The sequence below is a fragment of the Mixophyes fleayi genome, chromosome 8 (assembly GCF_038048845.1).
Source record: "Mixophyes fleayi isolate aMixFle1 chromosome 8, aMixFle1.hap1, whole genome shotgun sequence".
NCBI classification, from domain to species: domain Eukaryota; kingdom Metazoa; phylum Chordata; class Amphibia; order Anura; family Limnodynastidae; genus Mixophyes; species Mixophyes fleayi.
The window spans coordinates 127818334-127943378 of record NC_134409.1 but is presented as its reverse complement, the minus strand read 5'-3'; the positions used below and the strand labels follow the sequence as shown (position 1 = coordinate 127943378).

The window sequence follows — 125045 nt, the reverse complement described above, 5'->3', positions numbered from 1 at the left end:
GACTGCATGGCTAGGTGCTTGATTTTATACACCTCTGGCAACGAGTCTGATTGAAACACCTCAATTCAATAATTAACAGGTGTGCTCAAATACTTTTGTCCATATAGTATATATATATATATATATATATATATATATATATATATATATATATATATATATATATATACAGCCTGGCTGCATACATCCTAGAGAGCTTTACAAACAATAGACAAATGCGCTGAAAGACGGACCAAGCGACACGGTTGCAGCAGCAGTGGGACCACGGTATCCCTCCTTGATAAATTATTTAGATTAGTAAAGGAGTCCCAATTGCGCTCTCAAAACCAGTAATCTGTGTAGTTAAGTCTATAAAAATGGGTGTGTAATGAGTAAAGAGGAAAAAAATAATAATAAATGATGAAATGGAAAAAATCAAAAATAAAATAATAAAAATGAAAAATGTAAAAAAGTAAAATAAAAATAAAAATACAATTTGTAGATGGAAAGCATAGTAATAAATGAAAAAATATATCAAAAAATATATACCCCCCACCCTCCCTTCCCCTCTCACCCTCCCTTCCTTCCCCTCTCACCCTTCCCACTGATATAAAAGTATAAAACTCAGAGGAGACATCTTGATTATTAAGATTTTTCTTGTCAAAAATGTTGTCTGTATTGTTCCTGTTGTTTCCTCTTCAAATAAAGAGTTTTTTAAAAAAAAAATATATATATATATATATATATATATATAAAAATATAAAAATAAAAATAGATATTCAAATGTGATATAAAAATCAGAAAAAATATGTAAGCCAAGGCAAGGAGACAAATGGAGCTCTGTTGACGTATGAGTCTCAAAGCCCCTAAAATTCAGACATGTGGGAGCCTAGAGAACTTTACTTGGATCCTTTATAGTAATCTTACAGTACCAAATTCCCTCATTGGGAAACAAAAATACCATTAGGAATCTTATTAACTTCATATTGCAGGTGTAACTGACTTCTAACAGGATACAATTTATTTTTTTAGATTGTCTTTCCATGAAGTATCGGGGCCCCATATCCATCCCTTCATTCTTTTACTTCAATAAATTTTTATTGAATTTTTTTCAAAATTAAATGGGGTACAGAAAAAAGAAAGGGTAACAAACACAGTTAGGGGAACAAACAAAAGGGTAATATAAAAAAAAATAAATAGGGGGGGTCACTCAATTGAAACAGCGATCTTATAGCGTGCACGTTACTTTTGAGAAACAGAAATAAAATATACACATTGGTCTTTCTCATGGTACACCAGATGGGGAGATATTAATACCTAGGTAGCTCAGATAACACACAGGCAGAGCCTATTCGTTAGGCTGGGGTTCCTCTATGAGGGCTACTGGGGAGGGAGGGGGTTTCATCCCTTCATTCTGTACCCATTTCCTGACCCTTCTTGTTATGTTCTGTGTAAAAACTTTTTAAAATACCTCCAAAAAGAAAGTTATATAAATATAAAAGTTGCACTTAGATTGAAAAATCACCCCACCCAGGGCACCATTCACTGTAGCCCCAGGGGATGCTCTGTGCAGATGTTTTTCCCAGGGCTCCTTGGGATCTTTCCCAGCCTGGGCCAAAACCTCTGCTTGTAGTGTCTTGATTTGAACACTGGAAAAGCTCTGGGCTGTGTAATGCTGTGGAGGGGGGTGTGAGTCGGAGGACCAATCACAAGCTGCAATCTCGGTGATATGAATTCTGGTTGGCCCTCTTGTACCATCAACCTGCTGCAGCCATTTAAAAGTCGCCAATGTAAATCCTCTGCCACTGAGGTGTTAATACAGCTTTAAAGAATTATATTTTGATCGGTGTCTCTACACCACCTGGACACCACCCGAGGGTAAAAGGCAGTTTTAATTCACAACTGTTGGTTAGTTCATACTAACGGGGCTATTTCCAATTGAGCAGCGATAGGGCTGCTATTTTATCACCACTACACCTCCAACTGCTAAAATTTACTAAGAAATTATCACTGGAGCAGCGGAGTGATATTCAGCTGCCTGATTATACTGGCCGGCAACAATAAGAGCACTCTAACCCATACTTGCCGACTCCCTGAAATAGGGGTGATCTCCCCCACTCCCTGAAGAGTCTGGCATTCTCCTTGATGCTGAGCCAGTACAAGACGTGGTTGGCTTCGCCATCTGTGGCATGATGACCAGGGGCGGGCTGTCGGCAGAGAGGTATTATTATTATTATTAATTTTTATTTATAAGGCGCCACAAGGCGTCCGCAGCGCCGTACAGAGACAAACAAATTACAATACAATGGGAGACAGCACAGTACAGTAAACAGTAAGCACAGCAACTCAGTAAGCTCAATGCACAGCTAGAGAGGGCGGGGAAGGGGGAGGGAGGATCCGCAAACGACGGGGCCCAAGAAGGAGGGCGCGGAAGACAGGGAGACCCCCAGGGGGGAGGAGGGAGCGAGAGTGGACGTGGGGTGGAGGACCCTCGAGGAGGAGGGCTAAGTAGCTGGAGAGCAGAGTTAGAAGTGGTGGAAACAGGAGGAGAGATGGCCCTGCTCAGAGGAGCGTACAATCTAAGGGTAGACAGAGAATTGCATTTAAACCACAATCAGAGCGGCCGGGCAGCATCGTCTGCTGGTCTCTGCTTACAGGAACATGTATATATTGTGCTGCAGCAGGCAGCCCGCACCTGCTAGAAAAAAAAAGGGGGCAGGGCACTAAATTGCCCCTGTCCCCCACTAAGAAAAAAAATCTAGGTCCACACGTGCCATAACTTGGGCTGTTCGAGAGAGGCAATGGCCCAGGTTGCAAAGCTGAAGGTGGGAACTAGGACCTAAATATTTTAGCTTAACTGTTGAGTACGAGGGAGCAACAATTTTCTTTCTTGCCCCATGCACTAAAATCAGGGGAAAGGCTGGCAAATGTTAGTCTGGGGAGCAAGACTGGACTATGCAACCTATTAGGAACATTTTAAAGGAAAAAATATGCAGTTGACTGGGCCCAAAGTAGCCCATTATGGGACTGTCCCGGGGAGCAGATACCCCCTTGACCCTGGCTAAAATTTCTAGGTAGCATCACCTGTTTTGCACACATGTGTAAAAATTAAATGGATTCAATGGACTCTCAGTTGCACCATCCTGAGAACTAAGCAAAAAATTCGTAAGAATTTACAGCCAAAAACTTTGGAGACTCAAGGTGAAACGTTAAAAAGAAAAGTACAAACATGGACCTATCTTAGTATACATAATTCAGATAAACCCCATGTATGTAAACAGAAGAGCATGTCCTGCCTGTTATAGCCCCGCCCCGATCATGAAATCGCTCAGCCCTGTTACAATGTATCACCTAACAGCATTATTGTTCTGTTTCCATGACAACTATTTAGCCGGGCTGTCGCTAGTCTTGCCACCCCGCCCCTTTTCCTCTCCCGCTAATCACAGGCTGACTGGCAGGTCACGCCCGGTCAATGCGCGCCGCCGCCAATCTCTACTCAGATGTTTCTAAGCTGGTTTTGCTTATTGGGAAAGGGGCGGGAACTGTTTCAGCCTCTTGACCAATCAAACAACTGGTTTTGGTCTTGCTCGGTAACACGTGCAGACCCGGAAGTAGGAAACATCCAGCGCGGTGTGAGTGTGACGCTCAGGTGAGGGAGTCCTCATGTGTGTTGTGACTTATGTCATTGTGTGTTATCCTGTGTAGTCTTACTCATAGGAGGGGGAGCTCCGGCTGGGGTAATCTGTGTCTAGCCAGCTGTTGTGGAACTACAAGTCCCAGCATGCACTGACAGCTGAAGAATCACAGATACCCTAAGCCTGATCTAGTGCTAGTGCTATATAAGTATTATGAGTCCTGTGCTGCCATATACAGGAGATCAAAACTCAAATATTCCAATAAAAAGCTTGTACAAATTAGAAGCAGCTTTGTATCTGGTGTCTGATCGCTTTACTCTGAATACTCTGGTCTGTGAAATATACATTGATACTTTCCTCCATATAGAATCTGTATAGTTACCCCTGTGTACATAATGACATAGTATGGTATACAGAGACCTGTATAGTTTGCAGTCTTTGCGTTAGTGGGGGATTGAGAGCAGTCCCGGGGAACTTGAAATAGGTGAAGGGCCGTAATGTGCATTATAGGTATTTTGCTGGACCCCCAATGTACTGTTAGTGTGTGCTTGCTCCTCTTCCTTCTGCCCCCAGTATTTTGTTGGTGGACAACACACTGCCTGTCTGAAAGAGTTTGGGGTGACAGATATCACTGGACTCTCCTTTCTCCAGCTGACCTATTCTTGCACAGGCAGTGTTGTCAACTGGCCAAGAAGAGCAGAAGCGGGCAGGATGTCAAGAGACCCACTGGATTGACTACATACTTACTGGACCCAAAGCAATTAACTCTTGGGGACTGGGTATAGGACATTTCACCCAAAACTGTATTTGTGAGTTGTGCCCGCTTATTAGAACAAGGTGTGGTTAATGATCTCCTTGCAGTGCATTTAACAAACTTTTTGCAAGACATGATAGCGATAAAGAACAATTCAATGGGTGCGTAGTTGCTAAATTTCTACACAGTCGAAGAAAAGATCTCAACCGATATGGTGAACCTGTGCTTACCAGGGCGTAAACTTATGCCATGGTGGGGTGGGGTGTGGTGCGATGGGATGGGATGGGATTCTGGCAAAGTGAGAGAAACACCCTCTTCTTATCTTCCTACTTTACTACCTGTCCATTTGACCCTATCACCTCACAGTCGGCCCCTGTTTCTGTGGTCATCCCAGCCTTAACATCTGTAATCTCTCCACTGGTATTTTGTCATCATTTTTCAAGCATGTGGTTATTGCTCCTATTCTGAAAGAAGCTATTTTTGATCCAAACTCTCACTTAAATTTCTATCTGATGATCTACACTCGCCTCGCACAGTTTCTTTCCTTTACACAACCTGTTGGGCCCTGTTCAGTCAGCTGTCACTTCCAACACTCCAGAGAGACTGACTAAATTGATCACTGCAAAATCCAAAGGACACTACTTGTTTCTAATGCTCCATGACCTCCCTGCTGCATGTGACACTTCTCTTAAAAAGACACCATTATAACCTGGTTCTCATCCTACCCATCATCATCGCTGTACAGAGAACTCACTCACATCAGTCCCTGCCCCATTTGGGCTTACAGTCTAAATTCCCTAACATACATACAGACAGACTAGGGTCAATTTGTTAGCAGCCAAATAACCTACTAGTATGTTTTTGGAGTGTGGGAGGAAACCGGAGCACCCGGAGGAAACTCACGCAAACATGACCCCAGTACTGTAAGGCAGAAGTGCTAACCACTACGCCACAGTGCTGCCCGTATCAAACCATTCCTTCAGTTTTTTTGTATTTTTCTTTCTCTGGATCCGATTCGGATCTTCCTCTATTATTTGGAGTACCACAAGTCTCGGTCCTAGGTGCTTTGCTCGTCTATATCGTTAACACTTCTCTTGGAAAACGAATGATCTCCTTTGTACTTCCATATGACTTCTATTCAGATGTCGCCTAAATTTATTTGTCTTCTCCTGATGCATTACTGTCTATGCCATATTTTTGACAAATGACTGCATTAGCATATTTGTGGCCATCTCAATAGAAGTTGGCACGTCAGATACTATTTTAGCCGGTTTACATAGAATCTTTTATTGCTGCAAATGTGGGAGAATACTCCACACTCTCTATTGTTTGCAAACAATAATAACATTTTAGCCTTGTTTCGGGTATTAGAACTGTCTGACCTTGTCGTACACATTTTTTACTTTATTCATTGAAAAAAAGTAGCAGGTCTATTTTTAGGGTAAATTAACAATGTTGCTCTTATTGCATGGAAGCTGTAAAAAACTTTATTTATTTTGTATTTTTGCTCACAGTATTTATAACAATACGTTATCTTTTTATACCTTCAATAGCTTGTTTTTGTTTTGTTTTGTTTTTTGCCTATTTATTTGCAATTTCCTTTTGAGCTGTGGTTGGGGCCAGATTATATAGATTATAGTGGCCTAGTGGTTAGCACTTGTGCTTCACAGCACTGGGGTCATGAGTTCAATTCCCAACCATGGCCTTATCTGTGTGGAGTTTGTATGTTCTCCCTGTGTTTGCGTGGGTTTCCTCCGGGTGCTCCGGTTTCCTCCCACACTCCAAAAACATACTGGTAGGTTAATTGGTTGCTATCAAAAAAAATTGACCCTAGTCTACCTCTCTCTCTGTCTGTATGTATATGTCTATGTGTGTGTCTATATTAGGGAATTTAGACTGTAAGCTCCAACGGGGCAGGGACTGATGTGAATGAGTTCTCTGTACAGCGCTGCGGAATTAGTGGCGCTATATAAATAAATGATGATGATGATGATGATATGTGAATGGTGGGGGTGGAATAAATTGTTTTAATTTCACAAATTAATTATGTTGTTTTCTTGCAGGATTCACAATGATCACCCCAGCATTTGACATCAGTCAGGATAATAACTTTCTCATTATAACCATTAAAGTTCCCTATGCCAGAGTGTCAGAGTTTGATATTTACATTGAAGGGGATGACTTCAAATTCTACGCCAAGCCTTACTTTCTAAGGTAAGAGAATGGTCCATCTGCCTTTTTAAATAGACATGTTCTATACTGTAATGTTTTCAAGTTTAAATAGAATTGCGTTTTGATTGTATTTTAAGTTAGTCATTGTTTTGTTTATTGTTTTCCTAAGTATATTGACACAATTTGAATGAATAGTCAATGGAGCGAATTTAGTCCCCTGAGTTATGCTAAGCAAATAGCAATGCAACAAAGGGTTTGCATAGCCGTACAGAACACAGTAGTACATAACAATACAATATAGATTAATCATAGAATATTATAGAAACTGTGATAGTGTTGTGGTTCTTTATTTATCTACATCATAGTTTTAATAGGACGAATATTGCACCTTCCATTTGCAACTTCTTCACTTTGCCAATTTCTATACCCTTAGTATATACAGGACAATACTACTAATTTTGAGAGAAATCATAATGGTAGCTCCCAGTCAATAATATTACCCAAATAACACTTTCAGAGGCATGGATATTTAAGGCTGGGTACACACTATAGTGTTTTTAGAGGACTACTGGATCAATTGAGCGATAAACCACTGTTCGTGCCAATACTGCATTAGTGTGTACAGTTAAAAGATAAACGTCAGTCGTTCCAAAGTACCGATCAGCGTTTCATTTGATTGTTCAGCAGAACTATAAATCTCGTTCCAATCGCCTTCCGATCCTACAATGTGTATGAAATCCCGACCAATTGCTCGACCAACTGCCGATAGTTCCTCAAACTGCGACTCATTTCTGGGAGTGTATATTTAAATCTATGATGTTTTCTCTACCTCTCCCACGTGGTGCGGTGTCAAAACGTCAATCAAATGGGAATAATGTTCTTTATTTAAATTAATTAAGGATTTTGCTCCCGGGAGGCCCAATATTGCATCAGTGTGTACGGAGTCACAATCTTTTGAGACAAGGTTACGACAGACAAAAAAATTGTTTAAAACATGTATACCGTGTACACATGAATCGCCCGACTGATCGGAACTTCAGTCAAAGGGACAATCATTGTAGATAACACATTGGTCGGAACATTCTGTAGTGTGTATCCTGCCTTACTTGGTAATGTAATATGGTTATTCTGTATAAATGTTTGTTGAAGAGGGTCTTTGTGCCATGGGTCCCCATACTTATAAAAGTTCTTCACTCCTGTCTGTAGGTTGACGCTGCCTGGAAGGATTGTGGAGGACGGGAGACAGAAAGCCACATATAACGCTGATGATGGTCAGTAATTCTGTGCGTTATAGAGCTGAAAATACTGAGATACTGGAAGTGTTTTCATCAGTTCAGCAAGTCTCATAGGTAGTCTCCATCTTTAAAAAAAGAAGGGTGGAATCTCTCTACCTTGTATCACTGGGGCAGTGCAGATGGCAGTCTGAGTGCTGGAACTTGCTGTCTTCTAGGTAACGGGTATCTGCAGGCAGATTGGTGAATTCACATAGACTGGCATGGCTAGTGTAGTCAGGGCACATTTGATGGATTGTAACTGAATGATACACTTGATGGTTTATGCTTTCTGACATATACCAGAGTGCTCCGGTCTTTAAATTGGAGGTGGGCTGGACTCTTCCTGTGGGAAGCAGTGGGCGATCCACAGAGTGCTGTTAGCAGAGAAGTTGGTTCAAAGTTCCAGACCCTGTAGTTACGTTGTGTATGTGATCGCTGATTGGCAGATGCCGCCCCTTACCCAGTATGCAGCATGCAGTGCACCCCTGAATAGCTGGGACAGGTTCAGAACTTCTTGTCTAACAGTAGCTCGTTGGTTAAGTCTTTAGACTTGTCAGACTTGGCTGGTGATTATAGATGTGTGCGGAGAAGGTCTACAGGGATTGTCCAAACTGAACAAACCAGTAAGGTTGGTGTAACCACTAACCTTCCTATAGTCCCCCTTTACTCCTGAAGGGATTCTCTATAGTCACGGTTTTTATTTTGCACAACAAGGAGACTATTAACATCATGTTTTCCCTCATTATATTCTCCACAGTTGCTATATTTTATATATATATATATATATATATATATATATATATATATATATATATATATCACATACATGTTATTGTTCTCTTCTCAGGTACTTTCACTGTCAGAGTGCCCAAAGAGACCCCAGGACAGCATTTTGAGGGCCTGAACCTTTTGACGTCCCTGTTAGCACCTAAAGGAGCTAGAACCTCTAAACGTCTCATTGAAGAGATAGGTGAGAATGTTATGAAGATTTCTTTCATTGAGCACTAACGCTATTTATCCTCTGAGATTATTTAGTTCTGTGCATATAGTTATGTACCGGACACTTTTTAATTCCACCTGGCAATGAGTCCTGTTTGAGTGACAGGCATGTCCTGTGGAAACGCACTGTGTGGCTTAATGATTTTATTCACAGGGCCAGTGATGTCACAGCAGCTCACATAACTGCAGTCTCGGTGTCATGCGACACGTATCGGATAACTGCTGCAACAATAATTGAATTAACAATGGAAATATCTTAGATATCCTTTTCTAAGCACATGCCTTGAATGCAACTTAATATCTAAAATTTATCATGAATAGTTCATCATTTAAAATGCACATTTCACTCTAATTAGCAAAATATGCTACAAAGGGATCAACAGTCTTTTTATTTTTTATTATTATTTTAATAATACAAGTCAAACACTAAATTGTTAACAGAAATGCTTTTAGCTGCCACTGCTGTAGAATGCAGCGAAATGCTGCAACGTACATAAAGATTTTTTATTGCACCATGTATTGGCTCTCCACGCTTGTTTTACTGTTATGGGATGGACAAGTGCTTACTTTGCATAAGGTCTTAGTAACAGATGCACCTTTGAGAGTCTGGTCTCCCAGGGGTTGTGTCTAGTTTCCATAGTATACAGGTTTAGAGGAGAAACAGTGACTGATTCTTGCATGAAATGACCAGGTATATAGATAGGGCCTTGGAGAGTCTACACTACAGTTTGCTGTCTCCAGGGCTCTCCGCATTGGTCCCTGAAGGAGATTCATAACTTACGGGAATAATTCAGGAGCTCAAACCTAAACGTTGTTGCTTGATACACTTCACCGGAATCTAAAAGTCAGTCCACACAGAGATATGTGGCCCTAGGGACCTCCATATATTCTTTATAATGGAATCTGGAATTGACTAGACCTAGTCCTATGCTCAAGGGAAATGTAACAAAATATGGTTTCTCTAAAACATGTGGAAATGTTAGACGTTCAGTAGATAATGCAACATATATAGAATGTTTGACGTTTGGAGCAAAATTGTTAAACCACTTTGTTTTTGATCTCACTATGAGAATTTAAGCGTATTTATTAGAGAATGTATCCAGTTTGCAAGTGCGTTTAATACATGCATGTGAACGGCCAAGTCTTTCTTTTCAATATGCCTTTTTAAAATAATTGAACATTGGCATATATTTCATTAGAAAAAGTTGCACATTTTTGTGTGTGGTGAAACTAGCTCGCTGCTTAGTCGCTGACTGAACACAAAAGCATTCTGGGTAATACAGTTGTCCAGCCTGTAAAGTGCAGAATCGTATTATAATAGAAGTTGTTCAAAGTCTGTCTGTGCAGCCAAATGACTTAATTATTTACATATGTATCTGTGAATGCAGTAAATCTCTTTTTCATATACAAATGACGTTGGGACATGTAAAGTAGCAGAATGTATAGCTGATAGAGGGATAATTGTTATGGAGCCATGCATTAATGCCTTCTTCCATCTACACTACCACCTAGGCTAATATTTCCCTTAAGTGGCCCCTCCCATTAGCCGGAGGCCCTGGGGCTCCATTTGGACATTATTACAGGTGCTGCTATGTTTCTCACACAAACCTGGTCGAAAACCAGAGGGGACGAGAAGTGAGTAGGGGGGACCAATCGCGAGGCACGATCAAGAGATTGCAGCTTGTGATTGGCCTCCTACTAACACAACTCTCTATGGCATTTAGTGAGTGTTTAAAAAATTTTGCCGGTTCTGTATTATGTATCTGTAGTTTTGCTGGAAAGTCTGGTCCCTCTATGATGCGCCCAGTGTCCTGCGCCAATTGACACCCCCCCTCCTTTCCCCCCGACTGAACTGTTTCAGGAACGTGGGCCACTGCCTTGATCTTGTTTTCTCTAGACTATGCTCAGTTTCTAATTTTATTAATACACCCTTTTATTAATACACCCTTCCCCCTCTCGGATCATCACCTTATCAGCTACACTCTCACCCCCACTGCTCTAACCTCTCTACTGTCTAACTCTACCAAGCCTCCTCATACTCGTAGAAATCTTAATTCTATTAATCTTCAACAATTTTCCACCTCTCTCCAACACCTTCTCTCCCCTATCTCTACATTCTCATCCCCTGAGATGGCAGTACCTCATTTTCACCTAACCTTAGCAACGGCCCTTGATCAAGTGGCTCCAGCGACACTTCATACTACACGTCGACTTCGATGTCAACCGTGGCACACCAAAGCAACACGAAATCTTCAAAAACTGTCCCGTAAAGCAGAACGTCACTGGCGTAAATCTCGAAGCTCTAATGACTTCTTCACATATACTTCTGTCTACCACTCCTATCGAAATGCTCTGGACACTGCAAAACAAACATACTTTCAATCTCTTATCTATGCTCAGGCTTCTAACCCCAAACGCCTTTTCAATACATTTAATCATCTTCTCAATCCTCCCACCCCGAACCCTCCATCTACTATCAGTGCTCAGGATCTTGCTACCTACTTCAAGGACAAGATTGATAAGATCAGACTAGAAATGGTATCCTCCTCCTCAACAAGCCATCAGCTCATTTCCTTCCCACTACCCTCTGACACCCTTTCTTCATTTGACCCCACAAATGAAGAGGAAATTTCTACGCTCTTCTTATCTTCCTACTCTACCTCCTGTCCTCTTGATCCTATTCCCTCGCAAATTGGTAGATCCCTGTCTTCTGTGCTCATTTCACCTCTAACTCAAATCTGTAATCTCTCACTCTCTACTGGCATCTTTCCATCACTATACAAGCATGCAGTGATTACTCCTATTCTAAAAAAACAAAACTCCGACCCAAACTCTCTCTCAAATTACCGTCCCATCTCTCAGCTCCCTTGCCCCTCCAAGCTTCTAGAGAGACTTGCCTACACTCGCCTCACACGCTTTCTTTCCGCAAACAACCTGTTGGATCCTCTTCAGTCTGGCTTTCGTTCTCAACACTCCACAGAGACTGCGCTGACCAAGGTTGTTAATGATCTGATCACTGCTAAGACTGAACGCCATTACTCTCTCCTAATTCTCCTGGATCTCTCGGCTGCATTTGACACCGTTGACCACTCTCTTCTCATACAAACGCTGCAATCCCTAGGTCTTCAAGACACAGTTCTATCCTGGTTCTCATCTTACCTCTCTAATCGCTCTTTCACTGTTAATTTCTCTGGAGCCACATCTGCTCCGCTTCCCCTATCAGTTGGAGTACCACAAGGCTCGGTGCTAGGTCCTCTGCTGTTCTCTATCTATACCGCTTCTCTTGGAAATCTAATAAGTTCCTTTGGCTTTCAGTATCATCTCTATGCGGATGATACCCAAATCTATCTATCCTCTCCTGATATCTCGACATCTGTGTTGTCCCGTGTAACTGACTGTCTTTCTGCCATTTCATCTTGGATGTCCTCTCGTCAACTCAAACTTAATCTTTCTAAAACAGAGTTAATAATATTCCCACCCGCCAACAAGAGCATACCTGACATTTCTATCTCTGTTGATAACATGACCATAAATCCCACCCCACAAGCTCGCTGCCTAGGTGTAATCCTTGATTCACGCCTATCCTTTGTTCCCCACATTGACTCTATATCTAAATCATGTTACATACATCTAAAGAACATTTCCAGAATCCGCACATATCTCACACAAGACACTGCTAAAACCTTAATTCATGCACTAATCATCTCCCGCATTGACTATTGCAATTCCCTCCTTACTGGTCTTCCCAAAAACAGACTCAAACCCCTAAAATCTATTTTGCATGCTTCGGCAAGACTGATTTTCCTTGCAAATAGCTATTCCTCTGTTGAATCACTCTGTATGTCTCTACACTGGCTGCCTGTCTTCTACCGAATCCAATATAAAATACTTTTACTAACCTACAAGGCCATCAACAAAGCTGCACCAACATACATCTCCTCTCTTGTCTCAAAATATCTCCCAACTCGGCAACTCCGTTCTGCAAAAGATCTGCGTCTCTCATCCACCCTCATTACATCCTCCCATTCCCGGTTACAGGACTTTTTTCGGGCTGCACCCACTCTATGGAACTCTCTCCCTCGCACAATAAGACTTTCCTCTGTTCTACAAACTTTCAAGCGTTCTCTGAAAACCTACCTATTCAGACAAGCTTATAATATTCCTCAACCACCATCTTAACCTCACTACCTTTAGCCTGTTACACAATTTCACACAAGACAACTACCCCCGGACCAACATTGTTGTGTGACAGGATCATTTAGCTTATGAGTCACCCTACCTTTGCAGTCTGGCTGGGCCAAGATGCAAAATGTATACTTAACCTCATGTGTCAATCTCCCATTGTCCCATAGATTGTAAGCTTGCGAGCAGGGCCTTCTCACCTCTTTGTCTGTTTTACCCAGTTTGTTTATTAGTTTATTACGTTTGTCCCCAATTGTAAAGCGCTACGGAATATGTTGGCGCTATATAAATAAATGATGATGATGATGATGAATAGGTAGGAACCCTAATCTGTGATTGACTACAGCACTGAAAATTACTTCCTACAGTAAACTTAAGTCAATCGGGGTTCATTGTAGACTACAGTGATGCCGATTGGCAGATGCATGGTGTCACTGGGCTTAAGCTGGGCACACACCTATGCCATCTTACTTCAGATGCAATGTCTCTAACGATTTTACCAACGACTGAAAGTCCTGATGATCATGCAGATTCCTGTGTACACACCTACATGATTTACCTTCAGGTCTGTGATCTTCATCTCTCATAACCATCTGCTGAACAGATCATGACTGTACACTCTACAGATATCTGCCTACACTGCTGGTCGTGAGTGCGTGCACACTGCCACATTTGCCTGACATCATCGATTATGATTTTTACGAAGTTTAGAAGACCAAATAAAACGATAAAATGTGCTTTGGTACGATAAAACATGATTGTGGGAGCTTTCATTGTATGATCTGTGCGATAATTGCACCCAGCTTTACTGTCGATATATGTTGCTATGTCCTGATTGCCAAATGACGACAATATATGTGGACAGATCAGCCGCATATCTGAAAATTTACCAGACCCGGCCGTGTACGGTCACTTTCCTAGAGAATGAAGAAGGAAAACCAGCATTACTCATACAACTCTGCTTATTATCTGCACATTTAAAAAATTTTACTTTTAGATTTTTTTTTTTTTTGTACTTTCTATCTTAGGGTCTTCAAATGAAGGTCCTGAGGACAATGAGGATGAAGAGGACTTTGACTGGCAAATAGACCAGACTCCCTTTGAAGAATTACCCACCAATGTCCTTAGTTCACAATGCAGTTATGGTTTTGGGAATCTATGTGTTGGGGTCTTCGGGCGACTGCAGGTACAGTATTTCTACAAAGAAAATCTAAAGTAATAGTCTGTAAAAGAAAAAAGAAAATGCCGTTATTTAGATGTATCTGCTATATAATCTATACGACCTCCGATAATAGAGTGTTTAACCATGGCTGAGCCTACGGGAGATGTATGTGCAACAAAATTAGACCTGTTAGTGATTTGGTTTTGTCTGTGGAAGAATTAGAAGTGTTCAGATCTACGTTTATCTTGTGGGTCAGAGTCTCGGAAGCATGGATTTTTCCAATGCATCAAGAGAGACTCTGCAGTAGAGATGCTCTGTGCCCAGGAACCAAAGAGCCACACCTGAGCTCTGAGAGACCACCGGCCCGGGATCTGGCGGGCCAGCCTCTTGCAGCCAAGTTCAGCTTGGAGGCGGCAGTAGACCAATCAGAATCCTGGGAGTTAGTTTATGTGGGAGATTTAAATGTTACATCCCAGCACAGACTTAGAGAGGGCAGCATGGCAGCAAAGTGGTTAGTACTTCTGCCTCACATCACTGGAGTCATGAGTTCAATTCCCGACCATGGCCTTATCTGTGTGGAGTTTGTATGTTCTCCCCGTGTTTGCGTGGGTTTCCTCCAGGTGCTCCGGTTTCCTCCCACACTCCAAAAACATACTGGTAGGTTAATTGGCTGCTATCAAATTGACCTTAGTCTCTCTTTGTCTATGTCTGTGTGTGTTAGGAAATTTAGACTGTAAGCTCCAATGGGGCAGGGACTGATGTAAGTGAGTTCTCTGTACAGCGCTGCGGAATTAGTGGTGCTATATAAATAAATGATGATGATCCTAAACCGGCATTGGACAGACGTCATGATTTGGGAAGCTGTATAAAATGATGCGTAAAGCCCAGGTAGGTGGTGTAGAATCACAATCTTAGTGGTGTAGTGCCTGTAACAGCTCTTATAAGAGCTATTGAGATATAAACATCCTCACTGCTAAATTCCCATGGCCAACAGATTAGATCTAACACTCTAATCCATCTCCTGGCTGCCGTGCATTAAACCTCATCGCTCTGTCTGTTATCCAGCAGTCCTGAGCTAAAGTAAGCCGTCAGGAGGATTTAGGAACCAGCAAGCAGGTGCCTACCTGGAATACAGTGGCTCCAGTTGCCGGTGAAGGAGCCTTGTGGTGACAGCGATACCCAGCCCTGAAATTGTACTTCCTGCAGTGGACTTAACCGGCTAATAGGGTTTTATAGAGCTTTAAACTGTCCACAGATATAAAGTTACTTCCTGTGCCAGATTTCTGCACATAGAGAGTAAGTATACGCTGCTCCTCTCTGCTGCCATTGTGGCCCTTCATCGTCCTCACCATTTATTTATATAGCGCCACCAATTCCGCAGCGCTGTACAGAGAACTCACTCACATCAGTTCCTGCCCCATTGCAGCTTAGTTTAAATTCACTAACACACTCGGACACACACCCCCTACCAGTATTTTTTTGGAGTGTGGCAGGAAACCGGAGCACCCACAGGAAACTCGCACAAACTCCAGGAAGAACATACAAATTCCACACAGATAAGGCCATGGTCAGGAATCGAACTCATGACCCCAGTGCTGTGGGGTAGAAGTGCTAACCACTGAGCCACTGTGAACTCTACCTGTATCTCCATGTGTATTGAGTAGAGGCAGCCTGAAAGTGTGGGGGCAGCTTGCTCGGGTGAGATTTAATTTAGGAAAGCTTTGCCCTTTATAAGGTAAGACTTTGCAGTTATTCTCCATCTCCTGTTTGTCAATTTAATTCGATTTGTCATTAACACTGATTGTGAACTTGAGAAACATAACAGGCTCACCGTATTTGTCTACTTTTAAAAACCTGATCATAAATTATAGGTCTTCTGTTCCAATGCAATGTACATGAAGCAACTTTTCCTGCAGTGAACCTATAAAAGTTGTAACACGATGCCCCTAGTGGTCAAATTACGATAGCACATGCTAGAATACTAGCTTATTAAATAAAGCCACTCTTTGTCATAAAAGTACTTCTGCTTCATTCTTATTCAAAAATAGTTATACAAAATATATTTTGTTTTAAAATAAATGATGTTTCGGTATCGTGACATTTTGAGACAGGGCTGGACAATGCCGGTGATGGTGACTTAGAAGTGCGCTCTGGTGGTTTGACGCCGGTCTTCCGTCTCTGCCTCCTCCTTCCTTTCTGCATTGAAAGTGGGCTGTTGATGGCAGCCTGATCTCCTGTGCATTTACCAGACACTATTAGATTTCCAGCTATCACAGGACTAAGGCACAGTTCTTTAACAGGCCATTGTGTTGCTGTATTACTCCTGTATTCGTGAGAAGCACTTGTGACGCAAGTTCTGCCCGCGGTAACGACATGACATCATACTGCTCCCGTTCACATAAGTTGTACCGCAGATGGGTAGTATCCGTTAAGGGGGTCACAGGTAAAATAATGGGGTGCAGACTAATAATGTGTGGCGATGGGGGAGCAATATCATCATCCTCAACATTTATTTATATAGCGCCAGAAAATTCCGTAGCACTTTGCAATTGGGAACAAACATTAATAAAACAATACTGGGTAATACAGACAGACAGAGAGGTAAGAGGTCCCTGCTCGTAAACTTATAATCTATAGGACAATGGGAGTTTGAAACACAAGGGCATGTGCTACATCATATTGCACATTGGACCAGCTAGAATGCAAAGGTAAAAGTACTGAGTGGGCTGTGTGTGTAGCAATGTTCGTCAGAGGGTTGTTGTCTTGTGTTAGCTGTGTAGAGAGTGGTAATATGGTAATCTTGGGAGATTAAGATGGTGGTTGAGGAATATCATAAACTTGTCTGAAGCGGTGGGTTTTCAGAGAACGCTTGAAGGTTTGAAGACTAGAGGAAAGTCTTACTGTGCGAGCAATAGCTGACAATGTGTTGTGAGTAAATATGAACTCTAATATTTTGATTAATTACCGGTATATGCTGGTCAGTGTTTGGTAAGATGTTACTCATCAGGTTTTGCACTTATCACTAAGGCTGGGTACACACTGCAGGTTTTTCAGCCGACTATTGGGTCAACCACACGAAAGACGACCGTTCGGCAAGGGCCAGTATCTCATTAGTGCGTATACTTAAACAATGAACGATAGTCGTTCCAAAGTACCGATCGTCATTTCATTTGATTGTTCAGCAAAACTAAAAATCTCGTTTCAATTCTGCAGTGTGTGTGCACTCACGATCAGGATCTCCATAGTTTATAAAGTTACAATCTTTTCAGCCAACGGTTATGACAGATGAAGAGCACAGACCTGAGGGTGAATCTTTTAAAACATGTATAGAATGTACGCAGGAATTGGCATGGCGATCGTGACTTTTTTTTCTTTCTTTCAGTCGTTGGTACAATCGTTATAGATAACACATTGGTCTGAAAATTCTGTAGTGTGCACCCGGCCTTATAGGAGCCAGCAATTTGATACCAGACGTTTGCGGATGTTTGTCCAGAGTCTGCTTTAATGAAATGGCCGACTGTTGGAACGTGGTTTATGGCTCGTGCTGTGTTTGATAGATGCATTTTATCCATCCATCTGTAAAATTAGTGTTCGGAATATTGCTGCTTAGTGTGAGATCACAGAACGGAACACTGAGATAATATCTTATATTCTACAATGTGGGGCCTGTTATTCCTTACAATACACATGTATTTCTAACAAGTACTTCAGTAATGGCATCATTAAGATACTATTTACAGTTTGCACATATATGAATTTGACCTGTGTTGTATATTGTAATATATAATAGACAATTACATTAAGCCATTATTGCATAAGGTAGACTACCCCTGTTTGCAGTGCGTTGATAGGTTGCAGTCTGGTATATATTGTTTCAAGATATAAAGTAGCTACTTGTATGGTGTATAGGATACGACAACTGCCACATTGTATCTACCTGATGTTTATATTAATACAATGTACAAGAAATTGAACCATCCGGAATTCATTTTGCATTACATTCTATTATTATTTTGTGTACAATAATTTTATTGAATTTTAACTGCTTACAAATGAATATTTCTACCAGAGATCATCATTTCCAGGCGTCTGTACGTTGCTTGTTTCTCTCTGTCTTACGTTTTTATTTTATTTTTCGCTTTCTATACATTATCCTTCATCCCTTGGTGTTTCCACCTGTGTAACCGGCTGCTCTCTGCTCTTTCAGGAGGAGCTGACTGATGTTATTGACTTAAGAGATCCAGACGTCACCCCAGCCTCCGAGCGCACACAGAGGCGTCTGGCAGCCGAAAAGGCCAAGTTTGACCCCGATCATTACCTGTAAGTGCCTTTTAATGTCTGTGAGACAGCATATTCCCCAGGAGGATTGACATCACTCTGTGGCCAGATCTGGATTTGTTCCTTGAGGATCTGCTGTTTGACTTTTGTCTCTTTTTTTTCTTTTTCACTATTTTGATATTTCAGTATTCTTTATCTCTAGTCTTCTATAGGTTGCTGAAAAAAACACATTGTTGACTCTGTATCAAATAAGTATCTTGTAAAATTTAAAGGGAGCTGCTCGTCTTTTTAGAGGTCGTTTATTTAGTGGTTTATATCTGTCCTTCTACGACCTCTTCTAAGTACGTTGCTTTATTTTTCTGCTCCTTTGTGCATCTCAGCCATGTGTTTATGTCATCCGTCACAATTGTTTTTCTCCGCTCTGCTCTGTGTACCGTTGTGTCCAGAGAGCAGTTGTGTGTCGTATCCAAGGGCAAGAAAATGAAAGAAACTGTAAAGACATGACTGAATAATGCAGAAGGCATATCTAAAATCATTTTACGATATTTGACATTGTATGTAGACCAGCAACGCATACCTGTTTGATGAACGGAGGTTAAAAAAGGAGGAGTGAGGTGAGGGGGGTGTTATTATAAGGAGGGGGGGGTGTTATTATAAGGTAAACGTATGCCTGGTTACCTGATCATGGTGAAGCCAGTTAAGCAGGGCATTAACACTGTGTGAGTTGTGATAGTGTGTAATAATGTATGTGTTAATAGATGGTTTCAAAAGCAATCTTGGTGCATTACTTGGTATAATGTGATGGCTCCTGTTTCCATTATTGCCTCATGGATCCTGACTCACTAACATGTCCCTGAATGAGAGGCTGCATACTCCCGCAGGCTCCGTACGCAGACATACCTGGTGCCAGTAGCAATCCCAAATACATCCATTGTTTTTCTTTAAATTGCAAGTTAAGTATCGTTTAAGCATATATCTGATATTTCAGCATGTTTTGTAATGGCAGAAGGAGGCAGGTGGGAGTGTCAATGGAGGATGTCACAGTGCAAAGAGCTCAGAGGGGCATTCCAAAGCATTTCTGCTCACTTCATCGTGTGTCATGTGACTGTGGTTGCCGTTGTAGTCCAGAATCATAAATCATTAATAGCAGCCTGATGGGTGGGGGGAGGGGGAATGGTAAATACCAACATTCTTCTTATAGCCTGTCTCAGTGATTTATGTTAAAAAAACAAACAAACCATACTGGTAATTGTAGTTTCTCAACACCTGAAGAGACACAGGTTGGCCAGGCCTGGTTTAGAGTATAAAGAAAACAGACTTTGCAGCGTGGGTAGAAAAGTGGAGTACAATCAAACTGCTGTTAGATGTGGGTGATGAGATTCCTCGATCCTGTAAGTTTTTAAATGTAAACATTTTGTTTGCCATCCTCCTTGGTAAATAAAGTAGGAGGCTTGCGTGGTTGTTTTGTGTTTTTGAGAGTTGACATGGCCTTATCTGTTCTCCCCATGTTTGCTCCAGTTTCCTCCTACACTCCAAAAACATACTAGTAGGTTAATTGGCTGCTATCAAATTGACCCTAGTGTCTGTCTGTCTTGTCTTTCTTGTCTTTCTTGTCTTTCTTGTCTTTCTTGTCTGTCTTGTCTGTCTTGTCTGTGTGTGTTAGGGAATTTAGACTGTAAGCCCCAATGGGACAGGGACTGATGTGAGTGAGTTCTCTGTACAGCGCTGTGGAATCAGTGGCGCTATATAAATAAATGGTGATGATGATGATGGGTGCCCCATTTCCATTACAGTAAAAAGAAGGGAGGGTTGTAAAAATGTAAATAAGTTTAATAAAATATACATTATCACAAACATTCTGCTGGGCTGACGTTTAGGAAAGTAAATGTGCCCTGTAGGATCTGTGGGGGGCATCTTTGAAATGGTTAGTGTAGGGGCAGGACGTGGAGGAGAGTCAGGGCTGAGAATTAAGGGCCTATACTTTATTAAGATTTGTTTTATATAGGGTTAGAATATCCCGTATCGTTTTACAATTAATATTGAAATTGCTGCACTAATGAGGTTTTTTAGGACGTTTCCTATATGAATTAACCAATGGGCTTATGAAGAAATATGGACATTTCTGCAGAAAGCCTTTGTATACATTGTGTTGTTATCTGCTACAAACAGTCTGTTTGAAGATCCCCAATTGTTCCACTTGTACATGTGTGTGTTAGACATTCCTGCCCCCACCTCTGTATGCACCTGTCCCCTTACATACTGCAGATAGTGGTCCTTTACTTTCTTATCAGACCTTTGTTTGGAGGGTAGCCTGGTGGGAGAGATAAGAGAGGGGGGACGGACAGGACCACCAAGATGCGTTTAAGGCAGCCAGCTGTGTGAACTGCATCCCACGTCTTTATCCAAACATAGAACATAATAGCAGACTGGATTTTCACCTACACGTTCTGCACAGAACACACAAAGTCCCTTTAATTTGTGCTGTGAAAACATTTACTTCGAACGTGGCGGAGTTTGCTGTCGCTATATAAATAAATGCTAATAAAAAACAAAATCGAGAGGACTGCATAGATGTTCCAGCGGTTTGAGAACGAGAACATTTGTCATTGGAACACAGAAACAGAATTGATTGAATAAAAGTTTAATCTGATAAAATGTCACCGTGGAAAATGGTTACAACAAGGATGTGTAGCCAAAAGCAAACAATATGCAAAAATTAGACACAATCAGATATTCTTCCTACTTATGGCCCAGTAATTAAGTAGCGTTTGCTCCAGCAAAATGGGTAGGAAAACAAATCTCACAACGCATATGTCAGGTAATCTTCCATGATAAAATAAAACATAATCTGGGTTAGAATTATACAAGAAAACAGTTTATTGTTGTACAGCTGAGCGATTTCTGACATTTATCAACATACAACAAGGAGGAGAGAGAAAGCGGTGTATTCAGAGGCACTCCTATTGTGCTTACTTAAAACATAACTTTTATTAGGTTCATTAAAATGGAAAGATATGAGCGAAATAACTTTAAAAGGGGAAATGAAAAATAAAATAGTGAAAAGTGATTAAAATGCAAAGTATTGCAAAGTTCCACCAATATCTTCATTAATCAAGTAAATCTCACTTGAATAGTGCAACAATAATGTACCTCTCAGACAACAGTTTGAAATAATACAAGTCCGGTCAGTGATATATCCAATTAGCGCTACAATAAAGTGCCTATCGGATAATTACAGTCCTCTTATATGGACTGATATCAAATATAAGGTACCAGCCATAATAAGAAACAAAATTAATATCCCCAAATGGCGCTACAATAATGTGCAGCTAGAGTAATTATAATCCTCTCAGAGAGGCTGAATTTGAGCCCTTAATAGCTGCCATATAGATATAATGGTTAGCCCGAGTCTGCGGATCTAAATCTAATCTAATAATACCAAGGTCGACAGGCTCCGATAAAGGTATTGAAGATATCATAGAGCCTAAGTTTCCAGAATCGCGGGGTTATGTGATCATTCCCTGCCTGTAAAAATCTGGGGAGCGATTCATTGAGGAAACTATGGTGAAGAGAATGAGTGAGACGAGACGCCGATGCGCGTTTCGCTCTTTGGCTTTTTCAAGACGAAATGACAGCTTTTTAATACTCCTACAAGAAAGTGTGGTTAGAATTGATATTATTACCGGACTTCTATTATTTCAAACTGTTGTCTGAGAGGCACATTATTGTTGCACTATTCAAGTGAGATTTACTTGATTAATGAAGATATTGGTGGGACTTTGCAATACTTTGCATTTTAATCACTTTTCACTATTTTATTTTTCATTTTCCCTTTTAAAGTTATTTCGCTCATATCTTTCCATTTTAATGAACCTAATAAAAGTTATGTTTTTAAGTAAGCACAATAGGAGTGCCTCTGAATACACCGCTTTCTCTCTCCTCCTTGTTGTATGAATTGACCACAGTGTAGGGAGCACCCCCCGATGAGAGCTTTATCCCTCTATTCGGGTATTCATTTGAACAAATATTTTGAGTGCTTACATTATAGTGCCTGGTGCGATTTTTCCATTGTTTTGTAGTAAATATTTATCAACATGCCTGATCAGGACCAGTGCAAGGTTGGTCTGCACCCTTGGTAAAGCTTCATCTTATCTCCCCCAGTATCCACTCCCCAGCCCCTCACACACAAAAAAAACCCCATCACTCGCCTGTTACACACTGACAGGTTCCCCGCCGTCCATGGGGTATTCTCACATTTGCCCCCTGACCACCAGCTATTTTCACACATGCCCGTCTGCCCATCAGCTTTTGTCACTCATGCCACCTCTGCTCCGGATGCCCTAGGCAGCTTTTTTTCATACATTCCCACCAGATTTTCTCTCGTGCCCCTCTGCCCCTTGCCAGCCAGCTTTTTTCTCACATGCCCTATTGCTTAATGCCCTATCTATGTCATTTTAGATTACCTTTCTGTATTTATCTGCATGTGTTCATGTTTTCTGCAGATTTAAATTGACTACTAATTGACAGCAACAGAGGAGAGCCAAATAGTGGGCAAATACTAAAAAATAAATGGTTCCTCAACCCTGCAGTTTCTTTAAATGAATAGTATGTAACTCATGAGGAATTTAAAACTTTCCCCTTTCCCCGTTTTCTCCAGCCCGCCCCTCCACTCTTTTCTCCAGTTTTTCTGTAGCCTCCTCTCCACCCTCATTTTTCTGTAGCCTCCTCTCCGCCCCATGCCGTGTTTCTGTAGCCTCCGCTCCGCTCTGTCCCGTGTTTCTGTAGCCTCCGCTGCGCCCTGTCCCGTGTTTCTGTAGCCTCCGCTGCGCCCTGTCCCGTGTTTCTGTAGCCTCCGCTGCGCCCTGTCCCGTGTTTCTGTAGCCTCCGCTCCGCCCTGTCCCGTGTTTCTGTAGCCTCCGCTCCGCCCTGTCCCGTGTTTCTGTAGCCTCCGCTCCGCCCTGTCCCGTGTTTCTGTAGCCTCCGCTCCGCCCTGTCCCGTGTTTCTGTAGCCTCCGCTCCGCCCTGTCCCGTGTTTCTCTAGCCTCCGCTCCGCCCTGCCCTGTCCCGTGTTTCTGTAGCCTTCGCTCCGCCCCGTCCCGTGTTTCTGTAGCCTCCGCTCCGCCCCGTCCCGTGTTTCTGTAGCCTCCTCTCCGCCCCATGCCGTGTTTCTGTAGCCTCCGCTCTGAACTGTCCCATGTTTCTGTAGCCTCCTCTCCGCCCCGTCCCGTGTTTCTGTAGCCTCCTCTCCGCCCCGTCCCGTGTTTCTGTAGCCTCCTCTCCGCCCCGTCCCGTGTTTCTGTAGCCTCCTCTCCGCCCCGTCCCGTGTTTCTGTAGCCTCCTCTCCGCCCCGTCCCGTGTTTCTGTAGCCTCCTCTCCGCCCCAACCCGTGTTTCTGTAGCCTCCTCCGCCCTGTCCCGTTTCTGTAGCCTCCTCTCCGCGCCCGTCCCCTGTTTCTGTAGCCTCCTCTCCGCGCCCGTCCCCTGTTTCTGTAGCCTCCTCTCCGCGCCCGTCCCGTGCTTCTCTAGCCTCCTCTCCGCGCCCGTCCCGTGTTTCTCTAGCCTCCTCTCCGCGCCCGTCCCGTGTTTCTCTAGCCTCCTCTCCGCACCCATCCCGTGTTTCTCTAGCTTCCTCTCCGCACCCGTCCCGTGTTTCTCTAGCTTCCTCTCCGCGCCCGTCCCGTGTTTCTCTAGCCTCCTCTCCGCGCCCGTCCCGTGTTTCTCTAGCCTCCTCTCCGCGCCCGTCCCGTGTTTCTCTAGCCTCCTCTCCGCGCCCGTCCCGTGTTTCTCTAGCCTCCTCTCCGCGCCCGTCCCGTGTTTCTCTAGCCTCCTCTCCGCGCCCATCCCGTGTTTCTCTAGCTTCCTCTCCGCACCCGTCCCGTGTTTCTCTAGCTTCCTCTCCGCACCCGTCCCGTGTTTCTCTAGCTTCCTCTCCGCACCCGTCCCGTGTTTCTGTAGCCTCCTCTCCATCCATTGACTGTTTAGGATCATTATCGGGAATTGTGGCTGTTTGAACTCACCCCGCTATCTGGTCAATATCACGGTGGGTGTGGCCAGTATTGGATTGTTCACCACAAATTGTTCAGATTGGCTTCTAATTGTATCTTTCTGTATAACCAATGGTACCTGGAGAACCAGAAATCTTGTGGCCATTGAAAGATGTCTTTAGTAAAATACATTGATCTGCATTAACCTGACATTCACTAACCTTCCTTCCTCCTTAATATATACTTTCTTCTTGATACCCACTTCCCCTGTTTAGTCTTTACATTATTACACCTATGCCTCCTATATTCCCCTTCATTAATTGTCTGCCCCATCCCCCTCATATATCCTTAAACCCAACCCTCTTCATCATAGTTTATTTTAATTCGCTACCATCACCCATCACTACAACCCCCTCGTACATACCAACATTAGGTTACACCCCGATCTGCCCATATCACCCCCTCCCCCCAACCATCCATAATGCCCCTGTGTTTTTCACAGATATGTCCCTTTTGGATGCTAATAATTAGGACTATTTCTCATCCCTTCTCTTGCCCCAACTATCCCTTTATTCCTCTCACGTTCATTTATGTTTGCACCATATTTCCTTTTTTCTCTCCTATTTTTCTATTTTCCACTAAAAAAAAAATCCCTCTCGTTTGACCTCTCCTCAGTTCCATAATCTAGTCATTCCCCCTCTTTTATCCTCCTATCTTCCATCGCTCTCTCCTGTAACACTTTTTCCATCCTTCTCTTATTCCGTCTTCTCTCGTCCCCTCTCGCTGTCCCTTTAATTCCCTCAGTTCCGTTAATCATGTTTATTTTGTGTGTTCTTGCTGTCTTAATCTCCCACCTTGCCTCCTGCCTTTGCCGCTGGTTTATCTCTCCGTACCGTCCTTGCCTTGTTCTCAGTGTCACTATGGCTACAGTACTCTGCGCTTCTGTCATATAAGAACCATGCACACACGGCGTTACACTAAGCTCCGCATACATCCCAAAGCCTGGGAGAGAGAGAGAGAGAGAGAGAGAGCCGCTGTCCATCTATCACTTACTGGGCTCCGGCCCAGCTCAGCAATTCTACACTAGGCTGCCCGGCTCACTATAATCTAGTTGATGAACACCAGAGGAATTCTCCACAGTTGCCGCTTACATCATTCATTCATCCACCAGCTGGAGCCGACTGGCTTGTCTCCTACGCGGATTGTTTTTCTTTTTTATCACAATGATGTCTGTCTATTAAGCACGTCGATTTAAAGTTACTGCGGCACAAACTACAGTACACGTAGATTTCAGTCTGATTCTAGTTAACGTCTTCTGTGCGTCTTCTCACGGCGGCTTTACTAACACTCCTATTAAACTATTCTTTGTAAATCATGTTTCTTTTATGTCTAGTTTATTAGATAGCGGTCGCTTTGCTGCAGTTAATCTTACTTTACAGTCAATTTTTTTTTTTTTTAATAAAAAGTCTTGCGCACAATAAACTGTTGTAAACTTTTCAACGTTTCTAATAGGAAAACAAGGACAAATATGGCCATGTTTTATCCACCGAAAAGCACACCCAGGGGGAGGCCACTCCCATAGTGGGCATAGGCTGTTGAGTCGAGTTTTGCCCCAGTGGGCTAAATATTTGCACGCCCTCCCCTGACCACGCCCCCATTTGCTCATGTCATTCCTATTTCCTGTGGGGCCACGCCCCTTTGACATCTGAAAATTGGGTCTGTCCGGAGGGAAGAAATAGTTAAAATAGGTCAAAGCATGCTCTTTGCAGCAGGTTTGATGCTTAAGCCCTAGTGAATGTAGCATTCTCCTCATTTTATTGAGGTGAGGTTTTGCTCAGTGATTTATGGTACTAAAGGACATTGCAGGTCATTTTTTTTTTTCTGATTACTTGTCTTATAGAAGTGTTGCTAGGATATGCTGTAGGGTATTTACTAGAGTGTCTGTCTGAATAATTTACTGGCTGAAAAACCCGAACATACAATGAATATTCTGCCATTAAATGCAAAATATTATCTTTTTTCAAGCTGCACCGACTTGCAGTTCACAATGATAAACATATTACTCTTAGGGAAATGCTTTGTAAAGTGCCTCCTTCTCTGTGTATAATGCATATTAGATGGTGAGGGCTGTCCAGTGGGTCGATGTAATTACATGTGATTATTGAGAACCAAGCAAGGGCCACTTGATTACATTCTTATTAATACTTGCATAAATATTTGTTGTTTGTCTAAACGAGGTGGAACAGTCATCTACACGCATTAAGTTCTGCCAAATCATTTTACAATGTTGATTTAATTATCTTTTTTCATACAGGTCCATATAAAGTTTAGTTGAATCATTTATAAGCGTACTGATTTGGATCTTCCGTATGTTTGACCTTGTTTTGTGTTTGAGGTCAGCAGCATTGATTGTGTATAGACCGCTTCTGCTGACTATTCCTGCCGGACTGAACATTTCTGTTTCTCCCCCCAGAGCTGATCTTTATGAGGATGAGGCCATTCAGCAGTTGTTACAGTTTAAGCCCTGGTGGTTGGAGGTACAGGAGGGAAACAGCAAAATATCGCTGGAGAATCAGGAAAAGAGGGGTAAGGCCATGTGTCCCACATGGGAGGCGTTTTGGAAGAAGACGTTTATTCCAGGCTGTATTCCGAACATTCCGTTATCGCTGTACATTCCGCAAGGAACTCTGATTTCACAGAGCAGCTGTTTAATGATAAGAATGGCTGATTGCAAGGCTCAGGAGATTATAGTCAGGCACACTGCTGAAAAGCAACAACCTTTGCATTATATCATTACTGTATAACGATATCACAAGTCACAGGAAGAGCCGTGGTCCTATCAACAGAGCACGAGACCCCAAGATGACTCCCAGAACACAAGGGGGATTAATGTGTGAACTTGTGACATTCATCGATGTATAAACTACAGGAAATGATGTCCTTAGAAGCCAGTGATGGGCAACTTTATATACTTTAAAAGCCACCGACGCCTCCTCTCCCAATAAAAAAGACATTTGATAAGGGACCGGCCATTTATTTTCAAATAGTGCCTGATACAATTTTCTTTTTCTTTGCTGAAGACTTAATAATATAAGAAGGATTGCGTTTGACACTAGATTGTATCGAAGCTTATTTACATAAGGGCAAAAGTGTGGACAACGCAAATGCTCTTCTTTGATGTAACACAACTAGATAACTGGTGGATTTGTCGCTGTAGGTCACAGTGTAGACAGAGAAGGGAGGAGCTAACCTCTGTGGGAGGAGCTAACCTCTGTGGGAGGAGCTAACCTTGGTGGCGGGTGTTCCCTGCTGCGTGAGCATTGCTGCCTTTACACCCTTGTGTAAAAAGAAGAAGAAAACAATGCCCCCAAACCACCATGCTTAGTTTGTGTTAGATATCCGTTTCACTGTAGGCATAACAAGTAGATGATGGAGATAGCAGCTATTTATATAGCGCCACTAATTCCGCAGCGCTGTACATCAGTCCCTGCCCTATTGGAGCTTACAGTCTAAATTCCCTAACATACACACACAGACTAAAGTCAATTTAATAGCAGCCAATTAACCTACTAGTATGTTTTTGGAGTGTGGGAGGAAACCAGGGAGAAAATACAATATCCACAAAGATAAGGCCATGGTCGGGAGTCAAACTCATGACCCCAGTGCTGTGAGGCAAAAGTGCTAACCACTGAGCCACCATGATAATAATTTCATAATAATTATTTGTATTTTCACAATCCACCTGCACTTCATGGAAGAAGCACAAAACATCCGAAGAATGAATAGAATTTCAGAACATGTCCTAGATAAAGAGATTTTGGTGTGATATGTTAAAATTGAAGAATATCACTTACCTGTTATCCCCCCCCCCCCCCCCCCTCAAACTTGCAATGCAGTGACTCCTGTGATACATTCCAAATCATCCCTTATTGGAGCAGACCTTTTTGTAAAATGCTAGCGACGTTGTCAAGGCTCCTCCTCTGTGCGGTGCCCATCTGAATGCAGAGCTTACAGGGGAGGGGCCTAGACAACACCTCTCGTAGTTTTAAAAATAAAAAATCCTTTCCTGAGCAGGAGAGGGGGGGACCCTCCTGCTCTGACCATTGGAGTTCCACTAGACGATCGAAATATGCCAAAATACACAAACTGCTGTTGTATAATTTTTACAGCTGGATGTCTGATTTTAAGTTTTGTTTCCCCCCCCAGTTACGTTTACAGAGAAAGAAAAGGAGCAGCTGCGAAAATTCACAAACAAGTCGTATTTGCTGGACAAGAAAGTGGAGCAGCAGACGTACCTGGGTCTGATCGATCTCCTCCTGGCTTACTGCTATGAGACTCGCGTTACTGAAGGAGAGAATAATGTAAGTGGATTTTCCTCTCACTGGCTCAGAGCTGTCTGGAGGACACTCCTGCCAGGAGGATTCTGCTATAATAGTCTGCTATTGTAAGCGCTCGCTGAGCCGTCCTGACAGCCCAGGCGCGCAGACAAGGAGCTAGAAATAATCTGACAGGTGAAAAATGAGTCCCACTCGTTTTAAGGATAAGGCTGAAGGCTGCTGTTAGAAGTGTTTCGCAGTAGATTTAGCAGATAGTGAGTAGCCGTCCGCCCATTTCAGCATCTCAATCCTCCCCTTAAATTGTACGGTGTCATGTAGCAGAAAAATATCTACCTGCAAACTGTGTTGTACAAAGATGTCAGCATTGCTGGGACTGTTGTTTATATTATGTCATGTCTGTAAAGGCGAGAGGACCGTTCCCCAGAGAACGAAGTATCAGGTGGCGTTTATTCTGTTTAAAGGTTTTCTCAGTTTGCTTTGTGGGAGGGGATGATGACATTATTTGCTCATTCCAGGAAAAAAACGCAAACGTAAATTATGTCCAGAAATGTGATGTTTTGTGTAGTATGCTGAGTCAGATTCTACAGAAGACGTGTCTAGGTCTCCGTCAAACGCGTATCATCATCATCATCATCATCATCAGCTATTCTATAGCGCCACTAATTCTGCAGCGCTGTACAGAGAACTTGCTCACATCGGTCCCTGCCCCATTGGGGCTTACAGTCTAAATTCCCTAACACACACATACAGACAGACTAGAGTCAATTTGATAGCAGCCAATTAACCTACCAGTATGTTTTTGGAGTGTGGGAGGAAACCGGAGCACCCGGAGGAAACCCACGCAAACACGGGGAGAACATACAAACTCCACACAGATAAGGCCATGGTCAGGAATTAAACTCATGACCCCAGTGCTGTGAGGCAGAAGTGCTAACCACTGAGCCACCGCACTGCCCCTCATATGCGCCACGTTCCTGTCATCTGTGTTCATTTTCAACCTGCCGCCTTTATCAGACTGTCGCATTTACGTGAACGCGCCCTTACTGTACTTGTCCTATATTTGCACACCCCTTCCTTCCCCCATTTCACCTCTTTAAATGTAAGGAGTGTAATTTGCAGCTGGCTCTAGATAGGGACTTGCGCTTACGCCTTTAATATGCGCATACATAGACGCTTACATCCAACTCTACATCAGGCTCTCAATCTGCTGTACACGGTCAACTAGATAAGTCATTATGTGACAGTTATGACTTTGTGCGAGGCGGATTCCTGATAATGGAACGAAAACCCCCTAAAATCAAGTCACTTGTTTATAAACTCCATGTAAGAGTTCTCTGTCCTTTCTTTTAAAAGTGATGGGAATTTTTAATTTAAACAGATTTCTCGCTTCTTTTCATGCATAAAGTACAATCTCTAAACCCATAAAGAATGTGGATAAAAGGCGAGCGGACTCCCACTGCAGTATGGCTGCGTGCAGCGAGCAACACTTGACTGGTTACCGAGCAGACTGGTGTTCTGTCATTCAGTGTAGTATTACTGTTCTCCCTCCTCCCCAATATAGCAATTATTTCCGGCTTGATTGCTCTTTAAAGGCATAAATGTAATCGACCATCCTTCTGACCGAATGATCTGTGGTATATAACTCTTAAGGTTTATAGTAATATGTATCACTTTGATGGGCTTAGAAAGGATAATGTCTTTTATCTTGCAGGTAGAGTCTGCCTGGAATATAAGGAAATTAAGTGGAACCCTCAGCTGGTTTGAGGTGAGCGGCTTTTTATTTTTAAACGGTTCAAAAACTACAGTAGGTTTATCCCAAAGATATTTAACCCCTTCATAAAAAGAGGTTTTTGTTCCTTTATTAGCAGAGTAATTATAAAATGTTACGAACCATCACGTGAATTCCACCGGTTTACAAAGGATTCCGTTAACTTTAGTTCAATGCTCTTATTCATATTATTTACCAACAAAAACTTTTTCATTTGATCATGGGTTTACTGGTCCTGACCCGTTGGACTAATTAAAGGGTTCGGACATTTGATAAAAAACCCTCAATCATACCAGATTTGTATACACACATTATTCTGCTTAATTTATTGTGTTGTGATACGTTCTGCATTGTCTATGTTGTTGTACTGTTTAACAAAAACCTATTGACTTTATCTTGTACTTTGAGCGACAATTATCCAGAATCCGTGCACTGATTTTATTCCATTCTACTGTATTATCTGGATATTGTTTTGATTAAAACTTTACCTACTATATACACATTGTGTGCCTGGGAATAAATCCTTATACCCTATTGCAGTGGTTCCCAAACTGTGTGCCTAGGCTCCCTGGGGTGCCTCGGCGATCTCACAGCGGTGCCTCGGCCAGGGCCAGTGGTAAGCAAGAAGGGGGACTAAATGGTACTTACTTTGGCTTAGGGGTGCCTTCAAAAAATTATGGAGACCCTAGGGGTGCCTTGAACGGAAAAAGTTTGGAATCCACTGCCTTATTGCTTAATTTAGAGGGCAGGGACCCCTACTTGTTTCACCGTTCCCATAGTAACAGCAACTACCCCCATTAAATACACATTGAGAAGCGCGAGTTATCCACCTACTATCTATCGATGTTATGATCCATCGTTTTAATGGTCACAGAGAAGTTATTTCTCTTTACAATTGTAGGTTGTTTTTTTTTGTTTTTGTTATTTTATGCGGGCCGCGCACTTTCCTTTTTTAGCGCCTATGCGGGCCGCGCACTTTCCCTTTTTAGCGCTTATGCGGGCCGCGCACTTTCCCTTTTTAGCGCTTATGCGGGCCGCGCACTTTCCCTTTTTAGCGCTTATGCGGGCCGCGCACTTTCCCTTTTTAGCGCTTATGCGGGCCGCGCACTTTCCCTTTTTTTATCGCTTATGCGGGCCACTCACTTTCCCTTTTTTAGCGCCCATGCGGGCCGCACACTTTTTCCCTTTTTTAGCGCCTATGCGGGCCGCGCACTTTCCCTTTTTAGCGCTTATGCGGGCCGCGCACTTTCCCTTTTTAGCGCTTATGCGGGCCGCGCACTTTCCCTTTTTAGCGCTTATGCGGGCCGCGCACTTTCCCTTTTTAGCGCTTATGCGGGCCGCGCACTTTCCCTTTTTTTATCGCTTATGCGGGCCACTCACTTTCCCTTTTTTAGCGCCCATGCGGGCCGCACACTTTTTCCCTTTTTTAGCGCCTATGCGGGCCGCGCACTTTCCCTTTTTTAGCGCCTATGCGGGCCGCGCACTTTCCCTTTTTTAGCGCCTATGCGGGCCGCGCACTTTCCCTTTTTTAGCGCCTATGCGGGCCCCGCAATTTCCCTTTCAGCGCCTATGCGGGCCGCGCAATTTCCCTTTCAGCGCCTATGCGGGCCGCGCAATTTCCCTTTCAGCGCCTATGCGGGCCGCGAAATGTCCCTTTCAGCGCCTATGCGGGCCGCGCAATTTCCCTTTCAGCGCCTATGCGGGCCGCGCAATTTCCCCTTTCAGTGCCTATGCGGGCCGTGCAACTTTTCCTTTCAGCGCTTTTGTGGGCCTCGCAACTTTCCCTTTCAGCGCTTATGCGGGCCACGCACTTTCCCTTTCAGCGCTTATGCGGGCTGCGTACTTTACCCTTCAGCGACTATGCGGGCCGCACAACTTTCCCTTTCAGCGCCTATGCGGGCCGCACACATACCCAGGCAGCCAGTGTGAAGGCCACACATCATCTAAACAACCGGATCCCTTTCAGCATGGCAGAGACTTGTCGCGCACACAGACTTATAGCGGTCATCTGTAATAACCTTCCATTTATTAACATGTCCAGTAGTGATCCGATCAGAAGGTGGTAGCCCGGCTAGACTGCCCATGTACTGTTAGTGTGTGCGGGACGAATATATCAAGTTTGCTTTGGCTGTACAAAGCCTCCAGCTGCTTGAACGTACGCCAGCAATAATACTACAAGGTTTCAGTGACAGGAAAGTAGTGTGACCACCGAGGCTGCCGGCTTCTGCTGGGTACCTGTCTTTGTTTCTCTCTGGCAGGTGTTGCGGAATGTTCGTGTAGATACACAAATGTCTTCGTTGTCTGTTCTGCAACATTGTATCCGATAAAAGTGCTCTCTTCACTTTGCACTAATGAACTTCTTCAGGTGGATCTATTCAACTTCAAATTTTCCAGTTTTTCTTTTTGTATTAATATTTTTAGAACGTCATTAGTTAAATTATATGGAAAAGCTTCAAAGCAGAGGTTAGTGTGCATTTAAATTTACATATGGTTGTCTGTGTTGTCCCCTCACCTTGATAACAGAGAACACATTTATCCTGTGCAGGTGGGTTAGAGCTTCTCTAGACATCGGCCCTTTTTTAATGGGCAGGTCTAGGTATATGTGATTTTGTTTGAAGTCTCCAAGGTAACAAACAATCTGTACACACTGCTGGATTCACCCGCATGGCGAGCATAACTGACATGCTTTGCTTTATAAGTTGAGCTTTTTGACTTGTATAAGCAACCATTTAGACACTTAATAGTTGAGGACTGGGGCTAATTTGTGATGAGACAGGGAGGGGATATACAATTAGAACACTTGTTACTAAGTCTTGTCAGGTAACACTGGATGGTGCCTTTTTCTTCATTCTTCATATATAAAAGTTTAAATTTCAATGTTTAGATATAATTTAAGAGTAATCGCTTGTTTTGTACACTTCTGTGAGCCCCGCACTGGACTACGGATTGGGATCACAAATTTAGGATCTGAGTCACAGTGACCTATGGCGCTTACTTGACTATCCTTTTATTGAAGAATGTATCTATTTATCACTGCTGGTTATATTGTTACATTACTGCCTTTCTCTGGATTTCATGATTACATCCTGATGAAATATTTAGAAAATAGAGCTGAACACAAAGACATGACCGCTAACAGCATCTGAGGGTGCTTCTCATTCATTCCAGTGACATTATTTGAATAGACCGCTCTGATATTCATTTTTAATCCAAAACCCACATGACAAAGGGCAACTGAAGGTGCAAAATTCTTCCTATTACAGGTGTAGGGCTGAGGCTGGGTGTCGAGTACGTCTGATCACTCCGTTTGTGAGGAGGAAAAGGCTGTGCAGCTACCCTGTCGTTGATAAACTCCTCCCTTTTCATCAAGCCTGATTTAAATAATCCCATCCCACACAATTAAATCTCTTTTCTCACTCAAATGCAAAATTAGGTGCACACATACCCAGAAAGACTTGTGCAAAGTTAGGGCTCACAAGAGTGTTTGTGATGCACTTTTCCACTTATGTAAATGACCCTCCCTGGGTTGCTGGATTACTACTAATTAGCTGATAGTGTTGTTTATAGCTGGGAAGCCTGATCTACACATTGGGGATTATTTACTAACATAAGTGCAAATTTCCATGCTGCAGTCCAGCAGACACATGCTTTAATTAGTTTATCTTGCACTAATCAAAGTTAATTGCTGATAGGTTGATGGGTTATATATAGCTCTTAGCAAATTTGTGTCTCTGTTAGGAAATAGCTGTCATTGGAGTGAGAGATCTCACCAGACCGTACTCCTGTGATTATACTCTAGAGGAACAACAAATCTACACCCCAATATCTACAAATACAGGGTCTACATTCCAATATCTACAAATACAGGGTCTACACCCCAATATCTACAAATACAGGGTCTACACCCCAATATCTACAAATACAGGGTCTACACCCCAATATCTACAAATACAGGGACTACACCCCAATGTCTACAAATACAGGGTCTACGCCCCCAATATCTCCCAATAGAGGGATCTAAGCCCCAGTATCTCGCTATAGAGGGATCTACGCCCCCAGTATATCACTATAGAGGGATCTACGCCCCCGGTATCTCGCTATAGAGGGATCTACGCCCCCAGTATCTCGCTATAGAGGGATCTACGCCCCCAGTATTTCGCTATAGAGGGATCTACGCCCCCAGTATCTCGCTATAGAGGGATCTACGCCCCCAGCATCTCGCTATAGAGGGATCTACGCCCCCAGTATCTCGCTATAGAGGGATCTACGCCCCCAGTATCTCGCTATAGAGGGATCTACGCCCCCAGTATTTCGCTAAAGACGGTTTTCAGACCTGCATTACATAACACTGCTGTATACACAACCTTTGTGTTAATAAGTAATAATTCCTGTTCTCAGGCACGTCATTGTCAGGGACTTTCTGCAGGAGGTGTGATATCATCCTATACATCTTCATACTGTTCTGATCTGACAAACCTCCTACCTCTGTATCCTTCCCGGCGATGCCAGGCTCTATCTCCGCAGTGTGGCTGGCACAGTGCCGGCTCTTTGGTGAATTATCAAAGTATGATCATCTCTCTGCCCGGAGCAAAACCGCGCTCAGTGTGTGTAAGACCTGGTTGTGCTTTGAAATCCTACAAGAAGAATCCTCTGATGTGTGGCTGCACCGAGCGCGCCCGGGACGCTGGATGTTACGTTTGAAGTTTATAACCTGGAAATATAAATAAATGCTGGAGCTGGTAATAGGTTTGCTGGATTTTCTTTTTTTTAAAAAAAACTAGATTCAGCAAAAACCTTTAAGGAAAGAAAGAAAAGGGGAAAAGAGTTCTGCCCATAATACATATTATACAGGAGGAGTCCTGCCCCTGGGAATACTCCATAGACATATTCAGATGGCCTATGTGTGACTACTTGCACAATGCAATCTTCAAAGGGGGTTGTCTGCTAATCCTCCTATCATCACAGCGGAATGTGTGACATCACTGAGCAGTTCATGACCAATTAGCCTGTGATGATCCTGGCTGCATTGTAGGTCAGATGAAGAGGGGGAAGGTCCCTTCCCGGCTCATTTAAGAATCTTCGTATTGATTTGCACCAAAGCAGAAACGTATGTAGAGAACCCCTTGGGGGGCAAAAACAGGTTGTTCCAGACGGGCGGATGTAAACTTTTCTTTTACAGGGGGGCGTTTATCGATTAATCCAGACTCTTCCTGACCTGTATCCTACAACACTAAATAAGTCGGTCAGGTTTGTTCTTTGCTTTATTTTAAGTAAAGAAAAACTATATAGCTATAAAATCACAACAATAAGAGCAACAAATAACAGATATGTTGTGCCCCTTTATCACACTGTGCTCACCCCCTTATCACACTGTGCTCGCCCCCTTATCACTCTCTGCTCGCCCCCTTATCACACTGTGCTCACCCCCTTATCACACTGTGCTCACCCCCTTATCACACTGTGCTCACCCCCTTATCACAGTGTGCTCGCCCCCTTATCACAGTGTGCTCGCCCCCTTATCACAGTGTGCTCGCCCCCTTATCACTCTCTGCTCGCCCCCTTATCACTCTCTGCTCGCCCCCTTATCACTCTCTGCTCGCCCCCTTATCACACTGTGCTCACCCCCTTATCACACTGTGCTCACCCCCTTATCACAGTGTGCTCGCCCCCTTATCACAGTGTGCTCGCCCCTTTATCACACTGTGCTCACCCCCTTATCACACTGTGCTCGCCCCCTTATCACTCTCTGCTCGCCCCCTTATCACTCTCTGCTCGCCCCCTTATCACACTGTGCTCACCCCCTTATCACACTGTGCTCGCCCCCTTATCACACTGTGCTCGCCCCCTTATCACACTGTGCTCGCCCCCTTATCACACTGTGCTCGCCCCCTTATCACACTGTGCTCGCCCCCTTATCACAGTGTGCTCGCCCCCTTATCACAGTGTGCTCGCCCCCTTATCACAGTGTGCTCGCCCCCTTATCACAGTGTGCTCGCCCCCTTATCACAGTGTGCTCGCCCCCTTATCACAGTGTGCTCGCCCCCTTATCACAGTGTGCTCGCCCCCTTATCACAGTGTGCTCGCCCCCTTATCACAGTGTGCTCGCCCCCTTATCACAGTGTGCTCGCCCCCTTATCACTCTCTGCTCGCCCCCTTATCACTCTCTGCTCGCCCCCTTATCACTCTCTGCTCGCCCCCTTATCACTCTCTGCTCGCCCCCTTATCACACTGTGCTCCCCCTTATCACACGGTGCCCCCCCCACCCCCCCTTATCACACTGTGCTTGCCCCCTTATCACTCTGTGCTTGCCCCCTTATCACTCTGTGCTCGCCCCCTTATCACTCTGTGCTCGCCCCCTTATCACTCTGTGCTCGCCCCCTTATCACACTGTGCTCCCCCTTATCACACTGTGCTCCCCCTTATCACACTGTGCTCCCCCTTATCACACTGTGCTACCCCCCTTATGACACACTGTGCTACCCCCCTTATGACACACTGTGCTACCCCCCTTATGACACACTGTGCCCCCCCTTTATCACACTGTGCCCCCCCTTTATCACACTGTGCCCCCCCTTTATCACACTGTGCCCCCCCTTTATCACACTGTGCCCCCCCTTTATCACACTGTGCCCCCCCTTTATCACACTGTGCCGCCGCCCCTTATCACACTGTGCCGCCGCCCCTTATCACACTGTGCCGCCGCCCCTTATCACACTGTGCCGCCGCCCCTTATCACACTGTGCCCTCCCTTTATCACACTGTGCCCCCCCTTTATCACACTGTGCCCCCCCTTTATCACACTGTGCCCCCCCTTTATCACACTGTGCCCCCCCTTTATCACACTGTGCCGCCGCCCCTTATCACACTGTGCCGCCGCCCCTTATCACACTGTGCCGCCGCCCCTTATCACACTGTGCCGCCGCCCCTTATCACACTGTGCCGCCGCCCCTTATCACACTGTGCCGCCGCCCCTTATCACACTGTGCCGCCGCCCCTTATCACACTGTGCCGCCGCCCCTTATCACACTGTGCCGCCGCCCCTTATCACACTGTGCCGCCGCCCCTTATCACACTGTGCCGCCGCCCCTTATCACACTGTGCCGCCGCCCCTTATCACACTGTGCCGCCGCCCCTTATCACACTGTGCCGCCGCCCCTTATCACACTGTGCCCCCCCCCCCCCCTTTATCACACTGTGCCCCCCCCCCTTTATCACACCGTACTCTCCCCCCCTTTATCACACTGTGCTACCCCCCTTTTTTTCACACTGTGCTCCCCCCCTTATCACACTGTGCCCCCCCTTATCACACTGTGCCCCCCCCCTTTATCACACTGTGCCCCCCCCCCCCCTTTATCACACTGTGCCCCCCCCCCTTTATCACACCGTACTCTCCCCCCCCTTTATCACACTGTGCTACCCCCCTTTTTTTCACACTGTGCCCCCCCCCCTTTATCACACTGTGCCCCCCCCTTTATCACACTGTGCCCCCCCCCCCTTATCACACTGTGCTCCCTTCATCACACTGTGCCCTCTTATCATATTGAAAGGGGACAGGGCTGTAGATTCGAACTTTCATTTATTTAGTGCACTCTACAAAATGACAGCTAGAATCTGGTTGCTATAGGCAACATCTTCACTTTTTCAAACCCGCAGTTTAGTAAATATACCCTTATGTCTACCTCCCATTCTACACCCAAACTCTCAATTTAGAGGGTTGTGCCAGTAGATACACTGGGCTAACTGAGCCTCGTGATACTGGAAACTCCCAAACCTGTCGCTCTCCCAGATCTTTGGAGAATTTGCAAGCGGACTCTTGTTCACCTTCTGAACCACATCAAGAGGGAAATTGTCCATTGTAAAGAGGAATATATGTTTGGTGAAATCCTCATAGGGATAGTCTGAAAGAGAGATGGAAATCTTGCAATGATTATTTTTAGTTCATTTAACCTATCCAAGATATAAACCTCTTATTCCCTGAGTCTAGATTGGTTTTAATAGATGGTGTCAGAGGGGTAAAGTTATCACCGAATAATGTATCAAAGTTTCTGGTTAAGAAAACCGCCCTGTGGGGCTGCCACTTAAAGTTAGTTTTTAATTTAAATTTTTTCTTAGTCCTAGGTGGAATATAATGGTCATGTTGTTTTTATGCTTATGAAAATTTCTGTTGGAGACTTGGCTGTTTGTTTGTTTTTTTGGACAAAACGGTATTAGCTTGAATTTTTGTTCCAATTGAATACTGCAGTGTATCGTCCGTCCGTCGCAAGACACTGGCTTGTACATTGTTCCGTTGTCTGTCTAGAAAGGTCAGTGTACGCTACAGCAGGGAGGGTTGTCTGCTTACAGCTGCCAGATTTATATAAAAAAAACAAAAAAACGGATCCAAGCAAAATAAGGTCTGTTGTCATGGAAACGTTTATGCCTTTTGGCTTGGATAGAACGGTACCGCCCACATTGGCAGAATATTGAGCTTGTAGAACCGATTGGAACACTAGTAATAGTTACTTATTCCTGAGCAGGGATAGTTTCCACCGTATCGTCCACGTTTGTGTTTTAGTCGTGGAAGAATTTAAAGTAAAGATTATTTGCAGCTTTATTTCGCTGTAGAAACACAGCTGTAATCAGTATATGTATTTAGCTACTTAAAAATCTATAATATTATATTCGCCCCCTGCAGGGTGTCCGGTCATGTCTGCTGAGATTGGAGAAGATTCAAGTGGATGACCTACACCCTGTGATGTTGGGCATTCGGTGAAGCCTCTGGCACTCAAGGGTTAATGAGTGGCTGAATTTGTGTACTGCAGAGCAGCGATTGTACGGCAATTGCACGCTCGTCTCTCTTCGCATAGACACAATACGGCAGCCAAAGGGTTACTTGATGCCTCTGCAGCGGCGCGAAGCTGATTCCGTTTTTTAATCTGTAGTAAATGTTGATGTGCAAGAAGAACGGCCTCATTTCTGCACATAATACACCCTTGGAAAAATTGGCACATTGCCTGCTCCAAAGTCTCCTGTATTTCACTAACACCTCTGGCTGTTTACTCTCAGCAGCACACAATGCAGCCTGCTGGGGGGGGGGTGGATGTTTTATGCATCCCCCCCCCCCCCCCCTTTTGTGGCAGAGCTGAATTTCTGGGAAGCTGTCTCATAAATCATTTTGTAAAGATCAACTATATACACATGTCTTTTGTAAATACCACATGTTGCTTTGCTAGGATGTGTTGCGGTGAAGAACATTGTACGCTATCTCAAGCAATCAATTTATATGGCCAGATTGCATGTGTAGGGATTGTTACACCGACTTTCGGGTGATACCTATGATATGTTTTTTATCTGCTGCCCTTTAAATTACAACTGTCGGTTACAAATGCTTCCTGCATTTATGTACCAGTAAAAGATTGAGTGGTAGATTTACGAAAGATTCTAAAAAGGAAAAAAATGAAGGTGTTGCCCGTGGCAACCAGATTCTAGAATGCACTAGATAAATGAGCCACAATCTGGTTGCTATGGCAACACACCCTACTTTTCCTTTGTAGAAGTTTTAGTAAATCCCTGAGACTCTGTTTCATGGGAGAAGAAAGTGGGGACTTGATCAAAAATATATATTTGCTACTTGCAATGATTCCATTTTACATCTATCTGTCTCATATTGTCTGTGATCTCATTCATATTACATGTCCGTGTCCAGACAAGCGCATATCGATCTGCTTCTTGACTGCATTCTTCTCCATGCCCTATAATGATCTATTGATTTCCATAGGATTAATATCTGACATACACGCTAGTCTTAGACTACACGCTGCCATATCAGGCCTGTTGCTCCGTAGAGCAGCGCGTGCGGCCAATTGTAACTCTCCTATCTGTAGTTATCTGTATTCCTTTATCTTCTCTCTCATATCTCGTCACTGACAGTGTCTGTCTAATTTTTCTTTAATCTTATTTCCTTGTTTGTCCTGTAATACAAATGTGTAGAATATTACTTGTATCTTCAAGGCTTTTTTTTTTTTCCTTTTTTTTTTCCCATTAAACAGAATTACAAGTCTATTAAGGATGTCCTGGTGACATTTGGGAGGCGCGTTTTGTGCTATCCACTTTACCGAACTTCTGCCTGGTGACTAAAGCTATCCAGACGCGAGCTCGCTGCTGAGATTGGGTAAGAAACGTGAGATGACTTTCTCCAAACACTTAATGAAGACTCAACGTCTTCAGGTTTTAACCTTGCAAGGATTGCATATGGACCAGGGGAAAATTACATGCTCAAAATATCATAAAAAACAAACAATTAAATGGGTAATCAGAAGCAAAACAAGTTAGATGTATGAGATTTTCTTTATAAAGAGGCAACAGACACCACAATCTTTCTGCATCGGTACGACATGAGTCTCACAGTAATACTCTGCGGCTGAAAGTGTTTAGATACCTGTATTGGTGTAATGTTGGCTTAATTTAAACTTGCTAAATCATGGACCTTGCTGTAATACTGCGCTTGGTGTTAGGTTGGCAATGTTTTTCCCTACCTCTCCTGCTTGGCGATGTGTGACTTGTTTCTCTAGAATGACTACAATAGGTTCTCTGGCTCCTGTGAAACACATTTCCAAATCGATGCTCTTGTGGGTGTCATAAGTCGCCGGCGTTCTACATTCTGTAATACACAAACTAAACAGACTTTGACGAGAAATTGGTTCAGATTAGATAGTTAATGATAAACATAAAGTGAAGTCGTTCATACTGCACCAGATAGGATTTAAACCAAACCATTTGGCCTGTACAGATTAGAGAAAGGAGAAGAAATGAAACGAAGGACATGATTGAAATATTTAGCAATATAAGGGAGGATCTTAACTGTGATGGGAAATAGGTGGCCCTAGGGTGAGCCTTCACCTGCGGACCAAAGGTCCTTCCAGGTTTGTGCCCCAACTCCTGACTTTTTCTCTGAGATCGGGTAAGTGGGGAAGTCTGAAGGAAATCTTGGAGTACATGTGGCCTGTTGTCCATGCATGGTGGCTTAGTGGTTAGCATTTCTGCCTCACAGCGCTGGGGTCATGAGTTTGATTCCCAACCATGGCCTTATCTGTGAGGAGTTTGTATGTTCTCCTTGTGTTTGCGTGGGTTTCCTCCGGGTGTTCTGGTTTCCTCCCACACTCCAAAAACATACTGGTAGGTTAATTGGCTGCTATCAAATTGACCTTAGTCTGTCTCGTCTCTCTCTCTCTGTCTGTGTGTGTCTGTCTGTGTGCTGTCTGTCTGTGTGTGTGTCTGTCTGTGTGTGTGTTAGGGATTTAGACGTAAGCTCCAATGGTGCAGGGACTGATGTGAGTGAGGTCTCTGTACATCGCTACAGATTAGTGGGGCTATATAATCAGCTGATGATGCACTGTCCGTAATGTGCATCCAGTTGATCTCTGACCTCTAGCGGACCAGAAACTAAGCTAAACTAATCCTAATTACAACAACGGTAGCCACGGGCTGTGTTGGCTTTTACGCGATCCACTTACAGCGGGACATGCATACCCTCCCAAATTACACCCACCTGTAAAGCCTATATTTTAATTTTATGTTTTTATACTTCCGCACCTCTAACCCAAAAGGGTTAAATCCCACCAAATACACAGCTGCGGATGTTTGAGTGAATGAGAAAATTATTAAATGCTGCATCTGTTGCAGATAAATCCCCCCCAGCTCCTCTTCCTTTCCAACAGCTTTAAGTATTACCTGATCTCTTGTTTCTGCTCTACTCTGAGTGAGCTGTGGTTGTGTCAGAGTACAGTGCAGGGCAGGTACAGGTCTCACGGATAATGATGGTGTCACCGCGTGGAACTAGGAGGCAGAGGGGAGAGAAGAGGGTGTTTAGCAACAGGTCTGGCTCTGTTCTTTTGACTTGGCACCGGGTATGGATCTGTATGTTGGTTTAAGCACCGGGTATGGATCTGTACGTTGGTTTAAGCACCGGGTATGGCTCTGTACGTTAGTCTAAGTACCGGGTATGGATCTGTACGTCAGTCTAAGCACCGGGTATGGATCTGTACGTTAGTCTAAGCCCCGGGTATGGATCTGTACGTTAGTCTAAGCACCGGGTATGGATCTGTACGTTAGTCTAAGCCCCGGGTATGGCTCTGTACGTTAGTCTAAGCCCGGTATGGCTCTGACGTTAGTCTAAGCCCCGGGTATGGCTCTGTACGTTAGTCAAAGCCCCGGGTATGGCTCTGTACTGTTAGTCTAAGCACCGGGTATGGCTCTGATCGTTAGTCTAAGCACCGGGTATGGCTCTGTACGTTAGTCTAAGTACCGGGTATGGATCTGTACGTTAGTCTAAGCCCCGGGTATGGCTCTGTACGTTAGTCTAAGCCCCGGGTATGGCTCAGTACGTTAGTCTAAGTACCGGTATGGATCTGTACGTTAGTCTAAGCCCCGGGTATGGATCTGTACGATAGTCTACGCATCGGGTATGGATCTGTACGTTAGTCTAAGCACCGGGTATGGATCTGTACGTTAGTCTAAGCCCCGGGTATGGATCTGTACGTTAGTCTAAGCCCCGGGTATGGATCTGTATGTTAGTCTAAGCCCCGGGTATGGATCTGTACGTTAGTCTAAGCCCCGGGTATGGCTCTGTACGTAGTCTAAGCCCCGGGTATGGATCTGTACGTTAGTCTAAGCCCCGGGTATGGATCTGTATGTTCGTCGCTGCACAAGATATGGCTCTGTACGTTAGTCTAAGCACTGGGTATGGATCTGTATTTTAGTTTTGGCACCAGGTATGGCTGTAGATGAATATTGATGAGATAAGGAGGGCGGTATTCAATTGTCAGCAAGTTTTTGTTTTTTTGTTTTTTCCCGCAGTGTTAAAAAAAGAAAAAATCTCCCATGGGTTTTTGACGGCAATAGCGACCATTTTGAGTTAGCGCAGCATGAAAACTTGTGCAATTCAATTGAAAAAGAGGGAAAGGTGCCCCCGTGCGTTAAACATTGTGTTTGCGAGTTTTTAGGGAGTTTTAATGCGGTCATGTATAACACAAATAAAGTTTTGCATACATTTCCATACATTAGATTGCATTACACATTGATAATGTCTACATTACAGTACTTTCTTTAGCATATTTTATAATTGAACTATTTTTTACCATAGAATTATCTATACCATGTCAAAACACATTACTACATTCATATTTGTACAAAAAACATACATAAATATAATTAATTAGTGATTTTATTTTTGAAATTTTTTTGTTGTTATTTCATTATTTTTTCACAACAAAATCAACTTACACAAGTTAGGCATTAGTGAAAACAAGTTTAACTTTTTTCCCCATTATTACATGATTTCAATACTTTTCAAAGGTTTTTTATTTTTAACACACCCCAAAGAGGTGTGAGATAAAACAGTATATTTCCTGTTTACGCGCCGCCGTTCAAAAAACAATGAATAGCTTTTAACACTGCTGCCTCTCGCACACCCTATACTTTCAATACACCTTCTACTGGAGCGGGAGAGGACCGTTTCATGAAAAAAAGCTGAGCGTTAAAAATGGAATTGAATCGTGGTAAAGTTAACCCCGCTCAAAATTATAATAAAAAAAACCAGCATTAAAATGACTTAACGCGGTCAAAAATAAAAACTTGCTGACAATTGAATACCCCCCAAGGAGGCTTTACCATTACTGACCAGAAGTTTTTGTTTTTTTTATAACTTTTTATCTGTTCAATGAATGGTATTTTTTCTAGTTTAGATCGAAGGTTTTTAACAAGGTTCAGAAGGGATTATGTCCAGAATAAGTAAAGTTCCAGAACTAATAAACCTACATATAAAACTGGGGAAAGTAAGCTCAATAGAAATGAAGAGAATATTAATTTAATGACCGCGCAGTAGTTGTCCGGAACAATCTCCCGTCATATACACAGCATAAAGCAAGAGAACAATGCTTAGAATAAACACACATATTCTGAGGATAGACCATTAACAGATCAGCCTGGCAGATTAGACGGTCCAGCTTGTGTTTATATTCCCTTGCATTATATGTTTCCATGTAATTGTCTTCTTCTTCCCCCATCTCTTCTCTCTGCCATTCACCAAACGGGACCATCTCAATGAACGTTCGGGAGTGGGGGGGGGGGGGGGGGGATACGCATGGACCACAGTACACCACATGAAGCTGTGAGAGTTTATCTGTTTGTGCCTTTGTGGGGAAGCATAGGCTTGGCGTTAGATGGAAAAATGTGTGTTTTATTTAACACAATCTGGATATCATTTTAGCCCAGCGAGTCGCCTGCCAAGGGAAGTGGTGTGAAAATGTCAGAATGCGGAGGAATGCCAAAAAGATATTTGAGTTTAGACAACAATATCTGTTATTTTTATCTCCAGCGTGTAACGGAGCCAGGAATACGCTGACGAGTGGAAGCTCTAGAGCCGCTTATAGAAGCCCTGTATTGGGAGTTTAACTTCATAAATATCCTACGTATAATTAGGGTTTGTTATTGTGTGTTTTGTAAGACACAGTTCTGTTATTACACAGACATTGGAGGCAGCCTGTTTCAGGGCTGTATCAATGCAAATGAGAATGCCGCCTGTACAATGCAGTGATGTCACTGATCCCTACTGAATTTTTTAGGCTGTATATTGGTTCAGTCCACAACATGGCAGCCCCTGTGTATGCAGACAAAGGGTGCTCTTTAAAATAAGTTACAATCTCCATATTGTCGAGATAAAAAAAAATGAAATTTGAACCTTCTACAAATTGAACAGCGCCATCCAGTGACCGAATCATAATTTAATGTTATGGAATGGTTACGTGGGTCATTTTAAAAAGAATTCACATTTTATAAACATGATTGAAGTAACAAGTCATTTAAATAAAAACCCAAAAAAAAACAAACCCCAGAGGTGACAGAATGAGGCTCAATTCAGGTTCGGACATACGTCCGTTTACATAGCGTTACTGGGCATGCCAAGAAACGGACATTACACCAATGAACGCAATTGCATGCAATTCATTTACGCACGCAACTAATACGACTGTCTATAAGGGGAATGGGGGGTGGAGGGAAGGTGCAGACTAACCTAGGCAATGCACGGTAAGGGTGTTCCAACGCAGTTGCGGCTGATTCAAATCCTGTGTTTGTGGCGAGCATGCTTGTTTCACTTGCACCAGCTACAGGTCAGGTGTAAATGTCGACTGATAGTTGGCATAGTCTTTGGATGAAAAAGTACGTGTATGCATGCCAGTAGCTATCACATAACAACTTCATGCAACTAGGATATACTATCGCAATGCATTGTATGTACAGGACGCATTGAAATCTTTATTTTTTTAATTAATATAAAACATATATATAAAAAAATTATTATATTTGAAAACATTTATGTAAATGATTATACGGTTAACGGTTCATATTTAAAATTTTGATAAAATAGAAGTTTTATGTGTTCTTCTATTGGACCTACGCAAATGCATAACCCGCAGTCTGTTCTGTGTGTCTGCGAACGAGTATGTAGAGACGGCAAGTGAGCAGAGCCTGCTTCCAGACAGATTGAGACGGATCTTGAGATCCGCTTGAATTAGAATGCGGCCGGAATTGCGCTCTTTTTTTTAAACGCACAAGACGCTAAATGTTCAAAGAATAAATAAATGTTCCAAATAGCGTAGAGGTAGCTGAGCATATGAATATTAACAAACATCAGGCCTGGCCAACCTGTGGCTCTCCAGGTTTTGTGAAACTACAAGTTCCCAGCATGCCTTGACATCTGTTGGCTAGCTATGTGAAGGCACAGCATGCTGGGCCTTGTAGTTTCCCAACACCTAGAGAGCCACAGGTTGGCCAGACCTGACATAATGCATACTAAAGGCAGTTTATATTGAGATATTAGTCGACCATCATTATCATCATCATCATCATTTTTATTTATATATAGCGCCACTAATTCCGCAGCGCTGTACAGATAACTCATTCACATCAGTCCCTGCCCCATTGGAGCTTACAGTCTAAATTCCCTAATATAGACACACACTCACACACAGACAGACAGAGAGAGGGAGACACAGGGAGAGACTAGGGTCAATTTTGATAGCAGCCAATTAACCTACTAGTATGTTTTTGGAGTGTGGGAGGAAACCGGAGCACCCGGAGGACACCCACACACGGAGAACATACAAACTCCACACGGATAAGGCCATGGTCGGGAATCAAACTCATGACCCCAGTGCTGTGAGGCAGAAGTGCTAAGCACTAGGCCGCTGTTTGCAGCATTTTTCTTTCTAAAGTAATGATGGTTGCTGTAGCTCTTTATCCTTCAGTGTCCAATGTCCAAATGTCAAACTGGAATTATTGTGTTTTGTTCCCCTAAAACGAAAAATTACTTTGTAATACCTTTGGGTAGGACATATTAATATTATATTAATCACCTCCCAATTGGTTTTGGTGTTTTGACTCTATTATGTTTGTTATAATTTGCTTTAATCTTACATGTTGTGCTCACAGCACAGAATAGACTCATGTTCTGCCTTTAATTCTTAGGTAAAGCTGCTGTTCTGAAATGTTTGCTGGACATCCATACGATATTCCAAGCGAATGACCCTGCGTACATCCTCAATGACCTGTATGTTACGGACTACTGTATCTGGATTCAAAAAGTCAAGTACGTTTTTTTTGGGGGGTTTTTTGTTGGATTTTTTTGTTTGTTTTGTTTTTTGTTTGTCTTTTCCTTTTGTTGTTTGTTTTTATTTCCCCATTTTTTCCTCTTTGAACATTGGATTCGCCTGTCTAGGAATAACAAAAAGTGCGCCAAACGGAGAACGCTCTTGTCAATGTCCGTCCTCTTCTAACTGAAGTAGTCTCAGCCTACAAAATGAAATGTAGTTCTGAATGTAGGTACATCACCATCGTCAATATTTATTTATATAGCGCCAGCAAATTCCGTAGCGAGGTACACAAGTAAGAATGCTCCTAAGATGCAGCCATCAAGGGCCTGCAAATCCATTTGCTTCCCAGAAAAACTGGACACCAAAGTAGGCTGGAATGTTGCAAAGAGATCGTATGCGCTTGAGTTTTGGAAATGGCTTTTATAGTGTTATATTGTAAGAGTGTCCATAAACAAGCTACCCATTCCCCCCATAATCCTTCATCTGCCACTACATTGATATGTTTAGGAGTGACACTGATGCAGGACGACTGTAGTGTCAAGTATGGCTGGGTGCACAGTACAGGTTTTTCACCTGATTATCGGGCCAATCACACGATAAACAACCGTTCGGCCTGATATCACATTATTGCAACGATGAGCGATTATTGTTCCAAAGCTCATTGTATTGTTTAATTTGTTTTTAAACGGACTAAAATTCTCATTCAACAACGGAACAATGATGTTCCAGTCCTGCAGTGTGCGTGCACTCAGGACCGGCAATGTCCATAGATCTCTATGGAACGTGCAGCGTCATGATCTTTTCAGTCGATGGTGATGACAGATGAAGAGCAGAGATTTGACGGTAAATCTTGTGCAATGTGTATAGTGTGTACACAGGAATCAGCTGCTGATGAGGACTTTCAGTGGTTGGTAAAATTGTTAACAATATTCCAACGGGATAATTTTTTCTGTAGCATGTACCCAGCCTAAGTTCATACATCCAGCTTGTTGTCATTGATATCTGGGACCAGTTTGCCAAATCCATGGAATCTGCTGCGTTCTTCTTGGTTTTCTGTAGTACAGCAAATAAATTAGTCTGTTTTCAGTAACTTTGTTGATCGTGATATCTTAGTGGGGGGGAAAAGCCTCCAGGATAAAGGTTTTTGTGACAATCTCCAATGTCAGATTTGAGCAAATAGTACATTTATTTACTAATCTTTTCAGCCGCTTCCACCTAAGTTTTGCAGACTTTCTCAAATGCAAACAAGGGTAATCCAGGTAAATTCAGCGTTAGAGGTGAGTCTGTGTTAATACAGTGACAGTGAGTATCAGGCAGAGCGAGCCTCTTGGCAGAAGCCATCTGCACAGCACTCCGGGTGAAATGCCGAATAGATTGGAGAGTTCACGGACCAGGCTCTTGTGCCGAGCTGACTTCCCCTAGAGAGACGAATGGCAGATTGCTCTAACTTTCTTGGCTGTCACGGTGACAAGAGCGCGTTTGGCTTGTTTTGTTAGGACATGCTGGAGAGCTGAAATGTAAAAATGTTTCCAACAGAAAGAGCTAAAATGTAAATTCAGTATCTAAAAAACTAAGTGAGATTTGGGGATAGATAGTCCTATCTCAAGAGTTTCAAGTGAGCCCTCGAACGATACAGAACCATTGTAATTTTATCTTAAGTTATATTTAAATTGTTTCTTGTTGCCAGAAACAAACTAAGAGGACCACTGAGTCCCAAATTTATAATGTTCAGTTATAAAGCATGAAAGTAAAATACATTGATCACTGGGTCGGCCCATGTTGGCGCTGTCTAGAAGGTACAATAATGACCTTGGTAGTCGGTGGTCCTTTGGTGAATTGCTGTATGTAAACAGCACATCAGGATGCTGGATGAACAACGCTGAATCCATATGGACAACCAAGCTACTGTACATAGTGACATCATAGGAAGTCATGTGATGTCACAATGGGTCAAACAGTGACTGACATGTCTTCTGATGATACAACTTTGTGTTTACTATGGGCAGCACGGTGGCTCAGTGGTTAGCACTTCTGCTTGACAGCGCTGAGGTCATGAGTTCAATTCCCGACCATGGCCTTATCTGTGTGAAATTTGTATGTTCTCCCCGTGTTTGCGTGGGTTTCCTCCGGGTGCTCCGGTTTCCTCCCACTTAAAATTGACCCTAGTGTGTGTGTCTTTCTCTCTCCCTCTCTCTCCCTCTCTCCAATGGGGCAGGGACTGATGTGAGTGAGTTCTCTGTACAGCGCTGCGGAATCATTGGTGCTATATAAATAAATGGTGATGATGATGACTATAGGGGAGATTTGTCCGCCTGGTTTTAAATAAACATCAACAAACACATGGCTGATTCTGTTTCATTCAAGTTCTCCTTAACAACTCCAGGTTCATTTTTTTTTCCCCAAACTCCCACCAATATTCCCCATACCAATACGGATTGAGCGAGACCTTCCCTGGAGCATAGAAAAGGGAATTGGGCCAGGGTAGGAGCCCCAACCAAAGTACTCATGGTGGTATTTAGTCTTGTATGTTATTGTTAATAGCAGACTGACCCACCCACGATCCTTCACTGAGCTGATAAAAGCATTGTTACTGCTGTACATTAGGAGGGCTGGATACTGTATCTTATATCTAGGACTTGTAGTCAGATTATTAAAATTAATTTTTATATGAACTAGAGGAACACGTGAGAGAGTATCCAGCTGGATGTCGTTGCTCTACAATTAATTTGGCATCCTACGTCAGCGGCTCTCGCCAAAGGGTTGAAGCGCAGGCGGGTTAATAACTGATAAACCAATACGGTAACCTGGATCCACTGGTAATACTGCAGCATTGGAGAGGTCAAAGAACATCACATCGTGTGTAAAATGCGTGGGGTAGAGTCAGCACTTCACTACAGGGGATCAGAGATTAGTACTAGGATGGTCTGTGTGAAAGTAGAATATATATATATATATATATATATATATATATATATATATATATATATATATACTGCAATTATATGGTGTCATGGGTGGGAGATACAATCGTTCATTTTATTCCCTCTAAATATCAGGCTGATAGTAATGCTCACAAGTGTCCTGACAGTCATTGGATGAAGCTGTAAAACATGATTTAGTTGGACCTGGCCTCACACCAGCTTCATAAACGTGAGATTATGTGTTGTCATTATTCACTACCTCTCTGGAATGTAGCTGGAAAAAAAAACCCTGTCTGGCACCTCTTAAATTTTACACAGCTCCTTCTTACCGCTTTGTGTGTCTGATTGTACCCAGTCTCGTTTGATTGCGGTGTTTGTTCCCAATTGTAAAGCTCTATGGCATATGTTAGCGCTATATAACCAAATGTTGATAAGAATAATAGTATTGTAATAACAAAATAGCAGAGTTGGATACTTAAAGGGCGCTTGGAGGTTGTTTTAGTAACCGCATCATCATCAGCTATGTATATAGCGCCACTGATTCCGCAGCGCTGTACAGAGAACCCGCTCACATCATCTTCTCTATCTGTGCGTGTGTTGCTGGGTGGCCTAATTTAACACCGTTGATGTTAATTCAAGATCTTCTTTATTAAGTGTGAGCCAATTGGATGCAGTTAATTCCGTTTCTTTCAGCCCCGAGCTTCCTACGCTTTGCAATGCAATGGGTTAAGTCTACTGCACGGTGGTGGAAATATCTTTATTGGGAAAGAGATTGGTTGCCACTCTTGACTGATCTCTGTGTGTCTCTGTATTGTAGGCTAATGTTTTCAGTGTGGATTAGGACCATTGCTTGGCAGGCTTTGTGCAGGCATGTGCGAAACTGCAGCTTTCACTCCTTCCCTCTCCCGGGAGAAGCTTTGTTGAAGCCAGTTGTACACAGACAGACGCACTCCGTATAGTCTCTGCACTGTAAGAGGAGCAGCTGTTTCCTAATTGAGGTTTTGTTTTTTTTTCTATCATGCAGAAATCTCTGTCACTCCCTAATCTGTAGAAATGTTCCCTGGTGAACGGTACTTTCAGGTCAGCCCTATTTTTTTCCACTTCCACTTTCACATTAAATATTGGAACATTGGAAATATTTAGATTATTTTTTTTTATAATATTATAATAATTTTAATAATCATATTTTTTATATAGCGATTTATTCCCAATGGGACCCAAAGCACTTTACATATTATGCAGAGGGTGAGATCATCATCACCATTTATTTATATAGCGCCACTAATTCCACAGCGCTGTACAGAGAACTCGCTCACATCAGTCCCTGCCCCATTGGAGCTTACAGTCTAAATTTCCTATCACACAACCACAGACAGACAGACACGCAGACTAGGGTGAATTTGTTGGCAGACAATTAACCTACTTGTATGTTTTTGGAGTGTGGGAGGAAACCGGAGCACCAGGAGGAAACCCACGCAAACACGGGGAGAACACACAAACTCCTCACAGATAAGGCCATGGTTGGGAATTGAACTCATGACCCCAGTGCTGTAAGGCAGAAGTGCTAACCACTGAGCCACAGTGTTATTGAGTGTGATCAGTTACTGACCTATATAATCCATTCACATCAGTCCCTGCCCCATTGTAGCTTACAGTCTAGATTTCCTAAAACACACACACAGACTAGAGTTCATTTTTTGTCAGCAGCCAATTAAATTACTTGTATGGTTTTCGGACAGTGGGAGGGAATAGGGGCACCTTCGCAAATATGGGGAGAACATACAACTCCAAACAGATAGGCCCTAGTCAGGAATCAAACCCATGACCCCTGTGAGGCATGCAATGCTAACCACTGAGCCAGCATTACAGAAAGAAGGTTAGATTGCCTTCTGCAGCATTTTCCCTAAACATGTTGGTTAACGTTCCATGAAAATGATTGTAACTGTGTAAAAAAGGTTTTGTATCAACCAAAACATGACTGAGTTAGCTGCTGCTGTGGGAAACACCACATTGTGTCCTGAAGATGTTTTCATGTAATTGGACACCTGGGGGTATGTTTACTAAACTGTGGGTTTGAAAAAGTGGAGATGTTGCCTATAGCAACCAATCAGATTCTGAACAGGCATAGTGAGATCTAGTTGGCCAATTTGATTATTTTCTACTAACATTAAAAATATTATGTGTCTGCCACAGAACAGCTATCCTGTCTAGGCAAGATTCAATCTGATCCCATTGGATGTAGCAGGAAGAATTGTGCGGTCAGCTGGTGACCTTGAAGTGTTAGATCGCTCAGTATGTGATCACCATAAGATTTGGTGTAGGGGGGCCACTTTTCTCTTTAGCAGGTTATCCTATTTATATATACATATATAATCCATATCCTTGATTAAGCTTCACCATTTCACACTGTTCAGCAAGGAATATATGCTGCCAAAAACAGTCAATGCTCTGCTTGCATATAGTATATGGTCCATTCATGAGTATATGGTCCATTCATTTCCTTAGGTGCTGTTCTGCCTCTGTAGTATAATATGTGTGGGGGTTATATTGTTGTAGATGTAACAGATTAAGCTTTAATAAGTAAATTCATCATGCAGAGTACTGTAGAGTATATTACACCAGCAGCCAAACTTTTGATTTACATTTAACAAAAAACATCAAGGGCTAGATTTACTAGGCTGCGGGTTTGAAAAAGTGGGGATGTTGCCTATAGCAACCAATCAGATTATAGCTTTCATTTTTTAGTACATTCTACAAGATGACAGCTAGAATCTGATTGGTTGCTATAGGCAACATCCCCACTTTTTCAAACCCGCAGCTTAGTAAATCTAGCCCCAAGTATTCTTACAATCTTTGTTTCTGAGACAAGAAATTAAAGTTCTGCTCTGCTTTTCCAGTTTAATGAATATTTGTCACCTGTTTTAAGATTATTTTTAAAGGCACATTTTACTGGAACATTTTGTTAATTTGAACGTCAGTCTATGTTTTTGGTACTACCTTTATTGCTATGACAGGAAGATGTTTCATCAAGTTGTTGATTAAGTTGAAGACTACTGACATTTCATTGAACCTTGGACACAAAACAGTTGTGCAGTTCGTACTAAAATTAGTTTAAATGGTTTTCCACCGTCAGATGCCTCTAAGCTCTTAGCTGCTGCACACTCTCCTGTAACCTTTACTAAATAGCTTCATCTTTTTGGCTTCTTTCTCTGCTTCTAATCCGTGTTGGAAGTTATCAGGTGAAGCTGGTTACAGTTTCATCCAATGCAGAGAGAGCGCAGCAAAGATGTGACGTATCCAGGGCAACGATAAAACACAACTCTGATGATTTAAATATGGGGTTGAAAAGCACAGAAGATAGAATGCAAAAAAAAATGCCATGCATTTAAAATCAAAAATGTTAAAATATAACTAAAAGTTGCTGAAAGACATGTACAAATCTATAGACGTTGTCTAAAAATAGAAAATAAACCGGTTAGTATGTGTAAACTTGCTGGGAATATTGGTGTTGTATGCAATTTTGCTAAATCATTTTTTTTAAATAAGGGTATAATAAGCCCTGTTTATAAATCTGTATTATCGGTATACAGAGCATTGCCTGTAACGCGGTCTCAGAATGCGGAATGTGACGGTAGCACTTGCAGATAAGGTGATTTGTCGGAGGAAATGACTGTACTGTAACAACACCACCTTCAGCTGCGGTTTCATTGTCACTCGATTGATTCCTCAGACCCTCAAGCGCTGAACAGCAGGTGCCGGCAGCCAGGCTGCGCCAGATGGAAAATTGTATCTTTAACCCCCGAGGTCACACTGATATGTCATCACGGCATCCCGTTCCCCTGCTAAGTAAGCTTATCAAACACCTCCGCCGCTCGCATTAAGATAATACAATTAAACGGAAACCTCAGTCTGCCCGGCTTCTTTTGAAGTCTCCCTCTTTTTGTTAGGAGGAGAACCCAGCACTTGTCATTGCTGTTCCCTATTAACTCCTCTTCTGATTATTACAAGCTTTGACTAGTCCTGTTAGCGAGTCAAACTCCTCAGTTAATGACACTGCAATTTCCCTCTTTTGAGTGTGTTTTTGTCTAAGTGACTGAAGAAGAAATAATTCATTCTGTAGAGTTTTTTCCTTTAAATTTTCTCTCTACTTAAATAAAGGAAGCATTCAGGGCAACTCCATTGTCTCACTAATTGATTGTTTCTTTTACTTATTAACATGTATTTATAATGGGTAAGCACGTTCCCTTAAGCAGCTCTGTTTGTGTGTAGTATGGGGTTACATTGACTAAAAACAGAATGTGACTGATAACTAGAGATGCTCAGGCTCGGTTCCTCGGGAACCGAACACACCCGAACTTAGGGGATCCGAGTACAGAGTCGGCTCGGTACTGTCGCGCGCCCTCGGAATTGAAAACGAGGCAAAACGTCATTGTGACGTCGACGGATCTCGCAAGTTTTGGATTCCTTTTTAAAATCCAAAATAACGGTGGGTGGGAGGTAGGGCGGACCTCCCTATTTCTTTTCTACCACTGCTGTGTGCCAATGTGTCCTAGATGTGCTAGGAACTGCTGTGTGTTTGTGTCATTGCTCTGTCGCTTACCATCCAGCCAGGTCGCTGCAGTCTTTGTCCGAAAGTGTATGAAAATAATATTGTGATCTGTGAGGTGGTCAAAATTGACTGCAAATGACTTGAAATTAGTGTTATTGAGGTTAATAATAAAGTAGGAACAAAAAAAGTTCAAAATGATGTGATTTTAGCATATTTTAGGATTTTTTTCTAAAAAATCCAAAACCAAAACACGAAGCTAATCCAGATCCAAAACCAAAACCCGTTCACGGGGGTCGGTGAGCATTTCTACAGAAAATGTGCTTCTCGCACAATCCAGAAGTGCGTATAATTGGATGATTATAAAATGTTTACTGAGATATATACCAATCCACCATTACTACAACACTGTGGGTACATCCCTCAGAATAAAAAATCAGAATGGTGTTTCTATATTCTTAATAGCAACAAAAAAAATAATCTGATTTTTATACTTTTTATTATTATATAGTATAATTTGCATTGGCTACGTCTTAATGAGTTGTTATCACACCCAACCGTCATTTGTAACCAATTCTTAATTACAGCTAATGATTAGGTGTTTGTCATATTGCACAATTTGCCCTAATTGTTCCTGAATGTAAAGCTCATTAACATTTCTCTATTATTTTAAGAACGACGGTACTTACACTTTCCTTTCTCAAATGTGAGCACTATAATGTGAGACGCTGAGTTTTTATCATAGAGGTCATTGATCTATTTTTTTCATAGCTGTCCATGTTTCGTTCGCCAAGCTTTAATATTCCTTTGGGACAAGCAAAGATGAACAGAGCAGAAGGGAGATAGCGACTTAATAACATGTTGAAATTCAGCTTGTAGAACTGTAGGATTCCCTGATTACACCATTATAAGATAGGTAAAGGCCTGCTAAGATTATTATTGTTGATTATTATTTCCTCAAATCCGTAAATATTATTATGTTTTTTAATACAAGTATACAGTTATCTAATTTTAATATAAGTGAAGGTTTATTCTACTTAGAATTTTTTTTTTATAATTGTCAGATGAGTAGATTTTTGGAATGGTTTGATTTAGCCTATGGGCTCTCTGCGTGCTGTTGGGTTCGTAGTTGCAATCAACAGATTTGTCTTGGCAGAGACACGATGCAGCTACAGTAAGGAAGATGAATTTGGCAGTAGGAGCTGAGTTATGGCAGTGCTTTTATTACAAGTGTATTTGGCAGACACGATGCATGCTTAATGTATCTGAACACTTTTCATAGGTACTTAAGTATTCGTGCTGAGGACTGATCGCAGTGGGTGGCTACAAAGATGTATATACATTATTGGCATATTACGTCTGATCTGTGGGATTCTCAGCCAGCCCCAGCCTAGAATTCCTTTCCTTACACCTTATATTAAAGCTCACACGTATCTAGTTGTTTCTGTCCCTAGCAGTGTGATGTATCATCATCAGTTATATATATATATATATATATAGCGCCACTAATTCCGCAGCGCTGTATAGAGAACTCACTCACATCAGTCCCTGCCCCATTGGAGCTTACAGTCTAAATTCCCTAACACACACACACAGACAGACAGACTATGGTCAATTTTGATAGCAGCCAATTAACCTACCAGTATGTTTTTGGAGTGTGGGAGGGAACCGGAGCACCCGGAGGAAACCCATGCAAACACAGGGAGAACATACAAACTCCACACAGATAAGTTGTATGCAAATTTTATTCAGGATATAATTATATTGTTTACCTTAATACCTCAAATTGCTCTAGTCTCTAATGATTTTATATAAATATCATGATTGTACAGAGTTCTGCACCGATATGCTGCTATTTTCAGTCTTCATTTTCTCTTTCACTTGTTTTCAATTTTGGCTAAATTAACATAATTTATTCAACCATTGAGCTCTGTAGAAATTGCTTAGGTTAGGCATCTTGGCTACTGGGGTTTAAGCAAGTCTGGTAGAATTTGTATTGATATAATTTGTCGATAATATTGATTGTACGCTCTTTGGGACATGGATTCATCTTGTATTGTTTGAGGCATTTCGTGACACCATTTATGCATTTCTTCCAACTTTGTATCCGCAAGGCTAAACCAACATGTGGGTAAGCAAAGCTTTAGGGCATTGGCGGGACTAGACTATAGCTGCAGCCAATCAGGGCAATGGAACACTGACATGGGTGAACCAACCTTCAGCCAATCAGAACATTTTAGAATGTTCACAGATCCAGAGCAACCTGTAGCCAATCAGAGAAGTAAAACTAACAACACAGAAGTTATAGATATAATATGTCGCTCTCTAAATATCCACCTGGGTCTGCCGGACTGTTTTATAGTTTTAGGTAACAGTAAAGGTAAAAATGTTCAATAAAAAGTAAATACTATGGGCCATAAAGGAAGGACAGCTGCTCACATTCTTGTTTACAATCTATTTTATATTTGAATTTGCATTTATTGCGCTTCTTCTTTAGAAGCGTACAGTTTTGTATTGGATGTTTGCCCAGTGAGGGGCTCACAGATTTTTAGTGAATGTGTCACTTTGGTGTTAGGGTGTGTGATCTCCTTTGCTTGTTTGGCTGAGTAGTGCAGAAATATCCCCAGCGCCAGGATAGGTTAACGATCCAGCACTAATGGCTTGTGTTTAACGGACATGAATTACTTGTATAGGTTTATGACCTTATTCTGACCTTGGTGGCTATATCCTGAGGCACCTAGCACATTTTATAGAATATAACCACCAACAGAGAGCCAGAATAGCAAAAGATAAATGGAGGAGAAAGAAATTAGACACCTGTTTTTTTGCCACAAGAAGATCTGGAGAACGGGGGAGCTCAGGTCGAATATTGGGAGGGATATCGCATTCCATAGCGAATGCAGGTTTAAAGCACTATCTTTATTTACTACATCATCATTATCATCATTTATTTATATAGCGCCAACATATTCCATAGCGCTTTACAATTGGGGATAAACATAGTAAACTAATAAACAAACTGGGTAAAATGGACAAAGAGGTGAGAAGGCCCTGCTCGCAAGCTTACAATCTATGGGACAATGGGAGTTTGACACATGAGGTTAAGTCTACATTTTGCATTTTGGCCCAGCCAGACTGCAAAGGTAAAAGTGACTCATAAGCTAAATGATCCTGTCACACAACAATGTTGGTCAGGGGGTAGTTGTCTTGTGTGAAATTGTGTAACAGGTGGTAATAGGGTAATGTAGTGAGGTTAAGAGGGTGGTTGAGGAATATTATAAGCTTGTCTGAAGAGGTGGGTTTTCAGAGAACGCTTGAAAGTTTGTAGACCAGAGGAGAGTCTTATTGTGCGAGGCAGAGAATTCCATAGAGTGGGTGCAGCCCGAAAAAAAGTCCTGTAACCGGGAATGGGAGGATGTAATGAGTGTGGTTGAGAGACGCAGATCTAGTGCAGAACTCCAGGAAATGTGAAGGATAGATGGAGCTTTCTGACTCCTTGGGGGACATGTCAAATTTACCATTAGGCCTAAGGATGTTATACTTTGATTCCATAATTTTGAAGGCAAAGAATACATATTTATTGCTGCAAACAACTGTACTGCTTTAGATCTTAGAAGGGATGAACTCCCAATTTTACAGCGACCCTGGTAAAGAGGCAAACGCTACAGCTAGTAGTTCTGAGAGCTCCAAGCATACTAATGGGTCTTCCCCTTTAAATTGATTGCAAAAATAGATGCTCATAATTGCTAGAAGACCCAGATGTGGTCCGTTCTTACTGGTCTAGAAGCTCAGCAGACTCTAGATCCAGCCAAGCCTCACCCTTGGAGGACCGTCTATGTACGCCATCCTTCCAATGTGATTGGCCATCATTGGAGTGGGTGACAGATAGAGGAACCCTTCTTCCAAAGGGTCAGGATCAGCATAAGCGGACAACCCAACACTGTTCCCTCTAAGATGAGTGGTCTGGAAATGATGATGTTACAATTGTAATCCTGAAGATTGTGAAATGCAACGTTTCATGATGGAGATCTTCTTATTGAGCTTTTAACCTTTTCCTTTCCAGATTGCTAATCTTAGAACGCGTCATTACTCCCCACCAACCCGATGGCTCTTTCCCTGGAGCAATTGTCATAACTGCTGTCTTCTAAAATAGCAAAATTACATTTTCCTTCTGTAGAAGACATTTGGTCACCACCTTTTTCATGGCCGTAATGGGTACACCATTTACCGCCTGTGCTTTGGAGGATGTCCTTATTCTTGGACAGTTCGGGTCTTCTTTCCACTCTCAGACAACGCATTTCACCTTCAACTGTAGCGGATCAGTTGGATGGAATGTGTGTGGACTTTATTTACTATTAGTAGTTATGATGTAGTAGTAAGGCCTACTAACACTGGGGTGTTTGGTTCAAACCTGACCATTTTACCGGATCGCGTTGGTCCAGTGACAGCGCTGCTGCATTTTGGAATTACAGAGCTCATGGTAACTTAATCTAATCTATATAATTTAATTTAGACAGTTCAATTAAGAAAGGGAACTTCCAAAAGTCAGATAGCTGTCATTTATTGTTAAATGTCATCTGTGCAGGGACATAATTTGATATATGATATAACTTACAGAACAGTGCCCGTGACTTGCACGCAGCATGTGGACTTTTGGGGGATTTCTGAACATTGTTACTAATTCTCGCCTGTCCTTAACTTCATGGTTTGTGTATTGAATAAATAAATAGCAGTCGTATTTGACCTTTGTATTAGACAACACTTTGGTGCTGGCACTGGTTTATTATCAGTGGATGGGCTCGCTTACGTTCAGTCTAGAACAGTGTTTAGGCAACAGGGAGGGTGCGGGGGAGGGGGCACTTCAATAAGCAATTAGTCTGTGTTAATTACAGGTATGAAATGTTTTGTTAAGGCAGCTAATGATGACACATCTTAATGTATAGAGCCTTTTTTTTTTTTTACACCTTGTAGATGTGATAATTAGTCTCTTTGGTTAGCTTTAGCTGCCACTAATTCCCGTGTAATGGATCAATATATAAAGCAACAATTTCCATTCTGCTAGTAGGGAAAATGAGTCCTAGATACACCTTTTAGGGGGAATTCAATTGACAGCGTTACTCCATACTTACCAACTTTCTGTTGGTGAAATCCGGGAGCCTGCAGAGGAGGTGGGCGTAACGGGGGGGGCGGGGCTCCAAATGGCGTCATTTTGGACCCGGGAATCGCGGCGTTTGGGACTTAATTCTGCCCACTTCACTAGGAAGTGGGCAGAATTATCCAGATGCGGGGGATTGCCACACTCGCCCGGGAGCCCGGGAGACTCTCGCAAAATGCGGGAGTCTCCCGGATATTTCGGGAGAGTTGGCAAGTATGCGTTACTCATGAGAATAATGCAGCCCGCGCACTATTACCGATAGAACGGTAATTTTAACGTAGATTTCTGCTCGCTGCTCTCACAGCTGCAAGCAAAAATCAGCGTTTAAATTACCGCACGGACGGCAATATTACCGTAGTAACGGTAATAGTGCGTGGGCCGAGTTATTCTCACGAGTAACACTGTCAATTGAATTCCCCCCTAAATGCTCTAATACTTATGTAAAGTTTATTACACTATTAGGATCCACAATCATTTTTTGTCTGCTTTTTTTTTTTGTTTTTTTTTTTGCTTACTGTTTTCTGTGTTTTGTTATCTTTTAACCACTGTTTGAATATTTTTCCTTAATTCATTAATCTAAAGGAGCGAATAATAAACTAGAAAAGACAAAAGAAACCGCAAAATGGGTACTAAACCCTTAATGAAAACATCTATTTAAAATATGTGCGTAAGAGGGAACTACTTATACACAAATAGGTGACAAATGGCTTTTTTTATTCTGACTTATATCTGTTCTTTGGTTTCGACTCTTGCTAATTGCCAGAGGCCACGGTAGTCTCTGTCAACATGGGCCGTGCTTTATGTAGATATAATATGATGCTAATATTTATGTGAACTGTGCAATATAGCTTTATAAAGGTACAAAGGCAGTCATTATCGCGTCTTTGTTCAATATGGGAACGTTTGTTTTAGCAGGAGAAGCTCATCTCTGCTATAAATTATTACCGATATTAAAAATTACCGTGGAGACCCGCGGCCTTGTGAGTATATATAGTCACAGAACGCCTTGGTGACTTAGAATATTCATATCATTTACAGTGGGGGAAGTATTATGTTGTATGAAACAAAGAGAATGTGACAAACGTGTAGAAGATACTTCTCCTGTCACAAGCATTGCTGCTGACAGAACAGTTAATTTATTGATCTAAATCGGCTATTTGGGATGTAGGTCAGAGGTTCAGAGAGATTTGACAAAGGACCAACTGCTGTGTATTGAACTTTTTCATTTATATTGTTTATATACAGTACGTTGTCGTTTTAAAATAAAGTTGTTGTTTTTTTTTTTAATTACTGAGGCATCACTGCGGCAGCCATTTTGTGGGTATCCAAAGCATGGGTCACGATATCAGTAAGCTCATAGGCTGCATTCTCATGAATATCGTATCCAAAAACTCCAAAAACATACTAGTAGGTTAATTGGCTGCTATCAAAATTGACCCTAGTCTCTACCTCTCTGTCTGTCTGTCTGAGTGTGTGTCTATATTAGGGAATTTAGACTGTAAGCTCCAATAGGGCAGGGACAGATATGAATGAGTTCTCTGTACAGCGCTGTGGAATCAGTGGCGCTATATAAATAAATGATGATGATGATCCGTGCTCCAAAATTGCTGCCTCTGACAGCTGCAGAAGCCAGGTACATTTTATAAAGTACCAGCACACATTTTATGCAACCATAGAAAAAACTGAAAAAGTCCATAATAAGTGACATCGGACAAAGCCAGCAGGGACTGTGTACCAGCCAGGGTCAATATACAGAGGTATAAAAAAGAAGCAAACAGTTAGCACATTCATATATCTGGCCTGACATATGCAAAAAATTAGACAATGGGGTATATTTACTAAACTGTGGGTTTGAAAAAGAGATGTTGCCTATAGCAACCAATCAGATTCTAGTTATCTATTTAGTACATTCTACAAAATGACAGCTAGAATCTGATTGGTTGCTATAGGCAACATCTCCACTTTTTCAAACCCGCAATACAGATGTATAGAGGTGTATTCTCTTTTTTTTTTTTTTTATTTCCCTTTAATGTTGGGAGAAGGAGGTAGGAAGGGGGGGGGGGGGGGGGTAGGGAGGAGAAGTAACGGAGACTCCCGGCAGCCAGCAGTCATTGGTCAAGTTGATATTGGTCATCAGTCATATAAAATTATAAGAAGAAGGTTGGGATATCCTGGGGATGAATACTAGAGGTGTTAGAACCAGGGGGACTATTATATATAAGAACCAATCACACCACATTTGGAAAAATTTCTGGGATTTATTATTTAGATATGCCGAAATTTTTACGATTAAGGCCAAGAACCAAATTGTGTTTAGGAGTTGTCTGGAGGGGGGATCAGGGTTCTTCAGTTATTGCCCACCAGGCATCTGGCCACGTTAAGGAGTTGCACGGACAGCTTCTCCATGTATTTGTTAAGAGCATCTAATTGGGGAACCCAAAAGAAAGGACCAGGGGCATTTAGCGATCTGAACCTGAGTAACGTCACTGATTAAAGAAGCCGCGTTATCCCAAAACAGAGCAATTTTTGGTCATGACCACCAGATATGAAGAAAGGACCCCCGTTCACACAGCCTCGCCAACAAAGGTCAGATGTGGTACTGTACATTGGTTTCAACCTGGTCGGGGCCAAATACCACCGTAAATAAATTTTATAAGCGTTTTATTTTACAAGGGAGGAAATAGAAGTTTTTCGAGATCCGTTCCAAAATTATTGACCAAGTGTCCTCATCTGGTGGCCTGGCCAAAATTAGCCTCCAAATTAAGTTCATGAGCTGGGGTTGTGGTCTGTTTTGAGTTGACAATAGGGTTATATAAATTAGAGATAATACCTCTTTGAATAGGGTCTCGAACACACAGAGATTCCAGCAGAGTCCGCTCTCTCGTAACAGCAGGTTTCGGAAGGGATTCGACAAAATGTCGCATCTGAAGGTAGTCGAAAGGGCTGACGGACGGGAAATCAAACTTCACTTGTAAGGATGACAGTGGCGTACAGCGACCAGATTCGAGGACGTGTCTGACCATTCTGATGCCTCTACTAAGTCCAGATTGGGATAATCCTGCCTTTTTTCCAGGTCAATGTCACTCTGGATTTCAGAGAGGCGCTATTGGGAAGGGTACGGTGTTGGTCCCAAATCCGACAGGTGAAGGAGGTGACGGGGTGAGACTTTAATGCAATGGACCAATCATTCGCCGGGTTTCCCAATGCTGAGCCCAAGAATGACACCCTGCAGTAAGAGGATTCCAAATCTATCCATCTTGGGTCCTTTGGAAAACCACGCCACGGCCTGGCTCAGATGGGTAACTATATCTAATAGAGGTGAGCATCCGGGAAGCCTCAGCCTCCACTGTATGTAGCTCTGCACAAAGTGACAAAGCTAGTGCGTGGGGGTTTATGGTGCCAGACAAATTGAGAAAACCAGTGGTGCAAATGTATCAAGATAGACTCTGGGACCTTTACCGGTAGCGTTTGGAGAAGATGGAGTAAGCTAGGAAGTATATTCATTTTGAGGGAGACAATCCTGCTTAACGAGGAGATGATCATTTTTTGCCATCGGAGCAGATCCAGCTTGATTATTTTTATGATATGCGGTAAATTTGCTGAGTAACAGAGCATTAGAAGTGGAGATTATGTAGACCCTCAAGTATTTTAATTTGAAGCATTGCCAAGAGAAATTAAAGTTGCTCTTGAGGAGATCCAGGGTAGAAAGCAGTAAGTGAAGTACAAGGGACTCTGTTCTGGAGACGTTAATCCGATACCCCGAGAGGGAGCCTTGGGCGGCGAGGAGATCAAAAAGATTTGGGATGGAGGTGTGTGAGTCTTAATCACGAGAGCAAAAATCAATGGTGATGGAGAACAACCCTATCGAGTGCCGTTCAAAATCGGGAGTGAGGAGGAGAGTAATTCCGTTCACCGAGAACCTCTCCGAGGGGCCAGAGTATAGAGCCTGGATTCCTAGTAGAAGTTACCATGAAATCCAAATTTTTTTTAAGAGTTTTTATCATAAATGCCCAACTAATGCGGTCAAAAGCCTTTTCTGCATCTAGGGAAAGCACTATGTCCGGGATCTTGAAGGTGTTAACAGTGTATAAAATCTATGACACGTCTAATGTTGTCACGTGCTCGCCTGCCTGTTATAAAGCCAACTTGATATTTAGCCAGGTGCCTTTAAATATTTACCTTGCATCTACTTCGTCATCCTCCTCTGTCGTACTTTTCCATACGATTGTACTTTGCGTGATTTGTAACTCTGCCCGGCGTTTCGGAGCCTTGTGGCGCCTCGCCAATAAACGACGAAGATTTTATTTGAAAGCACAAAAATGTTTTTCTATGGCAAAACTAAACATCACTAATAGCACCGACTTATCCCTTAAGCAGTATCACAGAGCGAATAACCCTCATGTTTTTCAGTTAAAACAGGTTAATCCATAAAAGCATTTCCCGGTCTTGTTAAACGGAACCATTCAGAGTTTTAAATTGGTTACATCTGTACCCCACACTGTCCTCGCCTAACCTCATTAAATCCAAGTCAAATAGCCAGCCGAAACCAAATGCGCTTGATTGTCTCCAAGTAAACCACAGCGGCCCTGCTACAATCTGCATTTCCTAAAACTGATAACCTTATAGATCTACGCAGAGCCTATACAGGCGATTTATACACCCTGATACATAATAAATATATATATAATTTATGCTGGAGGGAACAAGACTTAGCAGATTCAGCCTCAGTATCCTTTCGTAAAGCAGCAGAAAGATTTCAGCGAGGAATAAAATCCTATTAGAAGGTAGAAAGCAAAGTTTTGTGACATGTTAAATGATTATCCTCCCGGGAGAGGGAATATGAAGCTCTTAAAAGCCATTCAGCCGAGAGAATATACACCTCAGTCTTTTCCTCTTGGGACTTGTCTATTACATTATCTGCTGATTGCTCCGCTGTCATTGTGACATGCCTTGGAGGTTACTGAGGGTTTGTGCAGAGGAAATGAAACTGGTTTTCTCTCCTGGAAAATTTATAGGAGATCTATAGCTGCAGGAAGTTGTTTGGTTTAGTGGGTCACAGGATACGGTAGACGCAAACAGGATGTGCCATGTCTTTTAGAATATATCTCGTCTCCATCTAACCCTGGAGCCGACCACATCTCTGCACAACAACAAGCAGCCTTATAATTGAGGAGAGAGTACCTGCTGTGTATGTGATCTGATAAGATCATGTTAGTCTGCCTCACACTGAGAGGGGTATGCTCAGGGTATACATACAACTGGTGAGCCAGGATGAGGACTGGGGTAAAGGAGGTTTCAGTAATTGTGGGTTCTCAATTTAAAGGGCAAGTCCCACAGCCCATCATTTTGGCAAAGGAACAAACTGACAGGTGCGGACCTAGACTTTTTTTTTAGGGGGGGCATCGATTTCACTCTGATTGGTTGCTCTTGCCCTCTCCGTCCCTTAGATCAGACCTCTTGGCCGCAATTTAATGGTATGTTGAGTGCTGCTGTGGGGGGGGGGGGGGGGGGGGGCAGGTCGATTGCCCCGGTCTCGCCCCTCTGTCCGCCACTGCAAACAGGACTCCCTTCAAAGATGTGTCATGGTGTGGCAGTTCTGAATATAGGACCAAGGAACTGATTTAAATTGTTACAATTTTGGGTTTGGACAGTGCAATAAAATAGTAATAAGAAAAGACTCTATGGTGGTTTAGTGGTTAACACTTCTGCCTCACAGCACCAGGGTCATGAGTTCGATTCCTGACCATGTCTATATTATTACATGACCATTTTATATTATCATCTTTGGAGTTTGTACATCCCGTGTTTGCGTGGATTTCCTCCTACACTCCAAATACATACTGATAGGTTAATTGGCTGTTATTAAATGGACTCTAGTCTCTCTCTCTCTGTCTGTGTGTGTGTGTGTGTTAGGGAATTTAAACTGTAAGCTCCAATGGGGCAGGGACTGATGTGAGCGAGTTCTCTGTACAGCACTGCGGAATTAGTGGCGCTATATATATATATATATATATATATATATATATATATATATATATATATATATATATATATATATATATATATATATATATATAATGGTGATGAGAACCACTCAGCCCATCTAGTCTGCCCATTTTTTACTCCATCTTAACCTCAAACCCTATTTGATCCTTAGTACTTTGTGGGCATATTCAATTAGCTTTCCTGTTCGCGGTAACGCGCGTTACCGTGAAAAGTGCACAGTATTGACGGTAATACGGTACCGCAATAACGCGATTTTCCTTCGCAACCCTATGGGGTGTGTATGAAATTCCACTTTATTGCAGTACCGTCGATTGCCTTCGCGACCCATTCCGGCACGTTACCACGGACCAGAAGCCTAATTGAATACCCCCCTTTATGTCTATGCCAAGCATGTTTAAATTGCTCTACTGTATTATGCTCTACCACCTCTGATGGGAGGCTATTCCACTTACCCACTACCCTTTCTGTGAAGTAGTTTTTCCTCATATTTCCTACTCCCCCCCCCCCCCCCCCCCCAGTGTCAGTACATGTCCTTGTGTTCTAATACTTCTCTTCCTTTGTAGAATGTTTCCCTCCTGTACCTTGTTCTAACCCTTGATATATTTGAATATTTCTATCATGTCCCCCCTTTCCCTTCTCTGCTCCAAACTATACATATTAAGATGTTTTAGTCTCTCCGGGTAAGTTTTGTGCTGTTGGCCATGCACCATTTTAGTTGTCCTTCTTTGTACAGTCTCTAATGTATATGTGTATATATATATATATATGTGTATATGTATATATATATATATATATATATATATATATATATATATATATATATATATATATATATATATATATATATATATCCATCCTTCTGGAGATAGGGCCTCCAGAACTGTACACAGTATTCTAGATGAGGTCGCACCAATGACCTATACAGTGGCATTATTACTTCTTTCTTTCTGCTACTGATTCCTCTCTCTATACAACCAGCATCTGACTTACCTTCCTCATTGTTTTGTTACATTGCTTACCTGTCTTCAAGTCACCGGAAATAGTGACTCCTAGATCCACGTAAGTGAAATTAAAGCTTATATGATGCTGCAAGATCAGCTCAGGGGTGTTGTCTCCTGGGGTAAACGGCAGCACTTCCCATGCAGCAGCCAAATACTACCACACCAGTGCATTGCCTCGGTACAAGTAGCCGCAACTAGCTTTATTTAACAGCGTAAAATAAACAAAACATAACATAAATCCTAGCCTGTCTGGCTCTAGCTAACAAAATAAGGAATTCCCTCTCTAGGGTGGAGGGACCTAGTGTCCCACACACACAAAATAACAGAACTTACAGGCCACAATGGCAGTCTCTCTCAGCAGGCCTCTGACCTGTTCCCCAGGTAGTGAAAGACTGAGGGAACAGTCGTACTACACCTCACAGGTGCAACTCATAATTATCCGGCAAGTGTCTGGCTAGTTGGAAGACCTGAAATGGGCCTAATGATCGTAGCCCGCCCTTCTCTCTCCATTCATAACCCCAGGCACCCTACACCAGCCTTTCCTGCAACTGACGGATATTTGGGAAGCTCTTTCGCAAACACAAAAAAAATCTCCCTGGGGTTTTAAAACAAATGGGACTGCAACATGGAACATACTGTATATACCTCTCATCATCACTTCCCCAGTGCTTCTGTCACTGATCTTAATAAATAAATAAATCCTGAGCCCTATAGCCCTAGAATCTACTTTCAGTGCTGCTATGCTTTCAGCAAGCCTCGGACAGGGGCTGACTGGGCTAGCGGACAAGGGGCATCTGCCACCCCTAACCAGTTCCATAGTGGGCTACCTTGGGCTGGGTCACTGGACTACCTGCATTTTTTGCTCTTTAAAAATGTTCCTAATAGGCCGCTGAGCCCAGTCTTGCCCCCACCTCGTGCTAAAATTTGCCAAGCAGCCCCTGGCCTCAGATGTCCTGACTCTTCCTCTTCCCGATGTTCTATCCTGGATTAAGCACATCCATGAGCCAGCTTGAATCCGGCTCCCATACATGGCCGGCTATCTGATCGCTTCCTGATCTCAGACAGAGCAATTTCTATGGGATGGACCCAACCACACAGCGACTTCTAGGGCTACTTGAAACACTCACATTTATATATAACTGTATTATAGTACACAAATGTGGACCAAACCTGTCTACATTTAATATCATATTTAGTACACATGTTTAATATCCCTATACACGTTAAAAGACACCAGATATATTTAGGGCGATTACCGACTGGCGCCAAAGTACTAGATTTTTTAAACGCTAGCAAATGCATGTAAACCGGTCTAGGAATGGAACCCGTTGGTTCAAATGACCCCATAACCACTACAATCTGCGCTCTGGAGCATTTGATTTGCAGATTCAGTTATTGGCGCTCTATCGACCCCCCCCCTCCCCCTCCCCCTCTCCCCAACTGCAAGTGCTCATTACCACCACATGTCAAATATGATTCCATTAGCACATGGCGTCGCTGGCTTCTAAGGCAACTTCTGTGGTTCACCAGCCTCAGGAACAAATTTGTGGCGTTGTACAAACTGCATGAATATAACATTCATATTTTATCCATTTATGACACACTTTTCCCCTGTAGACTCCAAATAAAATATTAAAATATTTATCCGAATTTGCTAAGAAAAGAAAGCCATCCTTGCCTCAAAACATAAATCTAAAATTCACCACCGTAGACTAAATATTTTAAATTCTATTTGTACTGTATTCAGCGCAGTCCATTAATTCGGTGAAATATTCGCTGCTAAAGGTTTCACATCAGCAGTGTGGTGTCAGAATGATACGGTCTCCCAGCACACTAGAGGCCCAACGCTATGTAATGTGAACGTTGGTTCAGGACTGTTTGTGTTCCTGCTTGTTCTATTTCCAATCCACTAGTGTCACAGGAATGGAATGAGAGGAAACCAGGATTAAACCTCTGGTCTCCCCTAGGGAGAGCTGCTTATTATATGCGGATATATTCAGCCGGTTCTAACTGCAAACAGATCGTTCTGTTCATTCGGGGGGAAAAGGTGACGTTTAGAACTTGCGTATCTGGCTGTCAGGATGCTGCACTGAAGCACTTGCCAGAGTTCTGCAGCAAGCCTCTAACATACTTCATCTAAAAGGGATGGTACATTGAAACGTATTTTATACCTTTAGCTAATTTCTCTTTTTAAAAAGGTTCAATGTTGTTGTTTTTTCCCATCGTGGCATGCTATGGTGCCCCCCCCCCCTAATGAGTAATGCTATTGTGTTCTATGCTGGGTTCTGTATTTTGTCTAAGACATGCCCGTTCTGTACAGCTACCCACATGTGCCAACTTCAATGGCCTATCTGGTATCGTGGTCTGCTAAGAAGATACTAGCCGGTGTTAGTGCTGCTGAGCAGGGAGAAACAGAGTCTAATGCACCCCCGGTGTTCACCAGGGACCCCCATAAGGGAGTTTGGACTTCGCTGCAAGAGGGTGCGCAAGTCACGGTTCTCCGAGACAGCCACTGGTGTAGTAACTGAGTGGATGGGCATAGTCATTTATTGGGTCAGAACCAGCCGAGAAGCGAGGTACAAGGGAAGATCCGAACAAGAGTTAAAGAGCCGGAACTAGAGATGAGGTGCCAAAACGTAATTCATAGGGAAGTCAAGAGGTAAGCCGGGTCACAATGGAAGCAGGATCAGACAAACAGGCAAAGTACTGGAGCTGGTATTTATCCCCAAAGGTTGGCTCTGATAGGTGGGCGGTAATTGGCGGTCAGACCACCGACAGGAAGCTGAATAGCGTCAGGTTGCCTAGCAACGAGATGGCTTACTGTACATGCACTCGCAGAGTGCTCAGAGAAGCAGGAAGTGCCCCGTTGCTAGGCAACAGGACACGAAGCAGCCGTCTCTCGCACCTAATGTTAGTGCGGCGGTGGTGCCTGACCTCTGGCTTCTTTAAACCACAATTGGTCTGAAATTGCTACTTCCGTGAACCCAAAGCAATCCCACAGAGATCTGATCCAGTGTGGTTTTTGATTGGGCCAGATGATCAATCTTGTCTTCTAATTACCACATTGGCCTGGGGTCCACCCGGGGACCAGAGACGCCCATTTAGACCAGTGATGGGTAACCTGATAGACTTTAAAAGATGCAAGTGTGGTCCTCCTTCCTTCAAAAGGGCCACACATTGCCCGCAGACCTCCCACTTGCTCCAAAATAGCCCCATTTGCCACAAAATGCCCCTACATGGACTCAAACCACCACTTCCCATAAAATGCGCCCTCATCCCATGCCTCCTAAATGCTACTCGGTCCCCCCCCAAATATATAATTTATTCCAGAGTAATACAACTTCTCAGGCAGACAGGAACCAACAAGCTTACATTTATAGGAATATAAATTAAATTAACTATATGCGCGAATAACTGCTTACATACAAACTAATACTTTCTCCAGTGCAGAAATCAGCCAAAGACACTAATCTGAACACGTGTCTAATTTCAGCACTAATTCCCTAATGTCACATTTCAGTAGCGACTAACGAGAGCTGGACGCTATACTTCTTATTGATTGTGCGTTAGGTGAAGGTGGAATGGTTAGTATAGTCTTATCTCAGCATTGGGTTTTGAACCCTGCATAATATGGGGGATGGGACTTAAAAAAAGAAGTCAATAAAAAATTTATAGAGGTGGAGGCTGCCAAGATATGTGTATTATTTTTTTATGGGGTGTTTAATAGCAGCATACAATCATATTTATGTAGTCCGGTCTTGAAAACCAAATCCTGTGTCTTGTTAAGGTTTACCTGTCAATCATATATGAATGATGTGCCTTTTAACAGTGCAGCCTAATTGCACTGTGCAACTAATTAGTCCACAAATCATTAATCAACCCGTTCCTCTTTGTGTCATAAATGCCATGTGCATTATTTAAATTAGCTGTTACGGCAGGCCTTCCTGATTGTTTAGATATCTGTTTAGTGTGTAGGTGACCAGTACTATTTATGTAACTTTTTTTTATGAATGATGGAAGTTAAATTAGTAGTAATGCGCGTAGATTTACATTTTAGATAATTCTGGTATTATCTGGACAGTCTCTAAGCCACAGCAAGCAATTAAATATTTGCTTTTAGTTTTTAAGCTGCATTATGGCGGGGGGAGACAATTGATTAATTGCGATAGATTACAAAACCACAGTTATCTCCATTAGGTTTTCCTAGTGCCCAAATTCTGCCCCAAGGAGATCTCCAGCAGAGCTGTATTTTGGGGTTGTTGGCAGTGTAAGGGTTATTATTGTTGCACCTTGTGCTTTTGGGATTGTACGTAAACACACAGTCCACCCAGATTCTGTAAACAAACTGAGTCAGCTCGGACTGTTGGCCCAGATACAGTTTACTTGGGTTTGTAACTGCCCTGTGCCTTTGTTCCAATCATTCAGAGGCGTCTCTATAAGATTTACAAAATCTATCATAAAGAATGCACAGAAAAACACAGCACATATACTAGACAGGGTTTTAGAGACATTATGGTTTTCAACAAAGCTAAATTAAAAGCATATATTATATAATAATTCGAAGTATTCTTATCATGTATTACATAGCACCAACATTTTACTCATACTTACCAACTTTTGAAAGTTGGCTTCCGGGAGCCTGCCGGGGGAGGTGGACGCGATGGGGGGTGGGGCTCCAAAATTTGCGTCATTTTGGACCAGACCCCGTGACGTAATGACGCAAACGCGTAATTTTACCTAATTCTGCCCACTTCACTAGGAAGTGGGCAGATCCGGGAGACTGCCGCATTCTCCCGGAGTCCGTGAGACTCGCGAAATGCGGGAGTCTGCCGGACATTCCGGGAGAGTTGGCAAGTATGATATTACTGTATGGTACTGTATAGGCATAGATTGCTTGTTTATTCACATCAACTCCTGCCCCAGTGGAGCTTACAATCTAATTTCTATAACACACACACACACGCACACGCACACACGCACACGCTAATTTAGTCAGAAGCCAATTAACTACTAGCATGTATTCGGGCTGTGGGTGCTCTGGGGGAAACCCGGATAAATACACAAAAACTCCACTCAGATCGCAGCCTGGTTCGATTTTTACCCCCAGCAATAAGAGTCAGCAATGCTTACCTCTGTGCTGCTCATTTACATTTCCTATGAAAGCAGATTGTTCCCAGGAAATCCAGATTTTCTCTAAACTACTTGACCCAAAATAATTGTTTTATATTTAACTATGAATGCATTAAATTATTTTATTAGCTCATGTGATAAGTGAAGATTGCTAACTTTCAAAAAAAATGTTTGAAATAGTTTTGAAAACTTGTAAATTTAAAGTTTACTTCCACTTGGTATGAACTTTAGAAGATTCTCTTGAGATGTTATTTTCCTTGATTGGATTGCTATGGGTACTAGACCCTTCTACAGCTTTTGTGCGTCTAGCCCACCCACTTCCATATCAAATGCCATTTTGTGTTACCTTGTCTGCAGGTGTTGGCTCACTGATTGCAACCAGTAGCTGGTGCAACCATTTTACAGGCTGCTTGACGGTGCATCGGAGACACAGAAAGAGTTTAGTTCTGCTATCGGATGAAACTTTGCAATTGATCATGTGAAATTGCAGTTTAGTAGAACTGCATTTCAAAAGTTAGGTACACACTACACAGTTTTCGTCCAATAATCGGCTCAATCAGCCGACATACGACCGCTCGTTTAAAAGTCGGGTCAGTGTGTGTTGTGACACGATGGTCGAAAGTCTGCCTAAATGGACGATTGTCGCCCCATTTGGTTGGTCGTACCGTTTAATACTTTCGTTCCAATCTCGTTTCCGTTGTGTAGTGTGTATAAGTTTCCGACCGATCCACAACAGTGAGTACGAAATTACAGTCATTGCTCACGACAACATGGCTGTAAAAAGTCGCTAAAGGGACGTCCGCTCTTCCCTTTATCGTCCTAAACAAGGCTAGTGTGTATGCAGTCCATGGGCCGAGCGATCGGACCATCGATCACATGTAAAATGTATCGCATGTAAAATCAATCGGCATAAAAAGTTGGACGAAAATTCTGTAGTATGTACCTAGCTTTAGATAAACATTCAGAAAATGTCTACTGGGATTTACAGAAGTGCTGCAAAGGGCTTTTAGTGATAATAAAACAAATACACAGACACATTTCTGGAGCAAATATTAACTTTATTATCAATATTATTTTGAGATGGAATTATCCTTTAAGGAATTGTCCACTTACAGATTACTTTTATTGGTGTGTAGATGCATTATATTGCTATTTATATTCTACAAGCAGTATTGATTAGTTCTGTTACAAAGCTGCTTTAAGTTTCGCATTGTGTACACTTATCCAGAAATCGGTTATTCCCCGTGTTTGTGTGGGTTTCCTCCGGGTGCTCCGATTTCCTCTCACACGCCAAAAACATACTGGTAGGTTAATTGGCTTTAACAAATTAACGCTGGTCTGTGTGTGTGTTAGGGAATTTAGACTGTAAGCTCCAATGGGGCAGGGACTGATGTGAGTGAGTTCTCTGTACAGCGCTGCGGAATTAGTGGCGCTATATAAATAAATGATGATGATGATTCATGGAGGAGCAGGATCAACAACTTGGACCATATAAAGTGGTTTGCGGAGAAGCATCGATAGACGTCAGAAAGTTGCAGAAACCTTGACACAGAGTAATACAATAGTTGAACTAAGCCCTAGAAGTGAGATCTGCAGCCGGTTTACCTGAAGCAGGAAACGTCCTTGTGTTTATACTGAAGGGAAATCTCTAGTGAACAGGGGGGAGGTTGGGATGGGAGTTAATTTGTAACTAACAAGCTGAGGTGTGTCTGCAAATTACTGTACACACCCGAATCATTACCATTTATAATCCTTTAAAGACGCCACATTTATCTGCATGACGCGAGGTTGAGGAAAAAAGGAAAATTCTGATTGTCTCCGTATAGAATTTCATGGTCTCTGACAGCGATACGATACACCTGCATGACTTTTGTTCTGCTTAAATTTGCCACATTTTGGTCTGTTAGAATATTGGATCAGCTCGTAACTAAACCGTTCATTCCACAGGCCGCACAGTCTGTAAACAATTAGCGGTCGTGTGCGGAAACATACCCAGCGGCTGCTGTAACATCAAGTCCGTTTATATTCTCACTATCGTATAGTTCAGACTTGGCCATCTGGGGGGTTTCTGGTGCTATTGAATTATAGATCATCATCATCATTTATTTATATAGCGCCACTAATTCCGCAGCGCTGTACAGAGAACTCACTCACATCAGTCCCTGCCCCATTGGGGCTTACAGTCTAAATTCCCTAATATAGACACACACACAGACATAGACAGACAGACACAGACTAGGGTCAATTTTGATAGCAGCCAATTAACCTACCATTATGTTTTTGGAGTGTGGGAGGAAACCAGAGCACCCGGAGGAAACCCACACAAACACGGGGAGAACATACAAACTCCACACAGATATATGACTTTAGAGCTGGCTGGGAGTTGTAGTCCCACAACAGCTGGCATGCCACCGCTGCTATAAAGCTTTCTTTGTATTACTGAATGAGAGTTATTTTAGAAGTTCTGTAGCTCATACTATAAAGCAAATGCTGGCAGGGCATGCTGGGACTTGCAGTTCTATAACAGCCGACGATCCATAGTTTTCCTCATGCTCAAGCTGCAGGACTCTTAGTTAGCAATACGGAGAAATCTCTAATGCAAGCAGCCTGTTTTCGTGTAGTTTTACATTAGACTGTCTATCTCGGCATTTTCAACTGGTTTTTTTTTATTGCTATTTAACTTTTTTTTTAGTGTTTTAATATACATTATATATATTTCATTTTATTTTCTTATGTTAGATCTAAGAAAGTGGTCAGCCTATCAGATTGCCTACAGGTATCTTCCATCTCCAAGGCAGATGTGGGCTTTGAGCTGGAAGAGCTGGAGCAGGCTGCCAACTTGGTTCAAGAGGAAGAAGAACGTCAGCAGGTGCCAGACGGCGTCCTGGAGCAGCCCGGGGCGCTTGTTCCATCTGAAACGTCGAGCAGCTCTGCTTCTGCTTCATCGGAGACTGAGTGCTCCTCCTCAGACGAGACCTCCAGCAGCAGCGAGGAGCTGGAAGAACAGGACTCATCCGATGAAGTCCGGTGTGAGGCTGACACACCTCTCATACAGGTTGTGGATAATAGACAGACCCAGCCTACCAGAGCTGCAGGTTCTCTCCTGGCACAGACATCTGTTCCCTTACAAACGGAGGAGAAGGTACAAGCAGCAATTACCATCCCTGAGAACCCCCCAAGGCACACTGCTGATGACACTGACAGGTCCCAAGAGGAGGAAGGAACAGACTGTGCAGTCCGGCGTTCGGGGGGGAATGAGCAAAAGTCTCTAACCAGAGCGTTCTTAGAGGTGACTCCGAGGATGAATTCGTTGCTCATTGTTGAGCAGTCGGAGGAGGAGGAGGACAAGCTGTCGCCTGTAGAGTAATCTCTCCCCCGTCCTTCTCTCATTAAAGACTTTTCTGTCCACGACAAGCGGTTCGGATTGCTTTTTCATTATAGATAAATGACGGTCTTGTTCTCTGGATACTTCATTAGCGCAAGAGACGTCTTCCTGGGCATCAAATCAATTGAAGTGACTGAGCGAGGGGAAAAAAGAGCCTGATACCGTGTTAGCCAATAAATCAATCAGGACGTGATCAGTATTACATTTGTGAGTTTTTAATAAGATGCCTTGAATTGCTAACGAAACAGGACACCATGGCGAGTTTCTTGGACATTAAGGTCCCATCATTTGGTGAAATGTGGTTCTACCTATCAATGTCATGTTGTGTTATGTTCGCACACGGTTTTATGTTGGTATGTCAGGAGCCTAAAACTATGGGGATGGGGGACCAAAGGATAAGAGGAACAAATTACTCTTAAATATTGATGTTAACCTACAGTACTTCACTTTTATGGCTCTTATGTGATATTTGGTCTTCTCTTAAAGAGTATTCTTTGCCTACGCTTTACACACACACACACTAGCCGCAGACATTTTGTTGTATGAAGCAATGTTTGTGAGAATGTAGCTTATCAAGTCACTAAGAACTAGCCTAGTGATGCCTTAATGAAATCACTAGCTCCTAGTGAATCGAAAGCAGCATTCTCATGAATATTGGTGCAGCCCACAAAATGGCTGCTTCAGTGACGTCACTAGTAAACCGATTGGTCGCAATCTCGTGGATATTGGTACAGCCCACAAAATGGCTGCTTCAGTGACGTCACTATTAATCCGATTGGTCGCATTCTCGTGGATATTGGTACAGCCACAAAATGGCTGCCTCAGTGACATCACTAGTTAACTGCTTACATTCTCATGGATGTTGGTTCAGCCCACAAAATGGCTGCCTTACTGGCGTCATTAGGTAGTAATGAGCCCACAAAATGGCTGTCTCCACTATGTGTAGGCAACAGGTACAATTTAAGTCTGTATGTAGTGAACATTACATCACTATTGCTATTGTTTTGTCTCGTAATAAAGTGTTTTTCTCTCGGTGAGTGGATTTGTTAAGCTGCATAACTGAGGATTCTGGTAGCGTTACTGCCTAGAAATAAGAAGAACCCTTTGAAAATAATTGATAATATTGACGTCCTCTGTATTTTGCTTTGATACCAGAAAAAGAGGGACATGGTAACACGCTGGGTTAAAAGGTGACCTCTCTCTTGTAATGTTTTCTTTTTTTAGTTTCCCAAAGTGTCCTTCCTGAAGACTTCGGTAACTGTCAAGAAGAGATAGCCATTGATTAGACCAGATATATTGTGTTTAGTGATAAATACACCCGAAGAAATTGATTAATACCTCAGAAAGTGCCTGCGGAGCATCGCCCTGTCAGGCAGACACATCTTAAATATTGTCAGAAGATTGAGCTGATGTCTAAAGGAAAACAGACAGGGAAACACGTGTCGGAGAGATAAATGTCTTAGCTGTTTGAGTTCTGTGGGCAGCAATTTGTCTGCAAGATAAGGAACTGTACTGCTGAGGGAGATAAGCTGGAGGGGGTAGAATAAGCCTGGTATGTTCCAGGCAATTAGGAACGCGGCAGCAGATAGCCGGGTCTGCGGTGCTCCGTAGATTTGCTGCAGCCAATTCCAAAATATTCTAATTTGTTATTCTGGAAAATGTTGTTTTCTGCCTTCCGCTAAATTTGAACTTAATTTTTTTCTTATATGAAAATCACATTCTGAAATGTGTTTATTTAATATCATTTATTTATATAGCTCCACCAAAATACACAGCATTGTACGGATTATATTCATCATATTAGGTCAGTACATAAAAAAAAAAAAATCACTATTATTTAAATGAGTGGATCAAGTTCAGAATTCAGTTTGGGATTGTACTATATCATTATTTATTTATATAGCGCCACTAATTTCCGCAGCGCTGTACAGAGAACTCATTCACATCAGTCCCTGCCCCATTGGAGCTTACAGTCTAAATTCCCTAACACAAACACTCACACACACACAGACAGACAGACAGAGAGGGGGACAAACAGAGAGGGAGAGACTAGGGTCAATTTAGATAGCAGCCAATTAACCTACCAGTATGTTTTTGGAGTGTGGGAGGAAACCGAAGCACCCGGAGGAAACCCACGCAAACACAGGGAGAACATACAAACTCCTCACAGATAAGGCCATGGTCGGGAATCGAACTCATGACCCCAGTGCTGTGAGGCAGAAGTGCTAACCACTAGGCCATTGTGCTGCCCATAAGATAAGTGATGGCTACAATCTGATTATTTTATTTTCCTCTGCGTTCTTCTGCGAATTTATAATCCACAGGTATTGGACATGTCCGGCGGCGTTCTGTGCAGTAGAGTGCAGTAGACCTGCACCCGAATTCATCAGCGCACCTTAGAGATCCGTTCCTTGATGAATTTGGGCGGACGCAAAACCTAAATACGTGCGTCTAATACTGAACGTGGGTTGCGTTTAGAATACGTCACTCGATGAATCGGGCCCTACATGTCTTTTTCAGAAAGCAACCATTTTATGGCTTGTAAGTGACAATACACATTAAGGGCACGTAACATAATGGGAGATAGCACGGCATGGTGGGATAGTGGTTAGTATCGCTGTCTAACAGCACTGGAGTCATGGGTTCTGTGTGGACTTCATTCTTCCCGCCTTTGTGTGGGTTTACTCCGGGTGTTCTAGTTTCTTCCCACAGTCCGAAAACATACTGGTAGGTTAAGTGGCTTTTGACAAAATGGACCCTAGTGTGTGTGTGTGTATGTGTGAGGCAGGGATTTTAGATTGTAAGCTCCAACGGGGCAAGGACTGAACCAATCACTTTGAAAGCCGTGCAGGCATAATGGTACATTGTTCATGGTGCACCCATGTCTCTAATGACAGTGTAAATTCGGGAGTCATGTACAATTTTGCTGGTGTTTCAGACTGACCCGAGGTTTACATTATGACTCATGTGAACAGCAGATGCATGTGACCCCCTGTGACCAATCATAGCGCTGCCTGAACCGTTTTCACCCATCTTGTTCTATCTGGAAATTTTACAGCACTTCCAAGACTAGAACAAATCTCTTTACATGCCTGTCTTCTTGTGTCTACAGAGTAGCCTCCTGCTGGGACTGTAAATAGCACGCTATTGTAAAACACAGCAGGAGTCTGCTCTGAGAGTGGAGGCAGACAAAGGACATTTGCTCTCACCCAGCGGGGACAATTCCTGATCATCAAGATCTGTTTATATTTGTAATTGTTACCGATCCATAAGGTGCGTTTATGAGATGTTCCACGACCGCGGACGACCTGTGCTTTTGTCCAGATTAGAAGCTTTTTGCAACAATTTTATAAGGTTAAATCATTTGGGGCTTTTTTTTTTCCATCTTCTACAAACTTTCCATCCCCAGGCAAATCTATCACAACACACCTGTAATGGGACTTTTTTTTTTGTCATTTACACCTTGAAAAATGTGCAAATCCAGAGCAGCTTCTAAATGCAGGATAGTTTTTTATTAACCTTTTTAGCGGAAGAGATGATTCCTCTTCAGACGTCGGTCCGTTTGCGCGGCGTATCGTCCTGTGAATTCCGCTTCCATTAGAACACGGCGTGCGTAGGCTGACGTTCCGTGCTCGTTTTAAAAACGTGACTTGAACACAGGTTGCTTTCGAGGATTATTCCGGCCCGTCATCTCTAGTAGAGGATTTACCTTCGTAGGGTGCTTGAACCACAAAAGAAACCCTTAGGGTTGTAATTGTCACACGCCGCTCACCCATGGCTGCCACCTGGTAACCTGAATAGCCTTCGTTCCTCATTCCCTGCTTCCCCGGCTGTCAGGCCAGCAATCAGCTCTGCACATGCGCAGGTGATCATCTTACCTGTGTTCACCTGTCCCGCTCATCCATTGGTTACCTCTCATTTATAAGGCTCCTCCCAGCACCTCTCAGTGCTGGTTCTTCTCGTCAGACTCCTGGCCTGGAAGCAGCTCATGCACTTTGCTGCTGCAATCACCTATTACCTGCTCCACTCGTTAGTGGCAACTCCTGCAGATCATCGCTACCATCTCTCCAAGTGTATTGCTGCAACTCCCCTATTACCTGCTCCACTCGTTAGTGGTAACTACGGCAGATCATCGCTACCATCTCTCCAAGTGTGCTGCTGCAAATCACCTGTTACCTCTCTGTGGACTATCACTGAGCATCACTCAGTACTCCTACTCATTTGTGGCTATCTAGTGCCTACATTCTTCTCTGTACTAGGTTCTCTATCACTGGGAACTCCCCTAGAGGGCCGCGATCTGCAGGGTGGAAGCTGCCAAGCCCAAATTCTCTTGCGGGAAACTCTGGTGAAAATCTTCCACTCTGTTAGATTCCGCGCCTCTGGGTGAAGTACCATCAATCCCTGGCAGAGCAGAAGGATCCCACTCATCCTAGTGAATCCTGACAGTAATGCACTAAATTAGTAATAATAAAAAAAAAAAGTAAAAATTCTAGAAAGGTGGACAGTTCCTTTCATATCTAGAACAGTTCATGAAAAGTAGACACATTCTGCAACTATGAACATGTAGTGTTGGTGCTGTTTGCCGTGTCATATTTTATTTTTTAAAAGCATAATCCGTAACGAATAACAATCATGAGTTATATAAGATGCTAGATATAGACCGATACAAATATAATAAGGACCCGGATCTCGTAAGCTGCAAACTGCTGGAATCTGCTCAGACCCATGTTATAAAAAACTCTATGTTTTCGTGCTGTGGTTGTGGTCTGCATTCTGGAACGTAATGAACTGTACTTCTACCCAGAAACAAACATTATGTTGTATTCCCCAAACCACCGTCCTCCAGTACAATTTCCAGGCTTCTCGCATGGTGTAACACCAGCCCGCAATGATCTGGTTCATTTTCCATCGAATTCCCTAATTATGTGTGTTAGGAGTGTGCAGCTCAGCATGTAACAGCGGGGGGGCTTCAACTGGGAAGATGTAGGAGGTCTGCTCCAGGAGAGGAAGGGAACAGAGTTTACATTCTGCAGGTGTTGGGGGGGAAAGAACGTGTTTACCAGGTGTACGTCTAGAAACAACGCTCCCTTCAGCCAAGGAAAACTTAAACTTGGAGGCAATCTTACACCAGTATAGATGTAACCAGTCTTCTGCTACGGTTGCTTTCTTACTGCATGCTACAAAAAGCAGAATCCGTACGTGGTTCTGACGTATTCGACCCTCAACTATGACTCATTTCACCTGTAATAAAGTGCTTCCACCTAACTATTACGGTTTATTTTCCTATAATGACGACATCGGGATTTCCCCACGTCTCCATCGTGACGTGACCAGGCCCACTGTCTGGTGGTCACCTACACAAATGACAGGAGCTATGGATCTATACTAATTGCAATTTATTCATGCTACATATTTCATATGGTTAAATGGCAGGTTTGGCAGTCTGCTCCCGGAACGGAAATACAAAAAGCAAGTATGATTTTATACAGCCTTCCGTTGATTATTGTTTGTCTAACGCCAATCATATTAAATAACACTCAAGCTTCTATACCATTAAGTGATTGGATACTTCACTTGGTTGTCAACATGAACAGCCAATCGCAAAACAGTAAGGAGCCATACCTCCCAATGTCGATCTCGTCGGCAACGGGACGGGTTGTGGCTACGGCACGATGAGTGCGTGGCCACTCTCGTGCCCCATTCTGTTCTCCCCTCCAAAACTCTTAATTGCTGCCGCCGTTGCATCCATTCACCGCTGCTCTACTATGCAATCCCGATCAGGATGCCAGGGAAGAGCCCTCAATTTGGGACGGTGGGGATGAGGAGCTGTTATCCATATCATGGAGACGGCTGTCAAAAGACAACTTAGCTGGAAGAAAAGTAGATCTGCCTCTGGGAGGTAAATGAATCAAGCTGAGAATTTTCTGGCGGGTTTGAAAAACCAATCAGATTTTAGCTATCATTTATTTAGTACATTCTACAAAATGATAGCTAGAATCTGATTGGTTGCTATAGGCAACATCTCCACTTTTCAAACCCGCCGGAAAACTCTCAGCTTGATACATTTACCCCTGGGTGTTGTTACCCTACGAGGGCAATGAAACATCCACCTGTGGTACATTACCCAGCTCTGTGGTCACGAGAAGGTGCGCACATCTTCAGTGTTTATCAAAATAGTGGCTCCTGATCACTATGGAAGCACTGTAACTCACATCAATTAGTACATGTTCTGGATGCATCATGGATGCAACAAGTTTGTATTTTAGTTTTCGTGGCCTTCTAAAGGGCTGTTGATTTAAGCTACCCATGTCCCTTTAAAAAGATAATGAATGGTGTAGTGGTGAGACGTGGCTCCGGAGAGGCAGCGGAGTGCCACACAGCTGTAATGCAAAGTTCTCTGCTACCCCAGGGGCCAATTTAGTGCGCTGAGTCTATATTATACTGCTCTTTCAGCGGTCTTTAGAGCACTCCCTCATCATCTCCCCGTAATTCTCATTAACGAGCTGCACAGCCTGTGCTACATGAGTCTTGGATCTTGGCTTAATTAACCCCATTGCTTCCTGAAGTGGATGCACTAAGTAGCAATTAATTATGTCATTTCTCAGCCCGCCACTAATGAAAGTACCTAACAATACATACTTATTGCTGTCGTTTGTTGTTTGGTCTTGCGGTGGGAGGCAACTTGTGGCTATTCGGCTGCTGTGGAACTACAAGTCCCAGCTATGCTTCTTGTTAAGTCCTCGAGAGCCAATTGTTTATAGAAGAGAATGAAATTGAGACCCTTGTGGTAACTGGGTCATAGTTTACTTACATTTGTAATGACAGACGCCGCGAAGCGTTGACCCGTTGATGTGTCATCCTGGATTCTTCTTCCCTATCGGCTTGTAAACCTCTAATGTTGGGGGATATTTATGAAAACTGCTGTACAGTTGATTGTGTAAAAAGGGTGTTGTAACCCATGGCAACTACAAAGGTGACATTTGCATTTTATAGTATAGTTTGGAAAATGACGGCAGTTTCCAAGAAAACAAATTCATGAGCTGTAACAGAGAGGTAGAAAACGTGAAGCTCTCCAGCTGTTGTGTAACTGGCTGGCAGGGCATGCTGAGATTTGTAGTACCACAGGAGCAGAAGGTTGTCTACGTCTACTTTACAGCTCGTAAACATCTCTTAAATCTCCCTGTGGTTTTGTTTCATTAGCCCCCACTATAGTAAATGTTTATCAGTGTACTTTAATTATTTTATTTCAAGTGATTAACCCTTACCATGACGTTTTTAAGGACCTGGTGATTTGAGTGAATGGAACACCACAAGAGGACTGGTTCAGAGGAGCGTATTCAGAGATCTGTTTATCCTGTTTTCAGGGCTGAATGGAACACGATCAAACCGCTCAGATAATCGTCCAAACGTCAAGATTATTGATCCGTTGCTCACTTCTGCTGTTCAGAAGAGCAGCCGTATAGCCAGCGAGCCTGAACAAAAAGCCAGAAAATCGGGCGTCCGTGGCCTGTGCGCGGAGTACACTGATGGTTAGCTGAAGAGCAACCTGCATTTTGTGTAAAATGCACGTATTTCGGCCTTGTGAACTCATGGAGGCACAGGTCTCAAGATAAGTGCGCCGTACTACACAAGACATAGCACTATACATCCAATACCTGTATGGATTATAGATTTGCAAAAGAACACACAGAAAAAAAAAAAAAAAAAAAAAAATATATATATATATATATATATATATATATATATATATATTTATTTTTTCTAATACCAGCAGTTAATAATAAATGCATTAATGATCAAACAGTTAATTTGTTTTATTTTTTTCTCCATGAAATGCATTTATTAGGCCTTTGTTTGGCGTCTACGGTACATTTACAATTGCTCCTGATTGCAAACACATGTTATAGCATGCATACGCTACTGTCATCACTAGTAATCAGAACTTAGACTAGCCCTGTAGCTGAAGCAAGAGATACTACAGAAAAGCAAGTAACTTTGAGATGCCCAAAGCTTGATTTGGACGTGGCTGTGTGAGTTTAAGTTTGGCACGCACTTACTGTACATTGACTATGGGCAAATGCCTCTTTCCAGCCGCCGTTCCCAGCCTGAAATGATAGGCTGTAATAAATGTCATGTGCGCTCAAGGATAGAGCGGACAGGGATGCGTTTACTGTCGGCGTGATTTTGCGTACAATACGCTCAAAATCGGCATGTACGTGGCTTGATGTACCGGGCCCCAGAACTGTACAGACACTGAGATCATCAAACCTGCGCGATTTTCTGACCAACCTCCCTTCGCTAAGTTCTGTTTGGAATGCGGCAAAAGCAGTGTTTCTCAATAGGATATAGCAAACATTTATAAAGTTAAATTTTGCAGAATGATATGACGGTACTCCTGTGTCTGACATACGCGTTGTTCAAGGCTGCATCTGCAGTACAAACGGTTAAACCTACACATACTGAATAAACAGAATATATACAGATAACATGGTAATGCAGATCAAATTATTTAGGGGGCAGTGAGTGAGAGTGATGTCCAACGTGAAACAAGCCTGCGCTGAAGGAAACAGGGCTAGGGAAGTATATTTACTAAACTGCGGGTTTGAAAAAGTGGAGAGGTTGCCTATAGCAACCAATCAGATTCTAGCTGTCATTGTGTAGAACATACTAAATAAATGTTAACTAGAATCTGATTGGTTTCTATAGGCAACCTCTCCACATTTTCAAACCCGCAGTTTAGTAAATCTAGCTCCAATAAGTACAGAGGGTGATGGAATAGTACAGGCGTGGCCAACCTGTGGTTCTTCAGGTGTTGTGGAACTACAACTCCCAGCATGCCCTGCCAGCTATCGTCTGGTTATATACTGACAAAGCATGCTGGGGCTTGTAGTTTCCTAAACACCTGGAGACCCACAGGTTGGCCAGTCCTGGAATAGTAGGAGAACACAAGACTTTCTTCACCTACACCAGTGGTTCCCAAACTTTTGCAGTTCGCGGCACCCTTAGAGTCTCCAAATTTTTTCAAGTCACCCCTCCAAAATAATTATTGAGCAGTCCTGTTTTAGAAGTAGTTGGGTCAAAAAAATGTAATAAGTATTTAGGTCAGGACAGAAATACTTATTTAGTTGTATGCAAAAATGCCTCCTCTGCATCCAGACACTCTGCCCCCTCTGCATCCAGACACACTGCCCTCTCTCACACTGCCCCCTCTGCCCTCTGTCACGCTGTCCCCCCTCCTCTGCCCTCTCTCACGATGTCCCCCCTCCTCTGCCCTCTCTCACAATGTCCCCCCCTCCTCTGCCCTTTGTCACGCTGTCCCCTCCTCTGCCCCCTGTGTCCCCCTCCACTGCCCCTCTCACGCTGTGTCCCCCTCCACTGCCCCTCTCACGATGTCCCCCTCCTCTGCCCCGCTGTCACCCTCTGTCTGCCCCTCTGTCACACTTCTCTGCCCCGCTGTCTGCCCCTCTGTCACACTCCTCTGCCCCTCTGTCTGCCCCTCTGTCACACTCATCTGCCCCTCTGTCTGCCCCGCTGTCACACTTTTCTGCCCCGCTGTCTGCCCCGCTGTGCCCCTCTGTCTTCCCGCTGTCTGCCCCACTGTGCCCCTCTGTCTGCCCCGCTGTCACACTCCTCTGCCTGCCCCGCTGTCACGCTCCCTCTCACTCCTCTGCCGCGAGCCAGCTATAGGAAAAAACAAAGAGCACATAAACTTACCAATCCGCTCTTTGTTTTTTCCTATGGCTGGCTCGCGGCACCCCAGTGACAGCGCCGTGGCACCCCTGGGAGCCGTGGCGCACACTTTGGGAACCGCCGACCTACACTGAAGATGTGTTCTTCAAGGACTACAGGGTGACTCATTTTGTGATTGGTCTGTGTGATTCCTGTTCACTATTCCCTCCTTATAGTGCAGTCACAGCAGATGTGCCTCCCTAGATCCTCCTCAATTACGCTGTCATCATCAATGGTCGAAGTGGAAATTTAGACGTGGCGGTATGGATGATGAAAATGAATGGAATTTGATAGGTTTATTACGAACGCTGTAGGACAAGTGGCGGTATGGCATGTGGCATACCACTTCCTCCACTGGTCATCATGCTACTCGCAAATTAGTGAAAGAGGGAAGTGCTCAGTGATCCCACAGAATGGTCACCATGAGCTTCCTCCTGCGGTATGTGAGTACTGTGGCTGGTGACTCGCTGGGCCGTGCGGAGAGGGTTAGAATGCCGGGTCAAACGTATACCGCCATTCTGTGGCTCCACTGCCTCTTTGGCTAAGGTTCCGGAGCCTGAAGTGACTGCTCACTTCACCTCTTAGCTGAAAACACCCTCGCATAGGCAACAAGCAGGGCCTGATAATCAAATAGACTGACTAGGCTGCCAGTCTGGAAATTGAATCGTAACTCGTTTACAACCGTGGACTGTTATTAATGGGGATATATCGAAGCATCTCTATTACCATTGTTTTGCTTTATATACATCAGCTGCTTAAATAACAAGCTGTTTAACACTTCTTTGTTTCATCAAGCATCAGCTGAGCTATTGGAGAATCAATTAATTATACACATCTGACAAGGAATCCTGCATCCTACAAATACTGGCAAGAATGACCAGTATGGCTGCACAAATCCCTGAGGAAGCCCATCGGCATTAACCATGGGCGAAACGCGTTGGTTCACTATTGCTTATAACTGCCAGGATTTATTCACTCAATTGAACTATTCTCACACTTTCTGGCGTGCTAGAAAAAACTCCATTCATTCATACCCCACGGCAACACTCGGGCTCCAGCCAGTGCTCCGTCCACGATTAGAAGTTTAGAGCGCGCACGTGCCACCTCCATCAAAGGAAACCGGCTGCGGGACCGCCAACAACTATTCACCTGCACTTGGGGAGAAAAAGGCTTCTCCGCACCCCAGGAGGATTTGCCACCCTGGACCGGACCACCATGCCTACTGCTGCATTGTAAGTGTCTTTATTCTTATTTGGACTTTTATTTATATTGGAATAGCAATTGGACACAGCCGTATTTCGGACATTAACATTGCTTTTTTCTGCCATATTTTTTTCTGCTACACATTTTTTTTGTGTGTGTTTCTGTGTTTTTTTTCCCTGCTATATTCATACATGGACTTTGCTATACCCAACTAGCGGGTTTGACTTGTTATATCGTGCCTTGAGGCTATCTTTAGCCAACACCCACACAGCAATTGCTTTATCGTGTGTACATTATTGCTTACCATTGTATATTATCAAAGTTATGTATTACAGCATTATACGTTCCAGACGGAATTGCTGCTCTATACCAGTTTGTACTTAATAAAACATCCATATATTTTATTCTACTTCTCCCAGCGCCTAGAACCTGTCTATATCTATATCGAGGCTTTTGTGTCTGGGGCGCAAGATTTTTGAGTATGAAATTAATTTTAAAATATAAGAAAATAGTTGTTCACCAAGTAAAAAGAAAACATGAAAGAAAAATGTAGTAAGGTTTTAATCTGGATGTATTCCCATGGTAAAGGTTATGATATTGAGTCATCCTCGGACGGGCGCTGTAGAAAGCGAGTAGGAGAGAGAAGAATGGAGTCAGGCGCATGTGGCTCAGTAGCACTCGTTCACTTTACTTTAGTACTGATTTTAATGAAAGCAAAATGAGTGGCAAAGATTGCCGAGACCCCCTTTAAAAACCAAGTGGGGTTGAGTTGCAAAAACGTAAACATTGGTGTCGGGTGAAGTAAGCCACATTTTAATATACAATTTTCTTGGCTTCCTTCCTTTACCGTCTGTCCAGTTTTGGCCTCAGCCTCTGCTTTCACCAAAGCCCCACACAGAGAGCTGACAGAATCCCCTCACTGCTGTAAGCCACGTCTGTGTCTGCATAGTGAGCTGACAGAATCCCCTCACTGCTGTGAGCCACTTCTGCATAGTGAGCTGACAGAAGCCCCTCACTGCTGTAAGCCACTTCTGCATAGTGGGCTGACAGAAGCCCCTCACTACTGTAAGCCACTTCTGCATAGTGAGCTGACAGAAGCCCCTCACTGCTGTAAGCCACTTCTGCATAGTGAGCTGACAGAATCCCCTCACTGCTGTGAGCCACGTCTGCATAGTAAGCTGACAGAATCCCCTCACTGCTGTAAACCACGTCTGCCTTGTGAGCTGACACAATTTGCTCACTGCTGTAAGCCACGTCTGCCTTGTGAGCTGACAGAATCCCCTCACTGCTGTAAGCCACTTCTGCATTGTGAGCTGACAGAATCCCCTCACTACTGTAAGCCATGTCTGCATAGTGAGCTGACAGAAGCCCCTCACTGCTGTGAGCCACTTCTGCCTTGTGAGCTGACAGAATCCCCTCACTGCTGTAAGCCACGTCTGCCTTGTGAGCTGACAGAATCCCCTCACTGCTGTAAGCCACTTCTGCATAGTGAGCTGACAGAAGCCCCTCACTACTGTAAGCCACTTCTGCATAGTGAGCTGACAGAATCCCCTCACTGCTGTAAACCACGTCTGCCTTGTGAGCTGACACAATTTGCTCACTGCTGTAAGCCACGTCTGCCTTGTGAGCTGACAGAATCCCCTCACTACTGTAAGCCATGTCTGCATAGTGAGCTGACAGAAGCCCCTCACTGCTGTGAGCCACGTCTGCCTTGTGAGCTGACAGAATCCCCTCACTGCTGTAAGCCACTTCTGCATAGTGAGCTGACAGAAGCCCCTCACTGCTGTAAGCCACGTCTGCCTTGTGAGCTGACAGAAGCCCCTCACTGCTGTAAGCCACGGCTGCCTTGTGAGCTGACAGAAGCCCCTCACTACTGTAAGCCACTTCTGCATAGTGAGCTGACAGAAGCCCCTCACTGCTGTAAGCCATGTCTGCCTTGTGAGCTGACAGAATCCCCTCACTGCTGTAAGCCACGTCTGCCTTGTGAGCTGACAGAAGCCCCTCACTGCTGTAAGCCACGGCTGCCTTGTGAGCTGACAGAAGCCCCTCACTACTGTAAGCCACTTCTGCATAGTGAGCTGACAGAAGCCGCTCACTGCTGTGAGCCACTTCTGCATAGTGAGCTGACAGAAGCCCCTCACTGCTGTGAGCCACGTCTGCATAGTGAGCTGACAGAATCCCCTCACTGCTGTAAGCCACTTCTGCATAGTGAGCTGACAGAATCCCCTCACTACTGTAAGCCATGTCTGCATAGTGAGCTGACAGAAGCCCCTCACTGCTGTAAACCACATCTGCCTTGTGAGCTGACACAATTTGCTCACTGCTGTAAGCCACGTCTGCCTTGTGAGCTGACAGAATCCCCTCACTGCTGTAAGCCACTTCTGCATAGTGAGCTGACAGAATCCCCTCACTACTGTAAGCCATGTCTGCATAGTGAGCTGACAGAAGCCCCTCACTGCTGTGAGCCACGTCTGCCTTGTGAGCTGACAGAATCCCCTCACTGCTGTGAGCCATGTCTGCCTTGTGAGCTGACAGAATCCCCTCACTGCTGTAAGCCATGTCTGCCTTGTGAGCTGACAGAATCCCCTCACTGCTGTAAGCCACGTCTGCCTTGTGAGCTGACAGAAGCCCCTCACTGCTGTAAGCCACGGCTGCCTTGTGAGCTGACAGAAGCCCCTCACTACTGTAAGCCACTTCTGCATAGTGAGCTGACAGAAGCCGCTCACTGCTGTGAGCCACTTCTGCATAGTGAGCTGACAGAAGCCCCTCACTGCTGTAAGCCACTTCTGCATAGTGAGCTGACAGAAGCCCCTCACTGCTGTGAGCCACTTCTGCATAGTGAGCTGACAGAATCCCCTCACTGCTGTGAGCCACTTCTGCATAGTGAGCTGACAGAAGCCCCTCACTGCTGTAAGCCACGGCTGCCTTGTGAGCTGACAGAAGCCCCTCACTGCTGTAAGCCATGTCTGCATAGTGAGCTGACAGAAGCCCCTCACTGCTGTAAGCCACGTCTGCCTTGTGAGCTGACAGAATCCCCTCACTACTGTAAGCCACGTCTGCCTTGTGAGCTGACAGAATCCCCTCACTACTGTAAGCCACGGCTGCCTTGTGAGCTGACAGAAGCCGCTCACTGCTGTGAGCCACTTCTGCATAGTGAGCTGACAGAAGCCCCTCACTACTGTAAGCCACTTCTGCATAGTGAGCTGACAGAATCCCCTCACTGCTGTGAGCCACTTCTGCATAGTGAGCTGACAGAAGCCCCTCACTGCTGTAAGCCACGGCTGCCTTGTGAGCTGACAGAAGCCCCTCACTGCTGTGAGCCACACCTGCCCTGTGAGCTGACAGAATCCCCTCACTGCTGTGAGCCACACCTGCCCTGTGAGCTGACAGAATCCCCTCACTGCTGTAAGCCACTTCTGCATAGTGAGCTGACAGAAGCCCCTCACTGCTGTAAGCCATGTCTGCATAGTGAGCTGACAGAAGCCCCTCACTGCTGTGAGCCACTTCTGCATAGTGAGCTGACAGAAGCCCCTCACTGCTGTAAGCCACGGCTGCCTTGTGAGCTGACAGAAGCCCCTCACTACTGTAAGCCACGTCTGCCTTGTGAGCTGACAGAAGCCGCTCACTGCTGTGAGCCACTTCTGCATAGTGAGCTGACAGAATCCCCTCACTACTGTAAGCCACTTCTGCATAGTGAGCTGACAGAAGCCGCTCACTGCTGTGAGCCACGTCTGCCTTGTGAGCTGACAGAATCCCCTCACTGCTGTGAGCCACTTCTGCATAGTGAGCTGACAGAATCCCCTCACTGCTGTAAGCCACTTATGCATTGTGAGCTGACAGAAGCCCCTCACTGCTGTAAGCCACGGCTGCCTTGTGAGCTGACAGAAGCCCCTCACTGCTGTGAGCCACACCTGCCCTGTGAGCTGACAGAATCCCCTCACTGCTGTAAGCCACTTCTGCATAGTGAGCTGACAGAAGCCCCTCACTGCTGTAAGCCATGTCTGCATAGTGAGCTGACAGAAGCCCCTCACTGCTGTGAGCCACTTCTGCATAGTGAGCTGACAGAAGCCCCTCACTGCTGTAAGCCACGGCTGCCTTGTGAGCTGACAGAAGCCCCTCACTACTGTAAGCCACGTCTGCCTTGTGAGCTGACAGAAGCCGCTCACTGCTGTGAGCCACTTCTGCATAGTGAGCTGACAGAATCCCCTCACTACTGTAAGCCACTTCTGCATAGTGAGCTGACAGAAGCCGCTCACTGCTGTGAGCCACGTCTGCCTTGTGAGCTGACAGAATCCCCTCACTGCTGTGAGCCACTTCTGCATAGTGAGCTGACAGAATCCCCTCACTGCTGTGAGCCACTTCTGCATAGTGAGCTGACAGAAGCCCCTCACTGCTGTAAGCCACGGCTGCCTTGTGAGCTGACAGAAGCCCCTCACTGCTGTAAGCCACACCTGCCCTGTGAGCTGACAGAATCCCCTCACTGCTGTAAGCCACTTCTGCATAGTGAGCTGACAGAAGCCCCTCACTGCTGTAAGCCACTTCTGCATAGTGAGCTGACAGAAGCCCCTCACTGCTGTGAGCCACAGTTTAGCAGCCTCAGTGTCTCCAGGCGTTTATTGATCAAGTTGGTGAGTCTGGTTTTATAACTAGTGTTATAAATCATACTTTACATTGATTCTACATCAGCTGATCTTTGCAGCTGTAATGCTTGGATCCATTTCTTACATTCTGCTCTGTGAATTCCCCTGATCGCGCTTAATATTTCAGTAGACTAGCGTCTAAGGGATTTTTTTTTTTTTTACTGTAATATGCAGTGTGCTTGTAATGCATTCCTCCCAGGATTGCCAGCTGTCAGTAACTATACTGACAGTCAGTAAATTAGAGCAGCATTTTAATGCTTAAAGCCAGTTACCCATTAAAAATCATGCTTCTGCTCATGGTTTTAATGCCAGTGAAAGCATATAAACAGGTATGAGAATAGAACGTATTGGTTGTAATGATTTAATGCGTACTTGTTCTCCTATAGTACATTTTTAGCAAGTTGTCAGTAAAAAAAAAGGGTGTTGAGCAGTTTAGACCCCGCACAAGGATTTGAGCTAATATTAGAGCTGTGTAAGGGTTAAGTGTAAGAATATTAAGTTCAGGTTTAGCGCATTCCTTGTGTGGTCTCCTGGGCAGCACGGTGGCTAAGTGGTTAGCACTTCTGCCTTACAGCACTGGGGTCATGAGTTTGATTCCCGACCATGGCCTTATCTGTGTGGAGTTTGTATGGTCTCCCCGTGTTTGCGTGGGTTTCCTCCAGGTGCTCCAGGTTTCCTCCCACACTCCAAAAACATACTGGTAGGTTAATTGGCTGCTAAAAATGTTACCCTAGTCTATGTGTCTGTCTGTGTGTGTGTGTGTGTGTGTGTGTATTAGGGAATTTAGACTGTTAGCCCCAATGGGGCAGGGCCTGATGTGTCTGAGTTTTCTGTACAGTGCTGCGGAATTAGTGGCGCTATATAAATAAATGATGATGATGGTGGTCTCCGGTCCGCAATGCCGTTTGTGCAGCTTCTGGCGTCCCCCACAATAATGCCTGAGCTGTGAGTTCTGGATGATTGGAAGGTGCAGTTCTGGGTGCACGGAACCGAATAGGGACAGCATATGCAGGGTAAGAACTGGCTTCGTAGCCGCAACGTCCCTTATGGTTACGTCAAAGTTCAAATACTTCACGTAACTCCACTCAACACCTCACTAACGATATATATACATTTTTAACCTCTGCCGCATATATATTACAAGCCTTGAGCAAAGATAGGGCTCCAATACAGATTGGTGGATGTTACACAGGGTAAGTAAACTATTGTATTGTAACAAGACGCCAAAATACACCTTTATTCTCAATTTACATACATGTAGAACAGATACACACTATGTGCGTTCGTTTTGTTTATCCATTACTAGTAAGTAAGGCCTCTGTGGCCCTTTAAGTGAACTGAACCTGGTACAGTGAGCAGCATCTGACTGAAGTCCCTGAGTACGCAGTGAGTATGATGTTAAGACACCACAGTACAGTTCTTCCTCCTCTGCGACATGTCAATGTGTTTTTGTCAGGTTGAATTCTAGTTTAATCAGACTTTCAATCCTTCCTTACCGCTGTTCTTGTCGAGCGTGGTTTTGGCTGTGTGTATAGGTTAGAAATGAGTCTGGCAGCCACTGACACTGGCTTTGTATATCCATACAGTTAAGTATTCTGGCAATATTAAAATCACATAGTAACCGTAAAGCCTTCCCAATAATGTCCTCTTTATACCTTCACAGTGCCTGTCCTCCAAATACAGCGCTCAGTCAATGTAGATAATTCAGGGCAGGGCCTGAGAATAGGTCTGGGTAAAAATTCAGTTCTAAAGCTACCTCATACTGATACATAGTTACCTCCTAATGATACATAGTTACCTCATACTGATACATAGTTACCTTGTACTGATACATAGTTACCTTGTACTGATACATAGTTACCTTGTACTGATACATAGTTACCTTGTACTGATACATAGTTACCTCCTACTGATATAGTTACCTCCTACTGATACATAGTAACCTCGTACAGATACAGCGTTACCTTGTACAGATACTGCATTACCACATACTGATACAGCGTTACCTCGTACTGCTACATAGTTACCTCCTACTGATATAGTTACCTCGTACTGATACATAGTTACCTCGTACTGATACAGTGTTACCTGGTACTGATACATAGTTACATCGTACTGATAGATAGTTACCTCGTTCTGATACATAGTTACCTTGTACTGATACATAGTTACATCGTACTGATACATAGTTACATCGTACTGATGCATAGTTACCTTGTACTGATGCATAGTTACCTCGTACTGATACAGCGTTACCTCGTACTGATACATAGTTACCTCGTACTGATACATAGTTACATCGTACTGATACATAGTTACCTTGTACTGATACATAGTTACCTCGTACTGATACATAGTTACCTTGTACTGATACATAGTTATCTTGTACTGATACAGCGTTACCTCGTACCGATACATAGTTACATCGTACCGATACATAGTTACATCGTACTGATACATAGTTACCTTGTACTGATACATAGTTACAACGTACTGATACAAAGTTACCTCGTACTGATACAGCGTTACCTCGTTCTGATACATAGGTACCTTATACTGATACATAGTTACATCGTACTGATACATAGTTACCTCATACTGATACAGTACTACACATTTTATTAATTTCAACTATCTGTTATATCTGGGAACACCCATATTCTGCATCAGGAGCATTAGTTTTGGATACTCATCCTTTTTAAGATCAGTTTGTTCATTATTGACTGCACCATGTTTCTCACACCCTGTCCTCAGGGGCCCCTAACAGTGCAGGTTTTGCAGGTGACCAGGGAAATAATAATTCCACCTGTAGATCTGTTACAATGTGTAAGTCTGTAATGGAGAACATGCACTGTTAGGGGTCCTGAGGACCAGGTCTAAGAAACACTGCTGGTAAATACTGTTACATTCAAGTTAAAAGTTTGACTGGCACCGTCCATTCATGGGCTTTACAGATGGTGAAACTACTGCTATACAGATGTTTCCTTCTGTTTATTGTCATTCTTGTCTCACTTCCATCACAGGTTTATTTTGAGATCACTAATCTGCACAATGAGGATGTATGCTGCATTATATTTGTAATGTGTCAGTGATATGATAGCGCAGAGTCCTAAACTGCAGGTACGAAGCAGTGACAGGTGTTTCATGTCAATCACAGTAATAAGTACAAAGTGCTGAAGATCCTTTAGCTTCCTTCATCAGAATTAATAGCAAGCTGCAGTCTTAGAGAAAAACTGTCACCAGGTTCTGCGTTACATTATTATTTGCTTATTACATAGTTATTTGGGGTTCCATCATGTTCCTGTTTGCCCATGTGAAACCGCATAATATTTTGTGAAATTAGGCCTTTCTAGCCAGGCCTTCATGAGATAAGGCAACATTGTAGTTTGTACTGTTTCAGTAAGAAATTATGTAGTTGGGTTTGTGCTTATATATAACTAATGTGAAGTTGTAACTCCTGATATGACCCTTGTGTAATTGCTTCTTGTAAAGAGAAAAGAAATGTATATCTTTAATAGAAGGGTGTTCTCACAAAAATCATTTAGTGTACTGTGTATGCACCATATATTAAAGTTTCCCCCCTTTCAGGCTATAAATACCAGTTTAATCCCCATTTGGGGGAATGGTAAATTTGCTGTGTGAATACTCTCCCAGCTGGGTAACTGATTTCTAACTAAAGATGACTCAGGTCATTCTCACTTTAGAGAATCTCCTGGATCTTGATTTCTCCTAGAATTCCCTGGTGTTAGAAGTGGGATGTAGACACCTGGACAAAGAAGATTAAGTTAAGCTGAACTATTCTTAAGTATAGCCCTGGCTCCACAATGTAGGTAAGGGTACGATCTTCTGAAATCTCTTTTCGGATTTTACACCTAGAGTATGACCTGTGATTTTTTCTTACTGCCAGAGCCTTACATCTGACCTTTGTTTGTCCTTACTGTCCAGATCCATTTTGAGGTACATATTTATGGATTCTAATACTTTACTCTTAAGTTGTTTTTCTGTTACAAATTGTTGCTATTCTATTAGTCTATATGGATTATTGATGTTATAAAGGACAGCGTAGTACTACGGCAATGGACAATTGCACCTTCGCTTTCTGTTGAAGGCCAAACGAGTCTCCTTGGAAGACCAATTGGGTCCTTTGACTATGCTAGGAAAAGTTCTGTAGACACCTTTTATGTCCCTATTGAAATCTTCTGAATGCTTTTCTGTTCCACTCACATCTGAAACTCTTACTGCTTAGTTGTTTCTAATCAGCCTAGAATCCATCCAGTCTGTCAACCTCTCTGTGTGACTATTGAATCTATATCTGATAGTCATACTTTCTTACTAAATCTTCCTCCTTCTGATATCCTCCTAGGAAAGATATTTACTATGCAAACTAGGTTGTGCTATTTTGTGATCCATGGATGGAATTTATTTAAATTTATTTTAGATGTTGTTAGACCAACCAGATGTACTACCATGTTTGTGGTCACATATAAATGAAGTAGGCCAAATTCTCACTGCACAACCTGTTGAAATTCCTCACACTCCTTTTACCTTGAAAAGGTTTTGTAACAACACATCACAAGAGTTTACCACTACAGTGAAATTACAGGCCATTTGTACCTTGTCTTCTTTCCAATGTCCAAGAAAGCGATATATGACCATGTGCCTCACCATTCTAAAGGACCTACATCATTCAGGTCCGTACTGTTCATGTACCATGCATGTGGACCAACTATTGCCAGTACTCTTCCAGGGAAAACAAACTGACATTTGTTAATAACTTAGAAGAAACAGCACGTGGGCTGGAAAAGCGATCAGGGACTATGGCCAAAGATTTAGTATCTACAATTTGCTACTTCTCTTTCTGGCTTAATTTGCTTCATAATCAGTGGGAAATAGTGTAATATCCCTGTAGGGACCAATCTAAATGTTACATTTTATAATAAAACCCACATTAGAGGTTATGATTTAGCAAAAGGAATAAGCATTTACCAAGTATTTTATTTGCAAAGCAATAGCTTAACTGTTGTAAGCGATACTCTCATCAGGATGTTGCTATTTAGGATATATACTCCCTACAATTAGGTTTGTGTAATTCTCTTCCTAAAAGTAGAATCAGGGATATGAGAGACGTTTCTGAAATTTCTAAACTGATTGGTATTTTGCTTATTCCCCGTGTAGGGCTATCAATAAAGTTTAATTATTATCCAGTGTGCTAGGAAAGGTTAGCAATGAACAGCAAGTGATTGCAAAAAATGACTGCGGAAATGTCTGCCATTAGAGTCATGACACTGCAGAACAGACTGCCATTATATTTTAATGCTGACCAGTAAAGCGGGAGTGTGAGCCCTAATTGGAAGGAAATCCTGCATCTTTATTCCTGATGACTTACAAGAGATATTGACCATGCTAAACACATTAGAAAAGAAGTAGAAAAAAAATTACATCAAGAGGAATCATGGAGTTTGGTTGGTTAGGAGCTATAGAGACAAAAATTTTTTATCTATCTATCTGACATTTATCTATCAAATGCTGTCTTATTTATATTGTAGTAAAGTGGCCATCGTTTCTGTACCACTTCTTTTTATGCAAAGCAGACAAGGTGGAAATGTTGTGTCCAAGAATAGGAAAGGAGGAAGTGACTCCATTAGTGGATGACCTTAACATTAATGATGAAGGTAAGCAGAAAAAGGCTCAAAAGATGGAAATGTAGAAGTAGGCCTAAATAGCCGGAAAGTGATTTCTGCAATTGCGATGATAACCTTGGTGCTTGTTTCTTTTCAAAATGATGTACTTGCCTAAGGGATACCTGATTATATACAGATAATTAGATGCATGATCTTATGCCTAGAAAATAGATAATAGATCACAGTATTCAAGATAATTAAGTTAAGTTTAAACTCTGAAATATGATCCTTGTGCAATTACCAAGAAGAAAGGAATGTGTACTGATAAGAGAACTGTCTTCAGCAAAAAATGTTTGTGTACTGCTAATGTACCACCTCACATACCCTGAATGGTATGGACATGATAAGGTCATTGTATTATCACAGTCTTCCTTCTAGGTGTTTAATTGGTTGGGTGGGTCTTGATTGTAAGGTTTTCATCACACACTTTGTGGTCGGGAGTCCGGGAGGTCTCTAATTTTGGAGGCTCCCAGACCTTCCAGGAGTGTAGGCAACTATGATATTAATTCAAACCTAAATATGAACGCCCTTCTCTGTATGTAGGCGAAGCGCGCTCATTAAGGTTTCATGCGGGCTGCTGAGAAAAGTCTTCTCTCTTTAAAAGGTTGTCATCTTTTTATTTAAACATTCGTAAAATTGAAAGGAGCCTTAATGTGGCATGTGAGCTTACATGTGGCACCAACTTGTCTTTTTTTTTTCTGCTGTGCACATTATGTACACACTCACATTGAATCCAAGACAAGCGCTGACATTAATTGTCTTCTATTTGTTTGCGTGATATCTGTAACCTCATTGTGACATGTAATAATGACATCTGGCATTGAGATCGTTGTTTACAGCCGCTTGTCAGTCTAAAAATCAAAGGTTTAAATAGAGTTCTGTAAAATAATTTACCCTTAAAATAATATATACAATTTTAATCTACAAAGCTGGCGAAGTCACATACGGGAGTAAACGGCATCTTTCAAAGCTCCTTGCACCGTTTTACATGGCTCACCTGCAGCTTGACAACGCAACCTTCAGTATCTCTGTATATACCGCATGCCAAGCTCTAGCACAAAATACAATGCAAAAATATCACTGACCCCTTTCTCTGGCAGCGGAGCTAGCAAATTATTCTTTGTGCAGATGTTAAACTGCAACACAGTGAGAGAAAAAAAAACCTTGTCTCCCTAGGAGTGCTGTCCTGTTGCTGGAACTGTTAATTAAAAATGTTCTACTGAACCCTTTTGATTCATTTAGCACTTGCAAGCTAATGAGGTGTAAATCCTACAGACTGCTGTATCCTACAGCTGACACAGTAATTTATATCAATTGCTGCGATTAGTACCAGTCTTCAATCATTCCCTTCTTGCTTGCTCCAGTCTGTCACAGTCCTAATGGAAGATAGAAGGGTTTTGGGTTTTGTTTTAGAATTTCCCTGTGTGGAGCTGAGCGTGAGGCTGGTGCTGGATTATCCATAAAGTGGATATACGGAAGTGTCTTTGGTTAATTGTCAATGAATTGGAACACCGTGCAGTGCAATAAAGCCAATCAATTTTCTGTTGTGATACAAAGCTGAATTACTGCTTTCCAGAGGTTTGTCAGTCTGAAGCCTCTAGGGGCGCAACAATAGGGGGTACAGCGGATAAGGGGGGAATGGGCGTGAGACACAAGTTTTAGGTACATTTAATTTTAATAATTGCAAATTTTCTACATGCAAAAGCACAAAAAAAATTATGATATTTATCTATTACAGTGCACACACCTCAGACACAAAAGTTTGTGTTAGTTTGTGTAAGGGATTATAAGGGTGGCCTTTCAGTTACCGCCTTAAACTGGGTACACACTACAGAAATTTCGACCAACCTTTTATGCCGAGCGATTTTACATGCGACCGATGGTCCGATCACTCGGTCCATGGACTGCATACACACTAGCCTTGTTTAGGACGATAAAGGGAAGAGCGGACGTCCCTTTTAGCGACTTTTTACAGCCATGTTGTCGTGAGCAATGACTGTAACTTCGTACTCACTGTTGTGGATCGGTCGGAAGTTTATACACACTACACAGCGGAAACGAGATTGGAACGAAAATATTAAACGATACTACCAACCAAATGAGGCGACAATCGTCCATTTGGGCAGACTTTCGACCATCGTGTCACTGCACACACTGACCCGACTTTTGAACGAGCGGTCGTATGTCGGCTGTTTGAGCCGATTATTGGACAAAAACAGTGTAGTGTGTACCCAGCTTTAGGCAACAGACCAAGAAAAACCCTGCTGCTTTCTTAATCTGTCTACTTCAATATGCCACTTGTCAGATGCAGTACCGGCCTTGGCCTTAGAAGGGCAGTCTGTATAAGGCAATTAGCTGTCTTTAGCAAACTCTACCCAGAACATAGACAAGAGTTCTACACCCCGTCATGTGATCCTGATTATCTGGCTATATCCAATAGGTTCTGTATATTATACAAGGTCATTTTGCTGGCAAAGATTTGAAAGATTTATAAATGACATAGTCAGGGGCAGTGCTGTATTATGCAATCTAAGCGCCCGCTTAGAGAAGCACTGGTCAGGTTATAAGACATTATTTGGTGTCATTTTTATTTACTGTTTTGTGTTTTTATAATTTTCTTTAATTTTTTTTGTGCCAATCACCTATTTTCTCCAGTAAAACTAGTGGAAGAGCTGGGTGTTGGGTAGAGAGTCGCAAAGATTTTGGTTATATTATGCTTAGGGTAGCCACAGACAGGTCGGCCATCATAAATTATGGGGCCAAGTACAAAGGAAAAGCAGGACCCCCCTCCTCCTTAACCCTGAACCAGGGCCGGTGGATGCAGAGTTGTAGTGTGGTGCATGCTACAGTGCCCTCCCAAGATGCCCCTCGGACCTCCTCACATGCCCCTTCCATGCCCAGTAGACACTGCCACTGAAACTCTACCAGACACTGTCACTGATTGGATAGTGATATGGTGATGGTGATATCACATGATCTCCACTGTAACTAGATTGGGGCGAGGCAGGGGGCAGGCTCTCCCCCACCCCGTCTGATGACTCCTTTATATCTGTCTCAGGGCCGTCCAGTGCAGATGATCCTGGTGATTCACAGACAGACTAGGGGTAAATTTATCAAGCTGCGAGTTCCCGGCAGGTTTGAAAAGTAGAGTTGTTGCCTATAGCAACTAATCAGATTCTAGTTATCATTTATTTAGTACATTCTACAAAATGATATAGCTAGAATCTGATTGGTTGCTTTAGGTAACATCTCCACTTTTCAAACCGGCCGGAAACTCGCAATTTGATACAGTTACCCCTATATGTGAATCAGAAACAGTGAGAGAGACTAGGGTCAATTCTGATAGCACCCAATTAACCTACCACTATGTTTTTGGCGTGTGGGAGGAAACCGGAGGAAACCCACGCAAACACGGGGAGAACATACAAACTCCACACAGATAAGGCCATGGTCGGAAATTGAACTCATGACCCCAGCCCCCCATACCGCTCTGTTGGCTGATTCAGCGACAGCTTTAAATACAGCGCTGTTGAATCGAAATTACTAGACCCCCGCAGCAAAATATTAGCGCACCTCCACCCCTCCTAACTCGAATATTAAAATCTTAACGAGCCATAAAGATCTACTCCAATACTTAACACCGCCATACACTCATCACAAAATTACTCATTTAACACAGTTTCCTGAACTATATATACACATTTCTTTTACCTTCATTAGCCGCCAAATTCAATTCTTCATAGTATATTTGCAGGCAGACCGAGAGGCATCATTTCTTCCCAAAGCAATTACATGGATTGCTGTGGCTATAGATCCGCTCACGCACCAAGTGCCGGCGTCTCCTCCGTTTATTTGTCAGATTTTAATCGGAATCCCTTGTCGCTGACATTTGCAACAACGATCTATTACAGCGTGCCTGGGCTGGTACACAAACCGTGGGCTTATATTTTACTAGCACCAGCCCCCCGCCTCCCCCTAACACCTCTCTTTACTTATGAACAATTTACAGGATAAAATTCTTGAATAATATAAACACAGTACCTGACATACAATATACAATGTAGCAAGCATTAACCATGAAAAAAACCAAAACTCATTTATTTTAATGATCCATCCAGAGAGGAGGACAGATCCTTTCATGCAGTCCATGTGCACAGTGACCTTTGGAAATGTGACACCCCTTTGATTTGCACAAGAAAGACAAATTGAGAACTAATGCCCCCTGTATAGTATTTACATGACAAAGTGAGTACTTAGACTGAACTGTGCAGGACAATAGCGCGATAGCTGCAGGGACTGTGTTAGGTTAATGTGTGAAATCCAAGATACTCAACACCTCTAGGGGTGAATTCTTGGGGGAGCTTTTGATGTGTAACCCAGCCTTGGAGCACTGGTAGTTTTTAGAATCTTTTAGACACAAAAGTAGATGACTCACATGAGTCACTGACTGTTCAGCTTCTTCATAACAAAGGGGGTTTAGTGATTTGGGGGTATAGTCAAGCCCATTGGGTGTGTCGCTGGATGAATATGGCATGACAGAGCGTCGTTCAACATGTCCCAGTGTTGTAACTGGGACTATTGGTACATATGTGTATAATAAAAATGGGCAGCACAGTGGCTCAGTGGTTAGCACTTCTGCCTCACAGCACTGGGGTCATGAGTTCGATTCCTGACCATGGCCTTATCTATGTGGAGTTTGTATGTTCTCTCCGTGTTTGCGTGGGTTTCCTCTCACACTCCAAAAACATACTAGTAGGTTAATTGGCTGCTATCAAAATTGACCCTAGTCTCTATATGTGTGTGTGTTAGGGAATAATTTAGACTGTAAGCTCCAATGGGGCAGGGACTGATGTGAGTTCTCTGTACAGCGCTGCGGAATTAGTGGCGCTATATAAATAAATGATGATGATATCTGGGACTCTTAGTTCACATCTTCTTTTCCAAAAACTTAATTGTTTAAATTACATTTTTGCTGTTCCCTTCACATTCTGTGTATTATTAATGTAGACAAATGTTGGCTCCCCAGCCAAAATTAGTCCAAGATTTTAGGTGACAGAGCATATTGGGACTTGTGGTTCCACAACCTCTCTATCGTTACAAAATATATACATGTACATGTAGACAGGCCGTGTACTGTCCAACAAGTAATTATTACTGTTAATGTAGATGCACTCAGGGGTCTTTGTTTTGGAATGATATTTTTGAAATTTCAATTTTTAAAAAGCACAGACACTGGATTACACATGAACGGTACTATTCGGTAAGTAAATATAGAACAGGATATACAGATTGTAGTAAAAACCGGCAGCAAGAACAAACTAGAAAGAGATTACTGTAAGATACAGTAAGAGTAGATGTTACCATTCTTCCTTTCATGTATGAACAGTTGACTCGCAAGAAACCAAGAAACTCGCAGAAACAAAATCGGTATTGAACGAAACTAAAGGGTAAATGTATCGAGCTAGGAGTTTCCGTTAGGTTTTATTAAAGTGATTCTATCGTTTTCAAATAAGCGTTGCCCAAGCGATTGTTTTGTGTTTCCAACGCACAAAGTAATTTGTTTTAGCAGATGTAATAATTTAACAGTTCAATACATGATTATTATACAGTACAGCCAATACCAAAAGATAAATACATACCGCTGCATTTGTATGCGCTCGCTGCGCTCCCACGGGTACCAGTGAACAGTATATCACTTTAGAATACTGTGGTCAGAGTAGACTGAGACTAGTGGGAGCACAGCTATGATTATATGCATTCAGTGTTACAGAGAGAACAATGCAGATGACGTGGCTTGCTTCTATAGGTCCAGACTTCAGGTGGGTCCATTGTAAACAGGTCATAGGCTAGTTCAAACAACCCCCTCCAAGGCTGAGGGTCAACATTCCAGATGATTCTCCCGCCCAGAAACCAGTTACAACTAGTCCATTAGCATTTTACAGTTGGTATCGCTCTAAAGGTTTATTCCCTAACATCAATAACTAGAGTATGAATTGTGCGTTCTCTTGGCCGAATGAACCAGACAGCTGCTGATGAATAGGGGATTAAAATGATACCAGACATTACACATATACACTATAATCTGAACCTTAAATAACACTGAAGTGTACACATAATCATAATTTATAAACTAATAATAAACTAAATACTATCTGCTCGTAAATCACTGTATAACGGAACCAATATGAATATGAATTATATAGATAACTAAATGTTGCAATGCGAGTGTGTGCGTGTGTATTTTCCCGAGCGATCGCCGTATGCCACGTGTAGCGTGGCATACTGAGTGCAATCGCACAATAAAACAATATTAACCAATATACTTTCGTTTATCCAATTATACGACTTCGACAGTTTGAAAAGTGGAGATGTTGCCTATAGCAACCAATCAGATTCTAGTTATTTTTTATTTAGTATATTCTACAAAATGACAGTTAGATTCTTATTGGTTGCTATAAGCAACATTTCCACTTTTCAACTTGCCGGGAAACTCTCAGCTTGATTTACCCCTAAGAATCAGTCCTACCGACATCCACCATTTAGTCAAAGGCACAATATATCAATGACACATTAATTAAATATTACACCTACTAGACATTATCCAGCAGGATATTAAAATTTCCAGAGGCACCACTTGATGCACTTTAATTTGTATATTTAAAAGATAGTACAGGGTGGGCGCACGCACGCATGGGACTTTAAATGTTTCAGTTGCACCTGGAGAATGTCTTCAGGCACAAGTAGAACAGACAAATGATAAATGAAGGACTACAACATATATCCAAAATGGTCCGTGTGTTTCAAATAATTCCCACCGATCTGGAATGAGGAGCGATGGTGGACAAACTTGTATCACTTATGGTGACGAGGAGGAAGTTGGCTGAAGGGTCATTGATCATTGTTCAATAAAGTAAATGGCATGAATGCTTCAAATACATGGACATGTTGGACAAAAGGTTGTAAGATACAATCTAGAAGAGTAGTATCAGTTTGCGGTAATGATCTCCTACAGTACAACTCCAACATTAGGTATTTTTAAGTTATGATTAATGTTTCTATTTCACACTGTTTGTAACGATGTAAGTATGTTATGTTAGTATGCTTCAATAGTGTGTCTTAGCTACACGGTTTTATTTTTGTTTATTTTTTACCGAAAAGTTTACTAGACTAGAAAGAGCTGGAAGGTTAGCTCCACATGGAGTAACTTCTAATTAAGTAGTTTTAGTTTTCCTGCCTCCCCATCTTGGATGCTGTGAGCAGGAGTCCTGCTTTACATTTGGTGAATCCTTCAGCTTTGCCAGGTCTTGGAATAGCCAAACAATGAAACAGGTCGCACCTTCTAGGCCTTGTCCCTGGTCCCTCACACTGGTGTCAATTAGTTGGTGTCTGCAGTACATGATTGGCTGCTTCCAATGCAGAACATGATTGGCTGCTTCCAATGCAGAATATGATTGTCTGCTTCCAATGCAGAACATGATGGGCTGCTTACAATGCAGAATATGATTGGCTGCTTCCAATGCAGAACATGATTGGCTGCTTCCAATGCAGAACATGATTGGCTGCTTCCAATGCAGAACATGATTGGCTGCTTCCAATGCAGAACATGATTGGCTGCTTCCAATGCAGAACATGATTGGCTGCTTCCAATGTAGAAACTGATTGGCTACTTACAGCGTAGAACGTTATTGGCTGCTTCCAATGCAGACCATGACTGGCTGCTTCCAATGCAGACCATGATTAGCTGCTTTCAATGCAGAACCTGGTAGTCTGCTTACAATACAGAACCTGGTAGTCTGCTTACAATGTAGAACATGATTAGGTGCTTACAATGTAGAACATAATTGTCTACTTACAATACAGAACATGATTGGCTGCTTACAATGTAGAACATGATTGTCTGCTTACAATGTAGAACATGATTGGCTGCTTACAATGTAGAACATGATTGGCTGCTTACAATGTAGAACATGATTGTCTGCTTACAATGTAGAACATGATTGGCTGCTTACAATGTAGAACATGATTGGCTGCTTACTATGTAGAACATGATTGGCTGCTTACAATGTAGAACATGATTGGCTGCTTAGAATATAGTGAGATAACTAGAACACAGATAAAAAGTTCCATCTGTCCCCAAAAATAAAACCACTTATCTAACTAACCCAATTAAATACAATACTGTAGTTCTGTGTGTTGTTCTGGAGTGGAGCAGATCTGGGCGAGTGAGGTTTATATCCTGATATTAGCAGGGTGGGAGCGCCATCAAAAGTTGGCAAAGTTTGAGTTCCAGTTACATTAGGGACAGATTTAGCAGGTACCCTAAGTAGTGTTATAAAGTCAGTGCTACCCACAATAACCAAGGAGAGTGAGTCTTCATGTATATTCCCAATATTAGTCCAAAAAAATGTATAATTGAATTGCCCAATGAGAGAACCGTGATTCCAGCTGCACCGTCCCGTAGAACCAGATGTCAATACCACACAATTGTGTAAGGTACAGAACTGAAGAGAAGACCAGCGCACTAGGAGAAAAGATTTGAGAGCCCCCAATAGATCAGATGCAGGGTATACAAAAGTAAACAGTTAATACAAATATATACACTTACAATAGTGCAAACATTGGGCAATTAGACAGTCTTCTGACCTCTGTAGTCTCTTATCCAAAATATAGGCTAGAGGGTATCAAATTCATAAAAGAAATTGGGGAACAATCAGCCCCCCCTCCTGATTTCTATCCCCTTTCCTGAAATATTGCTCTGAGTTGTTGTCATAGTTACTATATTTATAGAGTTTCCTTGTGTCCAATGTCTGTGACATTACAACAGTTAGCTCTATTTACAAGCCACACACACACTTTGCTTGACAGGCTCTCTGGCCATTCCTGGAATATTAAACTTGCAATTAACTTTCAAACATTTCTGTTAAAAGGTTATATTTCCTTGAGGGGGCCATTGTTAGGCTGACCTCAAGGTTCATGTTTCAGAAGCATCGTTCCCTCAGTAGCACAGGTGCAAAGTCTCACTCATTCTTCCTGCCAATTTGCAGCCTCGCAGTAAGTGTGATGTCACGATCCCGCGCTCATTAACACACTCAGTGGAATTGTCGCTGCCAGAATGTGATGACTTACAGGTCTCAGTGTGTGTAATGCCACCAAAGGAACAACCGGCATCTCATTCATTCATGGATTTTACAGTTACGTTGTTAATCCCTGTTAAGGAACGTTAAACCTCCAGGATTAGACGATAGCTTTACGTTCACAGTTTGTTCACATTTTCTTGATCTTTTCCTCCCCGGTAGACACACCTGGGTTATGACCCTTTGATAGGTTCAGAGCAGTGGTTTCCACACTTCCTCTGTTGGAGGCACCCTTAGGGTCTCCATAATTGTTTCAAGGCAAAATAAATACCGATTAGTCCCGTTTTTGAAGTAGTTGGGTCAAAATAGCATAATAAGTATTTAGGACAGGACAGAAATACTTATTAAGTTGTTTGCAAAAATAATACACATAAATTCAAGGAAAATTATTAAAAAACAATTATATTTATTTCAGAGAGCAATTTACAGCACTTATTATCAGGAATAAGATCAAGCAAAATAAAACAATATGCACAAAAATGTGCTTGGTTATTAAAGAATGTTATAAAAATACCAAACTTATTATTATTTACTAATGGGATGTGTGTGCTTGTAGTGCTCCTTCATATTAACACTGTGCTCCTTCATATTAACACTGTGCCCCTTCACAATCACACTGTGCCCCTTCACAATCACACTGTGCCCCTTCACAATTACACTGTGCCCCTTCATATTAACACTGTGCCCCTTCACAATCACACTGTACCTCTTCACAATCACACTGTGCCCCTTCACAATTACACTGTGCCCCTTCATATTAACACTGTGCCCCTTCACAATCACTCTGTGCTCCTTCATAATAGCACTTTGCTCCTTCTTATTAACACTGTGCCCCTTCACAATCACACTGTGCCCCTTCATATTAACACTGTGCCCCTTCACAATCACACTGTGCTCCTTCATATTAACACTGTGCCCCTTCATAATAATACTGTGCCTCTTCATATTAACACTGTGCCCCTTCATGGTAATACTGTGCCTCTTCATAATAATACTGTGCCCCTTCATGGTTATACTGCGCCCCTTCATGGTAATACTGCGCCCTTTCATAGTAATACTGTGCCCTTTCATAGTAACACTATTCCTCTTCATGATATCACATGTGCCCCTTTATATTAGCACCGTTCCCCTTCATAGTAATACTGTGCCCCTTCATATTAACACTGTGCCCCTTCACAATCACATGTGCCCCTTCATATTAACACTATCCTCTTTCATAATAACGCATGTGCCCTTTTATCAGTTTCTTATGTTTTACACTGCCCTTTTCAGCCTCCGTTCATTTTCTTACCTTTTACCTGCCCTTCTGTCTTCGCTTTTCTCTTCGGTCTTCTTTTCTTCTGGCACCTGATGCCGTACATGTAAGTATGGAAATGGGGAAGAGGGTGATCCAGGGCGCATAGTTTGGGATCTCTGGTCTAGAGAGTATTGCAAATCTCATTAAGCAACCACCTGACTTGTATGTATGTAGTGCGTCCTGCCCACTAGCCATGTAATGTGGTTTGCAGTATGCCTGTAGTGTACACATACTCATTTTTGGGCCAGATTCACTAAGGAAAGCAAAGCAAATAAAAATAAGTAAATTTGTTCATGGACGAACCATGTTACAATGCAAGGGATACAAATTAGCTTATTATTTTGCATGTAAGAAAAATACTGGCTGTTTTTTCATGTAACACACAAATACTTGATGACTTTATTTTTACACTGAAATGTTGATCTAGGACATGCCCTGTCCCAATTATAAATCTGTCCCCACATCATACCTCCCCTCCAATGCAACAGGGTTTTGCCAAGGTGCAAATTTACTTATTTTTTTTTGCTTTCCTTAATGAATGGGGCCCTTTAAGTTTAACCTGTCGCATTATCATCATCATCAGCTATTTATATAGCGCCACTAATTCCGCAGCGCTGTACAGAGAACTCACTCACATCAGTCCCTGCCCCATTGGGGCTTACAGTCTAAATTATGCTGAAGTTCCATTGTCTGTTAGGATTACAAATTTTTGCGTACCATTTATTTGCACAGTGCAAGACAAAAAAGCACCCCATCAATGAGGTCCATAGTTGTACCTCCTATTATCTGAATGTTACACCTCTATCTACTGAGACGCGTTCCCATCTTTGAAGTTTCCCCTTCAGACTTTATAGAAATTTACACTATTATAAAAACATGAGTCCAGAAACAAATGATATATTGATGGATTAGCTTCCATGAATCATTTCTTTTTCCTACAGGGATTTTTATGGGATAGGATGATGCTCCAAATGTGTGGGATAAATTGCATAAACAGTCGGTATTTAATCTTTGTTGGTTTGAGTCAAAATTATGATGATGATTATTACTACTAATAATAAGAAGAATTATCCAAGCAAAGAAATAGCCAAAAATAGAACAACTCGCTCAAATCCATTTCTAGAAAGGAATTGTGGGATGTCAGGTCATCATTTGAAAGTCATATATGTGTGGAGTTTGTATGTTCTCCCCGTGTTTGCGTGGGTTTCCTCCGGGTGCTCTGGTTTCCTCCCACACTCCAAAGACATACTGATTTAATTGGTTAATTGGCTGCTGATAACAATGGACCCTAGTCTGTGTGTGTATTGTAGGGAATTAGACTGTAAGCTCCAATGGAGCAGGGACTGATGTGAGTGACAAACATCCTTTATTCAGCCCTGCGTGATATGATTGGTGCTTTATAAATAAACTATAATCATTGATGTGGTCACAGAGCTCACCTGTGACTTTTAATATCCCGACTGTGAGGGGCTGGCAGCACATTTACTGCAATGAATCAATGAATATCTTAAACAACACTTCTGTAAGATCAAACCACACAACTTCTGCTTCATTGCCACAGTAAGCTGGCCTAACCGCACTGGACATATGATCTCACACTACACAGAGTAACTGTGTGTTTCTGGAGGGAGAACTGAAGTAAGTGGTCTAACTCACAGCCAACCAGAAACATGTGGATGTATAAAGGACACCAGACACAGTTTTCAACAAGTTTAAGACACCTCTTTATGATTAAGATTCTGTGGATTTAATTTACAAAGAACACCCCATGCACCTCATTGGTCTGTCCTGCGCACACTTCCTCTCTGCCTCAATATTTAGGAAGCGCACTGTGCAAAAGTGTAACGCAGGGTACACACTACAAGTTTTTCACCTGATTATTGGGCCAATCACACAATAAACGACCGTTAGATCCGATATCGCATTAGTGTGTACACTCCCACGATCATGTTTTATCGCTCCAAAGCACATCGTATTGTTTGATTTGATTTTATAACCGGATTAAAAATCTCTATCAACGATGGAACGATGTAAGGCGAATTCTGCAGTGTGTATACATTCAGGACCAGCAGTGTCCATAGATCTCTATAGAGTTTACAGAGTCACTGTCTTTTCAGCCGATGGTTATGACAGATGAAGAGCACAGATCTAAGGCAGGGGTCAGGGAACTTTTTTACCTTTTACCCCCAAATATATTTAGATACGCCGACGTTACCCCCTTGATTTGAAAGGAAGGAAATCATATATTATTAATTATTCTAATTCAAAATTTTATTGAATCTACTCAAAATTTCTTTGAAAGCTTCAACTTCAAAACTTCAGGTTTTGGAGAAATTATGTTGCTTTATTTTTGATACAAGAGCATCAATATTGGGGCATTTTGATGTCAGAGCAATTTGGATACAGTTTTCAGCGTCCAATCGATTTCTCCGCTTTGTTTTTATGTTCATTAGAGTGGAAAATCCCTGTTCGCAAAGGTAGGTTGTTGCAAAAGGCAGCAACTTTTTGACTGCCTCCTCATGTGCCATTTTGAATGTCTTTGCAGCTGTTGACATCCAAAAATATGCCAGATCTGCTTAGTTTTCAAATGCAATACGTGCTTCATTATTGCATCGAAGCTCAATAAGTGCCTCTGCCAACCCTTGAGGTTCTTCTGGTACAACAGCAATTTCACATTTAAAGGGGTCTACAATCCAACTGACAGCATGTGAATTGGCAGCATTACCCCATAGGAATTTCATTTTTACCCCATTTGGGGTAATTTACCCCTGTTCCCTGATCACTGTATCACCGTCGGTGACGGAACTACCATTGGCATGCATCGTGACCTATGGAGATAATGGGGCCCGCTGCATGGCAGATGCAGAGCCAGTGGCGGATCCAGGAGGGGGGGGGGTGATCGGGGCATTCGCCCCCCCCCCCCCCCCCCTAGCAGCAAAAAGCTAGGTCCCAGCCGCCGATTAAAATGGGAGGGGCGGGGCTAAATGTGGGCCAGCCAATCAGAGTGGTCCCAGCCGGCGACCACAATGGGAGGGGGTGGGGCCAATCAGGGCGGAAGGCGGGGTTAACGCAGGCCAGCCAATCAGAGCAAAGGAGGGGCATGATTATGCAAAATCGCCCCCCCTAAACATAAAGTCTAGATCCGCCCCTGTGCAGAGCGTCAATGGCCCTGGGTCCCTCCTCCCTGCACCGGGGCCCACAGCTTGCTAGTTCCGCCTCTGATCACCGTTGTCATCAACGTTGAACAATCCAGGTGTGTTAGTCACAATCATCGCTCGTGATGTTTTATTCGGGAACCTCGGTGTAGACTGTCAGTTCAGATAACACAGTGTGTGTTTTTGGCAAGGAGCACATTGAGCGAGAGAGTAAAGCTGCCAAGAGGGGTTGTGACCACAACATCTGCCTCCAAATCCTCCATAGATCGAGACATAATGAATCATAATAATGAATTAAATAAGCTACTTGTTCGCTTCTATCTCGTTCCTGCTCCTGAATCATCTCTGCCAGCGGGACTTGCACAGGCTCAGAATACGTTTCAGAGATTTGCTGGGCTGCTCCTCACTGGGTAGAAGGTGATATCATTTGCTCATAGCAATCAAGGAAACATATTAAATCTGTAAAAATTTCCCTGTAGTGCAGTTTTTTTTTCCCCGACAGCAACTGTGCTCTGCAGAGCCTTAGCCCGATAACGATGGCATTAGATGAGGGCGCTTTGCAGAGCTGTTGATGGGAGAGGCAGGGGTAGCCGTTGATTGAGGACGTGTCCTGTCGTTACTTAGGGGTAGCCGGGTTTTTAGTAAGCGATTAATCTACAAAGTATTTCCAGCAGCTAAACTTAATTTCATGCAAATTTTTGTGTCCGCAGCTGTACTCGGAATCCTAACAAGATTTTGACATTCCACAGATAGGTAAAGAATGACCGGTGAATGGCCCAGATTTCACCACATCAAGCCCAAGGTTGCTGTATAGCTACACAAATGAGTTGTCCGCCATCAGATCATCATAATTTATTTATATAGCGCCAACATATTCCGTAGCGCTTTACAATTGGGGACAAACACAGTAAACTAACAAACTGGGTAAAACAGACAGAGAGGTGAGAAGGCCCTGCTCACAAGCTTACAATCTATGGGACAATGGGAGTTTGACACATGAGGTTAAGTCTACATTTTGCATTTCGGCCCAGCCAGACTGCAAAGGTAAAAGTGACTCATAAGCTAAATGATCCTGTCACACAGCAATGTTGGTCAGGGGGTAGTTGGCTTGTGTGAAATTGTGTAACAGGTGGTAAAAGGCTAAGGTAGTGAGGTTAAGAGGGTGGTTGAGGAATATTATAAGCTTGTCTGAAGAAGTGGATTTTCAGAGAACGCTTGAAAGTTTGTAGACCAGAGGAGAGTCTTATTGTGCGAGGGAGAGAATTCCATAAAGTGGGTGCAGCCCGAAAAAAGTCCTGTAACCGGGAATGGAGATGACTTTAATGAATTGATCTGTATATACCCTCCTGCAACTTTTACTAGACATGTGATGCTATCTTTCTGGCCTCCTGCTGTGCTTTTCACTATAGCCCTTAAATGATCCAGGCAGTATCAGAACCACACTGCTGGCTGAATAGTGGAGCGGAGGTGACCCGATAGTCTGGAGCATGCTCGGTAGTGGGGAAACAGGGGGAAACAAAGTACATAACACCAGCACCTGTTAAGTATGATTATTTGTTTACATTTATTTTTTTTAGAAATAAAGTTACATGAAACCTTTATTTCTAGGATGTAAATCATTTAAAGGTTATACAAATTGTGGCAAAAAGGCATATTTTGCTACATTCCTCCTATAAGGGAACTGTTAAAAACACAGCCAGTCTGCAGCAGCAGGCTGCAGACAGGGTTAAAGGTTCCCTAGGTTCCTCTTTGAACACACACACACACAGGTGTTCCACATGGGTGGGTTTGGTTTGCTGTGATTTGTTTGTAGTGCTTGGGGTGGAGGATAAAGACACTGTATGTGTGGGTGGGACCACCGATGCCAGTAAGTGGCCGGCTTGCAGACAGGGAAGTAATGTCTATCCAGATGTAGGTGGTGGGGATTTTTTTGTACTGTTACTGGATATGATTGCCGTACCAGCTTTGGAACTGTTTACCATCCTGACAACTGCTAATAAACAGTTAAATGGTTCAGCATACTTGTGTCGGATTCCTGTGAATGCTGTACCTTCTCACAAAATGTTTACCCGAGCCGTCCATATATCATGAATATATAGGCTCCACCAGGGCCATAACAAATCATTGCAGGGCTCAATAGCATAATTGAGGGGCAGCTTACCTCCCAACCGTCCTGATTTGGGCTCTGTTCTGCCATCCTGATCTGGACAGCCTTGTCCCGCGGATGGGAATATAGGGAAATATTGTCTGTTCACTCCACGCCAATGGAGGCGTTTGGAGGGGAGGGGATAACAGGGCAGCCCTTGGTGTGTCCGCGCCCCCATCGTGATGTGGCCACGCCCCGACTGTGAAGTGGCCACACCCCATGTCTTGATGTTGTCTACCCAAATGTTGGGAGGTATGGGAGAGGGTGGCAATGGTGGTCCATCCTCCTGGGGCCCCCTCTTGAGTATGTGAAGCCCCTTTTGAATTTTCAGGACTCCAGAACCAGGTGGAGCACATCCCTATAACAAGGGCAGTTTCGCCGCTGGGCTCCATCCACCCACAGCACATTATTGTTTCTGTAAAAGAAATAATCACTGAAAGTGAAATGCACAATGATGGGGATTACCAATGTCCCGTATCACACATTTAGGATATGGAATGTAAGAAAGTTTTGATGAAAATCCTTCCTGTATGTTTATTATGTATTGAAGCAGACCTTTCAACCTGACATAAGACCCAGCTGGTATTATTAAAACATCAAATGAAGATATGATTAGGTGACATGAAGGTTAATTTGCAGATCAGGTGCCGTTTTGCGACATTGCGCACTGATTGTTGCATAAAAGTTCCCATTTCTACAGAAAGGGTATGTATGGCTCTGTACATCAACATTGTGGCATCGGCAGAAGATTCAAAAACTTTGCAGCTTCTAAAGAAAGTAGCTGAGCAGATCTGCTTTTGTTTAGTATCAGGTAAATTTAATGGGGGTACGCACTTTGATATGCTCGCAATAAAACAAAAAAATATACGCATGTACTTGTACATGTACATGTACATGTATCTCGCATCTATGTGCGAGATAAATAGTTGTATTTGCGTAAGCTGAAATGTATTACAGGAATATATTTTTGTATCAAGTAAATGACCTTTGGGGTAAATGTATCAAACGTTCTAAAAAAGGAAAAGTGAAAGTGTTGCCCGTAGCAACCATTCATAGTCTAGATATTTATCTAGGACATCCTAGAAAACACTAGTTAGAATCTGATTGGTTGCTATGGGCAACACCTCCACATTCCTTTTTAGAATGTTTGATACATTTATACTCTTGAGTGTTTACAAGCCAGGTCTCATCTTTATCTTTACCCTCCTTTCAGGGACCATCTTGTTTGTTTTTTTTAAAAAAACTGCTAGAATACTTCCTGAGTCTGTCTCTTCCATCTCCATTGCAATAGATGACACTGACGTTAGGGAGGCGTTGGTTGGCTTGAACAGAGAGCGTGTAGACAGATAAAAATAAATTATTACATAAAAATTAATAATTTATTTTACATTTGTACATTCAGTTATGCTACAAAGAAAAAGCTTATTTAAGAAATGTGTGTAGGATAAGGTTGGGCCCATTGGAAACATCAATCACTCCTTTCTACACATGTCACTCCCCTGCCTCTAGCTGGTGGGTTTGCTGGTGTAAGACAATGATTATTTATGTTGACTGTTGGTTCATGTCTCGGAGTGTGGTTCAGGAGCTAGTAACAATCCCCCTGCACACTGATGGGCAGCTGGGCCGGATAATTGAATTGAGGATCCCACGGTGCCACGCTCCACAGGGGGGCAGTTGCTAGAGGTGTGACATGTTTAGAGAGTCAGCAAGACCTCAGAATGATTGGCAGGACTGGCGTTTAAAGGCCACTTCAGCTGTTCAACTTTGCCCTAGACGAGAGGCTGTAATAGCTCACTCCAGTCTGCAGCTCAGTTTATTTTAAAGGTATTTGGTGGCTGAAATGCCTGAGGCATGTTTACTAGCAAAGCCAAGGAGAGAAATCTATTAATCCCTTTAGAGCTGGCTGGGTCTCTGACACATAGGATATGTCAGACACAGAATGATGAGCGAAACTCTTTTGCAACTATCTGCTTTCAGCAGGTATCTGCATGTCGTGACGCTTTGCTGAACAATCCAACTTTTATCATCTGCAGTTCAATCTAGGACAACAAACCACTGTTGTTTTTAAGCCACAATTATTAGATGGTTTGCTATGTCTTTAGTGTTTTTCCCATAGAACGAAAATTGCATGAAACTGTATGGAGTTATAATAAGTGAATGCTGATGATCAGCGATTGATACAGGAGTATAGAAAGAAATGTTATATGTCTTAATTTTAATATAAAATCTTTTGTATGTATACATTTTAACACATGAGTAAAATATATTGGGTGTAGCTACTCTTCAGCAGACTGCTTGACCAATCTGAATGGACAGAAACACCAATGAATGGCTGACCACATATATAAGTAGACAGATGACTCATAATGCTGTACAGACATGAGTCTTATCACATTTGTACACTCACACGCCTTGAAATATCTATTGAAAACTTGTGGGTTGAAGAAAATATTTCACTTACTTTAGAAATATGCTGATTTTTGTATATGCTGCATTTGTTTTTTAGTGAGAAGTAATGTGTCATTTGCATTACAGCTAGACACATAGGGGTATGTTTATGGAACCACCGATTCCCGGCGCTTTGAAGGAATTTTTTAAAATGGCACTTTTATTAAAGACAAAGCTCATCGGGTTTTGTCTTTAATAAAATTGCTGTGAGAAGAAAATGCCTCAAAGCGCCGGGAATATGTACCCCATAGCATTTTGTTTCACATAAAAGAATTCTGTGGTTGGTCAGAGGTGCCCAACCTTGTCTCTATATTTTCAAATGAAAGCATCATGATCATTATTTATTTATATATATCGCCAGCAAATTCCGTAGCACTTTACATTTCGGGATGTTGCACGTTCAAGTCTCACTTTTGCAGGAAATAACATTTCTCTATGCAGGTCGAGCAATGTAACAAAGCAGAGAATGTTGGTGCAGATTGATTTTATGGGGATGTCTCCAACGATTGGGTAGTGGTTGTACATTGAAATGTGATTGGTGGAAAAAGGGAAGCAGTGGAGACCTTTACCATTTTCTAAATGTGCCTTCACACAGTGTTATATACATTTTGCCTATATTAACAACCAGGGGGCGTGAGGGCGCAATTAGCACCATTATACACATTATTCCGCCCACTTGTTGACGCAAGTGCCTTCCAATAGCCACACCTATGTCTTCTTTTCATATCTTACCCCCACAGCTCCTGGAGGAAATGTATGAAAAGTATGCTTGGAATTATGCCATTAATAACGCTCACAAAAACGTCTGTAAAATTTTTAGGACCTTACCAGAACATACGCTATTTGAGATACATTTGTAATTATTGACATTGCAGCCGTCCACGTTCACCTTCTTTTTTTTCCTCAGACATATGACAGATAACAGATAACAATAGCTTAAACTCAAATGCAAACTCAATGTCAATAATCTGTCAAGGAAACATATGCACAAACACACACAAATGCTATTGTTATCTCTTATATAATGCAAACAGCGATTTCGTGATCCTTTGAAGCTCTGGAAACCTCCTGTGTCCTGTTAAACAATATTTAACCTTTTATATGTTCAACTCAACACAGACGCTTATAAGGAAACTTCAAAGTGACAAACCTGCCACCGCGCGTGGGCTAAACAAGGAGTGACTTCAAACCGTCATCTGACATGGGTGCTGAGGTGAGGGTGGCAGGGAAGAAGTAAGTTACAGGGATGAAGGGGTTGCTGATCCAATTATACATCATACTTACCAACTTTAAAAATCTCCCCACTGGGAGATGACAGGGTGAAGGTTAAGTGGCACGTGCAGGGGACCCGTGGTGCAGAATTGCGTCATTTTGGCCCCGCCCCCAGCGCCTAACTGTAATCTTAACACAAACACTAGAACGTACTATGTTTAACTTGTACCGGACTCTTGAGCAAACTTGGTACAATTTACTTTTCAGATAAAGGTTAAAACTAGAGATGCTCACTGACCGCCGTGAACTGGTTTTGGTTTTGGATCTGGATTAGCTTCGTGTTTTGGTTTTGGTTTTGGCAAAACTGCCCTCGTGTATTTTGGTTTTGTATTTTTTAGAAAAAATCCTAAAATATGGTAAAATCACATAATTTTGTTCTTTTATTGTTCCTACATTATTATTAACCTCAATAACACTAATTTAAAGTCATTCGCAGTCAATTTTGATCACCTCAAAGATCACAATATTATTTTCATACACTTTCGGGCAAATACTGCAGCGACCTGGCTGGATGGTAAGCGACAGAGCAATGACACAAACACACGGCAGTTCCTAGCACATCTAGGACACATTGGCACACAGCAGTGGTAGAAAAGAAAAGTGGTGCAAGATGGAATTGTCCTTGGAACCGCCTTACCTCCTTCCCACCGTTATGTTGGATCTTAAAAAGGAATCCAAAACTCACGAGATCCGATATCTGATGAGGTAACAATGACGTTTTGCCTCGTTTTCAATTCCGAGGGCGTGCGACAGCCGGTTCGGCTCGGTACTCGGATCCCCTATGTTCGGGTGAGTTCGGTTCTCGAGGAACCGAGCCTGAGCATCTCTAGTTAAAACCCACTAAAGTGATATTTTCTCTAGCCCCACTGACTTAAATCGGTCCTGATTATAATTAGTGTTGTTATAAAAATTATATTCTATCAGGTTTTGTTAAATACCTTGACAATTGGTGTAATAAGATTTAAAAAACGTAAAGGGATTGTAACCTCAAAAAAAAACTGCTTAACTGTGACTATCACAATGACTGAATATACTAAAAGTAAATATCTCTTTGTGCAGGCTATAAGTATGTTCAGGGGGTTGTATCTGCTATCACATTGCCTGCTCTCTGTCATAGATGATGTCACAAGTGATGTCATACCCCACCCCCAATGATGTCACAGATGTGATGCCATTAGGTCACATCCTCAAAATATTACATAGTGATTTAACGTGCCTCAGCAAGTTGTGGGGGAAGACTAAGGGATTATCAGCAATATAAAACAATTACAGGTACTTTGTAGAAAGCATGTGGCTTAGTGGTTAGCACTTCTGCCTCACAGCACTGGGGTCATGAGTTAGATTCCCGACCATGACTTAATCTGTGTGAAGTTTGTATGTTCTCCCTGTGTTTGCGTGGGTTTCCTCCGGGTGCTCCGGTTTCCTCCCACACTCCAAAAACATACTGGTAGGTTAATTGGCTGCTATTAAACTGCCCTTAGTCTCTCTCGGTCTGTGTGTGTTAGGGGATTTAGACTGCAAGCTCCAATGGGGCAGGGACTGATGTGAATGAGTTCTCTGTACAGCGCTGCAGAATTAGTGGCACTATATAAATAGATGATGATGATGATGATGATGAAGTTACTTCTTTGGACTGGACACCCCTTCAAGAAGAATTAATTAACTCATCATAGAAACCAGAAAATTCTACACTAGGAATAGTGTTAGACATTCATATCCCTTAATAGATTGTAAGCTTGCGAGCAGGGTTCTCTTACCTCTCTGTCTGTATGTATTACCCAGTATTGTTTTATTAATGTTTGTTCCTAATTGTAAAGCGCTACGGAATTTGCTGGCGCTATATAAATAAATGTTGATGATGATAGTTACATTAGAAACATTCAGCAGTTTACAGATCCTTCTGTAACCAACGCCATCAGTATGTTTTTCAACAATAAGGCAGCGAAGGTCTTGAGAGAGCTCTTTGCTTTTACCCATCATGAGATGTTTCTTGTGTGACACCTTCGTAATGAGACAGCTTTTTATAGGCCATCATTTGTGTCTGAACCAGCTGGCAGGATTGCTTTCTAATTACTGATAGATGTCAGCTGGTGTCTTGGCTTTCCATGCCTTTTGCATCTCCCTTTCTTCATGTGTTCAATACTTTTTCCCTGTGTCATTTCACATTATTACACAAAACTTAATTTATGGACATCTATGGTTTGATTTCTTTGCATGTGTGGATTGCTAGGGCTGTTGCTGACATTTGGTGTAAATTTCATTACAATAGCAACATTAAATATATATTTACTGAGAAAAATGTTGATGTGTCCAATACTTATTTCACCCTACATCGCCATCAATGCTCAGATTGCCTTTCAGAAGCAGATTCCACTTTCCAGCTCCTGAGAAAAACTTTTTCTATAATCCTTTGTTTGGACAACCAGGTATCACCCGACTTTTCTTCCTAGAAATTGATGCTTTTTCACCTGGAGTAGGAGCGGCTCTGTGCAGCAAGTCTGTGAAATACCATTCACATGGATTCTGTTCTAATTAAATTCTCAACTGCTGAAAATGATTACTGTATAGTAGGCAGATAACGTTTTGGCTGTGAAATCTGCCTTCTGGAAGGAGCACTACATCCCATTACTATATTCACAGATCATAAAAATGTCCCGTGTTCTCAGTCTGGTCAGATGGGCCCTTTTATCAGTTTGACGTCATCCTCACCTATTGTCCTGGATCCAAAACACTGAAACTCCTTCTCTCGATCCTTTGATCTGTTGGACCAAGAAAATTAACCAGAACCATACTTAGATCCTTACATACATAGATCTTTCTTGTATTCCGGCTGCTAACTTCACCTGTACTTGGGCTCCAAGTATTCAAGTTATTCTGACAAGAAGACCCTGAAGTGAAGTTATTGGCAGCCCAATTTAAAGATGGATGTGATAGAGTCCATCTCAGCTTGTCCTGTTTGTGCTAAACATAAGAATCCTTCTCTAGCTTTTACTGTCCCTCCTCTTCTTCATGCTCCTGCTAAGCTGTGGACTCAAATATTCTATAGAGTTTATTACAGGTCTTCCACCTATATGGGTCATGGCAGATAGCTTTTCTAAGATGTCTTATTGCTCTACCATCTGGATAATGGGCAGCATGGTGGCTCAGTGGTTAGCACATCTGCCTTACAGCACTGGGGTCATGAGTTCAATTCCCGACCATGGTCTAATCTATGTGGAGTTTGTATGTTCTCCCCGTGTTTGCGTGGGTTTCCTCTGGGTGCTCCAGTTTCCTCCCACACTCCAAAAACATTCTGGGTGATTAATTGGCTGCTAACAAATTGACCCTAGTCTGTGTCTGTGTTTATGTGTGTGTTAGGGAATTTAGACTGTAAGCTCCAATGGGACAGGGACTGATGTGAATGAGTTCTCTGTACAGCGCTGCGGAATCAGTGGCGCTATATAAATAAATGGTGATGATGAAGTTCTTCTTAGTGGAAGATTAATCCTGCATTCGTTTACATCAGGCTAAGTGAAGCTAATTGGTTGTACTGATACCCAAATATATCCTATTTCATTCACATTTGGTAATTTGGATTTACAGATTTGTAAAATTGTTGCCCCCAGGTGCATGTGATATTTTCCCCTTACCTCTAGAGGGTGCCTAATTTCTGAACCAAAAATGACAGAGGTTCGGTACAGAATTCTCTTTGGTGAGTGATCTGCACTGCAGTGTCTAGAGTTCCACCAAGGTACATTGGATTGTGGAGCAAGATAACAGTGTTTGATTTGCAGAAAGGTGCTCAGCCATTGTCACTTTGGAAGAACACTCACATTTTGCCCCAGCTCTGAGTTGCCGGAGATCCGGTATTGTACTTCAGTGGTTCAACGTTTTGCACTTTACATTTGTACGTCGATAGGGAAATGCATTTGTTGGTGCACTTGGTACATTTTTATTCTTTAAAGCTTTAAACTGGGTCATGCACTACATTTAATAAACGCAGTCCCAATGTTTTCTTACTCTTCTGATTCGTTTACGCCATAAATGTGAGCTAAAGTCAGCAGCATTTTTGATAAAATACACAACCAGTTTACCTCCCTCCCTAAACACATATTTAATAAAATAAAAATGTAAATACACAGTTAATACATAGTTGATGAGGTTGAAAAAAAGACACCAGTCCATCAAGTTCAACCTATAAAGTTAATGCATATATATAGTGTAACATACATAGCTAACACTTTTCCTTCAGTTTTCATACACACATACATAAACACAAACTCCACCCAAAAATGAAATTTAAACCAATTAGTGGCAGACCTGAGTCCCTCCGACAGAAGAAAGAAACATGACGGAGCCTGTAGTTTATAAATTCACAGTATATTGAAAATAAGGAGTGTGTATTCTTAGAACAAGGCTTTTGATTGATTATAAACATTTGTTTCTTTATGAAACCAGGGTGAAATATACATAGGAAAACTGAAAGGTAACTCAGATTAAAGGGAACAGGGGCCAGGGGCCGTCTGTGATCATTCTTTATAAACCACTCTGGGAGGGATTCAGATTATAGCCTCCAGCTATTTAGGGAAAGTTTCACTTTGAAGCCTGTGTTATTCTTTTGTCCGCTGAGCCAAGGACACTTAGGAGAGCTCCTCACTTAGGAGAGCTCCGCAATCAAGCTTTTCCTGTTTCTCGTTCCTGTCAACTGATTGGTCGGCCGGCTTGGAATACATCCTATTCTACTATTTCCATGACCACAGACAGAAAAGGAGGTTACGTATATTTTAACAATTATCTTACTTTATTTGCATACACCTTTTGTATACCCTATAGTAACAAAACAGAAACATTCATTGTTAAGAGCTTACAATCTATAAGGGGTGAAATATAAAACACAAGTTGTTCTCAACCGTGGGATCTAAAAATGTACTTTGACGCTGTGTTAACTTTTGTATGACAATGCGGTACCCAGGGCCGTAACTAGGGCTGTGCGACAGGGGCGACCGCCCAGGGCACAACGCTGAAGAGGGGCGCAATTTAGGAATATTTTATGTCAAGTTGGTTAAAAATGAGGGCTAGGGGGGCGGCGTATGTCTTTCTCGCCCCAGGCGCTAGAATTCTAAGTTACGGCTCTGGCCGTACCTCACAGTAAAGCAGGTACATTAAAATGCTATTTTTGTATGTGGTCATTATAATAATATTGTTTAAAGATTTTAAATAGCCACCTTCAGCCATGAGAGAGTTAACGAGCTGCCATTCTGAATGCACACAAGTGTTCCGGCAGGGTTAGACAAATATCTCAAATGTGTTTCAGTGTTTCTCATTTCCATTTAAATACACAGCTGATCCCAATTATTGTCACGGTCAAGTGCCCCCTTTTTACAGGATATCCCAAATACCACCACTTAATTGCTAATGAACATCCCCAGCAGCAGCTGGGACCATGAAGACACGTTACGTTATAATCTTCTTTTTATGCTTGTGCAGACATTAGACAAATATCTTGTTGGGAGGTATCTTGGGTTTTTTTTTTTTTAAAATTCAAGGGGTTTAATTGATTTGGAAGCTGTCTTGCCCTCTAGTTTATAGATGTTAAATTGATTTTAAACATGTTAAACCCAAAATACCATTGTATGATAGCTGAGTACACACTACAGGTTTTTCACCCGATTTATTATTATTATTATTATTATCTATTTATATAACGCCACTAATTCCTCAGCGCTGTACAGAGAACTCACTCACATCAGTCCCTGCCCCATTGGGGCTTACAGTCTAAATTCCCTAACACACACACAGACAGACAGACTATGGTCAATTTGTTAGCAGACAATTAACCTACCAGTATGGTTTGTTTTTTTTGGAGTGTGGGAGGAAACCGGAGCACCGGGAGGAAACCTATGCAAACACAGGGAGAACATACAAACTCCACACAGATAAGGCCATGGTCAGGAATTGAACTCATAACCCCTTTGCTGTAAGGCAGAAGTGCTAACCACCGTGCTGCCCCGATTATCATGCAACTACGCGATAAACGACTGTTAGGTCCGAAATCGTATTACTCTATACATTTCCACGATCATGTTTTATTGTACCAAAGCATATTATATCGTTTTGATTTGATTTTATAACCGGACTAAAAATCTTTATAAATGAAGGAACGATGTCAGGCAAATTCTGCAGTCTGTATGCACTCAGGACCGGCAGTGTGCATAGATCTCTGTAGTGTACAGAGTCCTGATCTTTTCAGCTGATGGTTATGACAGATGAAGAGCACAGATCTGAAGGTAAATAGTGTAAAACGTGTATTGTGTGTACACAGGAATCTGCTGCTGATCGGGACTTTCACTCGTTGGTAAAATCGTTAAAAGATATCACATTGGGAGAAATTTTCTGTAGTGTGTTCATTCCTTAAGTCTCCTGCATGCTGGTTTTTAAACTTAATTTATTTTATGGGTTAAGGTGGTCATTTTATGGGTTAAGGTGGTCAGTTTGTAATTTCTAAAGTGCATTTGACTAGGACACATATTGTTAAGAATGAGCTAATTGATTCGGCTGATTCTGAAATTCAGACCAATTTCAGAGATTCGCCTTTGTTGATTTAATCAGCGGATTAGTGAATTTGCAGATTAAATAACGTTCACTGGAGACTCAGGCCAATCACAGTTCATGAATCGTAAAGAACTCAATCAGGCGTCAAGAAATGTCACTTGCCTGTGGCTTTATAAAAGGAGTTTACAGCCCCATCGGAAACTCATTGTTCTTGGATTGTACTAGTGTAAAACATCTGTGAAAGCACTCCCTGACTGTAACTATTAGTAGCTACAAAACACAATTGTTTTCCCTACTTGTCATTAGTGCCATTAGCTATCTAGGTGTGGAAATACACAGGAAATTCATTCACAACTCAATCAATGTATTTGTTAAAACACACTCACTGGCCTAAAACAAAATCTATTTATGTACTTGTCATTCACCTCATTAGCTATACAGGTGTGCAAACGCAAACATACATTTTGATCCCGACTGGTGTTTATTAAAACGAAGTGGCACGTAACAAAACAAATCTGTTCTTGTCATTAGCACCATTAGCTATCTAAGTGTAGAAACACACAGGCAATTCATTATATGTCTCCCTCTTAAAGCGACAATCCCATAAAAAATCAGGCATGTTTTTTAACATAAATGACTGTAGCAGGCTATAAGAAAAATGTTGGTATTTTCCTTTATCTCTTGTTTGTTTTTGTTTCTGGCTGCTATTGATGACTTATGATTACGGACTACCATGGCAACCACAGCCACATGACACATGTTCTAGTAAGCAGAGAGGCTTGGGAACACCCCTCTGTGCTTTGTCTGTACTGTGTAGCGGACTGACTGTGTCTGTCAGACAGTTTTGTTTGCCAACCAGAGAACTTTTTTAAAAGGAGATAATGACTTGTAGGAGGATAGCTAAGAAAAAAACGTAACTTGTGGATTTCATTTGCGATTATGGAATCTGCATCTGAATTTTAGCGAACTGGCACAAATAGACATGTGTGAAACCCTAGGAATTCTACTTCTTGTATTCAATCTTCATCTCCTAATTGCCTGTGTGTGCCCTGTTTATAAGACAATCAGATCATGCCAATGTTCGCAGCAACAGGAGACGAGTGTGTTACTGGGAGGCAGTGACCCATCCATCTACACGTGGGAAGGTGAATTGAGGTAAGTAGTAAGCAACAGACTGAAAGTTAAATAGTGGAAGAAGCAGGGTCTCCAACAGCTTTGGTGTGTGGCTTGTCAACACTGATGCAGTATGATTGGGGAGACAAATGCTGCGCTGTATAAAGAATTAAGTTCAGACAGTCAACATGTTAATTTAAAAATATTCTAATGTAAGTTGGCCCCTTGTTTGTGTTTAAACACAATTCAATAATGGTCTTATTTAATCAGGCTTAATGGAGTCCATGGTAAGTCCATGATCTCCATGAATGTATGACTGGTAATTGCCTGTCCAAGAAGTGTACAGAACTATTGGCACTTTGAGAGCAGGTGATCTGGCTGAGCTGTGAAATTTCGACCTACGATTTGGCCCATCACGTGCGAACAAGCCAAATAATCAGATCCATCTGTGTGTCCTTAAAGAACTTCAGTATCCAACCCACTCCCCCCTCCCCACCAACTAGTCACCAGCCGCAGATTCCCCTCCGCTCTGTGAGGTCTTTGAGCCTGAAGAATATTCATAGTGAGCTGCTTTGGCTTTGTGTGTGGCGGCTTGTCCAATCGGGTGAGACCTAGTCATCTGCAGTGAGATTAAAGTATCAAGACTCCACGATATTAAAGTATGGACAATGCTGTATACATACAAAAAAAAGTTATATAAATATAAAAAAACAGTTTGGAATAATAACTGATCGTCATCATCGTTTATTTACATAACGCCACCAATTCCGCTGTGCTGTACAGAGTATCTTTGTCATTCACATCGGTCCCTGTCTCTTTGGAGCTTACTGTCTAAATTCATTAACGCACACTGTTGTGTACCAGTATGCTTTATGGAGTGTAGGTGGGAACCGGAGCACCTGGTGGAAACCCACACAAACACAGGGAGAACATACAAACTCCACACAGATAAGGCCATGGTCGGGAATCGAACTCATGACCCCAGTGCTGTGAGGCAGAAGTGCTAACCACTGAGCCACCATGTTGCCCAACTAATATCCTTCCCATGGCCTGCACAAGCCCCACCCATATTCTGGACTGTATGCAGCAGTGGCGGAGGGCCATGGTAATAATCGGGGCGCTCAGCTTGCTAGTTCCGCCTCTGGTATAGAGGTATACATTGTTGGGTACCAGAACAGCATTTTTAGGCGGATACATAATAAATACACATGCTACATGGTGACATATCACTTAGTTCAGATGCTACACTTTATTGCAGACCTGCCAGCATAAATTACATCTACCTTGTCAAAACGCCAGAGTCTCAATTGATTTTCAGGTTGCAATAGCCTGAATTGATTTATTGATTTTAAAGATATATATCATAGAATGTAGTAGACACTGATATTGGGCTGAATTACA

General features: G+C 42.6%; 1 protein-coding gene across 1 annotated transcript; it reads left to right on the top strand.

Annotated features, from left to right (window-relative positions):
- Positions 1 to 3540: 3540 nt before the first annotated feature.
- Positions 3541 to 76332, top strand: SHQ1 (SHQ1, H/ACA ribonucleoprotein assembly factor). The gene is given in 14 exon segments (XM_075183461.1): positions 3541 to 3628; positions 6432 to 6582; positions 7747 to 7811; positions 8662 to 8784; positions 14024 to 14181; positions 18365 to 18477; positions 26892 to 27004; positions 28625 to 28779; positions 30467 to 30520; positions 40552 to 40618; positions 40621 to 40644; positions 40647 to 40673; positions 47027 to 47147; positions 74650 to 76332. Coding segments are annotated over 13 exon segments (1791 nt in total). The 5' UTR covers positions 3541 to 3628; positions 6432 to 6439; the 3' UTR covers positions 75278 to 76332.
- The last annotated feature ends 48713 nt before the right edge of the window (positions 76333 to 125045 follow it).